Source organism: Pseudophryne corroboree, chromosome 9, assembly GCF_028390025.1.
Source record: "Pseudophryne corroboree isolate aPseCor3 chromosome 9, aPseCor3.hap2, whole genome shotgun sequence".
Lineage (NCBI taxonomy): Eukaryota > Metazoa > Chordata > Amphibia > Anura > Myobatrachidae > Pseudophryne > Pseudophryne corroboree.
Genome location: NC_086452.1, coordinates 66,438,980 through 66,583,158, shown reverse-complemented (window position 1 = coordinate 66,583,158; position 144,179 = coordinate 66,438,980). Strand labels below are relative to the sequence as shown.

Below are 144,179 nucleotides of genomic sequence, written 5' to 3'. Positions count from 1 at the left end.
GTACACTGAGACTATACAGGGGTCCATACGCACACATACAGTACAATGACACTATACAGGGGTCCATACGCACACATACAGTACACTGAGACTATACAGGGGTCCATACGCACACATACAGTACACTGAGACTATACAGGAGTCCATACACACACATACAGTACACTGACACTATACAGGGGTCCATACACACACATACAGTACACTGAGACTATACAGGGGTCCATACGCACACATACAGTACACTGACACTATACAGGGGTCCATACGCACACATACAGTACACTGACACTATACAGGGGTCCATACGCACACATACAGTACACTGACACTATACAGGGGTCCATACGCACACATACAGTACACTGACACTATACAGGGGTCCATACACACACATACAGTACACTGACACTATACAGGGGTCCATACGCACACATACAGTACACTGAGACTATACAGGGGTCCATACACACACATACAGTACACTGACACTATACAGGGGTCCAAACACACACATACAGTACACTGACACTATACAGGGGTCCATACACACACATACAGTACACTGACACTATACAGGGGTCCATACGCACACATACAGTACACTGACACTATACAGGGGTCCATACACACACATACAGTACACTGACACTATACAGGGGTCCATACGCACACATACAGTACACTGAGACTATACAGGGGTCCATACACACACATACAGTACAATGACACTATACAGGGGTCCATACGCACACATACAGTACACTGACACTATACAGGGGTCCATACACACACATACAGTACAATGACACTATACAGGGGTCCATACGCACACATACAGTACACTGACACTATACAGGGGTCCATACGCACACATACAGTACACTGACACTATACAGGGGTCCATACGCACACATACAGTACACTGACACTATACAGGGGTCCATACACACACATACAGTACACTGACACTATACAGGGGTCCATACGCACACATACAGTACACTGACACTATACAGGGGTCCATACACACACATACAGTACACTGACACTATACAGGGGTCCATACGCACACATACAGTACACTGACACTATACAGGGGTCAATACACACACATACAGTACACTGACACTATACAGGGGTCCATACACACACATACAGTACACTGACACTATACAGGGGTCCATACACACACATACAGTACACTGACACTATACAGGGGTCCATACACACACATACATACAGTACACTGAGACTATACAGGGGTCCATACACACACATACAGTACACTGACACTATACAGGGGTCCATACACACACATACAGTACACTGACACTATACAGGGGTCCATACACACACACACACACACACACACACACATACAGTACACTGAGACTATACAGGGGTCCATACACACACATACAGTACACTGACACTATACAGGGGTCCATACACACACATACAGTACACTGACACTATACAGGGGTCCATACGCACACATACAGTACACTGACACTATACAGGGGTCCATACGCACACATACAGTACACTGACACTATACAGGGGTCCATACACACACATACACTGACACTACACAGGGGTCCATACGCACACATACAGTACACTGACACTATACAGGGGTCCATACACACACATACAGTACACTGACACTATACAGGGGTCCATACGCACACATACAGTACACTGACACTATACAGGGGTCCATACGCACACATACAGTACACTGACACTATACAGGGGTCCATACACACACATACAGTACACTGACACTATACAGGGGTCCATACACACACATACAGTACACTGACACTATACAGGGGTCCATACACACACATACAGTACACTGACACTATACAGGGGTCCATACACACACATACAGTACACTGAGACTATACTGTCAAAGTCAGAAAAATATCACGCTGCACGTTGCCATATTTTCACCTCATGCGCATGCCTGCTGCACGTGCACATTCTCTCCCGTGCGTGCGGATATACGCAGCCGCGTGATGGCGCCTCGGCCATGCGCTCGAGCGCGTGGTATGTGCATTTACGGTAGAGTTTGTGTGCGTCTAGCGGGCGACTCAATCGTTTAATGATAGAACCAAATAGCATGTTTTATAGGTAATGTTCCCTTTAGTAATAACTGTAAGTTTGTTTAATGTGACTTGTTCACGGACTTGGGAATCCCTCTTTGCGTGGTACAAAGGGTCTGTTTAAGGTTGAACAGTGGTGTCTGGTACCTAACCGAAGAGTATTTTAATAGCAATAACCCGGTGTTGGTTAGGTAAAGATTAATCGCTCCTGCGTGTAGTTATGGCCATTAGTAGTTTCTGGACATATTCTATATTTGCAGTTCATTATCCATGCGGCGGGAATCCGGAGATTCCCACCCACCTGAGCTGTTTGAAATAGTCACAGCCCACCTGTTCAAACTAACCTATGACCTTTTGATATAGTGCAGAGAGACATTCCTGTGTCCAATGAACAATAAGGTTGTAGGGCCCTTTGAAGTACACTGTATGTTGTGTATATAAGGGTCACTGTCCCCAGACCGGCCAGTACTCTCTCTTCAACAGTTATCGCTGATAATTGGAGGACTGGATTCCGGTTGCGCCTGCGAGTGTTCCCCGTATGGTATGTTTCTCTGTTGCCACTTTGTTACCTGTGTAATGTTAGCCATTTCATTCTTAGTCTATGTATTTGTATTTGCGATTGTTTACTATTGTGTATATTCCTGTCTAGATATCCTGTTAGAATTATATGTTAGCCTGTAGTGTATGACTTGTTAACTGTTTCTCTTTTCGATATAACTAAAAGCTTGTTAGTAAAGGTGTTGGATCCTTAGCACGGTATCGTGTGTTCATTACATTGCAGTGGGTAATAGGAGCGTCACGATCGCTCAAACAGCTTTAGTGTTCTCAAGGTTAAGCAGCGTTATATCGCTACAGTGTTTCAGTACAAGATTTACAGTATAAGAGTATCCTTTCTGTGTGTTACATTCAAGGTTTACTGGTTGTCATCTTGTGAGCGTCTGCGCCGCTCGTGATCTCCTCGTGGTCACGAGCGTCCGCTACGCTGGTAGCGTAGCATTACGGTAGTCGCTCGCCTATAGCGTGCTCGACACCACGCATTAAGCTGTGAGCGAGCGTGCCGCATGTGCGTCTCGGTCACGGCCTAGCGTATGCTACGCTAAATACGTACCCTTACGGTACCCCATACGCCAATTGTGTACTGAGTCTCTTAACCTTTTATAGTGTTATATTATAGGATAAGTATTAGGCTTTATCAATACAGGGGTCCATACACACACATACAGTACACTGACACTATACAGGGGTCCATACACACACATACAGTACACTGACACTATACAGGGGTCCATACGCACACATACAGTACACTGACACTATACAGGGGTCCATACACACACATACACTGACACTATACAGGGGTCCATACGCACACAATACAGTACACTGACACTATACAGGGGTCCATACACACACATACAGTACAATGACACTATACAGGGGTCCATACGCACACATACAGTACACTGACACTATACAGGGGTCAATACACACACATACAGTACACTGAGACTATACAGGGGTCCATACACACACATACAGTACACTGACACTATACAGGGGTCCATACACACACATACAGTACACTGACACTATACAGGGGTCCATACACACACATACAGTACACTGACACTATACAGGGGTCCATACACACACATACATACAGTACAATGACACTATACAGGGGTCCATACACACACATACATACAGTACAATGACACTATACAGGGGTCCATACACACACATACAGTACACTGACACTATACAGGGGTCCATACACACACATACAGTACACTGAGACTACACAGGGATTTACAAGCGATCGCGGGGGTGGGGCAAGGGTAATTAGGCAGGATGGTTGTTATACTGAACTTATTGACTGACAGCAATGGAGTGAGAGAGTCTTACCAGCATTAACAGATCCGCAGCACTGGTCCTATTGATCCTCGTCCCGCTCTGCCTCCATTGCTGCGAAATTTGACCGGCAGATGTCCCTCCGCTAATTTGACTGGCAGATGTCCCTCCGCTACAGGCCTGTTGCGGGTGCTGGCGAGCGCACGGCGGTTGGGGGGTTGGGGGCATCTGCGCGGTTCCAGCGGGAGCGTTGCCCAGTGATGGTGCGCGCACGGGGGGGGGGGGGGGGGGGGCATCTGTGCGGTTCTAGCGGGAGCGTTGCTTGGTGATGGCGCGCGCACGGGGGTGTTGGATGGGGCATGATCATCTGTGTTGCCCGGTGATTAGGAGTGTAGCAGGCAGGGACGGTGTGCGGGAGACAGAGGGGACGCTGGCAGCAGCCTCCGGGAGACTGATTTGGACAGTACCCGCCTCTCCAGCCTGCCCTGCCGGCTCTGCTGCTGCTGCTCCAGAGTCTCCCTCCCTCCTCCCCTGCCCCCGGACTGCATCTCTGCTCTTCTCCTCGCTCCGGCCAGGGCAGCAGACAGTACAGGCGGCATTGTAATGAGTCAGTCTGACTCATTACAATGCCGCAGACTTTTGGGTCCCTTGATGGCGCGAGTGGTGGCTTAAATGTGGATGCGGGCAATTGCGCCTCCTGGGCGGCTGCACTGTGTGCCAGGCACCGCTGGCACACACGTAGTTACGGCCCTGGGTAGAGAATACTGCCCGGCTGCTCTGATTGTGAAATATACACATAGCAGCCAGACAGTATCCTATACCGGCCTCCAGCAGACCGTGAATGGTTATCATCATGCTGATTGGAGGATGTCTGGAGCTATTCACCAATCAGAGTGCTGTATGGAAGCATGTGGAGAAGCGGTGTGGGACTGTAGGAGGAGTCATTCATGATTTTTTTTTCCATTTTTCTCTATCGTCCTAGTGGATGCTGGGGTTCCTGAAAGGACCATGGGGAATAGCGGCTCCGCAGGAGACAGGGCACAAAAAGTAAAGCTTTAGGATCAGGTGGTGTGCACTGGCTCCTCCCCCTATGACCCTCCTCCAAGCCTCAGTTAGATTTTTGTGCCCGGCCGAGAAGGGTGCAATCTAGGTGGCTCTCCTAAAGAGCTGCTTAGAAAAGTTTAGTTTAGGTTTTTTATTTTACAGTGAGTCCTGCTGGCAACAGGATCACTGCAACGAGGGACTTAGGGGAGAAGAAGTGAACTCACCTGCGTGCAGGATGGATTGGCTTCTTTGGCTACTGGACTTTAGCTCCAGAGGGACGATCACAGGTACAGCCTGGATGGTCACCGGAGCCTCGCCGCCGGCCCCCTTGCAGATGCTGAAACGAGAAGAGGTCCAGAATCGGCGGCAGAAGACTCCTCAGTCTTCTTAAGGTAGCGCACAGCACTGCAGCTGTGCGCCATTTCCTCTCAGCACACTTCACACGGCAGTCACTGAGGGTGCAGGGCGCTGGGAGGGGGGCGCCCTGGGAGGCAAATGAAAACCTTTTTTGGCTAAAAATACCTCACATATAGCCTCCGGGGGCTATATGGAGATATTTAACCCCTGCCAGAATCCATTAAAGAGCGGGAGACGAGCCCGCCGAAAAAGGGGCGGGGCCTATCTCCTCAGCACACAGCGCCATTTTCCCTCACAGAAAGGCTGGAGGGAAGGCTCCCAGGCTCTCCCCTGCACTGCACTACAGAAACAGGGTTAAAACAGAGAGGGGGGGCACTAATTTGGCGTTAGAAATATATAAAAGATGCTATAAGGGAAAACACTTATATAAGGTTGTCCCTATATAATTATAGCGTTTTTGGTGTGTGCTGGCAAACTCTCCCTCTGTCTCTCCAAAGGGCTAGTGGGGCCTGTCCTCTATCAGAGCATTCCCTGTGTGTGTGCTGTGTGTCGGTACGTGTGTGTCGACATGTATGAGGACGATGTTGGTGAGGAGGCGGAGCAATTGCCTGTAATGGTGATGTCACTCTCTAGGGAGTCGACACCGGAATGGATGGCTTATTTAGGGAATTACGTGATAATGTCAACACGCTGCAAGGTCGGTTGACGACATGAGACGGCCGACAAACAATTAGTACCGGTCCAGACATCTCAAAAACACCGTCAGGGGTTTTAAAACGCCCGTTTACTTTAGTCGGTCGACACAGACATGGACACTGAATCCAGTGTCGACGGTGAATAAACAAACGTATTCCTTATTAGGGCCACACGTTAAGGGCAATGAAGGAGGTGTTACATATTTCTGATACTACAAGTACCACAAAAGAGGGTATTATGTGGGATGTAAAAAAACTACCGTAGTTTTTCCTGAATCAGATAAATTAAATGAAGTGTGTGATGATGCGTGGGTTCCCCCCGATAGAAAATTATGGGCGGTATACCCTTTCCCGCCAGAAGTTAGGGCGCGTTGGGAAACACCCCTTAGGGTGGATAAGGCGCTCACACGCTTATCAAAACAAGTGGCGGTACCGTCTATAGATAGGGCCGTCCTCAAGGAGCCAGCTGACAGGAGGCTGGAAAATATCATAAAAAGTATATACACACATACTGGTGTTATACTGCGACCAGCGATCGCCTCAGCCTGGATGTGCAGAGCTGGGGTGGCTTGGTCGGATTCCCTGACTAAAAATATTGATACCCTTGACAGGGACAGTATTTTATTGACTATAGAGCATTTAAAGGATGCATTTTCTATATATGCGAGATGCACAGAGGGATATTTGCACTCTGGCATCAAGAGTAAGTGCGATGTCCATATCTGCCAGAAGATGTTTATGGACACGACAGTGGTCAGGTGATGCAGATTCCAAACGGCACAAAGGTGTATTGCCGTATAAATGAAGAGGAGTTATTTGGGGTCGGTCCATCGAACCTGGTGGCCACGGCAACTGCTGGAAAATCCACCGTTTTTACCCTAAGTCACACATCTGCAGAAAAAGACACCGTCTTTTCAGCCTCAGTCCTTTCGTCCCTATAAGAGTCATATCTGCCCAGGGATAGAGGAAAGGGAAGAAGACTGCAGCAGGCAGCCCATTCCCAGGAACAGAAGCGTTTCACCGCTTCTGCCAAGCTCTCAGCATGACGCTGGGACCGTACAGGACCCCTGGATCCTACAAGTAGTATCCCAGGGGTACAGATTGGAATGTCGAGACGTTTCCCCTTCGCAGGCTCCTGAAGTCTGGTTTACCAAGGTCTCCCTCCGACAAGGAGGCAGTATGGGAAACAATTCACAAGCTGTATTCCCAGCAGGTGATAATCAAATTACCCCTCCTACAACAAGAAAAGGGGTATTATTCCACACTATATTGTGGTACTGAAGCCAGAAGGCTAGGTGAGACCTATTCTAAATCTAAAAAAATTTGAACACTTACAAAGGTTCAAATCAAGATGGAGTCACTCAGAGCAGTGATAACGAACCAGGAAGAAGGGGACTATATAGTGTCCCGAGACATCAGGGATGCTTACCTCCATGTCCCAAATTTGCCCTTCTCACTAAGGGTACCTCAGGTTCGTGGTACAGAACTGTCACTATCAGTTTCAGACGCTGCCGTTTGGATTGTCCACGGCACCCCGGGTCTTTACCAAGGTAATGGCCGAAATGATGATTCTTCTTCGAAGAAAAGGCGTCTTAATTATCCCTTACTTGGACGATCCCCTGATAAGGGCAAAGTCCAGGGAACAGTTGGAGGTCGGAGTAGCACTATCTCGGATACTGCTACAACAGCACGGGTGGTTTCTAAATATTCCAAAATCGCAGCTGATACCGACGACAAGTCTGCTGTGCCTAGGGATGATTCTGGACACAGTCCAGAAAAAGGTGTTTCTCCCGGAAGAGAAAGCCAGGGAGTTATCCGAGCTAGTCAGGAACCTCCTAAAATCAGTGCATCATTGCACAAGGGTCCTGGTAAAAATGGTGACTTCCTACGAAGCAATTCCATTCGGCAGATTTCACGCAAGAATTTTTCAGTGGGATCTGCTGGACAAATGGTCCGGATCGCATCTTCAGATGCATCAGCGGATAACCCTATATCCAAGGACAAGGGTGTCTCTCCTGTGGTGGTTACAGAGTGCTCATCTTCTAGAGGGCCGCAGATTCGGCATTCAGGATTGGATGCTGGTGACCACGGAGGCCAGCCCGAGAGGCTGGGGAGCAGTCACACAAGGAAAAAATTTCCAGGGAGTGTGATCAAGTCTGGAGACTTTTCTCCACATAAATATACTGGAGCTAAGGGTAAATTTATAATACTCTAAGCTTAGCAAGACCTCTGCTTCAAGGTCAGCCGGTATTGATCCAGTGGGAAAAACATCACGGCAGTCGCCCACGTAAATAGACAGGGCGGCACAAGAAGCAGGAGGGCAATGGCAAAAACTGCAAGGACTTTTCGCTGGGCGGAAAATCATGGGATAGCACTGTCAGCAGTGTTTCATTCCGGGAATGGAAACTGGGAAGCAGACTTCCTCAGCAGGCACGACCTCCACCCGGCAGAGTGGAAACTTCATCGGGAAGTTTTCCACATGATTGTAAACCGTTGGGAAATACCAAAGGTGGACATGATGGCGTCCCGTCTGAACAAAAAACGGGACAGGTATTGCGCCAGGTTAAGAGACCCTCAGGCAATAGCTGTGGACGTTCTGGTAACACCGTGGATGTACCAGTCGGTGTATGTGTTCCATCCTCTGCTTCTCATACCTAAGGTACTGAGAATTATAAGACGTAGAGGAGTAAGAACTATACTCAGGGCTCCGGATTGGCCAAGAAGGACTTGGTACCCGGAAATTCAAGAGATGCTCACAGAGGACTTATGGCCTCTGCCGCTAAGAAGGGACTTGTTTCAGCAAGTACCATGTCTGTTCCAAGACTTACCGCAGCTGCGTTTTGACGGCATGGCGGTGGAACGCCGGATCCTAAGGGAAAAAGGCATTCCGGAAGAGGTCATTCCTACCCTGGTCAAAGCCAGAAAGGAGGTGACCGCACAACATTATCACCACATGTGGCAAAAATATGTTGCGTGGTGTGAGGCCAGAAAGGCCCCACGAAGAAATTTCAACTCGGTCGATTCCTGCATTTCCTGCAAACAGGAGTGTCTATGGGCCTCAAATTGGGGTCCATTAAGGTTCAAATTTCGGCCCTGTCGATTTTCTTCCAGAAAGAAGTGGCTTCAGTTCCTGAAGTCCAGAAGTTTGTCAAGGGAGTATTGCATATACAACCCCCTTTTGTGCCTCCAGTGGCACTGTGGGATCTCAACGTAGTTCTGGGATTCCTCAAATCACATTGGTTTAAAACCAGTCAAATCTGTGGATTTGAAGCATCTCACATGAAAAGTGACCATGCTCTTGGCCCTGGCCTGGACCAGGCGAGTGTCAAATTGGTGGTCCCCAGTTCTCTCCCTAAGGTGGTGTCAGTGTTTCACCTGAACCAGCTTATTTTGGTGCCTTGCGCCTACTAGGGACTTGGAGGACTCCAGGTTGCTAGATGTTGTCAGGGCCCTGTAAATATAGGTTCCAGGACGGCTGGAGTCAGGAAAACTGACTTGCTGTTATCCTGTATGCACCCAACAAACTGGGTGCTCTTGCTTCTAAGCAAACTATTGCTAGTTGGATGTGTAATACAATTCAGCTTGCACATTCTGTGGCAGGCCTGCCACAGCCAAAATATGTAAATGCCCATTCCTCAAGGAAGGTGGGCTCATCTTGGGCGGCTGCCCGAGGGGTCTCGGCTTTACAACTTTGCCGAGCGGCTATTTAGTCAGGGGCAAACACGTTGGTAAAATCCTACAAATTTGATACCCTGGCTAAGGAGGACCTGGAGTTCTCTCATTCGGTGCTGCAGAGTCGTCCGCACTATCCCGCCCGTTTGGGAGCTTTGGTATTATCCCCATGGTCCTTTCAGGAACCCCAGCATCCACTAGGACGATAGAGAAAATAAGAATTTACTTACCGATAATTCTATTTCTCGGAGTCCGTAGTGGATGCTGGGCGCCCATCCCAAGTGCGGATTATCTGCAATACTTGTACATAGTTACAAAAATCGGGTTATTATTGTTGTGAGCCATCTTTTCAGAGGCTCCGCTGTTATCATACTGTTAACTGGGTTCAGATCACAGGTTGTACAGTGTGATTGGTGTGGCTGGTATGAGTCTTACCCGGGATTCAAAATCCTTCCTTATTGTGTACGCTCGTCCGGGCACAGTATCCTAACTGAGGCTTGGAGGAGGGTCATAGGGGGAGGAGCCAGTGCACACCACCTGATCCTAAAGCTTTACTTTTTGTGCCCTGTCTCCTGCGGAGCCGCTATTCCCCATGGTCCTTTCAGGAACCCCAGCATCCACTACGGACTCCGAGAAATAGAATTATCGGTAAGTAAATTCTTATTATTCCTGTGAATGGATAGACAGAGGCCCCAATGCATTGCCAAGGCCTACAATGTTGTTAAGATGGCCTTGGTCAGGTCTACGTCAACTAGGTGATGTCATTATACACTGTGACATCTTAAAGCACAGCATCATGGAGACTCCTAGTGCCAATGCCAGAGCTGGATTAAGGCATTGGGGGACCCGGGGTTCTTAAGACAGGGGGGCCCTAAGGTCTAAAATTGTGTGTGTATATATATATATATATATATTATATATATATATATATATATATATATATATATATACACACATACACAATGTATCGTTTGAACTAGGGGAGTATCGGGTAGTTTGGACAAATTAGCTATTTTACATATACACATATATATATATACACACACACATATATATATATATATATATATATATACACACACACACACACTCACCGCAGCCTAACCCTAATACTCCCACTGCAGCCTAAACCTAATTCCCCCCCCCCCCCCCCTCATGTTACCTCTCCGTGGGCCTGGCAAACACTCTTTGGGGATACCAGCGGTCAGGGATCCGAGCAGTGTCGTAATTCCAGTGTCTGTATTTCGAATGCTGGGATCCCGACTGCCAGGATCCCCACCCTGCTTATATATATATATATATATATATATATATTTTACAGAATAATCAGCGGCAACTGTAGTGAACAAGTCACATACAACCGTCGTTTCGAGGCTCGCAGACCCTTTTTCAAGGTGTGAATAAGGGGAAAAAAAGGTCTGCGAGCCTCCAAACCTCGGTTGTATGTGACTTGTTCAATACAGTTTTTGTTTACTGTACTGCAGCGTTTTGAGGTAATCCCCTCAACTGTCATCAGGACCCACTTGTCCTGGTGACGGGGGGAAGTATCCCGAAACGTCGAAGTAAAGCACTTTATCTTTCACCAAGTGCTGAGTCCGGGAGTGCCGCCTCTGTTGTTTGTGTGTGTATGTATGTATGTATATATATATATATATATATATATATATATACACATACATACATATACAGTGTGTGTATATATGTATTTTATATATATATATATATATATATAATATATATCCCGTGTGTGTGTGTGTGTGTGTATATGTGTATATATATATATATATATATATACACACACAACCCAGAACCTACGTTTAAGTTTACTACATAAATTTAAGAAAAAATGAACAGCCCATCCTGACCTTAAAGACAGGACTAGAGCCTGTCTCTTCACCCGCGCTGGCAGGGAGCTTCCTTGTTTCCTGCAGCCTGCGTGCTCAGCCAGTCGCTGAGCAGCAGGCTGCAGCGTGACACATTATTGGGCAGCTGAGCCGTCGCTCAGCACAAGCAGCCCAGGAAGCGCTCAGCGGCGCCGGCGGCTGTGTGAGCGGCAGCTGCTGCTGGGCTCATAGTGGGGAGGGGAGCGCAGTGCAGTGCCGCGGATCGGATTACAGATCCGATCTGTGGCGCGTGACGGGGGCCCCTTCAGACAGGGGGGGCCCGGGGTACTTAACCCCGGAGCCCCCCCCTTAATCCGGCTCTGGCCAATGCCTTTGCCTCAGGTATAGGAGGCTCCTGAGCTGTTCCAGTGAGTTGTGACCAGTCATATGAGGAATTGCTATAGATAATGTAGGAACTGGTTACTGTACTTTAGTATAATGCAAAAAGTACTTGAGACTGAGCACTTACAGGTTGTGTGACAGTCGGACACAGAAGGTGATAGGCAGGGTTGGACTGGCCCACAGGGGAAACCACCGGTGGGCCCTACTACCTGGGGGCCCACCCCGTCCTCTAGGGATCAGGTTCCAGACTGTGCTATTACTAATCTAGTACATTATCTTGCATGCACTACAGTATTTACTGTATATATTTATCTAGGGGACCAACACTTGCAAAATGGTTAGGCAAACCAATTCTGAATGCTGGACACACCCCTTCTGGAGACTGGCCACACCCCCAAACATTGGCCCCTACAACTGCATTCCCCCAGTGGGCCCTACAAGCCCCAGTCCAACACTGGTGATAGCAATTTGAGAGTTCTTAGTGCTTGTCCAGCAGCTGCTGGGATGTGAAGTTATTGCAGCTTCTAAAAACAAACTTTCAGCTCCAGACAAGAGATTGCAGCCGCCAAGTCCTGTATTTCATTACTGCGTGTGCGGATTACAGACACTCGGCTCTCTAGTACATGCCCCCCCTCCCCCCCCCACATGTTGACGTCTGGCTTCTGAACACCTCAGGGCAGACTGTCTTAGTTGTCTTAGCTGCTCACAGCTACAGATTCCGGGACTGTAGATATAACTCCTGATGCATTACATACACAGCCCCTGGTTCTGCAGATGAGAGGAGAACTCTGGTTGGGTCGGTGTGAGGGGATGACTGATCAGGACAATACTTGATTTATATCAGATACAGAGTTTTACAGTCCTGTGTTTCAGCTGCCAGCAAATAAGAAAACACGGAATATCTGAGGTAGTGATTACACGGTCTGCCAGATTTATACTCAGATGTCCAGCCTCACTCACTCAGGGGCTGCCTCAGCAATGCTCCTTTAACATGCAGTGCAATGTTAGAGACAGTTTGGCTTGTGGTCCATCAAAATTATAATATCCTAAAGCTCAGAGCGCCAAACTTACAGACGGCCTGTAATTTAGTCCCAGTAATTAAATGGCATAGCGACTGTATGCGTACAGGCCAAGATTACTTCTGGCAAGAACACTGGACTTTTACAAACAGCAATAGTTTAACATTTTAGAATTACAGCCGCTCATCCTTCTGTTGCACCACACCACGAGAGTGTGTGATTCCTGGCTACTCTTATCATTACACAGTAATTCATTCATTGGGGAAATTCAATTGTTTTGGGTATCTAATTTTCTCATCTAAATAGGAATTATCAGTATTTAATTATGTTTGTGCGGCCATGCATATTTTGCATGTCGTGCCCAAACACCCAGGGTTTAGCCGCGTAAAATGGCTAAACCCATCTAAAGTCCCGCTTTGGGTATCCAAATAGAACTTTGGGTGCCCGAACGTCAGAACAATTGAATTGTTGCCGTTGGGCGCCATTTAGTGGCGCCGGAATATATATATATATTTTTTATTCCACACATTATTTAACATTTTCTCTTTTTACTCCCTGTACAAATCTACCCATTTCCACATCATCTCTCCCCTCACTTCCCTAGGCCGGACAGTTATTACCTAGCCCTGAGAGTCACTGATTACACCAGAGAGTCTCTTAACTAGAACAGGGACTTATTGAGCTGTAGTCCACTAGAGTCCCTTACGTATAGGAGGAAATAACTGATCTAGAGCATAGCGTCACTCAGTGCCGTAACTAGGCATTTTAGCGCTGTGTGCAAGAAACGACAGTGGCGCCCCCCCATGTAAGATAGGGGCAGTATAGGGGCGTGGCTTCACGGGGAAGGGGCGTGGCCACAAAATAATAGCAATTCATACTGCGGTGCACAGTAGTCTACATTATTCAAATTACGCTGCACAGTAGCGCCACTACACCAGGTAGAGCCCCTTTTATACATTACAGCAGACAGCGTCCCCCTTTTTACACATTACAGCAGACAGTCCCCCTTTTTACACATTGCGGCAGCCAGACCCCTCTTTACACATTGCGGCAGCCAGTCCCCCTTTTTACACATTGCGGCAGCCAGTCCCCCTCTTTACACATTGCGGCAGCCAGTCCCCCTTTTTACACATTGCGGCAGCCAGTCCCCCTTTTTACACATTGCGACAGCCAGTCCCCCTTTTTACACATTGCGACAGCCAGTCCCCCTTTTTACACATTGCGGCAGCGGCAGCCAGTCCCCCTTTTTACACTTTGCGGCAGCCAGTCCCCCTTTTTACACATTGCGGCAGCGGCAGCCAGTCCCCCTTTTTACACATTGCGGCAGCGGCAGCCAGTCCCCCTTTTTACACATTGCGGAAGACGGTGTCCCCCTGAGAGAGAGAGAGAGAGAGAGAGAGAGAGAGAGAGAGAGAGAGAGAGAGAAAGAGAGATATACTTACCATCTCCCTGCTGGCAGTCAGGCTCCTCGTGCAGCTTCCTCGGTGCAGGCAGTGAGGTGAGAAGGAGGAGGAGGGAGGGGGAGCAGGGAGCCGCAGCAGCGCTATGTCATTGGTAGTAAGCGCCGCTGCAGCATCCCCCTCTCCTTCCGTATTGGCTGCCCGGCGCTGCTGTGGATCCTGGGATGCAGGAACCGCGTCCCAGCATCCACAGCGGCGCTGGGCAGCCAATACAGAAGGAGAGGGGGATGCTGCAGCGGCGCTTACTACCAATGAAATAGCGCTGCTGCGGCTCCCTGCTCCCCCTCCCTCCTCCTCCTTCTCCGCTGCCCGGCGCTGGTCTCTTCTCCCTCCACAGCGCGCGGCGCAGAGCAGAGGCGGCATGTAATGAGTCAATTTGACTCATTACATGCCGCTGGCCGTGCGCCCTCAGGGCAACTGCGCTGTGTGCCAAGCCCACTTGGCACACACGTAGTTACGGCCCTGGCGTCACTTACCTAGAGAGTAACTTGCCTAGATGAGAGAATCAATTCTCTTAAATATACAGTCTCTTTTCTAGAGTGGAGAGTCACATACCTAGAACAAATAGTCACTGACCTACACTGGTAAGTCACTTACCTAGAGTGCCAAGTCACCGAACTAGACTGGAGAGTCACAGACCTAAAGTGGATGCTTACCTCGACTTATTAGCTAAATCAGAGAGTAACATACCCCAACTGGCAAATCAGTTACCAAGTCCGATTAGCCACTTACCTAGAATAGAGGGCCACTTACCTAAATGGGAGGATCACTGACCTAGACTGGTGACTTGCTTACCTGGACCAGGGAATCAATGACTTAGACTGCAGGTTCACTTACCTATACCAGCAAATCAATGGCTAAGGCTTGGAGGAAGTCACTTTTTAGACTAGAGAATCAATTAATTTGACTGGAGAGCCACTTACCTACACTAGTGAGTCGCTTACCTAGACCAGCAAATCAATGACCTAGTCTGCTGAGTCACTTACCTATGCCAGACCCTCATTGACCTAGACTGTAGAGTCAGTATAGTGCATGATGTAGTGTGTACACCTATTATGACACAACATTAATGAAATGGTAGTGTATTCTGTAGCATTGTACATGAATGGATGAACAATTAGTTACAGTCCTCATAGGAGAGACTGCAGCCGCAACAAGATGCTTTGTCTAGTGCTGGTGTCTGTGTGCCTTGCAGAACTGTAGCAAAATGGTCAATTATACTATACACTATAACATGCTGGTTACATAGACAGAGAATTTTGTCCATTTATAGACATCTGGATACATTTTCATGTTCTTTTCCATAGCAAGGTCCAAACCTTGAGTCTCTGGGGCTCTATTGCTGCTATGTGGTAGAATAAATGATTCCTCAGGTTCCATGTAGGATCTGCTCAGCAGGCTGTGCATTGTCATGTGTTTGGGAAAAGTGCTGATGCTGGAAAACGTTCCTCAGTCCCTGCTGGGAGTTACTCCCTGCCACATGTTTCTGCTGAAGCCGCTCTGCTTTGTCCAACCAGTAAATGAGCCAAGGAGCTGTGGCTTTCAGCTTTCCAAGAATCGATGGAGCAAGAAGCCCAGGAAAATCTGTCAGGTCCAACAGTGTTTAATACTGTATATGTTTTTACTTCCTCAGCATCAGAGAAGTTGTCCTGTGTGGCTGCACATTGCAGGAACTGAAATTCTTCACATGCATTTTATTACTTTATATACCAACAGCTGCTGTATGGCTGACAGTGACACCTACCTTCTGTGTGACTACCAGTGGCTCTCCTACCTTCTGTGTGACTGCCAGTGGCTCACCTACTTTCTGTGTGACTGCCAGTGGCTCACCTTCCTTCTGTGTGACTGCCAGTGGCTGACCTACCTTCTGTGTGACTGCCAGTGGCTCATCTACCTTCTGTGTGACTGCCAGTGGCTCACCTACCTTCTGCGTGACTGCCAGTGACTCTCCTACCTTTCGCGTGATTGCCAGTGACTCTCCTACCTTCTGCGTGACTTCCAATGACTCTCCTACCTTCTGTGTGACTGCCAGTGACTATCCTACCTTCTGCGTGACTGCCAGTAAATCTCCTTCCTTCTGAGTGACTTCCAATGACTCTCCTACCTTCTGCGTGACTGCCAGTGACTCTCCTACCTTCTGTGTGACTGCCAGTGACTCTCCTACCTTCTGCGTGACTGCCAGTGGCTCTCCTACCTTCTGCGTGACTGACAGTGGCACTCCTACCTTCTGTGTGACTGCCAGTGACTCACCTACCTTCTGCGCGACTGCCAGTGGCTCTCCTACCTTCTGCGTGACTTCCAGTGGCTTTCCTACCTTCTTTATGACTGCCAGTGACTCACCTACCTTCTGCGTGACTGCCAGTGGCTCTCCTACCTTCTGCGTGACTGCCAGTGGCTCTCCTACCTTCTGCGTGACTGCCAGTGACTCTCCTACCTTCTGTGTGACTGCCAGTGACTCTCCTACCTTCTGTGTGACTGCCAGTGGCACTCCTACCTTCTGTGTGACTGCCAGTGACTCTCCTACCGTCTGTGTGACTGCCAGTGGCACTCCTACCTTCTGTGTGACTGCCAGTGACTCTCCTACCTTCTGTGTGACTGCCAGTGGCTCTCCTACCTTCTGAGTGACTGCCAGTGACTATCCTACCTTCTGCGTGACTGCCAGTGACTCTCCTACCTTCTGTGTGACTGCCAGTGACTCTCCTACCTTCTGCGTGGCTGCCAGTGACTCTCCTACCTTCTGTGTGACTGCCAGTGACTCTCCTACCTTCTGTGTGACTGCCAGTGGCTCTCCTACCTTCTGCGTGACTGCCAGTGACTCTCCTACCTTCTGTGTGACTGCCAGTGGCACTCCTACCTTCTGTGTGACTGCCAGTGACTCACCTACCTTCTGTGCGACTGCCAGTGGCTCTCCTACCTTCTGCGTGACTTCCAATGTCTCACTTACCTTCTGTGTGACTGCCAGTGGCACTCCTACCTTCTGTGTGACTGCCAGTGACTCTCCTACCTTCTGCGTGACTGCCAGTGACTCTCCTACCTTCTGTGTGACTGCCAGTGGCACTCCTACCTTCTGTGTGACTGCCAGTGACTCTCCTACCTTCTGTGTGACTGCCAGTGACTCTCCTACCTTCTGCGTGACTGCCAGTGACTCTCCTACCTTCTTTGTGACTGCCAGTGACTCTCCTACCTTCTGTGTGACTGCCAGTGGCACTCCTACCTTCTGTGTGACTGCCAGTGACTCACCTACCTTCTGTGTGACTGCCAGTGACTCACCTACCTTCTGTGTGACTGCCAGTGGCTTTCCTACCTTCTTTATGACTGCCAGTGACTCACCTACCTTCTGCGTGACTGCCAGTGGCTCTCCTACCTTCTGCGTGACTTCCAATGTCTCACCTACCTTCTGTGTGACTTCCAGTGGCACTCCTACCTTCTGTGTGACTGCCAGTGACTCTCCTACCTTCTGTGTGACTGCCAGTGACTCTCCTACCATCTGTGTGACTGCCAGTGGCACTCCTACCTTCTGTGTGACTGCCAGTGACTCTCCTACCTTCTGTGTGACTGCCAGTGGCACTCCTACCTTCTGTGTGACTGCCAGTGACTCTTCTACCTTCTGTGTGACTGCCAGTGACTCTCCTACCTTCTGCGTGACTGCCAGTGACTCTCCTACCTTCTGCGTGACTGCCAGTGACTCTCCTACCTTCTGTGTGACTGCCAGTGACTCTCCTACCTTCTGTGTGACTGTCAGTGGCACTCCTACCTTCTGTGTGACTGCCAGTGACTCACCTACCTTCTGTGTGACTGCCAGTGACTCACCTACCTTCTGTGTGACTGCCAGCCACTCACCTACCTTCTGTGTGACTGCCAGTGGCTTTCCTACCTTATTTATGACTGCCAGTCACTCACCTACCTTCTGTGTGACTGCCAGTGGCTCTCCTACCTTCTGCGTGACTTCCAATGTCTCACCTACCTTCTGTGTGACTGTCAGTGGCTTTCCTACCTTCTTTATGACTGCCAGTGACTCTCCTACCTTCTGTGTGACTGCCAGTGGCACTCCTACCTTCTGTGTGACTGCCAGTGACTCTCCTACCTTCTGTGTGACTGCCAGTGGCTCTCCTACCTTCTGCGTGACTGCCAGTGACTCTCCTACCTTCTGCGTGACTGCCAGTGACTCTCCTACCTTCTGTGTGACTGCCAGTGACTCTCCTACCTTCTGCGTGACTGCCAGTGACTCTCCTACCTTCTGTGTGACTGCCAGTGACTCTCCTACCTTCTGTGTGACTGCCAGCGGCTCTCCTACCTTCTGCGTGACTGCCAGTGACTCTCCTACCTTCTGTGTGACTGCCAGTGGCACTCCTACCTTCTGTGTGACTGCCAGTGACTCACCTACCTTCTGTGCGACTGCCAGTGGCTCTCCTACCTTCTGCGTGACTTCCAATGTCTCACCTACCTTCTGTGTGACTGCCAGTGGCACTCCTACCTTCTGTGTGACTGCCAGTGACTCTCCTACCTTCTGCGTGACTGCCAGTGACTCTCCTACCTTCTGTGTGACTGCCAGTGGCACTCCTACCTTCTGTGTGACTGCCAGTGACTCTCCTACCTTCTGCGTGACTGCCAGTGACTCTCCTACCTTCTTTGTGACTGCCAGTGACTCTCCTACCTTCTGTGTGACTGCCAGTGGCACTCCTACCTTCTGTGTGACTGCCAGTGACTCACCTACCTTCTGTGTGACTGCCAGTGACTCACCTACCTTCTGTGTGACTGCCAGTGGCTTTCCTACCTTCTTTATGACTGCCAGTGACTCACCTACCTTCTGCGTGACTGCCAGTGGCTCTCCTACCTTCTGCGTGACTTCCAATGTCTCACCTACCTTCTGTGTGACTTCCAGTGGCACTCCTACCTTCTGTGTGACTGCCAGTGACTCTCCTACCTTCTGTGTGACTGCCAGTGACTCTCCTACCTTCTGTGTGACTGCCAGTGGCACTACTACCTTCTGTGTGACTGCCAGTGACTCTCCTACCTTCTGTGTGACTGCCAGTGGCACTCCTACCTTCTGTGTGACTGCCAGTGACTCTCCTACCTTCTGTGTGACTGCCAGTGACTCTCCTACCTTCTGCGTGACTGCCAGTGACTCTCCTACCTTCTGTGTGACTGCCAGTGACTCTCCTACCTTCTGTGTGACTGTCAGTGGCACTCCTACCTTCTGTGTGACTGCCAGTGACTCACCTACCTTCTGTGTGACTGCCAGTGGCTTTCCTACCTTATTTATGACTGCCAGTGACTCACCTACCTTCTGTGTGACTGCCAGTGGCTCTCCTACCTTCTGCGTGACTGCCAGTGACTCTCCTACCTTCTGTGTGACTGCCAGTGGCACTCCTACCTTCTCTGTGACTGCCAGTGACTCACCTACCTTCTGCGTGACTGCCAGTGACTCTCCTACCTTCTGTGTGACTGCCAGTGGCACTCCTACCTTCTGCGTGACTGCCAGTGACTCTCCTACCTTCTGCGTGACTGCCAGTGACTCTCCTACCTTCTTTGTGACTGCCAGTGACTCTCCTACCTTCTGTGTGACTGCCAGTGGCACTCCTACCTTCTGTGTGACTGCCAGTGACTCACCTACCTTCTGTGTGACTGCCAGTGACTCACCTACCTTCTGTGTGACTGCCAGTGGCTTTCCTACCTTCTTTGTGACTGCCAGTGACTCACCTACCTTCTGCGTGACTGCCAGTGGCTCTCCTACCTTCTGCGTGACTTCCAATGTCTCACCTACCTTCTGTGTGACTTCCAGTGGCACTCCTACCTTCTGTGTGACTGCCAGTGACTCTCCTACCTTCTGTGTGACTGCCAGTGACTCTCCTACCTTCTGTGTGACTGCCAGTGACTCTCCTACCTTCTGTGTGACTGCCAGTGGCACTCCTACCTTCTGTGTGACTGCCAGTGACTCTCCTACCTTCTGTGTGACTGCCAGTGGCACTCCTACCTTCTGCGTGACTGCCAGTGACTCTCCTACCTTCTGCGTGACTGCCAGTGACTCTCCTACCTTCTGCGTGACTGCCAGTGACTCTCCTACCTTCTGTGTGACTGCCAGTGACTCTCCTACCTTCTGTGTGACTGTCAGTGGCACTCCTAGCTTCTGTGTGACTGCCAGTGACTCTCCTACCTTCTGTGTGACTGCCAGTGACTCACCTACCTTCTGTGTGACTGCCAGTGGCTTTCCTACCTTATTTATGACTGCCAGTGACTCACCTACCTTCTGTGTGACTGCCAGTGGCTCTCCTGCCTTCTGCGTGACTTCCAATGTCTCACCTACCTTCTGTGTGACTGTCAGTGGCTTTCCTACCTTCTTTATGACTGCCAGTGACTCTCCTACCTTCTGTGTGACTGCCAGTGGCACTCCTACCTTCTGTGTGACTGCCAGTGACTCTCCTACCTTCTGTGTGACTGCCAGTGGCACTCCTACCTTCTGTGTGACTGCCAGTGACTCTCCTACCTTCTGTGTGACTGTCAGTGGCTTTCCTACCTTCTTTATGACTGCCAGTGACTCTCCTACCTTCTGTGTGACTGCCAGTGGCACTCCTACCTTCTGTGTGACTGCCAGTGGCTCTCCTACCTTCTGCGTGACTGCCAGTGACTCTCCTACCTTCTGCGTGACTGCCAGTGACTCTCCTACCTTCTGTGTGACTGCCAGTGACTCTCCTACCTTCTGTGTGACTGCCAGTGACTCTCCTACCTTCTGCGTGACTGCCAGTGACTCACCTACCTTCTGTGTGACTGCCAGTGGCTTTCCTACCTTCTTTATGACTGCCAGTGACTCACCTACCTTCTGCGTGACTGCCAGTGGCTCTCCTACCTTCTGCGTGACTTCCAATGTCTCACCTACCTTCTGTGTGACTTCCAGTGGCACTCCTACGTTCTGTGTGACTGCCAGTGACTCTCCTACCTTCTGTGTGACTGCCAGTGACTCTCCTACCTTCTGTGTGACTGCCAGTGGCACTCCTACCTTCTGTGTGACTGCCAGTGACTCTCCTACCTTCTGTGTGACTGCCAGTGGCACTCCTACCTTCTGTGTGACTGCCAGTGACTCTCCTACCTTCTGTGTGACTGCCAGTGACTCTCCTACCTTCTGCGTGACTGCCAGTGACTCTCCTACCTTCTGTGTGACTGCCAGTGACTCTCCTACCTTCTGCGTGACTGCCAGTGACTCTCCTACCTTCTTGGTGACTGCCAGTGACTCTCCTACCTTCTGTGTGACTGTCAGTGGCACTCCTACCTTCTGTGTGACTGCCAGTGACTCACCTACCTTCTGTGTGACTGCCAGTGACTCACCTACCTTCTGTGTGACTGCCAGTGGCTTTCCTACCTTATTAATGACTGCCAGTGACTCACCTACCTTCTGTGTGACTGCCAGTGGCTCTCCTACCTTCTGCATGACTTCCAATGTCTCACCTACCTTCTGTGTGACTGTCAGTGGCTTTCCTACCTTCTTTATGACTGCCAGTGACTCTCCTACCTTCTGTGTGACTGCCAGTGACTCTCCTACCTTCTGTGTGACTGCCAGTGACTCTCCTACCTTCTGTGTGACTGCCAGTGGCTCTCCTACCTTCTGCGTGACTGCCAGTGGCTCTCCCACCTTCTGCGTGACTGCCAGTGACTCTCCTACCTTCTGCGTGACTGCCAGTGACTCCTACCTTCTGTGTGACTGCCAGTGACTCTCCTACCTTCTGTGTGACTGCCAGTGGCACTCCTACCTTCTGTGTGACTGCCAGTGACTCTCCTACCTTCTGCGTGACTGCCAGTGACTTTCCTACCTTCTTTATGACTGCCAGTGACTCTCCTACCTTCTGTGTGACTGCCAGTGACTCACTTACCTTCTGTGTGACTGCCAATGTCTCACCTACCTTCTGTGTGACTGCCAGTGGCACTCCTACCTTCTGTGTGACTGCCAGTGGCTCTCCTACCTTCTGCGTGACTTCCAATGTCTCACCTACCTTCTGTGTGACTGCCAGTGGCTTTCCTACCTTCTTTATGACTGCCAGTGACTCTCCTAGTCTGTGTGACTGCCAGTGACTCTCCTACCTTCTGCGTGACTGCCAGTGACTTTCCTACCTTCTGTGTGACTGCCAGTGACTCTCCTACCTTCTGTGTGACTGCCAGTGGCACTCCTACCTTCTGCGTGACTGCCAGTGACTCTCCTACCTTCTGCGTGACTGCCAGTGACTCTCCTACCTTCTGTGTGACTTCCAATGTCTCACCTACCTTCTGTGTGACTGCCAGTGGCACTCCTACCTTCTGTGTGACTGCCAGTGACTCACCTACCTTCTGTGCAACTGCCAGTGGGTCTCCTACCTTCTGCGTGACTTCCAATGTCTCACCTACCTTCTGTGTGACTGCCAGTTGCACTCCTACCTTCTGTGTGACTGCCAGTGACTCACCTACCTTCTGTGTGACTGCCAGTGGCACTCCTACCTTCTGTGTGACTGCCAGTGGCTCATCTACCTTCTGTGTGACTGCCAGTGACTCTCCTACCTTCTGTGTGACTGCCAGTGACTCTCCTACCTTCTTCGTGACTGCCAGTGACTCTCCTACCTTCTTCGTGACTGCCAGTGACTCTCCTACCTCTGCGTGACTGCCAGTGGCTTTCCTACCTTCTTTATGACTGCCAGTGACTCTCCTACCTTCTGTGTGACTGCCAGTGACTCACTTACCTTCTGTGTGACTGCCAATGTCTCACCTACCTTCTGTGTGACTGCCAGTGACTCTCCTACCTTCTACGTGACTGCCAGTGACTCTCCTACCTCTGCGTGACTGCCAGTGGCTTTTCTACCTTCTTTATGATTGCCAGTGACTCTCCTACCTTCTGTGTGACTGCCAGTGTCTCTCCTACCTTCTGTGTGACTGCCAGTGACTCACTTACCTTCTGTGTGACTGCCAATGTCTCACCTACCTTTTGTGTGACTGCCAGTGGCTCTCCAGCTTTCTGTGTGACTGCCAGTGACTCTTCTACCTTCTATATGTCTGCCAGTAGCTCTCCTACCTTCTCTGTGACAGCTAGTGACTCACCTACCTTCTATGTGACAGCTAGTGACTCACCTACCTTCTGTGTGACTGCCAGTGGCTCTCCTACCTTCTGTGTGACAGCTAGTGACTCACCTACCTTCTATATGTCTGCCAGTAGCTCTCCTACCTTCTCTGTGACAGCTAGTGACTCACCTACCTTCTATGTGACAGCTAGTGACTCACCTACCTTCTGTGTGACTGTCAGTGTCTCTCCTACCTTCTGTGTGACTGTCAGTGTCTCTCCTACCTTCTGTGTGACTGTCAGTGTCTCTCCTACCTTCTGTGTGACTGTCAGTGGCTCACCTACCTTCTGTGTGACTGTCAGTGGCTCACCTACCTTCTGTGTGACTGTCAGTGTCTCTCCTACCTTCTGTGTGACTGTCAGTGGCTCACCTACCTTCTGTGTGACTGCCAGTGGCTCACCTACCTTCTGTGTGACTGCCAGTGGCTCACCTACCTTCTGTGTGACTGCCAGTGGCTCACCTCCTGTCAGGAAAAGGCCACTCCATTCAAAAGTGTGGGGGAGCTTCACAAGGAGTGGACTGAAGCTGAAGTTAGTGCATCAAGAGCCACCACACACAGACGGATCCTGGACATGGGCTTCAAATGTCGTATTCCTCTTGTCATGTCACTCCTGAACAACAAACAACATGGCTAAAGAAAAAAGAGAATCTATGGGGCATTGCCAAGAGAAAGATGAGAGACATGAGACCGAACAATGCAGAAGAGCTGAAGGCTGCTATTGAAGCATCCTGGTCTTCCATAACCCCTCAGCAGTGCCACAGGCCATGCCACGCCGCATTGAGGCAGTAATTCATGCAAAAGGGGCCCAAACCAAGTACTGAGTACATATGTATGATTATACTTTTCAGAAAACCGACATTTCTGTATTTAAAATCCTTTTTTTTAAAATTGATTTTATGTAATATTCTAATTTTCTGAGATTTTGAATTTGGGGTTTTCTTAAGCTGTCAGCCACAATCATTAAATTATAACAAATAAAGGCTTGAATTATCTCACTTTGCATGTAATGAGTCTATGTAATATATTAGTTACACCTTTTAAGTTGAATTACTGAAATAAATGAACTTTTGCACGATATTCTAATTTTCTGAGTTTCACCTGTAAATGCCTTTTGTGTTTAGCCTTTGATCCCATCCCCAATATATTATTATGGTATACAGTTCTAAAATACGGAAATAACCGATATCCAAAATACTTCTGGTCCCAAGCATTTTGGTCCTGGTCCTAAACCTCTGTTCCACGCTCTCTATGTACCCCATCTGTCTCACCCCTGTCTGTTGTTATGATTCCAGTACTTCTGACCAGAGGAGATCTTATGACAGAGGCCAGAGTGCTGGAAGGAAATGCTGGTTACGGGAGCGGGAAAGCCTAGTAACCCCTGGCGCCCTAACTCCGTTGTCTCGCCCGTGTAATCAGAAATCCCCTGTGAGACTATGGTTGCTTGAGCCCATGGCAGCCGCGTTTGAAGGGCGGATTATGTCTGCCCAACTCCGATGCCCCCTCAGGTCTTAATGGGAGACAAAGGGAAATTCGAGACAGGGTGATAACAAGGGGCCCTCTGACTAAGCAACCAGGCCAGGGGCTACAAGCTAACTAACTTAAACCAGAAGTATGTGCGGACAAACCGCCAGGGAAAAGGACAACCAAAAATCCACTAATCCGTTACTCCTATCCAGCACCGCTGGATACCAGAGTGGATTTGTGGGAGCGGAATCCTCCGCAAAAAGCTCCGAAACACAATATAACCAAATAATAAATAGTAAGCGGTCAAGCCGCAACACACGGCTACGCCGCGACTCACGAACACCACAGGATGTTAAAGGTGCTCGGTCTGGACTCCAGGAAAAGATGACAACTTCCGAGTACTGGATCACTGAGGACAGGAACGACCGGATAGAACAGGACTGGAAAACTCTCTGCAACTGACACAGCAAACAGGAAGCTATTACCGGCGTCTGTGAGAAGTCCTGAGAGTGCCTTTAAATGGGAGCCCTCCAATCAGGAGCCAGACAGGGCTAATTACAACATGCCGTGCAGCTGCATGCTGCACGGCCAGGAACCAGTGAGGTGATTAACTTAGACCCAGCAACGGGGAACGCGGTCCGACAGTGGCGTCCCCGTTGCTAGGGTCTGTGCGGCTCCGTGCGCCCGGCGTCTAGCGTTGCTAGGGAGCCGGCGGCTGTGCGCATGCGGCGTCCCTAGTTGCTAGGCGCCGGGCCGCACTGACGAGCGGACCCTCGGCGCCTAACAGTACCCCCCCCTTGAGGAGGGGTCAAGGAACCCCTAAGACAAGGTTTCTGAGGAAATTCTCGAAAAAATGCCCTCTTGAGTCTCGGGGCATGGAGATCCTTATCCAGGACCCAAGACCTTTCTTCTGGACCATAACCTCTCCAATGTGCCAGAAAATAAAGCCGATCCCGGGACAACTTGGAATCGAGAACCTTCTCCACCAAGAACTCCTGCTGACCCTGTACATCTACTGGTGATTTCCCCTGAGAGACCTTTCGAGGAAATCTACTGGAAGAAACGTATGGTTTCAACAAGGAGCAATGGAACGTATTTCCGATCCGGAGAGTTCTTGGTAAACGTAACCGGAAAGCAACTGGATTGATTTTTTTTTATAATATGAAATGGTCCAATAAATTTGGGGCCCAATCTGGCTGAGGTTTGTCGAAGTTTAATGTTGCGAGTCGACAACCATACCCTATCTCCTACTTTAAAAGTGCAAGGCCGCCGGAGCCTGTCAGAAAATTTTTTCTCCCGAAATGCCGCTTTTCTGAGAGCAAGGTGCACTTTTCTCCAAATGAGTCTGAGATGAGAGGTCAAGGTCAGCGAGGAGACAGAGGAATGTTGAAAAAAGGAATTAGCCCTGGGGTGAAAACCGAAAACTGTAAAAAATGGAGACACATTGGTGGAGGAATGACAGGCATTGTTGTAAGCAAACTCCGCCAAAGGAAGAAACTCGGACCAATCATTTTGGAGTTTGGCCGAGTACAAACGCAAATACTGTTTTAATGATTGATTAACTCGCTCAGTCTGCCCGTTGGATTGGGGATGGTAGCCGGACGTTAAAGACAATTTCATCTTTAATGAGGCACAAAAAGACTTCCAAAATTGTGCAATGAATTGTGGACCCCGATCAGAAACAATATCAGTGGGTAATCCATGGAGTCTGAAAACATGGCGGAGGAACAAAACTGCCAATCCCTGGGCAGATGGCAGTCGGGGAAGGGCAATGAAATGGGCCATCTTGCTAAAACGGTCCACTACTACCCATATGACTCGGCATCCGGCTGACAGAGGGAGGTCTACCACAAAATCCATGGAAATATGAGACCATGGCCTGAGAGGAACATTTAAGGGCATAAGTTGACCGATAGGCAAGGAACGGGGAACTTTATGCTGTGCACAGACTTGACAAGAAAAAACAAACTCCTTAATGTCTTTGGAAAGACCAGGCCACCATACTGAGCGGGAGACTAATTCCAAAGTCTTAGAGATCCCCGGATGCCCGGCAACTTTGCTATCATGAAACTCAGTCAAAACAGTTGCTCTCAAAAACTCAGGGACATAAAGACGACCAGCAGGAGTATTTCCAGGAGCTTGATGTTGAAGCTGCTTTAACTGGGTGAATAAATCTTGTGTGAGACCTGCCCGAATGACTGAAGACGGAAGTATGGGAGTAACAGGACTGTTATCATGAACTGGAAGAAAACTGCGTGACAGGGCATCCGCCTTGGTATTCTTGGAACCTGGCCTGAAGGTGATAAAAAACTTGAAACGAGTAAAAAATAAAGCCCAACGAGCCTGCCGGGCATTCAGCCGTTTAGCTGATTCGATGTACTGAAGATTTTTGTGATCAGTCAAAACTGAAATGGTATGTGTTGCTCCCTCAAGCCAATGCCTCCACTCCTCGAAAGCCCATTTAATAGCCAGTAATTCCCGGTTACCAACATCGTAGTTGGATTCAGCAGAAGAGAATTTCCTGGACATAAAGGCACAAGGATGTAATTCTAGAGAGTCCGGATCCTTCTGAGACAGGATAGCCCCTACTCCAACCTCCGAGGCATCAACCTCAACAATGAAAGGCAATTCTGGGTTGGGATGTCTGAGGACTGGGGCTGAGATGAAGGCTTGTTTCAAGGCCTGAAAAGATACTTCAGCTTCACGTGACCAGTTAGTTGGATCCGCTCCCTTCTTAGTCAGTGCCACAATGGGAGCAACCAGGTCGGAGAAAGAATGAATAAATCTTCTATAATAATTCGCAAACCCTAAAAAGCGCTGAATTGCTTTTAAGTTGGTGGGTTGCGCCCAACTAAGGATGGCTTGGAGCTTCTTTGGTTCCATACAGAATCCCCGAGGGGAAATAATGTACACTAAAAAGGATACCTCCGTGACATGAAATTCACACTTCTCCAGCTTGGCATATAGGTGATTTTCACGTAATTTTTGAAGAACCTGACGCACCTGGGTAACATGTTGTTCAATAGAGTCAGAATAGATCAAGATATCGTCTAAGTAGACGACTACGAATCTTCCAAGAAAATCACGGAGCACATCGTTAATGAGATCCTGGAAAACTGCCGGAGCGTTAGACAGGCCGAATGGCATAACCAGATACTCGTAGTGACCCGATTGAGTACTGAATGCCGTTTTCCACTCATCTCCTGACTTGATTCGGATGAGGTTATACGCTCCTCTCAGGTCAATCTTAGAAAAAATCACAGCCGAACGTAGCTGATCAAAGAGGACAGAAATCAGCGGCAAAGGGTAAGTATTTTTTACTGAGATCTTATTCAAGGCTCTAAAGTCAATGCAGGGTCTGAGTGATCCATCTTTCTTCTCCACAAAGAAGAAGCCTGCACTTAAAGGGGATTTAGATGGCCTGATAAATCCTTTCCCTAGGCTCTCTTTAACATACTCATTCATGGCCACAGTTTCTGGTCCGGACAATGCATATAACCTTCCCTTTGGCAATGTGGCACCAGGAATTAGCTCAATAGCACAATCATAAGGCCGATGGGGAGGCAGAATGTCCGCATTGCCCTTGGAAAATACATCAACAAAATCCTGGTATTCCACAGGAATGGGTGCGGGAATGACAGCAGCAATTCTGAGGGGAAGCGTAATACATTCCTTATTACAGATGGTTCCCCATTGTGAGATCTCCCCCGACTGCCAATCAATGATGGGATTATGAAAGGCCAGCCAAGGGTGACCCAGAACCACTGGAACTGCTGGGCAATGGGTAAGGAAAAATTCAATTTTTTCGGAATGAAGAGCTCCAACCGAAAGTAGAACAGGGGGTGTACAGAGAGAAATAACCCCATTGGATAAGGGACTCCCATCTAAACCATGCATGGTGATATGCCTACCCAAGGTTAACTGAGGAATACCTAAGGCCTTGGCCCACGTTAAGTCCATAAAGTTCCCTGCAGCTCCACTGTCAACGAAAGCCGACACCGAAGAACAGAGGCTGCCAAAGGAAACTTTAGCTGGGACTAACAGGGAATTATTCGAGGAGATAAGCTGCAGACCAAAGTGAACCCCCTCACAATTCACTTGGTCGAGGCGTTTCCCGACTTGCTCGGACAATTACGGGCAAAATGTCCTTTACCCCCACAGTACAAACAAAGACCAGAATTTTGCCTTCTGGTTCTTTCTTCAGGAGACAGCTTGGAGAGACCCATCTGCATGGGCTCCTCTATGTCCACAGGAATGGAAAAAACACAAGGGGTAGACCCGACAGGTGCTCCTTTTTCAGCCCTCCGCTCTCTGAGACGACGATCAATCTTAATAGAAAGCTCCATGAGTTTATCGAGAGTCTCAGGAGCGGGATACTGAAGGAGACTGTCTTTTATAGACTCAGATAAGCCGAGGCGAAACTGACAGGGCTGGGTCATTCCATCCACAGTCGTTCGACCAACGGCGAAACTCCGTACAATAAATCTCTGCGGGATTCCTACCCTGTCTGAGAGCACGTAACTGACTCTCGGCGGATGCCTCTCTATCAGGGTCATCATACAATAGCCCTAAAGACCCCAGAAAGGCGTCTACAGACAACAATGCCGGATCCTCTGTTCTTAAACCAAAAGCCCAGGTCTGGGGATCCCCCTGAAGTAAAGAAATAATAATTCCGACCCGCTGAGATTCCGTACCTGAGGAGACTGGTCTTAAACGAAAATAAAGTTTACAAGACTCTTTAAAATTAAAAAACTGCTTCCTATCACCAGAAAAACGGTCAGGCAAATGCATTTTCGGTTCAGGAACGACCCTCGGGGAAGTCCGTAAAAGATCTTCCTGTGACCTCACCCGAAGGGAAAGATCCTGAACCATCTGAGTAAGTTCTTGAATCTGGCTAACTAGAAGCTGGCCAGGATTTGGCCCTAAACCAGTGGGATTCATGAGGCCGACAAATCTTCTAAACTGAATAAGGGAAAAAATCAAACCCTGTTTAATTTTAAGTTTTGGTCTGGCCGGTAATAATGTTATGATTCCAGTACTTCTGACCAGAGGAGATCTTATGACAGAGGCCAGAGTACTGGAAGGAAATGCTGGTTACGGGAGCGGGAAAGCCTAGTAACCCCTGGCGCCCTAACTCCGTTGTCTCGCCCGTGTAATCAGAAATCCCCTGCGAGACTATGGTTGCTTGAGCCCATGGCAGCCGCGTTTGAAGGGCGGATTATGTCTGCCCAACTCCGATGCCCCCTCAGGTCTTAATGGGAGACAAAGGGAAATCCGAGACAGGGTGATAACAAGGGGCCCTCTGACTAAGCAACCAGGCCAGGGGCTACAAGCTAACTAACTTAAACCAGAAGTATGTGCGGACAAACCGCCAGGGAAAAGGACAACCAAAAATCCACTAATCCGTTACTCCTATCCAGCACCGCTGGATACCAGAGTGGATTTGTGGGAGCGGAATCCTCCGCAAAAAGCTCCGAAACACAATATAACCAAATAATAAATAGTAAGCGGTCAAGCCGCAACACACGGCTACGCCGCGACTCACGAACACCACAGGATGTTAAAGGTGCTCGGTCTGGACTCCAGGAAAAGATGACAACTTCCGAGTACTGGATCACTGAGGACAGGAACGACCGGATAGAACAGGACTGGAAAACTCTCTGCAACTGACACAGCAAACAGGAAGCTATTACCGGCGTCTGTGAGAAGTCCTGAGAGTGCCTTTAAATGGGAGCCCTCCAATCAGGAGCCAGACAGGGCTAATTACAACATGCCGTGCAGCTGCATGCTGCACGGCCAGGAACCAGTGAGGTGATTAACTTAGACCCAGCAACGGGGAACGCGGTCCGACAGTGGTGTCCCCGTTGCTAGGGTCTGTGCGGCTCCGTGCGCCCGGCGTCTAGCGTTGCTAGGGAGCCGGCGGCTGTCCGCATGCGGCGTCCCTAGTTGCTAGGCGCCGGGCCGCACTGACGAGCGGACCCTCGGCGCCTAACATCTGTCTACCCCTCCCCATTAGAATGTAAGCTCTCACGAGCAGGGCCCTCTTCCCTCATGTGCTTACCCTTTTCTTACTTTAATAATCTTCTACTGCACCAAATCCAGCAGTCTTCTGCCACCTGATACTTATTCCAGTGTCATCTGCTGAGGTAGCTTTGTTTATTTACCCTGTACTTGTCCTATATTGTCGTCAACTGTAAGTTGCTGTTTTCCTGTTTGATTAGTTGTTTATGTACTCTGTAATTGGGCGCTGCGGAACCCTTGTGGCGCCATATAAATAAAGGATAATAATAATAATAAGAAGAAGAAGAATTTTGGGTATGGGAGACTCAGTATGCATTATGGTTGCTTCTTGTAACTTTATCTAACTTGTGATGTAGCAGATACGACAGTGCTGCCCTCTTGTGTACAGCTCAAGTAATTTCTTCCAAGTAACACTGTTGATAGCTCATACCTTTATGAAGTATCTGAGCCAATGGACCATATTTACGAAGGAGTAACTTTTCTCAGCAGGTTTGAGGTGAAAAGCAAAGACCAGTTCTACTTTTAATATTAGTGACGCTCTAAATTTTCACCTCAAACCCGCTGAGAAAAACTGCTGCTTCTTAAATATAGCCCATTGTGTTAATACTCTGCTGAGATCTTCCAATGATCCACTTATTAATTTATTAAGATTTATTTATATAGCGCCTGCATATTCATTTAAGCTTGATCGGACTGAATAACATAGAAGGGTATCCGGACTCCAGGTCGACAACAAAAAGGTCGACACACCTTAGGTCGACGCCAATTGGTCGACACACCTTAGGTCGACCTGGACAAAAGGTCGACAGGAACAAGGTCGACATGGAAAAAGGTCGACATGAGTTTTTGACGATTTTTTTATTTTTTTTAACCTTTTCATACTTAACGATCCACGTGGACTACGATTGGAACGGTAATCTGTGCCGAGCGAAGTGGTAGCGGAGCGAAGGCACCATGCCCGAAGCATGGCAAGCGAAGCGAGCCATGCGAGGGGACGCAGTGCACTAATTGGGGTTCCCGGTCACTCTACGAAGAAAACGACACAAACCCCCCATAAAAAACTCATGTCGACCTTGTTCCTGTCGACCTTTTGTCCATGTCGACCAATTGGCGTCGACCTAAGGTGTGTCGACCTTTTAGCTGTTGATCCTCAGTCCCAGACCCCATAGAAGTTGGTAAGAATATTGTGGAACGGTTGTAGTCATGTAGGATAGAATAGAGCAGTGACGCCCAAACGTTTTTCTTGGCGTGCCGTATTATGATAATGATTTTGGACAGAGGGCCATAAAATATTTTCTCTGTTTGCCTCCCAGGATTTAGGGACCCACCTGATGTGTTCACTTGGCTGTGATAGGTGCATACCTTTCCCCATCTGGGAAAAGGGGCGTGGCCTCCAGGAAGGAGGTGTGGATTCATGAGAATGCTGCTGTCGCGAGCCACGCCCCTATTTTTATCACTGAGCTGCTGGCATGCCCTCTCTTCCTCTATTCACAGCTGCTCAGAGCAGCAGTGACAGGAGCCTTTCAACTGCCCCCCCCAGCTTGGGACACTGCAGCCTGTGGGTGGAACAGCAGAACAGTCCCAAAAAAATGTGACTGTCCCGCGAAAATCGGACCAGTTGGGAGGTATGGTAGGTGGGCCGACATTTTTGTCCAAAAATTGTGTTAAGAACCTCAATTTCACTCAGTGTTAATTTGTAGAGATTATAATTGTTCTGATTACCAGTGTTCTTAGTGTTTAGAGTGTGCACCTGCATTTTTTTTCCCCTGTGTGGCACTACAAGTCTCAGCAAGGTAGCACCTCTTATGTTGAAAATTAGGGTGAACAGTCTACAAGGGAACACAGGATCCATGCTCTCCCTCCTGCTGTAGGGTCTACATGGAAGATTTCACTACATGTCTCAGCATGGTAGCACTCTCTTATGTTAAAAATTAGGGTGGAGAGTCCACAAAGGAACACAGGATCTCTGCTGTAGGGTCTTCATGGAAGATTGCTGATGCCCCTGCAGAACTGAACCCATGAGGCTATTGACTGTGGGTGCAATCTGCTGCTACATCCTCACCTCAGATCTCACACATTGGTGGTCATTCCGAGTTGTTCTCTCGTTGCCGTTTTTCACAACGGAGCGATTAGGTGGAAAATGCGCATGCGCATGGTACGCAGCGCGCATCTGTTAAGTAATTTAACACAAAACTTTGGAGATTTACACAAGCTCGAGCGACATTTTTTCTACGCTCGAGTGATCATAGTGTGATTGACAGGAAGTGGGTGTTTCGGGGCGGTAACTCAGCGTTTTCAGGGAGTGTGCTAAAAAACGCAGGCGTGCTAGGTAAAAACGCAGGAGTGGCTGGAGAAACGGGGGGGAGTGGCTGGCCGAACGCAGGGCGTGTTTGTGACGTCAAACCAGGAACTAAACGGACTGAGGTGATCGCAATCTAGAAGTAGGTCTGGAGCTACTCAGAAACTGCAAGGAATTATTTAGTAGCAATTCTGCTAATCTTTCGTTTGCAATTCTGCTAATCTAAGATACACTCCTAGATGGCGGCGGACTAGCGTTTGCACTGCTGCTAAAAGCAGATAGCGATCGAACAACTCGGAATGAGGGCCATTGTGTGGGATTCTTCAATCATCTCACAGCAGCTGTGCTGTCCAATAACCACTACAGCCAGATGTTTTACCTATGGGTTTAATAAATATCCCCTTGTTTCCCATCTATCAGCCCTTCTCTGCCATTAATTTCTGCTGGGTTCTTGACTAGCACCTCACATACTTTCCTTAAGCAAATTTAAATTAGTGTAGGTCTTTGCATTTGTTGTCTACATATTAGAATGGGCACTATTATAGGTAAGTCCTGGATGCAATTCTAGTTAAATTTATATAATATGTCAGTATTAGGAATGTTAGGACCCACCTGATGAGGCTCAATGTAACATCGTAGATGGACATGCATTTTTGGCCAAACACGTTCTAAGAACCTTATTTGTAGTACAAGTTAAATTATAAAGTTCATTATAATTGTTTTGATTATCAGTATTTTTATTGCTTAAGTTTGCACCCGCATTCGCCTTTTTTCTGCACCTTTAATTTGTAAATTTAAGAGTGTACAGTCCATCCCCCAACACACTGCCACCGTAGCTGCACACACACACTGCCCCCGTAGCTGCACACACACACTGCCCCCCGTAGCTGCACACACACACTGCCCCCCGTAGCTGCACACACACACTGCCCCCGTAGCTGCACACACACACTGCCCCCGTAGCTGCACTCACACACTGCCCCCGTAGCTGCACTCACACTATGTTACTGACAGATACCACATATTGACACGTACACCCTTGACTGACACAAACACAATGATATAAGCACACTTACTGACACAACTTACTGGCACAAACATTTATTGACAAAGACACTGCTTATTGACAGTTACCTACACAGACAACGCTTATTGACACGGATACCACTTACTAATACAAACACACTGACACAGACACACTGACTGACACAGACATACTGAAACAAACACTGACAGAGACAACCTTTACTGACATTGCTGGCACATTATTATACATACTTACTCACAGACACTTTACTGACACAGATACAACCTACTGACACAGATGCCACTTACTGAGCAATACCCAGTCCTTACACACACACACACACACACACACACACACACACACACTTATTATGCATTCATACATTTACAGCAGGGGTGTCCAACCTTTCACCTTCCCTGGGCCACATTAGAAGATGAAAATTTGGTTTGGGCCGCACATAAAATAAAATAACAGTAACGATACCTGATCATCCAAAAAAAACCATAGAAAAACATAGTTAACATATTAAACTTACTTGGAAATGAAGTTAGTGAGATGTTTGACATAGTTTCTCAGCCACCAATGCATCCCCCCCCCCCCCACACGCACACTGTAGTCCTCTCCCTCCCCCCCCCTCCCTCCACACTGTGCTTCTTCAAGGGCCCACAAATTTCTCCCGCTGGGCTGAGCTCCGTGCTGCTGTCACGTTTGCCACTATGCAGTAGAGGAGGGCTACACTGTGACTGACAGCGGACCCCAAACCCCCCCACCCTCCCGGACACATTGTACTGCAGTGGCACCTGACTTCATCCTCGTTAGCCCCTCCCCCCGAACCAATCTGTACTGTGGAGTTTAGACACCGCCGCCTCATTTTACTGCTGCAGCGCCGGACATCAAGTCCATCCCAGCTCCCAAGAAACCCCCCGGACACTGTATTGCGGCGTGGCGCTGGACTTCAGACCAGACCCTCCCTTCCCCCAACACTGTACAGCGGTTCAGACCTCCCCCCCCCCCCCCCCCCCCCCCCGGGACACTGTACAGCGGCGCGGGCCGCGGCCACGGACTTCAGATCCCGATTCCCCCCCCGGACACTGTACAGCGGCGCGGCCACGGACTTCAGACACCCCCCCCCCCCCCCGGCTCACTTACAAGTTCTTGTAGAACCAATTTCTCCGCTGGGCTCCTCTACTCTGGTGCTGCTCAGTCACGTGTGCCGCTATGCAGCGGAGGAGGGCTACACTGTGACTGACAGCGGAGAGGGCGTGAGCTGGTGCTGGTCCCAGCGGCAGCAATCCAATCAGGATGTGCTGACAGCCTGCTGGGGCCGGCTCAGCTTCACATGTGGTGTCTGTACTCTGCAAAAAAAAATAATGGATGGGGCGGGTGAAGCGCGCTGGCGTCACCGTTGTGACGTGCCCCGGCCGCATTCCTGCCGCAAGCGCCGGCAGTGTAACTTGAAACTTTAGTTTAGAATTTCTTAAAAAATAAAAAATTGCACTGGGCCGCATTACTAGCCGACCTGGGCCGCATGCGGCCCGCGGGCCGCGGGTTGGACAAGCCTGATTTACAGTATGCAAACCAATCCAATAATTTCCCCCTGCAGCTACTGCCATCTTCACATAGTGGGTTCCTCCAGAACCCTCCGCCGGAAATGGCCATTTCTGTGGGTGCATCCGTTTGCATGGGCAGAGGGAGGGAATTGGGAAAAGACATTTCAGGCACCGGTGCACCTTGTTTTGCACTGGTACATGGAGCAGAAACAAAATTTGATCTTGCAGAGCAAGATTATTGCTATTACACTAAAGGAGAAGACACAAATAATAGGATTTTGGTACTCACCGTTAAATCCTTTTCTCCTAGTCCGTAGAGGATGCTGGGGACTCCAAAAGGACCATGGGTATAGACGGGATCCGCAGGAACTTAGGCACACTAAAAGACTTTAGACTGGGTGTGAACTGGCTCCTCCCTCTATGCCCCTCCTCCAGACCTCAGTTATAGGAACTGTGCCCAGGAGAGATGGACAGTACATGGAAAGATTTTTGTTTAAACTAAGGGCTAACCAAAGTACCAGCCCACACCAAAGACATTCCGCACAACCGGAATAATACCAAAACCGTATAACATTAAATGTAAAACCTCCAGCAACCAGCTGTAACAAACCAAACGTCGTGTATAACAACTCAACAGTAAGTAGATTCTCATAATGCAAGTAATAGTCCGCACTGGGACGGGCGCCCAGCATCCTCTAAGGACTAGGAGAAAAGGATTTAACGGTGAGTACCAAAATCCTATTTTCTCTTACGTCCTAGAGGATGCTGGGGACTCCAAAAGGACCATGGGGATTATACCAAAGCTCCAGAACGGGCGGGAGAGTGCGGACGACTCTGCAGCACCGACTGAGCAAACGCCAGGTCCTCCTCGGCCAGTATATCGAACTTATAGAATTTAGCAAAAGTGTTCGAACCCGACCAAGTAGCTGCTCGGCAAAGCTGAAGTGCCGAGACACCTTGGGCAGCCGCCCAAGATGAACCCACCTTTCTGGTAGAATGGGCTTTAACCACCTTCGGCACTGGTAACCCCACCGAAGAGTAAGCCTGTTGGATCGTATTACAAATCCAGCGAGCAATAGTTTGTTTCGACGCTGGATGACCAAGCTTGTTTGCCGCATACAAAACAAACAACGCTTCAGTTTTCCTAGTAACGGCTGTCCTGGAAACGTAAACCATTAACGCTCTTACAACATCTAGCGATTTTGGAACAGCCACAACATCCGAAGCTACCGGAACGACAATAGGCTGGTTAATGTGAAATGACGAAACCACCTTTGGTAGAAATTGTGGACGAGTCCTCAATTCCGCTCTATCCGCATGAAATATCAAATACGGACTCTTATGCGATAAGGCCGCCAACTCCGAAACTCGTCTGGCAGATGCCAGCGCCAACAGCATAACCACCTTCCAAGTGAGAAATCTTAATTCAACCTTCCGCAAAGGTTCGAACCAGGAAGACATAAGGAATCGCAGGACAACCTCAAGGTCCCATGGGGCTACAGGCGGTACAAACGGTGGATTGATATGCATCACGCCTTTCACAAAAGTCTGCACCTCTGGAATGGTAGCTAATTCTCGTTGAAAGAAAATCGACAAAGCTGAAATCTGCACCTTAATGGAGTCCAACTTCAGGCCTGCATCTACCCCCGCCTGTAAAAAGTGGAGAAAACGACCCAAGTGAAAATCCTCCACCGGGGCCTTTTTAACCTCACACCAGGAAACGTATTTCCTCCAGATACGGTGGTAATGTTTTGCCGTAACCTTTTTCCGAGCCTTAATGAGAGTTGGAATGACCTCCCTGGGAATGCCCTTGCGAGCTAAGATCTGGCGCTCAACCTCCATGCCATCAAACGTAGCCGCGGTAAGTCCGGGAACACGCATGGACCCTGCAACAACAGATCCTCTCTTAGAGGAAGCGGCCAAGGATCGTCCACTAACAAGTTCTGAAGATCCGGGTACCAGGCCCTTCTTGGCCAGTCTGGTGCGACGAGAATTGCCTGAACCCTTGTTCGACGAATGATCGCCAGCACCTTTGGAATGAGAGGAAGAGGAGGGAACACATACCCCGACCGGAAGATCCACGGAGACACCAGGGCGTCCACCGCCGTGGCCTGTGGGTCCCTTGCCCTGGAACAATATCTCGGGAGCTTCTTGTTGAGCCGAGACGCCATCATGTCTATCATCGGAATTCCCCAGCGATCTGTCACTTCTGCAAAAACCTCTTGGTGCAGAGCCCACTCTCCCGGATGAAGATCGTGTCTGCTGGGAAAATCCGCTTCCCAGTTGTCCACCCCTGGTAGGAAAACCGCTGACAGTGCGCTGAGGTGTTGTTCCGCCCAGCGAAGTATCTTTGTCGACTCCACCATTGCCGCTCTGCTTTTTGTTCCGCCTTGGCGGTTTACATGGGCCACTGCTGTGATGTTGTCTGACTGTACCAGAACCGGATGACCCTGAAGAAGACTTCTTGCTTGGAGCAGGCCGTTGTAAATGGCTCTTAATTCTAGAACATTTATGTGGAGACAGGCTTCCTGGGGCGACCATTTTCCCTGGAAATTTCTTCCTTGGGTGACTGCGCCCCAGCCCCGGAGACTTGCATCTGTTGTCAGAAGTACCCAATCCTGGATACCGAAACGACGTCCCTCCAGGAGGTGATTCACTTTTAGCCACCATAGGAGAGAGATTCTGGTTCTGGGGGACAGACTGATCTTCTGGTGAATGTGTAGATGAGACCCTGACCATTTGCTCAGCAAGTCCCACTGAAAGACACGGGCGTGAAACCTGCCGTATGGAATGGCTTCGTACACAGCGACCATCTTCCCCAGAACCCGCGTACAATGATGTACTGACACCCGTGACGGCTTCAGAAGTTCCCTGACCATCGTCTGCAATTCCCGAGCCTTTTCTTCTGGAAGGAATACCTTCTGCACCCCTGTATCCAGAATCATGCCCAGAAACGTAAGGCGAGTGGTCGGAATCAACTGTGATTTCGGTAAATTGAGGACCCAACCATGTTGTCTCAGGACCGATAAAAACAACTCCACACTCCTCAGCAACCGTTCCTTGGACCGCGCCTTTATCAGGAGATCGTCCAAGTACGGGATAATTGAAACCCCTTGTTTGCGAAGCAGCACCATCATTTCCGCCATGACCTTGGTGAAAATTCTCAGAGCCGTGGAAAGGCCAAACGGCAACGTCTGAAATTGGTAATGAGAATCCTGTATCGCAAACCTGAGGAAAGCCTGATGCGGAGGATATATTGGGACATGTAAGTAGGCATCCTTTATGTCGACTGACACCATAAACTCCCCCCCTTCCAGGCTGGAGATGACAGCTCGAAGGGTTTCCATCTTGAACTTGAACACTTTCAAGTATGGATTGAGGGATTTTAAATTTAGAATTGGTCTGACCGAACCGTCCGGTTTCGGCACTACAAAGAGGCTCGAGTAGAACCCCTCCCCCCACTGAGAAGAGGGAACGGGAACAATGACCCTCTGCAGACACAGTTTTTGAATTGCTGCTAGCACTACCTCCCTGTCCGGAAGACCAACCGGTAATGGCGAAATGAAGAACCGGTGAGGGGGCATCCCCTGAAACTCCAGTTTGTAACCCCGAGACACGATCTCTAGTATCCAGGGATCCAGGTCTGATTGAAACCAGACCTGACTGAAAGTCTGTAGACGGCCCCCCACCGGTTCGGACTCCCCCAGGGAAGCCCCAGCGTCATGTGGCGGGCTTGGTAGCAGCAAGGGAGGACTTTTGGTCCTGGGCGTTTGACCCTGCAGGAGATTTCCTTCCCCTCCCTCTACCCTTTGAGGCGAGAAAGGACGAGCCTTTTCCACGCCTGTATTTGTTGTGACGAAAGGACTGCATCTGTGGATGTGGTGCCTTTTTCTGTTGTGTGGGAACATAAGGGAGAAACGAGGACTTACCCGCAGTCGCGGTCGAGACCAGGTCAGCCAAGCCGTCACCGAATAAGACAGTACCTTTGAATGGTAGTGCTTCCATATTTTTCTTGGAGTCGGCATCCGCGTTCCATTGATGGATCCACAGGGCCCTCCTGGCTGATATCGACATGGCATTGGTTCTTGAACCCAAGAGACAGATGTCCCTTGTGTAATCTGCAGCGTCCTTAATATAACCAAGAGTTAGCACTTAGCAGTACATTATCTCTATCCAGAGTCTCTATATCATTTGCTACATTTTCAGCCCATTTAGCAATGGCACTACTCACCCATACCGACTCCACAGCAGGTCTGAGCAATGCACCCGAATTAGCGAAAATGGACTTCAGAGACGTCTCCAGCTTGCGATCCGCCGGATCTTTGAGAGCTGCAGTGTCGGGAGACGGAAGCGCCACTTTCTTAGACAAACGAGATAAAGCTTTGTCAACAGTTGGAGATGTTTCCCATTTTTCCCTGTCGTCAGAGGGAAAGGGATACGCCATGTAAATCCTCTTGGGAATCTGCCATTTCTTATCCGGCGACTCCCAAGCCTTTTCACAAAGAGTATTCATTTCATGAGAGGGAGGAAATTTTACCTCAGGTTTTTTACCCTTGAACAAGCAAATCCTTGTTTCCTGTACCGCAGGTTCATCCGAAATGTGCAACACGTCTTTTATAGCTACAATCATGTACTGAATACTCTTAAGTAAACGGGATGTACCGCTGCCTCAGTAAAATCGACGACGGAATCGGAGTCCGTGTCAGTATCCGTATCCCCCACCTGATTAAACGGCCGCTTTTGGGACCCAGATGGGGTTTGAACCTGAGACAAAGCCTCTTCCATGGACCTTCTCCATACCTGGGTCTGCTCCTCAGACTTATCTAGCCTTTTGGACAATGAAGTTACACTCGAGTTCAGTGTACTCAGTAATGTCATTAAATCTGGAGCCGGCTGCGTCGACATCCCCAAGTCGAGCCCTGCATCCACTCCCCCAATAACCTCCTCCGGGGAATAAGCTTCAGCCTCAGACATGTCGACACAGAGTACCGACACAACACACTACCTAAACAAACTCTGTAAGGTGACAGGCCTACAAGAGAAGCCAGATAAAGGACACAGAGGGAGTATGCCAGCCCACACCCCAGCGCCCATATATCGATACACACGATATATGCAGCGCTGATTACACTAATAATCACCAGAACTGCGGCCCCCTTTTAGTAAAAAAGCCCCCGTTTTACTTGTATAGGCAGGAGCGTGGAGGTCCTCCGCAACGTCTCCTCTCTGGCCGCCTCGTGGAGCAGAGAAAATGGCGCCGGTGATCTGCGGACCGAAGCTCCGCCCCCTTCCCGGCGCGCTCCGGCCCGCCAAATTTAAAAGTGTAAAAAATGTTTTAAAATGCCGGCGGGGGTCTGCGGTGGGTGCCGTAGCACTTACAATCAATATGCCGCTCTAATGGACCTCAGGGACATGCTGCCCAGGGCGCCCCCCCCCCAGCGCCCTGCACCCAGTAATATACCGTTGGTGATGTGTGTGGGAGCATGGAGCACAGCGTGACCGCTGTGCTGTACCTGCCGTCTCTGAAGTCTTCTGCCGTCCAGATGTCTTCTGATCTTCTCATACTCACCCGACTTCTTTCTTCTGGCTCTGTGAGGGGATGGACGGCGTGGCTCCGGGAACAAGCAGCTAGGCGCACCAAGTGATCGAACCCTCTGCAGCTAATGGTGTGCAGTAGCCGAGAAGCAGAAGCCTTGAAACTCACAGAAGTAGGTCCTGCTTCTCTCCCCTCACTCCCACGCTGCAGGGAGCCTGTAGCCAGCAGGTCTCCCTGAAAATAAAAAACCTAACAAAAGTCTTTTCTAGAGAAACTCATTAGAGCTCCCCTAGTGTGTGACCCATCACTCCTGGGCACAAAGTCTAACTGAGGTCTGGAGGAGGGGCATAGAGGGAGGAGCCAGTTCATACCCAGTCTAAAGTCTTTTAGTGTGCCTAAGTTCCTGCGGATCCCGTCTATACCCATGGTCCTTTTGGAGTCCCCAGCATCCTCTAGGACGTAAGAGAAATATCTTTTCATGTCTAATAACGTGGAAAAAGGTTTGGAGAAGTAATTTATTCAGTGAAACTTTATTTGCTAGAAAGGCGATGAGTCATAGGGCCTAATTCAGACCTGGTCGCATCAGCGGGCCGCAGCGCAGTTCGTCTGCATCGGAAAACTGCACCCGCACGATCTTACACATTGCGGCCGCATCTCGGAAGGAACGGGGGGGGTCCAGGGAGCGTTTTCGGGGCAGCTGCATGACATCATACGCAGCCGCTTTGATTTAAAAAAAAAAATGGCGGCGGCTCGCTTGACAGAGCAGCCAGGCTGCGCCGCCAGGAATCAACCTTAGTTCTTATGTGTCTGCAATTTAATTGTGGACGCATCGTGAGGCGACGCTACATATACTGGGTGGCCTTGCCCTGTGCCGGGCGTATGACTGAATACCTCCTCCCCCTGCAGCTGCGGGATGTCCGTTCTTCTGAATTTGTGTCTCCCTGTTACATCTGTTGCTAGGACTGGTTTAGGAATTTTATTATTATTATTATTTTAATTTTATTTGGTTTAGGAAGTGGCTATTTATCTTAAACTGTGCACAGTACACTGGGAATAAGAAACACGTAATAAGGATATACAGTATGCCCTCACTCTTAGGATTTGTATAAGCTGTAAGTAATGAGACAAGGAACTGTAATTCAGGGGTATTTTAGTTGGACCATACATTTTTGCACAGTTCACCGTTTATAGGGGGTAATTCAGACCTGATCACTGCTGTGCGTTTTCCCACAGCTTGCAATCAGATCTGAACTGCGCATGCACCGCAATGTGCCAGTTCGTCGGACAACTGCACCGGTCATCGGTGCCTAGCGATGGGATGGTGCGAAAAAAGTAATCGCACGGTGATTGACAGGAAGCGGACGTTTGTGGGGGCAACTGACCGTTTTACAGGAGTGTCCCGAGAAACGCAGGAGGGACCAGACGTTTGGAGGGAGGGTGTCTGACGTCAGCTCCAGCCCCGAACACCAGGAAACCATCTAAGTAAGTCCTGGGCAGTGCCGGGACTACACAAACTTATGTTTGTGCAGCTCTGCAACAAATGCGATCGCACACCTGCCCACACCATATACCCTCCCCCTGTAGGCGGCAACTACCTGATCGCAGGAATGCAAAAAATGCACCCTTGTGATCAGGTCTGATTACACCATAGATCTTTCTGCCCCACTGCACATTCAGAGCCTTTTAGTGAGTGGTGGCGGTGGTTCCCAAGGGCAAAGTGGAGCAGAGGTGTTACCTGTATATATGTCGGACAGGACATCAGAAGGCACAAATACAAAATGAAAGTGTTCTGCAGTGCACGTCGGATGCAATATGTGCACATAAGAGCATACTTGCCTAATCTCCCGAAAATTGCAGGAGACTGGTGATTTTTTGGGTAGTCCCCCACACCCCTGCCAGAGTAGGCAGATCTCCCACATCCCGCCCACTTCTTAGTGAAGCGGGCAGGATGAGGAGATAATCCTGGAATCTCAGCAACGTATGAATAAAATAGAGCTACATTATGCAAATAGCATAATTTAAGACCCTCCCTGCACATCATGGGCATTTTCCCATGTTGGGGGGTGGGGCCTAATGAAGTGGCCAGCGGCGTCTCCTTTCCTGGCTTCTCCCAGAGAGGAGACTCTAAAAGGTAGGCAAGTATGCATAAGAGGTTCTTTCTTAACTAAAAAATGTGACTCACAAACTCCAGCATACAGCTTTAGCTCAATGCAATAAAGTAATCCATTTGCAGGGCTGTAGAGAGTAGCGCTGGGCACAGGTACTGCCAGAGTGGCGTGGCCTAAACAGGGGGGCGTGCCCATGTCCACTACAATTTTTATTTATTTATATGATTTCACAAATTAATTGTGGGGCTGTTTTGAGGGGCACCATTCAGATCAAGGGGCAGGGGAGGCTCAAGGGAGCACTGCATCTTACCTTGCTTACTATCACGGTTGTTGGTACTTGTGGAACCAGACGAGGTCTAGTAACTAGATGGCTGGAGTCCAGAGGACGGAATAGTGCTGGCTTGATATATGACCTGCTCATACAGGCGTTACAGTTCGACTAAAGTCTTTGGCTGGACACAGGTGTTTGTATAACTACAGAGAACTAGAACACTGTGCAGTGATAGTTGAGTGACACTACTGGTAGAAATTGATAGCTGGAAGCTGGGATTGAACCAGCAGTACAGGATAGCCAGAAGCTGGGATTGAACCAGCAGTACAGGATAGCCGGAAGCTGGGATTGAACCAGCAGTACAGGATAGCCGGAAGCTGGTATTGAACCAGCAGTACAGGATAGCCAGAAGCTGGGATTGAACCAGTAGTACAGGATAGCCGGAAGCTGGGATTGAACCAGCAGTACAGGATAGCCGGAAGCTGGGATTGAACCAGCAGTACAGGATAGCCGGAAGCTGGGATTGAACCAGCAGTACAGGATAGCCGGAAGCTGGGATTGAACCAGCAGTACAGGATAGCCGGAAGCTGGGATTGAACCAGCAGTACAGGATAGCCGGAAGCTGGTATTGAACCAGCAGTACAGGATAGCCAGAAGCTGGGATTGAACCAGCAGTACAGGATAGCCGGAAGCTGGGATTGAACCAGCAGTACAGGATAGCCGGAAGCTGGGATTGAACCAGCAGTACAGGATAGCCGGAAGCTGGTATTGAACCAGCAGTACAGGATAGCCGGAAGCTGGGATTGAACCAGCAGTACAGGATAGCCGGAAGCTGGGATTGAACCAGCAGTACAGGATAGCCGGAAACTGGTATTGAACCAGCAGTACAGGATAGCCGGAAGCTGGGATTGAACCAGCAGTACAGGATAGCCGGAAGCAGGGATTGAACCAGCAGTACAGGATAGCCGGATCCTCAGTAATATATACTGGAGATTGTATTGACCAGTGGTGCAGGTTTGCAGGTATACTGGAGATGAGATAACCAGTGGTGCAGGTTTGCAGATATTCTGGAGATGAGATAACCAGTGGTGCAGGTTTGCAGATATTCTGGAGATGAGATAACCAGTGGTGCAGGTTTGCAGGTATACTGGAGATGAGATAACCAGTGGTGCAGGTTTGCAGATATCCTGGAGATGAGATAACTAGTGGTGCAGGTTTGCAGATATACTGGAGATAGGAGTCAGGAAGTGCTGAAGTTGGTAATGCACTGTCTCTTTAAACAGGAGATTGCAGGAGCTCTCTACAGGTTTGAGGACAACAAAGCACTGACAGCTTCCCAGTGCTTGGAGCTGGAATATATACACCTTGCTCTCTGGCGATAGGCTGAAGGGATCACGTCAGGGAAACACTACCTGGTTGTAGAGTTCTCTGCAGAGCCAGCTGATCAGCGAGTACCTCCAGGCTAGGCTTCAGAGTAGACTGAGGCCTAGCAGGCCAGAAAGGAGCAGAAGCCTATCTATCCTGAAATGGATGCTGTGACTGACAGCGCGGGACGCCAGATGGACCAGCGAATGGCGGACAGCACTTTGGACTACGCTGCAGGTATGTCAAAGTGTGACTGGGAAGCGCTGTAAAACCTCCACTTTGTGACACTTACCTTGATTTTTGGGAAGATGGGGCATGTGCACTAGAGAGCAAAGACTCTTACAGTGCCAGAGTCTTTGCTTTCAATGTACAGCGCCGCTTCTTAGATATAAGTAAGCTTAAGGAAGGGGGGGCTGTGGTTTGTTATAGGGCCCAGGATAGTTCCCACATACCTCATTATGGGCCAGGTGTACTAAGCCTGAAAAGTGATAAATATCAATGTGATTTAGCACCAGCCAATCGGCTCCTAACTGTCATTTTTCAAACACAGCCTGTAACATGGCAGTTAGGAGCCGATTGGCTGGTGCTTTATCACAGTGATATTTATCACTTTTCAGGCTTAGTACATCTCCCCCAATGAGTGACATTACAGTATCCTGATAGCTCATTCTATGGGCCTTATGACAGTTCCCACATTTGTAATCAGAATCAGCTGTATTGGCCAGGTGTACTCACGTACACTAGGAATTTTTTGCGGTACAATGCATTCATTGCCAAGCAGCAACATGAAGGGGGAATACATAGCATAAGAAGGGGGTAAAGAGGAGTTCATATTGCACATTGCAACTGTACGATAGACTCAATATATTAGACACATTATACATGGTAGACTTTTTATATATTGTTCAGCTTGTGGACAGCTAGTGGGAAGAAGCTTTTAATTGATCTGGTCAACTTTGCGGGAATAGACCTGTAGCGTCTGCCTGATGGAAGCTGTTCAGTTTGTGACCTGGGTGCTGCATATCTGCCACGAGTTTCTCTGCTCGGTGCCTGACCCTTGACTGGTATAATTCTTGGACGGGAGGGAGGGAGGCTTTCTTGCCTACCTGACCCTCTCCATGAGGGAGAAAATGCTCTGTTCCTGGACTTTCCTGGTAATGTATGATTGCCATCACCTGTGGTGAAACACCTTTCTTATCAATTACCTAGCTCACCACAGGTGATGGCAATCATACATTACCAGGAAAGTCCAGGAACAGAGCATTTTCTCCCTCATGGAGAGGGTCAGGTAGGCAAGTATGGAGGGAGGTCAGCCCCAACGATCTCTTCAGCTGTCTTCACCACCCTTTGCAGCCTCCGTCTGTCATTCTCATTGGCTGCTCCATACCAGACTGTGATTGAGGAACGTAGGACCGATTCTACGATCGCTGTGTAGAAGATGAGCAGCAGCTTCTGCGGGATGTTGAATTTCCTGAGTTGCCTCAGAAAGAACATCCGCTGCTGGGCCTTCTTTAAGACACTGCTTATGTTGGGTCCCCATTTAAGATCTCTGGAAATTTTTGACCCTAGGAATTTGAAGGCGTCGACCCACGAAACCATGCTGTCGGCTATTACGAGTGACGACTGACACTATGATGAAAAAAAATCAGTAGAACTGAACCATCGATGGCGGGAAACCACATACCTCCCAACTGTCCCGTTTTACACGGTCTGTCCCACCCGCGGGTTGCAGTGTCCCGCGGGTGGGGGGGCAGTTGGTAGATCCCCCTTGTCACTCGCTGCTCTGAGCGATTTACCCACCGTGCACGCCCATCTCATGTACATCTACCAACCGTTTATGTGCCCACTGAAACAACTTACTGGGCACATTACTCCACCCCTACCTCCTGTACATATGCCTACAGGACACAATTCACACCCACCCGCAATGCATGGATTACTGGGAATACCCCAAGCCCCCAATGTGCATGTCTGTAAGGACCACTAAACCACCCTCCACTGTGCATGTGTGTACCAGGCACACTTACCATCCCACATATGTGCCCATTACCCTACTGAGCACGGTTACCTGCATTCCCATCGGGCACACTCACATTTGTACTTGCCAAACATACCCCAATATCTATGCCTACTGGGATTACACAACTCTGCATAGTGGGTGCACTGGGTATGGGTCATTAGGTTGACAACTATTGGTCGACATGGTCATTAGGTTGACATTGGAAAAGGTCGACATGAGTTTTTTCACTTTTTTTGGTGTCGTTTTCTTCGTAAAGTGACAGGGAACCCCAATTAGTGCACCGTGTCCCCTCGCATAAGGTACCAGGTAACTATTCCCAATCGTAGTCCACGTGGATCGTAAAGTATGAAAAAGTTAAAAATGAAATAAAATGTGAAAAACTCGTGTCAACCTAGTGACCATGTCGACCTAATGACCGTATCCCGGTGCACTAATCGGATCCCCAATACTATGCATGTGCCTACTGAGCACACAACAGCCACTGTGCATTTATGTACCTGGGTATAGTTTCTCCTTCACCCCACTGAGCATATGCCTAGCGTTGAGGCTAGCCGCTAGATCCAAGTGGCATGCCTAGCGGGCACCCTTACCTACTGTACACACATGTCCATGTGCCCACTGGTAATACACCTGTCTACCCTCCCCTCCTCCCCCAGGCACAGTTAGCACCAGCGACCCTCCCACTGCCATAAAGTAAGGACACTTTGGGCTCCGTCCTTTCCCGTCCCCACCACACAGCAGCAGCAGCGCCGCCGCCGCCTCTATCACTGAGATCACAGTAATCTTCCCGCGCCCGCCCCTAGCTCCGCCTGGCGCCTGACGTAGAAACGTCTTCCCGGGGAAGGGGATCTAGTGACCGCTGCCGGCTCCCCTTCTTCAGTTTCTGCACATCGCCGCCTTAAAATTTCATCCAGTGACTCGCCGCTTTAAAACGGGCTCTGGTCTGCCTGTAGCGATGTCTGGGAGGTGTGGCCGCAACTTCCCCCTAGCAACGCGCACTGTTTGCTTGGATACGGGACCCGGGAGCGGGAGGTATGCTGAGGAGGGCGCAGATAATTGGGGCATTTACCTGGGACATGTGACCGTGTACCGGGGCTCCCTCACCCACATTATCCTCATCATATATACTGTATATACTACTCAATGTGGGACTGTAGTTCATAGGGGTGTCCTGTGCAGAGAGGTATACTATGGAGTGGCCAGCATGTGTATAACATGGGTACACGGGGCATAATATGGAGAGACCAGCATATGTATAACATGGGTACTCAGGATGTAGTATGGAGAGTCAGCATGTGTATAACATGGGTACACAGTGCGTAATATGAAGAGTCAGCATCTGTATTACATGGGTACACATGCTGTAATATGGAGTGTCCAGCACATGTGTGATAGGGTGTAATATGGAGTGCACAGCGGGTGTGTGACAGTGATACACAAGGAATCACGGTCAATATATCCAAACTCCACACAGGTAATGCCCTGGTAGGAATAAAGTCAAATTTACACTCCCCCTGCTTTGTCAGACAAGATGTTAGTACATCTTGGTGGTCATTCCTAGTTGTTCGCTCGCAAGCTGCTTTTAGCAGCTTTGCACACGCTAAGCCGCCGCCTACTGGGAGTGAATCTTAGCTTCTTAAAATTGCGAACGAAAGATTAGCAAAATTGCGAATAGACACTTCTTAGCAGTTTCTGAGTAGCTTCAAACTTACTCGGCATCTGCGATCAGTTCAGTGCTTGTCGTTCCTGGTTTGACGTCATAAACACACCCAGCGTTCGCCCAGACACTCCTCCGTTTCTCCAGCCACTCCCGCGTTTTTCCCAGAAACGGTAGCGTTTTTTCACACACTCCCATAAAACGGCCAGTTTCCGCCCAGAAACACCCACTTCCTGTCAATCACACTACGATCACCAGAACGAAGAAAAAACCTTGTAATGCCGTGAGTAAAATACCTAACTGCATAGCAAATTTACTTGGCGCAGTCGCAGTGCGAACATTGCGCATGCGCAGTTAGCGGAAAATCGCACGATGCGAAGAAAAATACAGAGCGAACAACTCGGAATGACCCTCCTTGTCGGAGTGGCTTCCTGCTTTGCCTCGGTAATGAGACAAAGCAGGAAGTGTTATAGCGGCACAATCCGTCCTGCTATAATACATTCTCCCCCCAGCGTTTGAAAAATGACAGGTGCTGGTTGGTTGGTACTTTATCTTCATTTATTTTATCTCCATCGAAAGCTTAGTAAATTGACCCCTAGTATTGCTGTACCCCCCAGTTGTACCAGACCTCCTGGCACTATACTAGTAACTCAGCCTTCCTTCTTCCCTGCCAGGTTGATGTGAAGGCAGAGACTGGGATGTTGCAGCCTCTCAGTGACCAGGACAGCGGCTATGGAGAGCTTATTGATCCTCCACCCTCACTCTGGAGAATGGTGGAGGATCTGGTGCCCAAGAGTGAGAGGGCTGAGATCAAGAGGATTCTGGGAGAGGCCGCCGTTGACCTCAGTCTGGACCTGTATGCAGAGGTAAGTGTGGCTAAGGAGGACATATGCTGAAGGTGCATACGGCGGGCCGCTGTAATCTTTGTTAGCTTATCATGGTACAGATTCCACCTTTTAGGGTACCAGAGAAGCCCCTTCCCCCAAGTCTGACGGCTCTTTGTGTGGCAGGCAGAGACTTGGAAATTCACAGCTTTAGCATAGGGATTGGTGATTATGAAATAAGGGTTTCATTTCCTAAAGATTTCTACAACTTGTCTGAACATTGTCCATTTAGATTTCTTTGGGGTCCTGCATTCTGAGGGGGAGAGACTTGAGGGCTGTGGTATAAGTTATCTGTAAAACGTAGGGGGCTCTGGCTGTGTCAGTATTAGGGAACCACAACATTGTTGCTATATGTGCTGCTTTTTCACTATGGAACTGATTGAATTGTATTGCCCCTGCCAATAATGGCCCTCATTCCGAGTTGATCGCTCGCTAGCAGTTTTTAGCAGCAATGCACACGCTAAGCCGCCGCCCTCTGGGAGTGTATCTTAGCTTAGCAGAAGTGCTAACGAAAGGTTAGCAGTTCTGCTACTAAAAAATGTCATGCAGTTTCAGAGTGGCTCAAGACTTACTCCTATCTTGCGATGACTGCAGTCTGTTTAGTTCCTGGTTTGACGTCACAAACACGCCCTGCGTTCAGCCAGCCACTCCCCCGTTTCTTCAGCCACTCCTGCGTTTTTATCAGGCACGCCTACGTTTTTCAGCACACTCCCTGAAAACGCTGAGTTGCCGCCGAGAAACACCCACTTCCTGTCAATCACACTTCGAACACTCGAGCGACTGAAAAGCGTTGCTCGAGCTTGTGTAAAACTGCATAGTTTTGTGTGAAAGTACTTCGCGCGTGCGCGCTGTGTACCATACGCATGCGCAGAACAGCCGAATTTTAGCCTGATCGCTACGCTGCGAAAAACGTCAGCGAGCGATCAACTCGGAATGAGGGCCAATAAGCAGCTTAGAGTGAGCCTTGTGTTATTGTGGTAGGATTCATGATGGAGTGCGGCATCAATATTAAGCCCATCAATTCAGGAGGTTCTAGTGTATATATCCCCTGATGGGTATTCTGTGTGGATAGTATATAATCAGAGCTGGGGTATTTGTATAGGTAGTCTGTTGCTTGTTGTAATGCCAGTTGTGTCTATTTCTGGGATATAAAAGAAGAGTTGTAGAGATGCTTAGACTTTGTGTCATTTACAAAGGCCCTCATTCCGAGTTGATCGCTCGCTACCTACTTTTAGCAGCCGTGCAAACGCATTGTCGCCGCCCACAGGGGAGTGTATTTTCGCTTTGCAAGTGTGCAAACGCCTTTGCAGCCGAGCCGTACAAAAACATTTTGTGCAAAACAAGACCAGCCCTGTAGTTACTTATCCTGTACAATGAATCCAGCGACAGAGTTCCCGGAATTGACGTCAGATACCCGCCCTGCAAACTCCTGGACACGCCTGTGTTTTCCCAACCACTCCCAGAAAACGGTCAGTTGACACCCATAAACGCTTATTACACATTATGCCACACACCGTAATGCCCATTACACATTATGCCAGAGGTTCCCAAACTGTGTGCCGTGGCTCCCTGGGGTGCCTCGGGACACTTGCAGGGGTGCCCTGGGTTGGTGGTCCAGGACCAATTCAAATTATTTATGGTCAATATAATAGGCAAAACCAGTGCTGGTGGCTGCCAGTAATAAACTATGTGAACAAACAGAAGCGAATCCTGTCCCTCACCACACAACTGACCCTAAGGATGACATATAAACGCGATCTACTTAATGTAATATTTCTTTCTAAATTTCTCAATAAGACATTTTTGGCCTAGGGGTGCCGTGAAAAAATTCTGATATTCTAGGTCGCCGTGATTCAATTTTGGAAACCACTGCATTATGCCACACACCGTAATGCCCATTACACATTATGCCACACACCGTAATGCCCATTACACATTATGCCACACACCGTAATGCCTATTACATATTATACCACACACCGTAATGCCCATAACACATTATGCCACACACCGTAATGCCTATTACAGATTATACCACACACAGTTATGCCACTTTATGTCACACACACAAAAATGCCCCTTACAAATTATGCCCCACCTTAAGGCTTCTTTCTCTGACGTCCTAGTGGATGCTGGGAACTCCGTAAGGACCATGGGGAATAGACGGGCTCCGCAGGAGACTGGGCACTCTAAAAGAAAGATTAGGTATTATCTGGTGTGCACTGACTCCTCCCTCTATGCCCCTCCTCCAGACCTCAGTTAGAATCTGTGCCCGACCAGAGCTGGATGCACCTAGTGGGCTCTCCTGAGCTTGCTAGAAAGAAAGTATTTGTTAGGTTTTTTATTTTCAGTGAGATCTGCTGGCAACAGACTCACTGCTACGTGGGACTGAGGGGAGAGAAGCAAACCTACCTGCGTGCAGCTAGCTTGTGCTTCTTAGGCTACTGGACACCATTAGCTCCAGAGGGTTCGAACGCAGGGCCTGACCTCGATCGTCCATTCCCGGAGCCGCGCCGCCGTCCCCCTTGCAGAGCCAGAAGACAGAAGAAGGAGATAAAATCGGCGGCAGAAGACTCCGGTCTTCATTAAGGTAGCGCACAGCACTGCAGCTGTGCGCCATTGCTCCCACTGCACACCACACACTCCGGTCACTGTAGGGTGCAGGGCGCTGGGGGGGGGCGCCCTGGGCAGCAATAAGTATACCTTTTGGCAATATATACACATAATACAGTCTGGAAAACTGTATATGTGTAAAACCCCCGCCATTTTTAGTCAGAAACAGGACAGAAGCCCGCCGCTGAGGGGGCCGGGCCTTCTTCCTCAGCACACCAGCGCCATTTTCTCTTCACAGCTCCGCTGGAAGGAAGCTCCCCAGGCTCTCCCCGGCAGTATCCTGGTACACAAAGGGTGAAAAGAGAGGGGGGGGGGGCACATAAATTTAGGCGCAAAAATTTGTATATACAGCAGCTACTGGGTAAACACTGAGTTGTAGTGTAATCCCTGGGTTATATAGCGCTGGGGTGTGTGCTGGCATACTCTCTCTCTGTCTCTCCAAAGGGCCTTGTGGGGGAACTGTCCTCAAATAGAGCATCCCCTGTGTGTGTGGTGTGTCGGTACGCGTGTGTCGACATGTCTGAGGTAAAAGGTTCCTCTAAGGAGGTGATAGAGCGGATATGTGTGTGAGAGGGTGTCTCCGTCGACAACGCCGACACCTGTTTGGATATGTGTAAGTGCTAAGGTGAATTTATTGCAGAAAAGGTTAGGGAACAGACAGGAAATCTACCCATGTCTGTCCCTATGTCACAGAGACCTTCAGAGTCTCTCAATGCTCACTATCCATAATAACAAACACTGGTATCGACATGGAGTTTAACTCCACTGTCGACTACGATAATGCAAAGTTACAGCCAAGATGGCTATAAGGTATTCAATATATGATTATTGAAATAATAGATGATTTGCATATCACTGATGACTCATTTGTCCCTGACACGAGAGTACACATGTTTAAGGGGAAGAATGCTGAGGTAAATTTCCCTCCTCTCATGAGGAAAAAGAGCGGGAATCTCCAGACAAGAGACGGCAGCTTCCCACAAGAGAATTCTCAGGCTGTATCCTTTCCCCACTAGGGCCAGGATATGTTGAGAATCTTCCCCTGGGGTGTCCTGTTTGCACAGATAATAGCACTTGCTATTCTCAGGGATCCTGCAGATAGCGTGCACATTCTAGTATACTACCCAGACCGGCGATTGTGTCGGCATGGGTTTATAGCGCTGTGGCAGCGTGGACAGGTACCTTATCAGCAGAGATGAGACCCTAGTATGCAATATAAATATATTAAAGATGCTGTCTTAAGTGACAAAAGCATGCCCAAAGAGAGATGAGTATACTGGGTCCTAGAGTCAAAGCTATGTCGATCTCTGCTTGACGTGTCCTGTAGAATATGCATTGGACAGATGATGCCGACTTAAGAGGCATATGGAAGGCTGAGGATTGTGTGGAGAAGGGTTCTTGGGCCTGGTCTCCACAGCTATAGCTGGTAATTCTGCTAGTTTGCCTTATATTCCTGCACAGCCTAAGAAAGCACAACATTATTATATGCAGCCTTTCGTATAAAGAAACAAGAAAGTCTGAGGGGCGTCCTTTCATGTCAGAGCCGGGCAGCTAGTTCCCAGGAACAGAAGTCCTCCCCGGCCCCTACAAAAATCCACCAATGTTGCTGGGGCTCCACAGGCGGAGCTAGGCCCGGTGGGGACACGCCTTCGTAAGTTCAGCCACAAGTGGGTTCACTCCCTGTTCGATCCCTGGGCAATAGATATTGTGTCTCAGGGATACAAGCTGGACTGTGAGAAGATGCCCCTCACCGACGGCCCTGCGGGCTTCCCCCCAAGAGAGGGAGCCAGTGTTATTTGCAATTCACAAATTGTATCTTTAATAGGTGGTGGTCAAGGGTCCCCTCCTTCAACAAGAGGGTGTTATTATTAGACCATGTTGTAATCCCGAAACCAGACGATTCGGTCAGACCCATATTGAATTAAAAATCCCTGAACATATACCTGAGAAGGTTCAAGTTCAAGATGGAATCGCTAAGAGCGGTCAGTGCAAGCCTAAAAAGGGGGAAACTTTATTATGAATCGGGACATAAGGGATGCATACCTTCAGGTCCCCATTTATCCACCTCATTAGGCGTACCTCAGAATTGCGGTACGGGATTGTCATTACCAATTTCAGATGTTGCCGTTTGGTCTCTCCACGGCCCCGAGAATATTCACCATGGTAATGGCGGATATGATTGTGCTCCTGCGGAAGCAAGGTGTCACTATTATCACGTACTTGGACGATCTCCTCATAAAAGCGAGATCTAGAGAGCAGTTGCTGAACAGCGTATCACTTTCTCTGGAAGTGTAACGGCAACACGGCTGGATTCTATATATTCCAAAGTCGCAGTTGTTTCCTACAGCTCATCTGCCTCTCCTAGGCACGATCCTAGACACAGACCAGAAAAGGGTTATCTCCCGATAGAGAGAGCTCAGGAGCTCATGACACTGGTCAGGAATCTATTAAAACCAAAACAGGTGTCAGTGCATCACTGCACTCGAGTCCTGGGAAGGATGGTGGCATCATACGAGGCCATCCCCTTAGGCAGGTTCCATGCGAGGACCTTCCAATGGGACTTACTGGACAAGTGGTCCGGATCACCTCTTCAGAGGCATCGGTTAATCACCCTATCCCCCAGGGCCAGGGTGTCTCTCCTGTGGTGGCTGCAGAGTGCTCACCTTCTCGAGGGCCGCAGATTCGGCATTCAGGACTGGATCCTGGTGACCACGGATGCAAGCCTCCGAGGGTGGGGGGCAGTTACACAGGGAAGAAATTTCCAAGGTCTGTGGTCAAGTCAACTGACTTGCCTTCACATCAATATCCTGGAACTAAGGGCCATATACAACGCCCTAAGTCAAGCGGAGATCCTGCTTCGCGACCAACCGGTTCTGATCCAGTCAGACCGCAGGGGTTCATGTAAACTGCCAAGGCGGCACAAGGAGCAGGGTGGCGAGGGTAGAAGCCACCAGAATTCTTCGCTGGGCGGAGAATCAAGTAAGCGCACTGTCAGCAGTGTTCGTTCCGGGAGTGGACATCTGGGAAGCAGACTTCCTCAGCAGGCACGACCTCCACCCGGGAAAGTGGGGACTTCATCAGGAAGTCTTCACGCAGTTTGCAAATTGATGGGAACTGCCTAAGGTGGACTAGATGGCGTCCCACCTCAATAAAAAGCTAAAAAAGGTTTTACGCCGGGTCAAGGGACCCTCAGGTGATAGCTGTGGTCGCACTAGTAACACCGTGGGTGTTCCAGTCGGTCTCTGTATTCCCTCCTCTTCCTCTCATACCCAAGGGCGGAGAATTGTAATAAAAGGAGGAGTGAAAACAATATTCTTTGCTCCGAATTGGCCAAGAAGGACTCGGTACCCGGAGCTGCAGGAAATGCTCTCAGAGGACTCAGGGCTTCTGCCTCTCAGACAGGACATGTTGCAACAGGGGCCCTGTCTGTTCCAAAATTTACCGCGGCTGCATTTGACGGCATGGCGGTTGAACGCCGGATCCTAGCGGAAAAGGGCATTCCGGATGCAGTTATTCCTATGCTGATAAAGGCTAGGAAAGACGTGACAGCAAGACTTTTTCACTGTATATGGCGAAAATAGGTTGCTTGGTGTGAGGCCGGGAAGGCCCTACAGAGGAATTCCAGCGGGGTCGATTCCTGCACTTCCTACAGTCAGGAGTGACTATGGGCCTAAAATTAGGATCCATAAAGGTCAAGATTTCGGCCCTATACATTTTCTCTAAAAATGAACTGGCTTCACTGCCTGAAGTTCAGACGTTGTTCCGGGGGTGCTGCATATTCAGCCTCCTTTTGTGCCACCGGTGGCACCTTGGGATCTTAACGTTGTGTTGGATTTCCTGAAATCCCACTGGTTTGAGCCACTTAAGACCATGGAGCTAAAATATCTCACGTGGAAAGTGGTCATGCTATTGGCCTTAGCTTCGGCTAGGCGTGTGTCAGTATTGGCGGTTTTGTCATGTTAAAACCCTTATCTGATCTTCCATATGGACAGGGCAGAATTGAGGACCCGTCCCCAATTTCTTCCTAGGGTGGTATCATCGTTTCATTTGAACCAGCCTATTGTGGTGCCTGCGGCTACTAGGGACTTGGAGGATTCCAAGTTGCTGGACGTAGTCCGGGCTTTGAAAATGTATGTTTCCAGAAAGGCGGGAGTCAGAAAGTCTGACTCGCTGTTTATTCTGTATGCAGCCAACAAGGTTGGCGCTCCTGCTTCGAAGCAGACTATTGTTCGCTGGATCTATAGCACGATTCAGCTGGTTCACTCTGCGGCTGGATTGCCGCATCCAAAATGGTGAAAGCCCATTCCACAAGGAAGGTGGGCTCTTCTTGGGCGGCTGCCCGATGGGTCTCGGCTTTACAGCTTTGCCGAGCTGCTACTTGGTCGGGGTCAAACAAGTTTGCTAAGTTCTACAAGTTTGATACCCTGGCTGAGGAGGACCTTGAGTTTGCTCATGCGGTGCTGCAGAGTCATCCGCACTCTCCCGCCCGTTTGGGAGCTTTGGTATAATCCCCATGGTCCTTACTGAGTTCCCAGCATCCACTAGGACGTCAGAGAAAATAAGAATTTACTCACCGGTAATTCTATTTCTCGTAGTCCGTAGTGGATGCTGGGCGCCCGTCCCAAGTGCGGACTCTCTGCAATACATGTATATAGTTATTGCTTAAGTAAAGGGTTATTGTTATGAGCCATCTGTTACTGAGGCTCAGTTGTTGTTCATACTGTTAACTGGGTATGGTTATCACAAGTTGTACGGTGTGATTGGTGTGGCTGGTATGAGTCTTACCCTGGATTCCAAATCCTTTCCTTGTTGTGTCAGCTCTTCCGGGCACAGTTTCCTTGACTGAGGTCTGGAGGAGGGGCATAGAGGGAGGAGCCAGTGCACACCAGATAGTACCTAATCTTTCTTTTAGAGTGCCCAGTCTCCTGCGGAGCCCGTCTATTCCCCATGGTCCTTACGGAGTTCCCAGCATCCACTACGGACTACGAGAAATATAATTACCGGTGAGTAAATTCTTATTATTTACTTGCTGCCAGGGGTTTTATGGCAAAAGATGCAGCTTTCTGCATCTTCTCCTGGCACTTCTGGGTAACGCTATACTTGCAGTGGCGTAATTATACATTTTGCGCCCCCTGCACATGTCAGTTTAGTGGCGCTTACATGCATAATGCCCCCTGTAGTGCCGCTTACACGCATAATGTCCCCTGCAGTGCTGCTTACGTGCATAATGCCCCTCTGTAGTGCCACTTACACACACAATGCCTCCTGCTGTGCTACTTACACGCATACTGCCCCACTAATGTCACTTAAACACATGATGCCCCCTGCAGTGCCGCTTTCACACATTATGCCTCTAGTAGGACTTACCACCCTACATGATCATCGTGAGGGGTTTCTTGCTCGTTGCCAGATGCTGCATGTGCATTGTCAGGGGTTTCTTGCTCATTGCTAGGGTTTGCAGGCTCATTGCGGACAGAGACCCTGCGGTGCCGGTGGCAGGCTGGTGGTACCATATTTCTTAATTGTACTCCGTACCACCCCATACCACCCTACTTTCAGCACTGGATGTAAATCAGGCTGATGTCATCTTCTCCCTCAGACCTATGTGCCTTCTTCAGTGTGATCAGTACGTCCTGCAGTGAGTGGCGACCAGTGCCCCCTGCTGAGTGGCGACCAGTGCCCCCTGCTGAGTGGCGACCAGTGCCCCCTGCTGAGTGGCGACCAGTGCTCCTTCTTCATTCTGTTCTGTGCTCCGTTGACTCTTATTATGTCGTCCTTCTGTTGTCCTCTCATATCTGACTCTTTGTTATTATTATTATTATCCTTTATTTATATGGCGCCACAGGGGTTCCGCGGCGCCCAATTACAGAGTACATAAACAAATAAGCAAAACATGAAGACAGTGGCTTACAGTTCAATACAATATAGGACAAGTACAGGGTATATAAACATAGCTGCGTCAGTAAACAGCACTGAAATAAGTATCATGGTGGCAGCAAACAGGAGGATTTGGTGCCGTCAAAGGGAGTATTGAAAAGAAGATAGTTTAAGTAAGATACGTAAAAGCACATGAGGGAAAAGGGCCCTGGTCGTGAGAGCTTACATTCTGAAGGGGACGGGCACACAGACGGGTGACACAGATGGGTTAGAAAGTGAGCGTGGGCCACAGAGGGCTTAGGATGAGAGACGGCTGGGTTTGTTGAAGAAGTGTATCTTGAGAGCGGAAGGATGCGTCCGCAAGCTGATTGACAGCGGCCACCGGGAAGGGGTGGGGGGCCGTCGACACGTTCCTCCAGTGGAGGAACGTGTCAGAGATAAGACCACTGTCTTCATGGAGAAATATGTCCTATGTCTGTGTAACCATATTATTAATGTCACAGTGTCATTGCTTCTTCCTCTGTGTTACCACCCTGTGATTCCCTCTCCCACCTCCTGTCCGCAGATTGAGGTACTCCTGGAGCTGTGGCGAGAGATCAGGTCCACGAGCCCATCCTGCCATCACAGACCCCTCAGCAGCAGCAGGTCCGTCCTGGCTGACCCACCTGTAATAAAGGACATGGTGAGACAGGAGATCGGGATGTTACTGCTCAGCGTGAGGAGGAAAGCTCGGCACCAAGGACTGTGAGTGTGGACCTGTCAGAGACTCATACTTAGTACCCGAGTGATGGCTATTATCTGTGTGCCGCACTCTCTATGTGTAATGGGAAGACTGGCTGCTCTAGCGTTACTTTCTGCAGTCTTTGGTCCCTCCGTACAGAAGCACCATTGCTGTTTCATAGTAAGTGTCATACAGGGGTTGGGGACGGGTGACCGGCGGTCAGCATACCAACGTCAGGACGCCGGCCTCCAGATTGCCGGCTGGGGGCAAGCACAAAGAAGCCCCTTGCAGGGTCGCTGCACTCACCACGCAGCAGTCTTGCTGCGCTCGCCACAGATTCTCTTCCCACTCTATGGGTGTCGTGGACACCCACGAGTGGGAATAGTCCCTGTTGGTTGGCATGCCGGGTGTCGATATTTCCAGCGGTCGGGATTTCCGGCGTCGGTATACTTACCGACGGGATCCCGGCTGCCGGTAACATGATTACATCCCTGATACAGAGTTGGATTACTATAAGTCCAAATGGGACCTAGACAGGGTAGCGGCTCTGGGCCCCCTACTTTAATCTCCAGCTCCTGTTCAGTCTGTCCATTCATCAGCCAGGGATATGTGTAATAATAATATACCAGTATGCCATCCAGGAGAGCGCATGTTTACTTATACATAAAGTATGAGCCCTTTGCTTCGGGAATCATTCGATTTCCTGGCTGTCGGGATCCCAGCGCTCACCTTACCGGCGCCGGGATCCCGACAACTATTCTCTCTCTTGGGGTGTCCACAACGCCCCTGGAGGGAGAACACATAGCGCAGTGAGCCCGCAAGGGGCTCTTTTGCACTCGCCCCACTGCCGGCAATCTGGCGGTCGGGATCCCGGCGCCGGTATGCTGGGCGCCGGGATTCCGAAAGCCGGTATATCGTAGTAGACCCCTTTGCTTCTACCCTACCCTCCTCCTATTGTAGTTAACACTTGTTTCAGAGCACAGTGTGGAAGGCTGAAGAATAAAGATTGGTTGTCCAAGCTGGCTGGTTTGAATGAAAACCTGGTAATGTATGGGAACAAATGCCAACTGACCATTTGCTCCAAAATGTTGGAAAAGTTACAAAAACGGTCGTTCAGACAAATTGGTTAAATCAAATGGATTTAACCAATTTGTCTGATTGATCATTTTTGTCTGTTTTCCATTGCTTGGGAGCAAATGGTCAATTAGTCATTTTCTCTCATATGTTACCAGATTTTCATTCCAACCGACCAGATTGGACAATAGATCTTTAGGTGTATGGCCAGCTTAAGTTGCACTGCACATGGCAACAATGGTCTTGCGGCAGTGGTCCCAGAGAGGATTTATTCACAAAGTGATTGACAGGGACCATTTGGTGGCGGTTACAGGCAGTGGCAGCAAAACGCAGACATGTCAGGACCACTATGGGGCGTGTTTGAGGCTGCAGCTATGATCCCGTATGCAGCTGCAACTTCTTTGGTATCTAACATAGGACATTTCTCACTTGTAACATAGGAACCTCCTCATTTCTAAGATAAAACCTCATCACTTGTAGCTTATGACCCTTCTCACATGTAACATAGGACCCTTCTATCATAAGAACCTCCTCATTTTTAAAATCGGAACCACCTCACTTCAAAGATAGGAACCTCCTCACTTCAATGATAGGAACCTCCTCACTTCTAAGATAGGAACCTCCTCACTTCTAAGATAGGAACCTCCTCACTTCTAAGTTAGGAACCTCCTCACTTCTAAGTTAGGAACCTCCTCACTTCTAAGATAGCAACCTTCAAACTTGTAACATAGGACCCTTCTCACTTGAACATAGGAACTTCCTCACTTCTAACGTAGGAATCTCCTCACTTCTAACAAAAGAACCTCCTCACAACCTTGAAAAACCATTGAGGCAGTATAATGGTTTGGACTGTTTTGCTGTCAAAGGACTAGGACAGCTTACCATCATAGATGAAACTATAAATTCTAAATTGTACCAACAAATTCTATAGGAGAATGTCAGGGCATCCGTCTGAAGCTCTTCAGAAAGTGGTCTTGCAGCAAGACAGTAACCCTAAACGCACAGGTCCATGTCTAAAGAAGAAGAATTGTTTTGGAATGGAGTACAGGTCCAGACCTTAGTCTAATGGATATGTTGTGGAAGGACTTGAAGCGGGGTGTTCATGCAAGAAAGCCCAATGTCATCCATGAGCTAACAGTGGAGCGGGACAAATTGTATCTGTGGCGATGTGTAGTAACTGATCAACAATAACTGTACATGTTTGGCTGAAGCTGTTGCTGCTCAAGGAGGTCACACTAGGTACTGATCCCTAGGTAGTCACATGCTTTATCCCACAAAGAATCATAATGTTGAGTATTAGAGCCTGATTCAGATTAGTACTAATGCAAGGGCCATTCTGCACATGTGTAGAACAGGTCTTGTCTGATCACTAGCAGGTCCCCCTTAGCCGCAGGATGAATTACATTCTACAGTGTTTGGGGGGTAGCGATTGGGTCCGTTCTACAATAGTTTTGTTTTTTTAGAAGAAAAAATTGCAGTGATATTTCTCTGACGTCCTAAGTGGATGCTGGGGACTCCGTCAGGACCATGGGGATTAGCGGCTCCGCAGGAGACAGGGCACAAAAGTAAAAGCTTTAGGATCAGGTGGTGTGCACTGGCTCCTCCCCCTATGACCCTCCTCCAAGCCTCAGTTAGATTTTTGTGCCCGGCCGAGAAGGGTGCAATCTAGGTGGCTCTCCTAAAGAGCTGCTTAGAGTAAAAGTTTTTTAGGTTTTTTATTTTCAGTGAGTCCTGCTGGCAACAGGCTCACTGCTACGAGGGACTTAGGGGAGAGAAGTGAACTCACCTGCGTGCAGGATGGATTGGCTTCTTAGGCTACTGGACACCATTAGCTCCAGAGGGAGTCGGAACACAGGTCTCACCCTGGGGTTCGTCCCGGAGCCGCGCCGCCGACCCCCCTTGCAGATGCCGAAAAGTGAAGGTCCAGAAACGGCGGCAGAAGACTCTTCAGTCTTCATAAGGTAGCGCACAGCACTGCAGCTGTGCGCCATTGTTGTCGGCACACTTCATAGCAGCGGTCACTGAGGGTGCAGGGCGCTGGGGGGGGCGCCCTGGGCAGCAATGATAGTACCTTATTCTGGCTAAAAATACATCACATATAGCCCCTGGGGGCTATATGGATGTATTTAACCCCTGCCAGGTCTCAGAAAAACGGGAGAAGAAGCCCGCCGAAAAGGGGGCGGGGCCTATTCTCCTCAGCACACAGCGCCATTTTCCCTCACAGAAATGCTGGTGGGAAGGCTCCCAGGCTCTCCCCTGCACTGCACTACAGAAACAGGGTTAAAACAGAGAGGGGGGGCACTTATTTGGCGATATGTATATATATATTAAAATGCTATAAGGGAAAAACACTTATATAAAGGTTGTCCCTGTATAATTATAGCGTTTTTGGTGTGTGCTGGCAAACTCTCCCTCTGTCTCCCCAAAGGGCTAGTGGGGTCCTGTCCTCTATCAGAGCATTCCCTGTGTGTGTGCTGTGTGTCGGTACGTGTGTGTCGACATGTATGAGGACGATGTTGGTGAGGAGGCGGAGCAATTGCCTGAAATGGTGATGTCACTCTCTAGGGAGTCGACACCGGAATGGATGGCTTATTTAAGGAATTACGTGATAATGTCAACACGCTGACGACATGAGACGGCCGGCAAACAAATTAGTACCTGTCCAGGCGTCTCAAACACCGTCAGGGGCTGTAAAACGCTCATTTACCTCAGTCGGTCGACACAGACACGGACACTGACTCCAGTGTCGACGGTGTAGAAACAAACGTATTTTCCTTTAGGGCCACACGTTACATGTTAAGGGCAATGAAGGAGGTGTTACATATTTCTGATACTACAAGTACCACAAGAAGGGTATTATGTGGGGTGTGAAAAAACTACCTGTAGTTTTTCCTGAATCAGATAAATTAAATGAAGTGTGTGATGATGCGTGGGTTTCCCCCGATAGAAAATTATTGGCGGTATACCCTTTCCCGCCAGAAGTTAGGGCGCGTTGGGAAACACCCTTTAGGGTGGATAAGGCGCTCACACGCTTATCAAAACAAGTGGCGGTACCGTCTCCAGATAGGGCCGCCCTCAAGGAGCCAGCTGAGAGGCTGGAAAATTATCCTAAAAAGGTATATACACACATACTGGTGTTATACTGCGACCAGCGATCGCCTCAGCCTGGATGTGCAGCGCTGGGGTGGCTTGGTCGGATTCCCTGACTGAAAATATTGATACCCTTGACAGGGACAGTATTTTATTGACTATAGAGCATTTAAAGGATGCATTTCTATATATGCGAGATGCACAGAGGGATATTTGCACTCTGGCATCAAGAGTAAGTGCGATGTCCATATCTGCCAGAAGATGTTTATGGACACGACAGTGGTCAGGTGATGCAGATTCCAAACGGCACATGGAAGTATTGCCGTATAAAGGGGAGGAGTTATTTGGGGTCGGTCCATCGGACCTGGTGGCCTCGGCAACAGCTGGAAAATCCACTTTTTTTACCCCAAATCACATCTCAGCAGAAAAAGACACCGTCTTTTCAGCCTCAGTCCTTTCGTCCCCATAAGGGCAAGCGGGCAAAAGGCCAGTCATATCTGCCCAGGGATAGAGGAAAGGGAAGAAGACTGCAGCAGGCAGCCCATTCCCAGGAACAGAAGCCCTCCACAGCTTCTGCCAAGTCCTCAGCATGACGCTGGGGCCGTACAAGCGGACTCAAGTGCGGTGGGGGGTCGTCTCAAGAGTTTCAGCGCGTAGTGGGCTCACTCGCAAGTGGACCCCTGGATCCTACAAGTAGTATCCCAGGGGTACAGACTGGAGATTCGAGACGTCTCCCCCTCGCAGGCTCCTGATGTCTGCTTTACCAACGTCTTCCTCCGACAGGGAGGCAGTATTGGAAACAATTCACAAGCTGTATTCCCAGCAGGTGATAATCAAAGTACCCCTCCTACAACAAGGAAAGGGGTATTATTCCACACTATATTGTGGTACTGAAGCCAGACGGCTCGGTGAGACCTATTCTAAATGGGAAATCTTTGAACACTTACATACAAAGGTTCAAATCAAGATGGAGTCACTCAGAGCAGTGATAGCGAACCAGGAAGAAGGGGACTATATGGTGTCCCTGGACATCAAGGATGCTTACCTCCATGTCCCCAATTGCCCTTCTCACCAAGGGTACCTCAGGTTCGTGGTACGGAACTATCAGTTTCAGACGCTGCCGTTTGGATTGTCCACGGCACCCCGGGTCTTTACCAAAGTAATGGCCGAAATGATGATTCTTCTTCAAAGAAAAGGCGTCTTAATTATCCCTTACTTGGACGATCTCCTGATAAGGGCAAGGTCCAGAGAACAGTTGGAAGTCGGAGTAGCACTATCTCAAGTAGTTCTACGACAGCACGGGTGGATTCTAAATATCCAAAATCGCAGTCGTTTCCGACGACACGTCTGCTGTTCCTAGGGATGGTTCTGGACACAGTCCAGAAAAAGGTGTTTCTCCCGGAGGAGAAAGCCAGGGAGTTATCCGAGCTAGTCAGGAACCTCCTAAAACCAGGAAAAGTGTCAGTGCATCATTGCACAAGAGTCCTGGGAAAAATGGTGGCTTATTACGAAGCGATTCCATTCGGCAGATTCCACGCAAGAACTTTTCAGTGGGATCTGCTGGACAAATGGTCCGGATCGCATTTTCAGATGCATCAGCGGATAACCCTATCTACAAGGACAAGGGTGTCTCTCCTGTGGTGGTTACAGAGTGCTCATCTTCTAGAGGGCCGCAGATTCGGCATTCAGGATTGGATGCTGGTGACCACGGAGGCCAGCCTGAGAGGCTGGGGAGCAGTCACACAGGGAAAAAAATTTCCAGGGAGTGTGATCAAGTCTGGAGATTTTTCTCCACATAAATATACTGGAGCTAAGGGCAATTTACAATGCTCTAAGCTTAGCGAGACCTCTGCTTCAAGGTCAGCCGGTATTGATCCAGTGGGACAACATCACGGCAGTCGCCCACGTAAACAGACAGGGCGGCACAAGAAGCAGGAGGGCAATGGCAGAAACTGCAAGGATTTTTCGCTGGGCGGAAAATCATGTGATAGCACTGTCAGCAGTGTTCATTCCGGGAGTGGACAACTGGGAAGCAGACTTCCTCAGCAGGCACAACCTCCACCCGGGAGAGTGGGGACTTCATCGGGAAGTCTTCCACATGATTGTGAACCGTTGGAAAAGACCAAAGGTGGACATGATGGCGTCCCGCCTGAACAAAAAACTGGACAAGTATTGCGCCGGGTCAAAAGACCCTCAGGCAATAGCTGTGGACGTTCTGGTAACACCGTGGGTGTACCAGTCGGTGTATGTCTTCCCTCTTCTGCTTCTCATACCCAAGGTATTGAGAATTATAAGACGTAGAGGAGTAAGAACTATACTCGTGGCTCCGGATTGGCCAAGAAGGACTTGGTACCCGGAACTTCAAGAGATGCTCACAGAGGACTCATGGCCTCTGCCGCTAAGAAGGGACTTGCTTCAGCAAGTACCATGTCTGTTCCAAGACTTACCGCGGCTGCGTTTGACGGCATGGCGGTTGAACGCCGGATCCTAAGGGAAAAAGGCATTCCGGAAGAGGTCATTCCTACCCTGGTCAAAGCCAGGAAGGAGGTGACCGCACAACATTATCACCACATGTGGCGAAAATATGTTGCGTGGTGTGAGGCCAGGAAGGCCCCATGAAGAAATTTCAACTCTGTCGTTTCCTGCATTTCCTGCAAACAGGAGTGTCTATGGGCCTCAAATTGGGGTCCATTAAGGTTCAAATTTCGGCCCTGTCGATTTTCTTCCAGAAAGAATTGGCTTCAGTTCCTGAAGTCCAGAAGTTTGTCAAGGGAGTACTGCATATACAACCCCCTTTTGTGCCTCCAGTGGCACTGTGGGATCTCAACGTAGTTCTGGGATTCCTAAAATCACATTGGTTTAAACCGCTCAAATCTGTGGATTTGAAATATCTCACAGGGAAAGTGACCATGCTGTTGGCCCTGGCCTCGGCCAGGCGAGTGTCAGAATTGGCGGCGTTTGTCTCAAAAAAGCCCATATCTGATTGTCCATTCGGACAGGGCAGAGCTGCGGACTCATCCCCAGTTTCTCCCTAAGGTGGTGTCAGTGTTTCACCCGAACCAGCTTATTGTGGTACCTGCGGCTACTAGGGACTTGGAGGACTCCAAGTTGCTAGATGTTGTCAGGGCCCTGAAAATATAGTTTCCAGGACGGCTGGAGTCAGGAAAACTGACTTGCTGTTATCCTGTATGCACCCAACAAACTGGGTGCTCTTGCTTCTAAGCAGACGATTGCTAGTTGGATGTGTAGTACAATTCAGCTTGCACATTCTGTGGCAGGCCTGCCACAGCCAAAATATGTAAATGCCCATTCCACAAGGAAGGTGGGCTCATCTTGGGCGGCTGCCCGAGGGGTCTCGGCTTTACAACTTTGCCGAGCTGATACTTGGTCAGGGGCACACCCTGACTGAGGAGGACCTGGAGTTCTCTCATTCGGTGCTGCAGAGTCATCCGCACTCTCCCGCCCGTTTGGGAGCTTTGGTATAATCCCCATGGTCCTGACGGAGTCCCCAGCATCCACTTAGGACGTCAGAGAAAATAAGAATTTACTTACCGATAATTCTATTTCTCGTAGTCCGTAGTGGATGCTGGGCGCCCATCCCAAGTGCGGATTGTCTGCAATACTTGTACATAGTTATTGTTACAAAAATAGGGTTATTATTGTTGTGAGCCATCTTTTCAGATGCTCCGCTGTTATCATGCTGTTAACTGGGTTCAGATCACAGGTTATACGGTGTGATTGGTGTGGCTGGTATGAGTCTTACCCGGGATTCAAAATCCTTCCTTATTGTGTACGCTCGTCCGGGCACAGTATCCTAACTGAGGCTTGGAGGAGGGTCATAGGGGGAGGAGCCAGTGCACACCACCTGATCCTAAAGCTTTTACTTTTGTGCCCTGTCTCCTGCGGAGCCGCTAATCCCCATGGTCCTGACGGAGTCCCCAGCATCCACTACGGACTACGAGAAATAGAATTATCGGTAAGTAAATTCTTATTTTTTGTCTTTTTTGTTATTATGTCCAGTGTATTTCCCCAGTTCTATTAGTCGGTGTTGCAGCTTGTTTACAATACAACCATTTATTAGTCCTGTCATGTGACCTGAACAGCAAATAGCTGGAGTAAGACATAGATAAGAAGTTTGTGGCTGCAGGATATCCATTAAGTAATCACTTGAGGGATTTTACCTGCTTCACTAGTGTCTAATCTCTTTATCCTCTTGGTGGTAATTTAAACCAGGTAGATTTAATTAATTGACTTGCAAAGTCTAGATGAGAGTCACAGACATACATGCTGTACATATATATACATAGGGTAGAATTACTTCTGGATAATAATGGGGGTCAGCCCACACAAGCACAAATACCGTATGTCTATTTTCCGGTGTGGACATAAAAGTTTTTTTTGCATGGAATAAAATGGAAACTTTACTGATAACCAGTTATAGGAAGCCTATGATTCTCCAGTGAGTGTAGAACTAAAAGTCACAACATGCAGAGGCGTCACTAGGGGGGGTTCTGGGGGTGTGGACTGCACCCGTGTGTCACCCTTCCATGAGGTGACGCCAATATGCCGGTTTTCAGCAGTGACCAGGATCCGGTTGCAGCACTGTGGTCTAGCTTCTGGCACTGAGGAGGAGCCGGCAGTGCAGGCAGTCTCCGTGGATAGCCAAGCATCCCCAGAGAAATGTAAATGGGGGCTTCCCGTGAGGTTACGCCCTCTTCTTGGATACGCACGCTAGGTGTCACTGACCCTAGTGCTGCAATTGGCAGCATGCACCGACTTCAGACTTTACCACAGGCTGCCTACCTTTGTAGATTACTTGTTACTGAGAACTAGAGCAGAGATAATGTGTATTGTCATTTCTGTAGGATTGTAATTATCTTTGTGCAGTTTATAGAGTTAAAGCCAATGGGGTCTATTCATAAAAGTGTGGAGAAGTGAGCCAGGGGAGAAGTTGCCCATGGCAACCAATCAGCTGCTCTGTATCATTTTATAGTATGCAAATTACAAATGTTACTTCAATGCTGATTGGTTGCCATGGGCATCATATCCACTGGCTCACTTCTCCACACTTTCCACTGTTTCAGGAATAGACCCCAATGCAGTGGTTTCCAAACTTTTTTGAATCACGGCGCCCTAGAATATCAGAATTTTTTTCACGGCACCCCTAGGCCAAAAATTTCTTATTGAGAAATTTAGAAAGACATTTTACATTAAGTAGATCACGTTTATATGTCATCCTTAGGGTCAGTTGTGTGGTGAGGGACAAGATTTGCTTCTGTTTGGCCACATATTTTATGACTGGCAGCCACCAGCACTGGTTTTGCCTATTATATTGACCATGAATAATTTGAATTGGTCCTGGACCACCAACCCAGGGCACCCCTGCAAGTGTCCCAGGGCACCCCAGGGAGCCACGGCACACAGTTTGGGAACCTCTGCCCCAATGTCTGATTGCTAAAAGAAACACCAATGTTTTTCCTTTATACCAATTCTCAGGAATGTCCCCGATGCTGACCTATCTGTGTGGGGTTTGTACGATCTTTCCTTGTTTTCCTGTATTTTCCCAAGGTGTCCCGTTGGAAATTATTGCATACTCTCTATAAAGCGCTGTGTAATGTGGTGGCATTGTTTCAGTAAATAATCATCATAATAGTTGTACTGACACAAGCAGACACATTGTGGAACAGTATATACAGTATATCACCAGCTCATCATTGTCACAGGGACGAGGACCAGGCCCTACTGAAATATAACCCGGAGGTGGTGAGTTATGTGACGGGGATGGAACAGCCAGACAGCCGAGCGCAGTCCAGGAGAAGCGGATGGAGCCGACCATCATCCGGGGTCAGAGCAAGTGATGAGCGGTAAGTATGGGCACACACAGGGTTGCACAGTGGTTAGCATTACACACAGTGCACAGTGGTTAGTATTATAGACACACACACACACACACACACACACACACACACACACACACACACACACACACACACACGCACACACACACACAGTGGCTTGGTATTATATATACACACACATACACAGTGGCACAGTGGTTAGCATTAAAACACGGTAGCACAGGAGCAGAATTACTGCCTCACAGCACAGTGCCATGGATTCTGTCTGTTCTGGAGAGTGTATGTATTTCTTCCGGGTCCTCCAGTTTTTTCCTCTCAGATCTAAAAAATACACTTCTAAAAGTATATGGTATAGAACTTTAGACTGTAAGCTATATGGGGCAGGGACTGATATCCGTGATTCTTTGCATAATATGCTGGTTACTAGTAATAATTTCTGGCACTGTGAATGATGCACACAACACATGAATAAATGCTTCTTATGCCAGCAGCAAGTGTGTATATATATATATACTTTATGGGGGTCATTCCGAGTTGATCGCCAGCTGCATTTGTTCGCTGTGCAGCGATGAGGCAAAAAAATCGGCACTTCTGCACATGCGTATGCGGCGCAATGCACACGCGGGAAGTAATATTACCACGAACTATGTAGTTTCACACAGGGTCTAGCAAGGCTTTTCAGTCGCACTGCTGGCCGCAGAGTGATTGACAGGAAAGGGGCGTTTGTGGGTGTCAACTGACCATTTTCAGGGAGTGATCGAGCAAACGCAGGCGTGCCCGGAAAAACGCAGGCGTGGCTGGCCAAATGCAGGGCGTGTTTGTGACGTCAAATCAGGAACTGAACAGTCTGAAGTGATCGCAAGCGCTGAGTAGGTCTGAAGCTACTCTGAAACTGCTCGAAATTATTTTATGGAAAAAGACAATATACACTATCAAGGGAGCGCTTAAATCGTATTGGATTTTAAATATATTTATTTTGTTTTGTTCATATTCCTTTTATAACATAAAACATAAAACCATATGTAGATACAAATTGATATATTCAAATAATCCGATCCACATGCAATATCCACATACAAGAACTCCTATAAAATTGCCCTTTAAAAATAATAAAAAATGTCCATGAGTTGTCTTTTGTATATATACTTAATAGCAATTGCTACATGAACAGCTGTTCCTTGTAAGTACCGGAATGTAAAGTGCAGTTTATTGATTTTAGCCACTTTGATCCAATTATTAGAGTTTATCAGGGGGAGAGCGCTGTGTATTGTGCTGTCCACAGCGGTATGCTACGACCCCAATTAGTATATCGTCATATTGAAACTCTTTAGCCGGAATAAAGGTGTAGATCAGTAGCTTCACTCACTTGTGAGCTTACTTGTTGCTAACAGGGAGAGTCCGCTATGTTGATTATTAGCTGCGGCAATGCACTTCACCCCTGTGTTGTCTAGCAACTGTGTAAATCACTGGTTACTCACGGCTGCAGCGGCTTTGAAATAGACAGGGTGCGGACCTCCTTTGCTCGGTCTCGCTATAGCCTTTGCCCTGTTTGATGGTTTTTCGGTGCTCACTGGAACTGGATAACAGCGGGCAGTAGCTTGCAGATGCTGGTGCCTTCCTTACGCGTTTCTCCGCTAAATAGGCTGGCGGTTTCGTCAGAGGATATTCTAAACAGCAGCATTGGTGTGGTTTTTATAGGACAATGGACCAATCGGAATGCTAATGTCATTAATTAGACACAGCTGTTGTCTAAACCACTACATATGTTTGGAACACGTATTTATCATTTAAAAAACACACATCATAAACAGTTCATCAATTCAGCATTTAAACTTTTCTTGGTGGTATAGTTATAAACCGCATACAATAGCTGCTTAAAAAATAAAAATATATAAAAACAGATACAAATAGAAACTGACCAGGAGATATAGTGAACAATTCCATTATAGATTTAACATATCCTAAAACCACATTGGATTTAAGAGAAACACTTGTGGCTCAGAGGGAATACAGCCGACCACTTATTCACATAGACCCGGGTTCAAATCCGGACAAACTCATCTTGGTCTTATATATAAAAATTATTATCTAGTAACACTAAATTATTAGTACAACACTTTTTACTAGCTAAATTCAGGAAATTATTGCAGTACACCTACTACTCTTATTTCTCTTTAGCATATTGATACCAAATATTTATATGCTTATGTGTACAAATATGTGTCAATTATGTGTCTGTTTAGCTTTTCACAACCTAACTCCATACAACAGCACACTCTAATTTAACCTATCAGGCACAGCAGATATCTGTTGTAAATTATATTTGCCCTAAAGATAAAATCTTAATAAGAGCAAAATAACTCTCCAAAAATAGAGGGAAATAGATTAGATTTATGAAAGTACCTAATTGTTGTTATCCTCAAATATCGGAATCTTAAGATACTGATTATATTTACTATTTCTTGATTAAATGTATGAGCTTCTTCTTTAGCACCTAGGAGATATAGAACTATATCCTACCTAATACTTTTGGCCATTCAATTACCAATATTATTCAATTCGACATTCTCGTTGAGACCCTCCGGTATAAGGGTCCCCAACGAGAATATCCAATATGCCTCCCTAGTGCATAACCGATTAAACCTATCCCCCCCTCGTGATGTGGGAGCTATATGTTCTATTCCTTGTACTTTCAATACCCCAACATCACCCCCATGACAATAGGTAACATGTCGTGAAAGACTATGTTTACAATTCTTTTTTATTACATTTCTCCTGTGCTCGAGAAACCTCGTGTTTAAACTTCTAATTGTCCGCCCTACGTATTGTTTCTTACATATACATGTAACGAGATAGATAACGTATGAATGTTGACAATTGATTAGTGTCTCTATTTCAAACGTATTACCCAAAGAAAAGGACTCAAAGGTCAAACTTTTATTAATAATGTGAGAACAGGTCAAACAGTTCTTTCTTCCACACTTGTAGCAACCTCGTAATTTCGTTAACCAATTTTCAGTTCTAGTAGTATCAATACCTTGATTATGAAAAAAGCTTGGTGAAATCGCATTTTTTATGGTCTTAGCCTTACGGAAAACTACCCCCACTGATTCTCCTAAACATGGGTTCAGTACCTTGTCTAATTTCAAGATTTCAAAGTTCTTATGTAGAACTTTTTTAATTTCATTTGAATCTATATTATATTTAGTTATGAAGGGGAGTATCCTATTATCATAACTCTTTGTTTTATTTGTAATAATATTAGTATTTGTTTTAATAATAGAGTCTTGTGTGGTACTAATCGATGGTTTAGACAAAAGAGAGCTTCTATCTCTATTTTTCACTTTCTCTAAGGATTCTTCTAACAATCTGGGGGGATATCCTTGATCAATCAAGGCTTCAGTTATTATAGCAGCATGTTTCTGAAATTCTGGTTCTTCAGTACAATTTCTCTTCATCCTCAAATATTGTCCCACTGGTATATTATCTTTCCATTTGTGATGATGACAACTTGTGTAGTTTAAATAGTTGTTACATTCAACTTCCTTCCTAAATGTTTCCGTTATTATGGTATTTTCCCTGACAGAGAGAGCAACATCCAGATAAGCAATATGTGATGAGTGACAAGAGTGTGTGAATTTTAGCCCAAACGTGTTAGAATTAATATAAGATATAAAAGAAGAAACACTAGATTCCCCATCCCAAATAATAAAAAGATCATCAATGTACCGACCATAGAGCACCAAGTTCGACACATATGGACCCCCCCAAATATATTTTTCTTCGAAGAGGCCCATATACAAATTAGCAAAACTCGGGGCGAACTTGGTGCCCATGGCGGTACCGTGCACTTGCAAGAAAAACTGTGAATTAAACAAAAAATAGTTATGTGTTAAAATATATTCAATTGATTCCAATACAAACTCACGTCGCCCGGGCATCATACCCACATCGGAACTAAGGTAATGGCGACATGCCTCAATACCCTCACCGTGTGGTATATTTGTGTAGAGTGATTCTACATCACAGGTTAAAAAGACATAATTGGGTCGCCATTCAATACCACTCACCAGATTTAAAAAATGAGTGGTGTCCCTGATGTAGGACCGAAGGCCCACGACGTGAGTTTGTAAAAAGGAGTCAACGAATTCAGATAGATTTGAAGTGAGGGACCCAACACCTGAAATTATGGGACGACCAGGTGGTGCTACCAAAGACTTGTGAATTGTGGGGAGGTGATAATATGTGGGGATAATTGGGTGTGAATTGAAAAGATACAATTGCTCATCTTTGGTAATTGCTCTCTCTGACAGGGCACCACTTAAAAGTAACCAAAGTTCTTGCATATATTTTTCAGTGGGATTCCCTCTCAATTTATGATAATATTCTTGATTAGATAGTTGTCTTTCAGCTTCTTCTAAATATGATGATTTATCTTGTATTACAACCACCCCTCCCTTATCCGCATTTTTAATAATTATATTGGGATCTTGTTTCAAGGATCGTAAGGCTCGGCGTTCATTTATATTCAAATTATCTTTCCTTCCCTTACCCTTTCTCTTCTTATCACATAATAAACGAAAATCCTTTAAGGTTGATGTATAAAAGGTTTCGATATATGCACTACGATGTTGTAGAGGATAAAATTCAGATCTTTTCTTAAATAGCCTACTACTTGTTATATTCTCTACTATGTCAAAGACCTTTACTTGTTGTGTTTCTGTTGGAGCTTCTTCTTCTCCATTCTCGTACAGCAAAGAGTTTAATATGAGTAGGCCATTCTCATCCTCCTTATTAAGTATTATAGGTATACCTTCAATTTCCTTATTCTTAAGAGTTTTATTCATAAAGTATCTCTTACGACAAAGGTCTCTTGTAAACTTGTTTAGTGCTACAAATAATTCAAATATATCAGGTTTTACTGAAGGTGCAAATTTTAAGCCCTTGGCTATCACTGCTTTTTCGTGTTCAGTCAAAACTCTAGTTGATAAGTTATATATACCTTTATTTCTCAACCTAGTTTTACGCTTTTGGCGTTGTACCTTCTGTCCTCCTCTACACCCCCTAGTTCTTCTCTTGATCTTTTGGGGGTGATCGCTTGTAGAGATTCGAATCTGTTTTGTGTTTCCCATTTTGATCTTTCCCTTTCCCTTTGTCCTAAAAAAACCTTAGATACCTCATCTTTCTCTCTATACTGATTCCCTTTTTCTGCCATTTTAGTTTCTTTTGGTCTCGCTCCTCTCTCTTCAAATACCCCTTTATCATTCATATACTGACCTGAATTACCTCTACTCTGATAGGTTTGATAATTGTCTCTTACTTCTCCCTTTCTTCCAACTTCCTGTCTTTGTCCTCTTACTGACTCCTGGCATCTTTGATCTGATACACCCCTACTCTGACCACTATACCTGTTACTTCCCTCTGAGTGATTATTTCTGGTCATTGGAGTCCTATCTCGTTCGTTCCTATATTTGGAATATTTATTATAATTATTATTACTCCTTGATCTAATCCTTTTATAATACATATTCTCTCCCTCTCTCTTATTATAGGTCCTGACTCGACCAGACCTGTAATCATTATTATCTCTTTCCAGTTTTTTCTTTTTAAAGATAATTAGTGAATGCTCAAATTCGTTGATTCTATTATTGAGTACCCCATCACGTTCTATAAATTCTTTACTATTTTCATGGGGTTTAAGGAGTTCTTGAATTTTCTCTATCTCAACTGAGATTTTATGAACTTTTTCTTTCCTAAATTTAATCAATAATTTAATCAAGGAAAATGAGCAATTGTCCAAAATCTCATTCCATTCATTTGTCAAAACTGAATCATCCTTGAATGAGCAAGATTTGAATACCCGTAAACCTCTTGGAATTTCTTTTGTCTCTAGATATTTGTTTAATGTTTCTTGATCCCACCAATGGCGTGTCTCTGCTTTTAACAAGGATTCTAACTCATTAAACAATTTACCCAATTCTGGAACATCACTTTCACCCTTGATAAAGCTAAATATTTATCTTATATAAAACCCTTTATGAGGTCTAAGAACACTGTATGCTATTTACGTATGGAGTACCGTAAGGGTACGCACGTTGCGTAACAATCGCTTAGCCGTGGTCGAGACGCTCAAGCGTCACGTTCGCTCACGGCCAAGAGATCACAGGCAGGCACGCTATTGGCTGCTGACTAACGTAATGATTCGCTATAGCGTAGCGGACGCTCGGGACCACGAGGAGATCACCAGCGGCGCAGACGCTCACAATGTTAAACCTTTATATCTAAACCATAAACAACGTATTATACAGCAAAACCTTAGTGTAATGATAGAGTGTAGATGCAACCTTGTGTAGCCTGCTTATCTTAAAAGCTGTTCGAGCGTCACTGACGCTCTGAAAATACTTAACACTATGAGAAATACACAGATACCTGGGCTTAGGGTCCAACGCCTTATATATATATTATGAATGTTATACTTGCAAAAGAATTAATACAATACAAGTCATACACTACAATATAACATAGACTAACTAACCAGATAACTACACAGGAAATACAATACAATACTATTACGTTTAAGAGAATACGAGAGAAAGAGGAGAGAGAGTGAGAGAGAGAGAGAGATATGGAGAGATATGGCTCAGAATAACAAGGAAGACAATATGATTGCGGAGAAAAACTTACGCACAAAGGGGAACGATCGCATGCGCCTCTGGACATCCAGCTCCCGATTATCAGCAATGAGAACCGTTGAAGAGTGAGCTGGATGTGATCGGCTTGTCTATTTATGCCCCACACACAATACAATTCAATGGTCCCTACAATCTCATTGTTCATTGGACACAGGAATTCCTCCTCGCATTATAACAAAAGGTCATAGGTTAATTCATACAGGTGGGCTGTGACAATTTCCAACTGCTCAGGTGGGTGGGAAACTAGGTTTCCCGCCGCATGGATAAGTAAGTGCAAATAATAGTAAATGGACATAAACTTCTTATGTCCATAACTATTCGCACGAGCGATTAATTCGCTTCAAACCAACATCGGAATATTGCTAATTAAATACTCTTCCGATGGATACTAAACACCACTGTATTACTCCTGTCTGACCCTTCGTATCAAACAAAGAGGGATTTCTCTGTCCATGAACATTCTACATTAACCAAACTTTCAGATTCTATCAAAGGGACCATAATCTACAAAATACATTATATGGTGAAAATATGTAACGAACGAGTCGCCCGCTAGACGCATACAATCTCTACCGTAAATGCGCATACCGTGCGCCTGCGGGTGCCCGCAACAGCGAGTATGCGCACGTACGGGAGAGCGCACGCATGCGCAGCAGGGACACATATGAGGTGCAAATATGGCAGTGTGCATAGTGATATTTTTCTGACTTTGACAGTCCACCCTTTGGCAGTCAACAATAACTGCCACTTCCTAAAACATTTCAAAACGAGAAAAATATATGTCAGGGGTTAATATATTTCCATGGTTGGGTAAGGGAGGAGAGAGGAGAAGGTGTGAAGAGGGTATGACCTAGTGGGATAGTAGAAGCATGTGTGTATGAATCCATGTTTGGGGGGTCATGTATCATCGTGCCGTACGTGTTTTAAATCAAGCTTCGAGGTATTGCGAAGTATACATTTGAATTCCTTCTTATCCCGTGGTACGGGTCTGTGGATGGGCTGTCAAACTTTACCGAGCTCTTTTCGGCTGTGGTTGTAACAAAATGGGGAGCACATTTTAGTTGATGATACATGAATGGGGGAATATGTGATTGCTGATATCTGTGCCTGTATTCCCTATCGCCTATGTGTGTCATTACCTGAAGGTTGTAGAGATGAAGAAAAGACATAATTACGGTAAATGCAGTGGTATTCTATGTCAGGTTAATGAACATTTGTCGGTTGAAGTCTTGTTCGGTGTCTGTTGAATGCAGTCTTCTTTGTGCTTTTGCCAAAAGGCGTGTGGGCAAAAAGCTTTGTCAATGTCCATAGGCTTACAAAAGTGTTGGGCTAGCGTAATTTTAAAATTTCTAGGGAAACTGGGGGTCTATGGCATTGTTCATCAAATCTCTGTGTATAAGGTTGTCAAAACTTCTTCTTTAATCCATCAGTTGTCTGTATACAGGATCATCAAATTCCTCGTCAAAAGTGGGTCTTTTTACCTTGGAAAAACCAGAAAAACAGGTGAAAGAAACGGACCGTAGAAATCGCATTTTCATCACATCATTGTTTCTACATTTGGGTCATAAATTAAATCCATTGGTATTACAGTTTCCTCACTCCTTAAACTCATCACCCTGGTACTTCGTTTGCACTTCATTAAAGCCTGACCGCATCTAAATATCAAGCCAATTGATATGACAACACCTAAGATACATAGGAGAAACTTCCCAACATTCATTATGACTCCTTGAGCCCATTTTCCTAAACCAGAGAACCAATTTCGCGGGTTCAACCATGACACCCAACCAGTCAGCTTATTACCTACAGCAGCAAGAGTGAGATTGTGTCTCCTGCGAAATTCCCACTTCAATTGGAGAATATCGTCCATCTTTTGGTCTATGACCTCGACCGGGTCCTCGGTACTATTCGTTATATAAGTGCAGCATTTCACGCCGTACTGCGTTGCCAGTGTGACGCAATATCCGCCTGTCACTGCTGTGAGGTAATTGAGAACCATTCTATGCTGTACCAGTTCTGTTTTATAAGCTTGAAGTTCTCTTCCAGTATACCTGAACGTGTCATCATACATTTCTGTGATATTGTCTAACAAATTTGCGAGCGCAGATATGTTTTTATAATTCAACACTCCTCTGGCGGTGCGAGTGAAATCTAACGCGATTAGAAACTGAATCCCGGTGGATTCATGGATCATGTCAGAGGCCGGATGCTCTGTTCTTTCTATCAGGTGCCGTTTAACTACGTGCTCGTAATGGGTGTGAGTATAAGGAGCTTGGGCAACACGGTGAATATCTTTCATTTTGGCATGTGATACAGTCATTACCTCAGGCAGTACTTTTCCAATATAACACAATCCTTCAGAGTTTGGGGCAAGCCACTTATACGCCTTCATCGGGGAGAACATATGGGACGGAGTAGGACATAACCATATTACACATCTTCCATGTGAAATCTCCTAACCCTAATGCTCCCATCTGTTTAGTACACGTATCAGTTTGTACGATATGTGCACAGTATCCTGGTGATACCTCTCCAACTCTCGTAATCCTACTTCCTAGGGTATACCTATATCGGAAAGATTTTTCTCTACTGGCTATGTGGCGTATAAGCTCTGTATCTGTAGGCATTCTATCTGCTCTATATGAAAAGGTCATGGTTTGGTTGCTCCATGACACTTCCCAACTTCCCGGCTTTCGGGGATTGGTAATGTTAAAACATATTAGGGATCTATCCACATGATATTGGTGGAGCTTCAAACTAGGAGGACTGGAGATATTAAACCTCCTGTCCACCGGTCTCCCACCCTTTAGCTCAAGTACCTCCCCTATCGTTAAAGGAAATGGTACTAGTCCTGATTTGCTATGACCTTGAGGTACTTGAGAGCATACCCAACAATCTGTTTGATTTAACACACTACCCACTAAGGAGTGATAGTCACTCAATGGATGCCGGTCCATGTGGATGTTAAAACTGGATTGGCATTTCTTAATGCACCCATCCTCAACTACGTTGTCACAAAACCTACAGATACAGTTTTCTTCAGCTAACAATGTTTACAAATAACCTGGCTGCTAGATCGTTTCCGGTACTCGCCTTTTGCTTGGTGGTTGTGTTGCTATTGGAAATTTACACCTCCGTCTCAGTCATCGGAACCTTTCTAGATCCTTTTTCGACCTCCCTGGTACTCTCGCCGGAACAGACTGCTCTGGTCAACATCATGGTCAACAGGAAAATCCATATCACAGTCTCTTTGGGCAAGTCCATCTTACAGGAGGAGAAAAGAAGAAATTTGTAATGGGGGTACAGAAAAACAGTTTGAGGGGGAGAGAAACTTGTTACGATAATAAGTTCTCTAGTCTTGTTGTTCTTCTTGTTCTGCTGTCATCTCAAAGGTGCTGTCTCTCAGTCTTCCAAACGAACATTCTGGTGATGCAATATTCCTTCCAAACCAGCGATCTTTCTGTAAGGAGCAAAAATCTTGCATTACCATTTGTCTAACTGAGGTGTGACATACCATCTTTAAAACATAAAAACATGGGTGAGAAGAGGGAGAGGAAAAAAAACAACAAGAGGGAGAGAGAACCGTTCATATATGTATATATCACATAAATCAACAATAAACAACAACAGGGAAAAACATTTTTTTTCAAACATTTTTAAAACATTGTCAGATCATCAGGCTGTCATATCTACATGTCCAATGGTTTCCTTGCGCAGTCCCTCCCACCAGCACCTCCATACTCCTCTGTATCTGGCCAGGATACATTGATGTGGGTAGGTCATGCTGGGGTTTGGTAGACTTCTGCAAAGACCAAGCAGATATGCAATGTTTGAGTCCTACCAATAATCGTCAGAGATGGGGAGAGAGAGAAAGAAACATTTCACAGATACATTTACAACGTTTCACCCGGTCATTCCTGTGTCTTCAGGGAATGACCTCCCAATTTATTAACTGTTACCTCAGGCTTACCATCAGTCCTAATGATCACCTTTCCTGACTACATATCATGGGTGTGGCTCAAAATTCTTCCTATATGATCCCTGATTGTAATTTGGTGTGTCATTTTCATTGTCTAGGGGGTCTGACCTTACGTGGGATGTTACAGTTACTGGCATAATGCCCTTCTCTTTTACAACGATAACAAACCCTGGGCTTCCTCCATGTGTCAGTAAAATGGGGCCTTGGTTGATTTGATGCCTCCTCAAACGCTTGGATGCTCATCACCATCAACCGTTTTCCCTGTACTTCCCTGCTTCCTTGGATATCATGGTTATGTTGTTGTCTAGGGGACTGATGTGACTTTTGTCTACTTCCTGATCTACAATCTCTTGCATAATGGCCTTCCTTCTGGCAATTATAACAGATTTCCACTTTTAAATTTCTCGCAGGGGTTTGGGGCTTATGCTGGAGTGGTCTTGTGGTTAGGGCCTGTATACTTGCGGCCATTAACTTATCACTTTGTGACTCCCTGTGCCTGGTGATATTTCGATCATGATCAATAGCGGCCTCTCTTAATGCGGCCACTGAGATATTTCTCCAGTTTGGGTTGGTGATCTGTATCCTTGTTCTCAACACTTCCTTTAAACCATCCATTAGCACAGATACTGCTACTTCTCTGTGCGGTGCACTTGTTTCAATGTTTTCTATACCCGTATACCTAGTCATGTCCTGTAATGCCCGATGGAAATAATTAGAAGTACTTTCCCCTTTGTTTTGTCTTATGGAGAAGATTTTGTTCCACTCGACAATGGCTGGGAAATATACTTCCAACTGTTGGTTTATCTGCTTAATACATTCCTGATTGTGTTCCTCCGTACAAGGTACCTCCGTGTCTAATTTACAATCAGCAATAAATTTCGCAGGGTCAACACTGGAGGGCAAACATGCCCTCAGCACTGTACGCCACTCTTTGTTGGTGGGTTCTGTGGAGTTTCCTAGTTCTTTAACAAACCTTTGACATGCAACTAGATTTTTCCTAGGATCAGGAAATTCAGACATAATTGATCTCAATTCGGTCCGGGACCAGGGACAGCGCATTGCACTGTCCTGGACGGGAATGGTTCCCTGATCGTCAGTCTTCCCATTGGGGACTGTGATCACCCTGACAGGACTAAACTCAATTACATCACCTTGTTTTGGTCTTACAATATGGGGTACATTTGTTTGTGCGTGATATAAAACATTGTACGTACCTGTGGACACGACCTCACCTGAGGTTAGGGGGTTTGATTATTGCCTTTACCGATTTGGTCGCGTCCACCTGGATGTCTTGTGTGATGGCTGCTGGAAGAGGTGCCGACATCGTGTTGGGTTCACTTTCTTGCTCGTATTCCTGAGGGAAGTTTGACATGGGGTGCAACTTGCACGGGTTAATAGTTGTACATTTAACAGCATTACAATTATCATTGTTATGTTTATTACACTTATTCTTATCATCCATACTACAGTTGCTAAGTGCGTTTTTATTGTTCAACATTGTGCCTTTCTCCGCAACCATAATCCTCTCCATTGCCATATCTCTCCTCCCAAGATGAGAGTCAGATATGTCAGTTAACTCTCTTTGCAATTCTCTTTCCTGTTGCCATAACTGCAAATAATCATAATGTTTGATCCGTCTCTTTGCTGGTTTAATAAGACCTATCCTTCTCCTTAAATTTTGCAACACTTCTGGGCTAAAGCTACCTATTCTTGGGAATTTCTCCCCGTCATGTACAGTCATTCTCTCCCATTCATCACATAAAATTTCTGTGTGTCTTCCGTATTTTTCACACATTACATACCTTGCCGACCCGACTGGTCGGTTTACAGAATCAACCCGAACCGAGGTTGATCGCCCCCTTCCTGAACAACTGGCCCCCATAATTTGCAGGTGTTGCTTGCTCTACCTCTGACCTTTATATCAGGGTGTTCAGCGAACCCTTACAAAAAACCAAAATATTCAAAGATAGGTTGACGGTGAAGTTTACCGAGCACCTCACTCACTCGCCCACGCCGACCAATATGCCCACACACTGATATAGTGCTGGCGTACTCGACCCAGGGCCCCTATTAACCTTAGTTTACTGGAACATGTAGGTATGATCCGAAGAGCATTAACCCTTTCCAGTAAAGGTGGGGTTGTCGGATAGTTCTAGAGTGACCAGCGAACTTCCCTTTTTGAAAAAATAAAAAATTACCCAAATCACGTTAGAATGTACAAATAGCGTTTGTGACCGGGTTTGTACACAAATGGTACTGGTCAGGTTACTAACTAATGCACACAATTACGTGCGGTACAGTCGTTCAGCACATAAGCAACTAATCTTATGTACGGAGCGACCAGTGGAATCGACATTCGGCAGCTGCGAATTCCTTCAGCCTGAGCTTTTATGGCCTATATGGGTGTTGCACCAACCCTTCTTGGTGTTGTGCCTTGTCTCTATAGCGGACTTCTTTGTACCTAGACCTCCTGGTCTGTTATATGACCTCCTGGTCTGACCTCCTGGTCTGCTATACCTCCTGGTCTGACCTCCTGGTCTGCTATACCTCCTGGTCCGCTACACTCTAATGCTCAAATTTTATGTTTAACCAGAGATGCCTCCCTAGCCACCGTGCATGTCACTTACACGTATGTACCTTCACGAGAACTCGATGATTTCTGTGGTTCAATCCCCAAAATTGTAAAAACAAACACTCACTCACCACATATACACTTTTGTTTCTATTTCTATTTCTGCGCAGAAATTTTCTTTAAACCAGATGTGTTGTTAATTTGGAGAAGGATCTGTTAATTTAAATTTCGGATATTAAAATAGATTTGCGCTATTTATCGCCTATTGCGCTATTTATCGCCTGTTGCGCTATTTATCGCCTGTTGCGCTATTTATCACGTTGCCACCTTTTCGCTTGTTAAAAATCAACACTATCGTGTGACTTGAGTTACGTGGGCGTACGCAGACGCTCCGTTGCGTAATTTACGCTGCGTGCGTCGGCCTTTGCGTACGCGAGTCTCAGCCCTTTGTTAGAGACACGTGTACACAAAACCAATGTCCACCGTAACACAATGTACACGTTTATCAATGTAGATGATCCTCGATCCTCTACTGAACCCCACACCAATCTCTCCTTGTACCTTTAGGTAGAGCTGCGTGTGTGCTTTACACTTTATACACTTTATCCCTTAATGCATTACTTTTACACTTTAACTATGAAATAGCGACAAATCTCTCTTAGCACGTTTTATCAATTTATAAAATGGCAAACAGGAGAGTGATATATGAAAATACACGAAAAAGAAATGCAGATATGCGTGTGTGCGTACGCAAGATAGAAATAAACAGTTTTAAAAGACACTAGCGTGTTGTTCTTACCTCCGGTTCCGGATTCCCTCAGCACCCTTTACTAAGCGAAGCAGACGTTTATCCCGTCAGCACTGCGAAGAATATGATCTCCCGCCCTTTGCTGATGGATAATGTCTGCTGAAATTACCTAGCAGAGATATGTGAAGGACAGGACGAGCCGCCAATTGATAAAGCTAAATATTTATCTTATATAAAACCCTTTATGAGGTCTAAGAACACTGTACGCTATTTACGTATGGAGTACCGTAAGGGTACGCACGTTGCGTAACAATCGCTTAGCCGTGGTCGAGACGCTCAAGCGTCACGTTCGCTCATGGCCAAGAGATCACAGGCAGGCACGCTATTGGCTGCCGACTAACGTAATGATTCGCTATAGCGTAGCGGACGCTCGGGACCACGAGGAGATCACCAGCGGCGCAGACGCTCACAATGTTAAACCTTTATATCTAAACCATAAACAACGTATTATACAGCAAAACCTTAGTGTAATGATAGAGTGTAGATGCAACCTTGTGTAGCCTGCTTATCTTAAAAGCTGTTCGAGCGTCACTGACGCTCTGAAAATACTTAACACTATGAGAAATACACAGATACCTGGGCTTAGGGTCCAACGCCTTATATATATATTATGAATGTTATACTTGCAAAAGAATTAATACAATACAAGTCATACACTACAATATAACATAGACTAACTAACCAGATAACTACACAGGAAATACAATACAATACTATTACGTTTAAGAGAATACGAGAGAAAGAGGAGAGAGAGTGAGAGAGAGAGAGAGATATGGAGAGATATGGCTCAGAATAACAAGGAAGACAATATGATTGCGGAGAAAAACTTACGCACAAAGGGGAACGATCGCATGCGCCTCTGGACATCCAGCTCCCGATTATCAGCAATGAGAACCGTTGAAGAGTGAGCTGGATGTGATCGGCTTGTCTATTTATGCCCCCACACACAATACAATTCAATGGTCCCTACAATCTCATTGTTCATTGGACACAGGAATTCCTCCTCGCATTATAACAAAAGGTCATAGGTTGATTCATACAGGTGGGCTGTGACAATTTCCAACTGCTCAGGTGGGTGGGAAACTAGGTTTCTCTATCGTCCTAGTGGATGCTGGGGTTCCTGAAAGGACCATGGGGAATAGCGGCTCCGCAGGAGACAGGGCACAAAAGTAAAGCTTTCCGATCAGGTGGTGTGCACTGGCTCCTCCCCCTATGACCCTCCTCCAAGCCAGTTAGATTTTTGTGCCCGGCCGAGAAGGGTGCAATCTAGGTGGCTCTCCTAAAGAGCTGCTTAGAAAAGTTTAGCTTAGGTTTTTTATTTTACAGTGAGTCCTGCTGGCAACAGGATCACTGCAACGAGGGACTTAGGGGAGAAGAAGTGAACTCACCTGCGTGCAGGATGGATTGGCTTCTTGGCTACTGGACATCAGCTCCAGAGGGACGATCACAGGTACAGCCTGGATGGTCACCGGAGCCTTGCCGCCGGCCCCCTTGCAGATGCTGAAATAAGAAGAGGTCCAGAATCGGCGGCAGAAGACTCCTCAGTCTTCTAAAGGTAGCGCACAGCACTGCAGCTGTGCGCCATTTTCCTCTCAGCACACTTCACACGGCAGTCACTGAGGGTGCAGGGCGCTGGGAGGGGGGCGCCCTGGGAGGCAAATGAAAACCTATTTTGGCTAAAAATACCTCACATATAGCCTCCGGAGGCTATATGGAGATATTTAACCCCTGCCAGAATCCGTTAAGAGCGGGAGACGAGGCCGCCGAAAAAGGGGCGGGGCCTATCTCCTCAGCACACAGCGCCATTTTCCCTCACAGAAAGGCTGGAGGGAAGGCTCCCAGGCTCTCCCCTGCACTGCACTACAGAAACAGGGTTAAAACAGAGAGGGGGGGCACTAATTTGGCGTTAGAAATATATAAAAAAGATGCTATAAGGGAAAACACTTATATAAGGTTGTCCCTATATAATTATAGCGTTTTTGGTGTGTGCTGGCAAACTCTCCCTCTGTCTCTCCAAAGGGCTAGTGGGTCCTGTCCTCTATCAGAGCATTCCCTGTGTGTGTGCTGTGTGTCGGTACGTGTGTGTCGACATGTAGGAGGACGATGTTGGTGAGGAGGCGGAGCAATTGCCTGTAATGGTGATGTCACTCTCTAGGGAGTCGACACCGGAATGGATGGCTTATTTAGGGAATTCCGTGATAATGTCAACACGCTGCAAGGTCGGTTGACGACATGAGACGGCCGACAAACAATTAGTACCGGTCCAGACGTCTCAAAAACACCGTCAGGGGTTTTAAAACGCCCGTTTACTTTAGTCGGTCGACACAGACACAGACAGGGACACTGAATCCAGTGTCGACGGTGAATAAACAAACGTATTCCTTATTAGGGCCACACGTTAAAGGTAATGAAGGAGGTGTTACATATTTCTGATACTACAAGTACCACAAAAGAGGGTATTATGTGGGATGTGAAAAAACTACCATAGTTTTTCCTGAATCAGATAAATTAAATAAAGTGTGTGATGATGCGTGGGTTCCCCCCGATAGAAAATTATGGGCGGTATACCCTTTCCCGCCAGAAGTTAGGGCGCGTTGGGAAACACCCCTTAGGGTGGATAAGGCGCTCACACGCTTATCAAAACAAGTGGCGGTACCGTCTATAGATAGGGCCGTCCTCAAGGACCAGCTGACAGGAGGCTGGAAAATATCATAAAAAGTATATACACACATACTGGTGTTATACTGCGACCAGCGATCGCCTCAGCCTGGATGTGCAGAGCTGGGGTGGCTTGGTCGGATTCCCTGACTAAAAATATTGATACCCTTGACAGGGACAGTATTTTATTGACTATAGAGCATTTAAAGGATGCATTTCTATATATGCGAGATGCACAGAGGGATATTTGCACTCTGGCATCAAGAGTAAATGCGATGTCCATAACTGCCAGAAGATGTTATGGACACGACAGTGGTCAGGTGATGCAGATTCCAAACGGCACAAAGGTGTATTGCCGTATAAAGGAAGAGGAGTTATTTGGGGTCGGTCCATCGGACCTGGTGGCCACGGCAACTGCTGGAAAATCCACCGTTTTTACCCTAAGTCACATCTCTGCAGAAAAAGACACCGTCTTTTCAGCCTCAGTCCTTTCGTCCCTATAAGATCATATCTGCCCAGGGATAGAGGAAAGGGAAGAAGACTGCAGCAGGCAGCCCATTCCCAGGAACAGAAGCGTTCCACCGCTTCTGACAAGTTCTCAGCATGGCGCTGAGACCGTACAGGACCCCTGGATCCTACAAGTAGTATCCCAGGGGTACAGATTGGAATGTCGAGACGTTTCCCCTTCGCAGGCTCCTGAAGTCTGCTTTACCAAGGTCTCCCTCCGACAAGGAGGCAGTATGGAAAAAAAAAAAAAAAATTCACAAGCTGTATTCCCAGCAGGTGATAATTAAATTACCCCTCCTACTACAAGAAAAGGGGTATTATTCCACACTATATTGTGGTACTGAAGCCAGAAGGCTAGGTGAGACTTATTCTAAATCTAAAAATTTTTTGAACACTTACAAAGGTTCAAATCAAGATGGAGTCACTCAGAGCAGTGATAACGAACAGGAAGAAGGGGACTATATAGTGTCCCGGGACATCAGGGATGCTTACCTCTATGTCCCAAATTTGCCCTTCTCACTAAGGGTACCTCAGGTTCGTGGTGCAGAACTGTCACTATCAGTTTCAGACGCTGCCGTTTGGATTGTCCACGGCACCCCGCGTCTTTACTAAGGTAATGGCCGAAATGATGATTCTTCTTCGAAGAAAAGGCGTCTTAATTATCCCTTACTTGGACGATCTCCTGATAAGGGCATAGTCCAGGGAACAGTTGGAGGTAGGAGTAGCACTATCTCGGATACTGCTACAACAGCACGGGTGGATTCTAAATATTCCAAAATCGCAGCTGATCCCGACGACACGTCTGCTGTGCCTAGGGATGATTCTGGACACAGTCCAGAAAAAGGTGTTTCTCCCGAAAGAGAAAGCCAGGGAGTTATCCGAGCTAGTCAGGAACCTCCTAAAAACAGTGCATCATTGCACAAGGGTCCTGGTAGAAAATGGTGGCTTCCTACGAAGCAATTCCATTCGGCAGATTTCACGCAAGAACTTTTCAGTGGGATCTGCTGGACAAATGGTCCGGATCGCATCTTCAGATGCATCAGCGGATAACCCTATATCCAAGGACAAGGGTGTCTCTCCTGTGGTGGTTATAGAGTGCTCATCTTCTAGAGGGCCGCAGATTCGGCATTCAGGATTGGATGCTGGTGACCACGGAGCCCAGCCCGAGAGGCTGGGGAGCAGTCACACAAGGAAAAAATTTCCAGGGAGTGTGATCAAGTCTGGAGACTTTTCTCCACATAAATATACTGGAGCTAAGGGTAAATTTATAATGCTCTAAGCTTAGCAAGACCTCTGCTTCAAGGTCAGCCGGTATTGATCCAGTGGGAAAAACATCACGGCAGTCGCCCACGTAAACAGACAGGGCGACACAAGAAGCAGGAGGGCAATGGCAAAAACTGCAAGGACTTTTCGCTGGGCGGAAAATCATGTGATAGCACTGTCAGCAGTGTTTCATCCCGGGAATGGAAACTGGGAAGCAGACTTCCTCAGCAGGCACGACCTCCACCCGGGAGAGTGGAAACTTCATCGGGAAGTTTTTTCCACATGATTGTAAACCGTTGGGAAATACCAAAGGTGGACATGATGGCGTCCCGTCTGAACAAAAAACGGGACAGGTATTGCGCCAGGTCAAGAGACCCTCAGGCAATAGCTGTGGACGTTCTGGTAACACCGTGGGTGTACCAGTCGGTGTATGTGTTCCCTCCTCTGCTTCTCATACCTAAGGTGCTGAGAATTATAAGACGTAGAGGAGTAAGAACTATACTCATGGCTCCGGATTGGCCAAGAAGGACTTGGTACCCGGAACTTCAAGAGATGTTTACAGAGGTCTTATGGCCTCTGCCGCTAAGAAGGGACTTGCTTCAGCAAGTACCATGTCTGTTCCAAGACTTACCGCAGCTGCGTTTGTTGGCATGGCGGTGGAACGCCGGATCCTAAGGGAAAAAGGCATTCCGGAAGAGGTCATTCCTACCCTGGTCAAAGCCAGAAAGGAGGTGACCGCACAACATTATCACCACATGTGGCGAAAATATGTTGCGTGGTGTGAGGCCAGGAAGGCCCCACAAAGAAATTTCAACTCGGTCGATTCCTGCATTTCCTGCAAACAGGAGTGTCTATGGGCCTCAAATTGGGGTCCATTAAGGTTCAAATTTCGGCCCTGTCAATTTTCTTCCAGAAAGAATTGGCTTCAGTTCCTGAAGTCCAGAACTTTGTCAAGGGAGTATTGCATATACAACCCTCTTTTGTGCCTCCAGTGGCACTGTGGGATCTCAACGTAGTTCTGGGATTCTTCAAATCACATTGGTTTAAAACCAGTCAAATCTGTGGATTTGAAGCATCTCACATGAAAAGTGACCATGTTCTTGGCCCTGGCCTGGACCAGGCGAGTGTCAAATTGGTGGTTTTTTTCTCAAAAAAGCCCATATTTGTTTGTCCATTCGGACAGGGCAGAGCTGCGGACTCGTCCCCAGTTCTCTCCCTAAGGTGGTGTCAGTGTTTCACCTGAACCAGCTTATTGTGGTGCCTTGCACCTACTAGGGACTTGGAGGACTCCAAGTTGCTAGATGTTGTCAGGGCGCTGAAAATATAGGTTCCAGGACGGCTGGAGTCAGGAAAACTGACTTGCTGTTATCCTGTATGCACCCAACAAACTGGGTGCTCTTGCTTTTAAGCAGACTATTGCTAGTTGGATGTGTAATACATTTCAGCTTGCACATTCTGTGGCAGGCCTGCCACAGCCAAAATATGTAAATGCCCATTCCACAAGGAAGGTGGGCTCATCTTGGGCGGCTGCCCGAGGGGTCTCGGCTTTACAACTTTGCCGAGCGGTTATTTAGTCAGGGGCAAACACGTTTGTAAAATCCTACAAATTTGATACCCTGGCTAAGGAGGACCTGGAGTTCTCTCATTCGGTGCTGCAGAGTCATCCGCACTCTCCCGCCCGTTTGGGAGCTTTGGTATAATCCCCATGGTCCTTTCAGGAACCCCAGCATCCACTAGGACGATAGAGAAAATAAGAATTTACTTACCGATAATTCTATTTCTCGGAGTCCGTAGTGGATGCTGGGCGCCCATCCCAAGTGCGGATTATCTGCAATACTTGTACATAGTTACAAAAATCGGGTTATTATTGTTGTGAGCCATCTTTTCAGAGGCTCCGCTGTTATCATACTGTTAACTGGGTTTAGATCACAAGTTGTACGGTGTGATTGGTGTGGCTGGTATGAGTCTTACCCGGGATTCAAAATTCCTCCCTTATTGTGTACGCTCGTCCGGGCACAGTACCTAACTGGCTTGGAGGAGGGTCATAGGGGGAGGAGCCAGTGCACACCACCTGATCGGAAAGCTTTACTTTTGTGCCCTGTCTCCTGCGGAGCCGCTATTCCCCATGGTCCTTTCAGGAACCCCAGCATCCACTACGGACTCCGAGAAATAGAATTATCGGTAAGTAAATTCTTATTTTTCCGCCGCATGGATAAGTAAGTGCAAATAATAGTAAATGGACATAAACTTCTTATGTCCATAACTATTCGCACGAGCGATTAATTCGCTTCAAACCAACACCGGAATATTGCTAATTAAATACTCTTCCGATGGATACTAAACACCACTGTATTACTCCTGTCTGACCCTTCGTATCAAACAAAGAGGGATTTCTCTGTCCATGAACATTCTACATTAACCAAACTTTCAGATTCTATCAAAGGGACCATAATCTACAAAATACATTATATGGTGAAAATATGTAACGAACGAGTCGCCCGCTAGACGCATACAATCTCTACCGTAAATGCGCATACCGTGCGCCTGCGGGTGCCCGCAACAGCGAGTATGCGCACGTACGGGAGAGCGCACGCATGCGCAGCAGGGACACATATGAGGTGCAAATATGGCAGTGTGCATAGTGATATTTTTCTGACTTTGACACCCTCTAGAGGGTTAACATCATTACTAGTCATCAACGTTTGTCTCCTGGTCAGTCTCTCAGATATGCTCCTAAATGAAGCCATACTTTACTCTGAAAGTATATAAACTTTCTATACAGTTATGCGTGCAAGCTGCTACGAAAAAATCCAGTTAATTATAAATTACCAACAATATATTATACTAAAACACAGCGCTTGCTACCACCAAAAAAAAGATTAATATATATATATAAAAATATCCAAGAAGGATTCCTGCGTCTTCCACTGGTGACACTGTATCACCCAAGGTAAACAATATGGAAAAAGACAATATACACTATCAAGGGAGCGCTTAAATCGTATTGGATTTTAAATATATTTATTTTGTTTTGTTCATATTCCTTTTATAACATAAAACATAAAACCATATGTAGATACAAATTGATATATTCAAATAATCCGATCCACATGCAATATCCACATACAAGAACTCCTATAAAATTGCCCTTTAAAAATAATAAAAAGTGTCCATGAGTTGTCTTTTGTATATATACTTAATAGCAATTGCTACATGAACAGCTGTTCCTTGTAAGTACCGGAATGTAAAGTGCAGTTTATTGATTTTAGCCACTTTGATCCAATTATTAGAGTTTATCAGGGGGAGAGCGCTGTGTATTGTGCTGTCCACAGCGGTATGCTACGACCCCAATTAGTATATCGTCATATTGAAACTCTTTAGCCGGAATAAAGGTGTAGATCAGTAGCTTCACTCACTTGTGAGCTTACTTGTTGCTAACAGGGAGAGTCCGCTATGTTGATTATTAGCTGCGGCAATGCACTTCACCCCTGTGTTGTCTAGCAACTGTGTAAATCACTGGTTACTCACGGCTGCAGCGGCTTTGAAATAGACAGGGTGCGGACCTCCTTTGCTCGGTCTCGCTATAGCCTTTGCCCTGTTTGATGGTTTTTCGGTGCTCACTGGAACTGGATAACAGCGGGCAGTAGCTTGCAGATGCTGGTGCCTTCCTTACGCGTTTCTCCGCTAAATAGGCTGGTGGTTTCGTCAGAGGATATTCTAAACAGCAGCATTGGTGTGGTTTTTATAGGACAATGGACCAATCGGAATGCTAATGTCATTAATTAGACACAGCTGTTGTCTAAACCACTACATATGTTTGGAACACGTATTTATCATTTAAAAAACACACATCATAAACAGTTCATCAATTCAGCATTTAAACTTTTCTTGGTGGTATAGTTATAAACCGCATACAATAGCTGCTTAAAAAATAAAAATATATAATAACAGATACAAATAGAAACTGACCAGGAGATATAGTGAACAATTCCATTATAGATTTAACATATCCTAAAACCACATTGGATTTAAGAGAAACACTTGTGGCTCAGAGGGAATACAGCCGACCACTTATTCACATAGACCCGGGTTCAAATCCGGACAAACTCATCTTGGTCTTATATATATATATATATATATATATATTATAATATAATCAGTATCTTAAGATTCCGATATTTGAGGATAACAACAATTAGGTACTTTCATAAATCTAATCTATTTCCCTCTATTTTTGGAGAGTTATTTTGCTCTTATTAAGATTTTATCTTTAGGGCAAATATAATTTACAACAGATATCTGCTGTGCCTGATAGGTTAAATTAGAGTGTGCTGTTGTATGGAGTTAGGTTGTGAAAAGCTAAACAGACACATAATTGACACATATTTGTACACATAAGCATATAAATATTTGGTATCAATATGCTAAAGAGAAATAAGAGTAGTAGGTGTACTGCAATAATTTCCTGAATTTAGCTAGTAAAAAGTGTTGTACTAATAATTTAGTGTTACTAGATAATAATTTTTATATATAAGACCAAGATGAGTTTGTCCGGATTTGAACCCGGGTCTATGTGAATAAGTGGTCGGCTGTATTCCCTCTGAGCCACAAGTGTTTCTCTTAAATCCAATGTGGTTTTAGGATATGTTAAATCTATAATGGAATTGTTCACTATATCTCCTGGTCAGTTTCTATTTGTATCTGTTTTTATATATTTTTATTTTTTAAGCAGCTATTGTATGCGGTTTATAACTATACCACCAAGAAAAGTTTAAATGCTGAATTGATGAACTGTTTATGATGTGTGTTTTTTAAATGATAAATACGTGTTCCAAACATATGTAGTGGTTTAGACAACAGCTGTGTCTAATTAATGACATTAGCATTCCGATTGGTCCATTGTCCTATAAAAATCACACCAATGCTGCTGTTTAGAATATCCTCTGACGAAACCGCCAGCCTATTTAGCGGAGAAACGCGTAAGGAAGGCACCAGCATCTGCAAGCTACTGCCCGCTGTTATCCAGTTCCAGTGAGCACCGAAAAACCATCAAACAGGGCAAAGGCTATAGCGAGACCGAGCAAAGGAGGTCCGCACCCTGTCTATTTCAAAGCCGCTGCAGCCGTGAGTAACCAGTGATTTACACAGTTGCTAGACAACACAGGGGTGAAGTGCATTGCCGCAGCTAATAATCAACATAGCGGACTCTCCCTGTTAGCAACAAGTAAGCTCACAAGTGAGTGAAGCTACTGATCTACACCTTTATTCTGGCTAAAGTGTTTCAATATGACGATATACTAATTGGGGTCGTAGCATACCGCTGTGGACAGCACAATACACAGCGCTCTCCCCCTGATAAACTCTAATAATTGGATCAAAGTGGCTAAAATCAATAAACTGCACTTTACATTCCGGTACTTACAAGGAACAGCTGTTCATGTAGCAATTGCTATTAAGTATATATACAAAAGACAACTCATGGACACTTTTTATTATTTTTAAAGGGCAATTTTATAGGAGTTCTTGTATGTGGATATTGCATGTGGATCGGATTATTTGAATATATCAATTTGTATCTACATATGGTTTTATGTTTTATGTTATAAAAGGAATATGAACAAAACAAAATAAATATATTTAAAATCCAATACGATTTAAGCGCTCCCTTGATAGTGTATATTGTCTTTTTCCATATTGTTTACCTTTGGTGATACAGTGTCACCAGTGGGAGACGCAGGAATCCTTCTTGGATATTTTTATATATATATATATTAATCTTTTTTTGGTGGTAGCAAGCGCTGTGTTTTAGTATAATATATTGTTCGAAATTATTTTGCAGCCGCTCTGCGATCCTTTCGTTAGCACTTCTGTTAAGCTAAGATACACTCCCAGAGGGAGGAGGCTTAGCGTTTGCACGGCTGCTAAAAACTGCTAGCGAGCGTTCAACTCGGAATGACCACCTGTGTGATGCTGAAATAATGTTGTGATGTGTTGTCTAATGCTGACTCTCAGATGTCTCTCTACAGACCCCTCTCCTCCCTCTCAATGGACTCCAGCATCAGAGAGGAGCTTGAGGAGCTGAAGGACAAGCTTAAGGTGTCTGACATTGACGAGGTCGTACTACATCTCCAGTAAGTGCTATTACCCCATCATTATATCCAGTAGCTTTACTTTCTAGTCTCAGACAAACAATATCTATATGTTAATAGCAGAAGGACGACCTTTTTGAGTGACATAAATGTATTTCTATGATGCCGTTGTCTGAGCAGGGTACATCATATGCCAAATTAAAGGTCTTGGCCAATAGATTTTCAGAAAAATATTACCGTTGGAATTGGTTACTTTGTTTCGGAGTTATTTGGCAAAACGTCCGCTTGCCGTTTACGATGCGTCACCATTGTGCTCTAGAAAATGTGACAGTTTGTGAACTGTCCCAGGTTACCCAGCAGGTACACAGAAACATGTGACCCGTGGGTGGTCTGGAAACTGTGACCGTTATTTGCAGCCACCCGCTAAGCAAGGATATTTTTTAAATTCAACTCCTAAGGGGGTGAAGAGGGGTAAAATGTTCTGCCCAGCAAGCCTTTGCCCAGTTGAAACCGGGCATATCAGCTAGTTTTATATTATTTGATGGATTTTATAATAACTTGTCATATCAGAACATTATCTTTTATATATAGCATCCTGCATTCTAGATGTACCTACCCTTAGCAGCCAAGTCTACATCACTAAGGTGAAGTCATTATACACGGTGACATTATAAAGCACAGCTGGAATTTTTGTCCAACATAGGCAACACAGGTACAGGTAAGGTCCACTTGGCAACGTCCATTTCAGCCATTCTATTGGCTTTCATCAGTAGCATGGCTAAAACGGACACAGTCGGGCGAACATTATCTGTACCTATTTTGGATTAAAGTATATAATGTATATAGGGGGTTATTCAGGTTGGATTGCAGATTATGATAAAAAGCAGAATCTGCAATCCTTTCTATCCCATGATGGGAGTCACCCATTGTAGGGCAAGGCCGCCCAGCATGTTGAATGGCCTGCCCAGTGACTGCGACCGCAATTTTTATTGCGGTCGCCTGCAAATGTGGATGATCCTTGCCTCCCAGCCCAGCTGCGAAGGCAGACGGCCCACCGGCATTTTCTTCATCGGAGCAGCTGCGTGTTACGTCACGATGCTGCCCCGAAAACACCACCGTACCGCCCCCGTTTTATCCATGCCTCCCCTGCAACGGTCCATCCCTGCCCGCGCTGTCAATCCGATGGAGGTGTTCACAGCCACTGTGATGTGGTCGCATCGGCTAGGCCGTAAAACGCACAGGATGGGACCTGCGCGTTCATTGTTTAGCCAATGCGTCATGGGGAAATTGCCTGAATAACCGCCATAGTCATGATAAAATGAGAGTTAAGGTACAACTGACGTTCTTCAGGACAAGTGCAGATATTTAGTCTATTCTAGTTACTTCTTGCAACTTTGTTTACTCATTATTCATGTTGTACTTAATTGTGATTTAGCAGATGTGATAGTGCTGCCCCCTTGTGTACAGCTCAAGTAATTTCTTCCAAACATCACTGCAGATAGCTTCATACACGGGGGTATAGTTACTAAGATTCGTAATTGTCGGGATTTGGTGGGAGATTAAACACGAATGACATCGGTAGTGTGAATCTGCAACTCTTTGTTTCTCTAACGTCCTAAGTGGATGCTGGGGACTCCGTCAGGACCATGGGGAATAGCGGCTCCGCAGGAGACAGGGCACAAAAGTAAAAGCTTTAGGATCAGGTGGTGTGCACTGGCTCCTCCCCCTATGACCCTCCTCCAAGCCTCAGTTAGATTTTTGTGCCCGGCCGAGAAGGGTGCAATCTAGGTGGCTCTCCTAAAGAGCTGCTTAGAGTAAAAGTTTGTTAGGTTTTTTATTTTCAGTGAGTCCTGCTGGCAACAGGCTCACTGCTACGAGGGACTTAGGGGAGAGAAGTGAACTCACCTGCGTGCAGGATGGATTGGCTTCTTAGGCTACTGGACACCATTAGCTCCAGAGGGAGTCGGAACACAGGTCTCACCCTGGGGTTCGTCCCGGAGCCGCGCCGCCGACCCCCTTGCAGATGCCGAAAAGTGAAGAGGTCCAGAAACGGCGGCAGAAGACTCTTCAGTCTTCATAAGGTAGCGCACAGCACTGCAGCTGTGCGCCATTGTTGTCAGCACACTTCATAGCAGCGGTCACTGAGGGTGCAGGGCGCTGGGGGGGGGCGCCCTGGGCAGCAATGATAGTACCTTATTCTGGCTAAAAATACATCACATATAGCCCCTGGGGGCTATATGGATGTATTTAACCCCTGCCAGGTCTCAGAAAAACGGGAGAAGAAGCCCGCCGAAAAGGGGGCGGGGCCTATTCTCCTCAGCACACAGCGCCATTTTCCCTCACAGAAATGCTGGTGGGAAGGCTCCCAGGCTCTCCCCTGCACTGCACTACAGAAACAGGGTTAAAACAGAGAGGGGGGGCACTTATTTGGCGATATGTATATATATATTAAAATGCTATAAGGGAAAAACACTTATATAAAGGTTGTCCCTGTATAATTATAGCGTTTTTGGTGTGTGCTGGCAAACTCTCCCTCTGTCTCCCCAAAGGGCTAGTGGGGTCCTGTCCTCTATCAGAGCATTCCCTGTGTGTGTGCTGTGTGTCGGTACGTGTGTGTCGACATGTATGAGGACGATGTTGGTGAGGAGGCGGAGCAATTTCCTGAAATGGTGATGTCACTCTCTAGGGAGTCGACACCGGAATGGATGGCTTATTTAAGGAATTACGTGATAATGTCAACACGCTGCAAGGTCGGTTGACGACATGAGACGGCCGGCAAACAAATTAGTACCTGTCCAGGCGTCTCAAACACCGTCAGGGGCTGTAAAACGCTCATTTACCTCAGTCGGTCGACACAGACACAGACACTGACTCCAGTGTCGACGGTGAAGAAACAAACGTATTTTCCTTTAGGGCCACACGTTACATGTTAAGGGCAATGAAGGAGGTGTTACATATTTCTGATACTACAAGTACCACAAGAAGGGTATTATGTGGGGTGTGAAAAAACTACCTGTAGTTTTTCCTGAATCAGATAAATTAAATGAAGTGTGTGATGATGCGTGGGTTTCCCCCGATAGAAAATTATTGGCGGTATACCCTTTCCCGCCAGAAGTTGGGGCGCGTTGGGAAACACCCTTTAGGGTGGATAAGGCGCTCACACGCTTATCAAAACAAGTGGCGGTACCGTCTCCAGATAGGGCCGCCCTCAAGGAGCCAGCTGAGAGGCTGGAAAATATCCTAAAAAGGTATATACACACATACTGCTGTTATACTGCGACCAGCGATCGCCTCAGCCTGGATGTGCAGCGCTGGGGTGGCTTGGTAATTCCCTGACTGAAAATATTGATACCCTTGACAGGGACAGTATTTTATTGACTATAGAGCATTTAAAGGATGCATTTCTATATATGCGAGATGCACAGAGGGATATTTGCACTCTGGCATCAAGAGTAAGTGCGATGTCCATATCTGCCAGAAGATGTTTATGGACACAACAGTGGTCAGGTGATGCAGATTCCAACATGGAAGTATTGCCGTATAAAGGGGAGGAGTTATTTGGGGTCGGTCCATCGGACCTGGTGGCCTCGGCAACAGCTGGAAAATCCACCTTTTTTACCCCAAATCACATCTCAGCAGAAAAAGACACCGTCTTTTCAGCCTCAGTCCTTTCGTCCCCATAAGGGCAAGCGGGCAAAAGGCCAGTCATATCTGCCCAGGGATAGAGGAAAGGGAAGAAGACTGCAGCAGGCAGCCCATTCCCAGGAACAGAAGCCCTCCACAGCTTCTGCCAAGTCCTCAGCATGACGCTGGGGCCGTACAAGCGGACTCAAGTGCGGTGGGGGGTCGTCTCAAGAGTTTCAGCGCGTAGTGGGCTCACTCGCAAGTGGACCCCTGGATCCTACAAGTAGTATCCCAGGGGTACAGAGATTCGAGACGTCTCCCCCTCGCAGGCTCCTGATGTCTGCTTTACCAACGTCTTCCTCCGACAGGGAGGCAGTATTGGAAACAATTCACAAGCTGTATTCCCAGCAGGTGATAATCAAAGTACCCCTCCTACAACAAGGAAAGGGGTATTATTCCACACTATATTGTGGTACTGAAGCCAGACGGCTCGGTGAGACCTATTCTAAATGGGAAATCTTTGAACACTTACATACAAAGGTTCAAATCAAGATGGAGTCACTCAGAGCAGTGATAGCGAACCAGGAAGAAGGGGACTATATGGTGTCCCTGGACATCAAGGATGCTTACCTCCATGTCCCAAATTGCCCTTCTCACCAAGGGTACCTCAGGTTCGTGGTACGGAACTGTCACTATCAGTTTCAGACGCTGCCGTTTGGATTGTCCACGGCACCCCGGGTCTTTACCAAAGTAATGGCCAAAATGATGATTCTTCTTCAAAGAAAAGGCGTCTTAATTATCCCTTACTTGGACGATCTCCTGATAAGGGCAAGGTCCAGAGAACAGTTGGAAGTCGGAGTAGCACTATCTCAAGTAGTTCTACGACAGCACGGGTGGATTCTAAATATCCAAAATCACAGCCGTTTCCGACGACACGTCTGCTGTTCCTAGGGATGGTTCTGGACACAGTCCAGAAAAAGGTGTTTCTCCCGGAGGAGAAAGCCAGGGAGTTATCCGAGCTAGTCAGGAACCTCCTAAAACCAGGAAAAGTGTCAGTGCATCATTGCACAAGAGTCCTGGGAAAAATGGTGGCTTATTACGAAGCGATTCCATTCGGCAGATTCCACGCAAGAACTTTTCAGTGGGATCTGCTGGACAAATGGTCCGGATCGCATTTTCAGATGCATCAGCGGATAACCCTATCTCCAAGGACAAGGGTGTCTCTCCTGTGGTGGTTACAGAGTGCTCATCTTCTAGAGGGCCGCAGATTCGGCATTCAGGATTGGATGCGGGTGACCACGGAGGCCAGCCTGAGAGGCTGGGGAGCAGTCACACAGGGAAAAAATTTCCAGGGAGTGTGATCAAGTCTGGAGATTTTTCTCCACATAAATATACTGGAGCTAAGGGCAATTTACAATGCTCTAAGCTTAGCAAGACCTCTGCTTCAAGGTCAGCCGGTATTGATCCAGTGGGACAACATCACGGCAGTCGCCCACGTAAACAGACAGGGCGGCACAAGAAGCAGGAGGGCAATGGCAGAAACTGCAAGGATTTTTCGCTGGGCGGAAAATCATGTGATAGCACTGTCAGCAGTGTTCATTCCGGGAGTGGACAATTGGGAAGCAGACTTCCTCAGCAGGCACAACCTCCACCCGGGAGAGTGGGGACTTCATCGGGAAGTCTTCCACATGATTGTGAACCGTTGGAAAAGACCAAAGGTGAACATGATGGCGTCCCGCCTGAACAAAAAACTGGACAAGTATTGCGCCAGGTCAAAAGACCCTCAGGCAATAGCTGTGGACGTTTCTGGTAACACCGTGGGTGTACCAGTCGGTGTATGTCTTCCCTCCTCTGCTTCTCATACCCAAGGTATTGAGAATTATAAGACGTAGAGGAGTAAGAACTATACTCGTGGCTCCGGATTGGCCAAGAAGGACTTGGTACCCGGAACTTCAAGAGATGCTCACAGAGGACTCATGGCCTCTGCCGCTAAGAAGGGACTTGCTTCAGCAAGTACCATGTCTGTTCCAAGACTTACCGCGGCTGCGTTTGACGGCATGGCGGTTGAACGCCGGATCCTAAGGGAAAAAGGCATTCCGGAAGAGGTCATTCCTACCCTGGTCAAAGCCAGGAAGGAGGTGACCGCACAACATTATCACCACATGTGGCGAAAATATGTTGCGTGGTGTGAGGCCAGGAAGGCCCCATAAAGAAATTTCAACTCGGTCGTTTCCTGCATTTCCTGCAAACAGGAGTGTCTATGGGCCTCAAATTGGGGTCCATTAAGGTTCAAGTTTCGGCCCTGTCGATTTTCTTCCAGAAAGAATTGGCTTCAGTTCCTGAAGTCCAGAAGTTTGTCAAGGGAGTACTGCATATACAACCCCCTTTTGTGCCTCCAGTGGCACTGTGGGATCTCAACGTAGTTCTGGGATTCCTAAAATCACATTAGTTTAAACCGCTCAAATCTGTGGATTTGAAATATCTCACAGGGAAAGTGACCATGCTGTTGGCCCTGGCCTCGGCCAGGCGAGTGTCAGAATTGGCGGCGTTTGTCTCAAAAAAGCCCATATCTGATTGTCCATTCGGACAGGGCAGAGCTGCGGACTCATCCCCAGTTTCTCCCTAAGGTGGTGTCAGTGTTTCACCTTGAACCAGCTTATTGTGGTACCTGCGGCTACTAGGGACTTGGAGGACTCCAAGTTGCTAGATGTTGTCAGGGCCCTGAAAATATAGTTTCCAGGACGGCTGGAGTCAGGAAAACTAACTTGCTGTTATCCTGTATGCACCCAACAAACTGGGTGCTCTTGCTTCTAAGCAGACGATTGCTAGTTGGATGTGTAGTACAATTCAGCTTGCACATTCTGTGGCAGGCCTGCCACAGCCAAAATATGTAAATCCCCATTCCACAAGGAAGGTGGGCTCATCTTGGGCGGCTGCCCGAGGGGTCTCGGCTTTACAACTTTGCCGAGCTGATACTTGGTCAGGGGCACACCCTGACTGAGGAGGACCTGGAGTTCTCTCATTCGGTGCTGCAGAGTCATCCGCACTCTCCCGCCCGTTTGGGAGCTTTGGTATAATCCCCATGGTCCTGACGGAGTCCCCAGCATCCACTTAGGACGTTAGAGAAAATAAGAATTTACTTACCGATAATTCTATTTCTCGTAGTCCGTAGTGGATGCTGGGCGCCCATCCCAAGTGCGGATTGTCTGCAATATTTGTACATAGTTATTGTTACAAAAATCGGGTTAATATTGTTGTGAGCCATTTTTTCAGAGGCTCCGCTGTTATCATGCTGTTAACTGGGTTCAGATCACAGGTTGTACAGTGTGATTGGTGTGGCTGGTATGAGTCTTACCCGGGATTCAAAATCCTTCCTTATTGTGTACGCTCGTCCGGGCACAGTATCCTAACTGAGGCTTGGAGGAGGGTCATAGGGGGAGGAGCCAGTGCACACCACCTGATCCTAAAGCTTTTACTTTTGTGCCCTGTCTCCTGCGGAGCCGCTATTCCCCATGGTCCTGACGGAGTCCCCAGCATCCACTACGGACTACGAGAAATAGAATTATCGGTAAGTAAATTCTTATTTTTTTTTACGTCTCATTTACTTTGCTGTCGTATTCTGCATTTTCGTTTTTTCCGATGTCGATATCATTCGTAATGTCAGGCAGTGTTTTACGGGAGTGATTAGTAAAACACTGCCTGACAAAACACAATGAATCCCAGACGGATCTGTGAGATACGTGCAGGGCATCATTGTGTATATTATGAGAAGTGAAGAGTTAAAAATTAGAAAAAAATGTGCGTGGGGTCCCCCCGCCTAAGCATAACCAGCCTCGGGCTATCAGCTTCCCATCCACCGCCCACGGATGGGGGAGACAGCCTCGGGCTTCACCCCTGGTCCTTGGGTGGCTGGAGGGGGCGGACCCCTTGATTTAAGGGGTCCCCACTCCTCCAGAGTACCCCAGCCAGGGGTGACTAGTTAGGGATTTAATGCCAGGGCCGCAGGGACCAATATAAAAGTGTCCCTCGGCTGTGGCATTATCTCTCTGATTAGTGGAGCCCGGTGCTGGTGTTAAAAATACGGGGGACCCCTACGTTTTTTGTCCCCTGTATTTTTACAACCAGGACCGGCTCAAAGAGCCCGAGGCTGGTTATGCTTAGGAGGGGGGACATCACACAATTTTTTTTTCTAATTTTAACCCATTCCCACCCCTTCCCACTGATAAGCATGCACGGATCTCACTGATCCGTGCATGCCTATCAGAATACGGGTTCACTATGGCTGGCCGGCGGTCGGGCTCCCGGCGACCAGCATACCGGCGCCGGGAGCCCGACCGCCGGCTGACCGACAGTGTGGCGAGCGCAAATGAGCCCCTTGCGGGCTCGCTGCGCTCGCCACGCCACGGGCACGGTGGCGCGCTACGCGCGCCACACTATTTTATTCTCCCTCTATGGGCGTCGTGGACCCCCACGAGGGAAAATAAGTGTCGGTATGCCGGCGGTCGGGCTCCCGGCGCCGGTATACTGAGCGCCGGGAGCCCGACCGCCGGCATACAGAAGACCACCCCAGAATACGGGGGGAAAAAGCAGGTCTATTTGAAAACTGCTTTTTTTTTTACGAGTTGTACTTTTTCCCGGCAGTGTTTGGCTTTTGACGGCAGTGATTGACAATACGAATTTTTAGTAAATTACCGAGTTGTATAATATAACAGGCGTATTTGACCGATGGTGTATTAATTCGTATATTTTTTTTTCTCTGCCTTCAAAAAAAATACGAATGCCCTCATCACTGCCGAGATTTCAGTTTAGTAAATTTCTGAGATGACACTTTGAACAAAAAACACTAAATCGGTCAAAATCGGGAGCTTAGTAAATATACCCCATGGTATCTGAGATATTCTACGGATCCACTTATTCATTTATTAACATTTCTCTAACGTCCTAGTTGATGCTGGGGACTCCGTAAGGACCATGGGGAATAGACAGGCTCCGCAGGAGACAGGGCACTTTAAGAAATAATTTGGATACTGGTGTGCTCTGGCTCCTCCCTCTATGTCCCTCCTCCAGACCTCAGTTTGAATCTGTGCCCGGACGAGCTGGGTGCTACTTAGTGAGCTCTCCTGAGCTTGCTAAAAAGAAAGTATTTTGTTAGGTTTTTTTATTTTCAGAGAGATCTGCTGGCAACAGACTCTCTGCTACGTGGGACTGAGGGGAGAGAAGCAGCCCTACTCACTGAAGATAGGTCCTGCTTCTTAGGCTACTGGACACCATTAGCTCCAGAGGGATCGTACACAGGATCGCACCCTTGGTCGTCCGATCCAGGAGCCGCGCCGCCGTCCGCCTCGCAGAGCCGGAAGACAGAAGCCGGTGACAGAAGCAAGAAGACTTCGAAATCGGCGGCAGAAGACTCCAGTCTTCATATGAGGTAGCGCACAGCACTGCAGCTGTGAGCCATTGCTCCCACACTAAACCCACATACTCCGGTCACTGTAGGGTCCAGGGCGCAGGGGGGGGGGGGGGGGGGGCGCCCTGGGCAGCAATTAGAGACCTCTTTGGCAAAAGTTAGCATAATATACAGTTGGGCACTGTATATATGTATGAGCCCCCGCCAAAATTGTACATGAAAGCGGGACAGAAGCCCGCCTTCCTCAGCACTCACCAGCGCCATGTTTTTTCTCCACAGCACCGCTGAGAGGAAGCTCCCCAGTCTCTCCCCTGCAGTTACACGGTAGAAGAGGGTAAAAAGAGAGGGGGGGCACATAATTAGGCGCAAAAATCAATATAAACAGCAGCTACTGGGTTAACATTAAGTTACTGTGTTATTCCTGGGTTAATAGCGCTGGGGTGTGTGCTGGCATACTCTCCCTCTGTCTCTCCAAAGGGCCTTATGGGGAAATTGTCTTCAGATGAGCATTCCCTGAGTGTGTGGTGTGTCGGTACGTGTGTGTCGACATGTCTGAGGTAAAAGGCTCCCCTAAGGAGGAGATAGAGCAAATATGTGTGTGTGAGGGTGTCTCCGTCGACAACGCCGACACCTGTTTGGATATGTGTAATTAAGTGCTAAAGTGAATTTATTGCACAAAAGATTAGAGAACAGACAGGAAATCTACCCATGTCTGTCCCTATGTCGCAGAGACCTTCAGAGTCTCTCAATGCTCACTATCCAAAATAATAAACACTGATATCGACACGGAGGTTGACTCCAGTGTCGACTACGATAATGCAAAGTTACAGCCAAAATGGCAGAAAAGTATTCAATATGATTATTGTAATAAAAGATGATTTGCATATCACTGATGACTCATCTGTCCCTGACACAAGGGTACACATGTTTAAGGGGAAGAAAGCTGAGGTAAATTTCCCTCCTCTCATGATGAAAAAGAGCGGGAATCTCCAGACAAGAGACTGCAGTTTCCCACAAAGAATTCTCAGGCAGTATCCTTTCCCCACTAGGGCCAGGATAGGATGGGAATCTTCCCCTAGGGTGTCACGTTTGCCCAAAAGGTAGCCCTGACGTAACAGCTATTCTCAGGGATCCTGCAGATAGCGTGCACATTCTGGTACACTACTCAGACCGGCGATTGTGTCGGCATGGGTTTATAGCGCTGTGGCAGCGTGGACAGGTACCTTAGCAGCAGAGATTGAGACCCTAGTATGTAGATATATATACTAGGGCACTGTATATATGTATGAGAAGGACAGCAGACTATCTTCCACACCTGCAATCAACAGCCTACAGAGAGTAACCTAATCCAGTACCACCAACGCCTGCAATCCACACAGCCTGGACACTGACCTCCCTGTCTGCTTAAGTAACAGCCATACTGCTCTCACACATTGCTTTCTGCTCCTCATTTATACTCTCTTCAACCACTGTGTAACATTCTCAGTGTTTCCATTCCCTCCATTATATACAGAAAAACTGGTCTCCACTGTCTCTGCTTTGACTACATCCCCCTTCTCATTGTTATTCCTTTATTACAGCCACTCCATTCAATACTATTCCTCTGAACAACACTACTGAACAGGAATAATGGCTCCTCGATCCTGTCCCATACCAATCCTCACTGCTAGATCACCCGCCACCCAAATTTCCAGACTACCCACACGCATTAAGAACCCAGCCAACCTGATCCCCATTTCCCCCGTCCCCTCCCTTCCCTTCTCCTGTGCACTCTGGAATGCTAGATCAATCTGCAACAAGCTGCCAACTATCCACGACCTCTTCATCTCCCACTCTTTTAACCTTCTCGCCATCACTGAAACCTGGCTCTCCTCCTCTGACACCACCTCCCCTGCTGCCCTCTCCTACGGAGGCCTCTCCTTCACCCACACGGTCAGACCTGATGGCCGCCAGGGTGGAGGCGTGGGCATCCTTCTCGTTCCTAACTGCACCTTTCGTGTCATCCCACCTGAGCCCTCCCTCACCTTCTCCACCTTTGAGGTCCACACTATCCGCCTCTTCTACCCCATTCACCTCCATGTGGCAGTGATCTACAGCCCCCCTGGCCGCTGTACACCTTTCCTTGACAACTTTGCTGCCTGGCTTCCCCACTTTCTCTCCTCCGACCTCCCCTCTATCATCCTCGGTGACTTTAACATCCCTATCGACATCACTAATGCAGCTCCCTCTAACCTTCTTGCTCTTTCCACCTCCTTTGGACTTTCTCAATGGTCCTCCACCCCTACTCACAATCTCGGCCACTCCCTCGACCTTGTCTTCACCCACCGATGTGATCTCTCTGATTTCTCTAACTCTTCCTTCCCTCTCTCTGACCACCATCTGCTTTCTTTCACCCTCTCATCTTCCCCTCTCTGCTCCACACCCAGACCCACCATCACCAGACGCAATCTCGGGTCCCTCAACCCCGCTATCATGTCCTCCCTCGAGACCTTCCTCTCTCCTCTTTCCACTATGACTTGTCCCAACCAGGCAGCCTCCTTCTATAACTCTTCCCTTACTGCTGCTCTTGACTCTGTGGCCCCCCTCTCATCTGTCCCCCTCCGCCGCTCCAAACCCCAACCCTGGCACACCAAACTCACACGATTCCTACAAAAATGTTCACGGTCTGCAGAACGCTCCTGGAGGAGATCCCACTCTCTGGCGGACTTTCTCCATTTCAAGTTTATCCTCTCTTCCTATAGCTCTGCTCTTTCTCTCGCCAAGCAATCCTTTTTCCAAACACTCATCTCTTCTCAGTCCTCCAGTCCACGCCGACTCTTTGAAACTTTCAACACTCTCCTTCGCCCCCCTCCTCCTCCCCTCCCCTCTTCCCTCACTCCCACTGACTTTGCCTCCTTCTTCATCTCCAAAATTGAGGATATTCAAAATTACATCTCCTCCCGTCACCCCTCTGCTGCCCCCCTGCTCCCACCATCCCTCCCGTCCATCTATCCCACCCTGTCCTGCTTCCGTCCCACCTCAGACAAGGAAGTCCACTCCCTCATCTTATCCTCTCCCCCCACAACCTGCCACTTGGACCCCCTCCCCTCCCGTCTTCTCCGCTCCCTCCCCCCCACTGCCTGCTCCCACCTTGCTCACCTCTTTAACCTATCGCTCTCTACTGGCATCTTTCCCTCATAATTCAAACATGCTCTGGTGTCCCCTATTCTCAAAAAAGCCAACCTCGACCCTTCATCACTCACTAGCTACCGCCCCATCTCTCTTCTCCCTTTCGCCTCCAAACTACTTGAACGACTGGTCTACAGCCGTCTCACAAGCTACCTCTCTGACCACTCCATCCTTGATCCACTACAATCTGGCTTTCGCCCACTCCACTCCACCGAGACTGCCCTGGTGAAAGTCACCAGTGACCTGCTTTCGGCCAAATCCACGGGCCACTTCTCTTTGCTCATCCTTCTGGACCTCTCTGCTGCCTTTGACACCGTGGATCACCCTCTCCTCCTCCGCACACTCCAAAATGTTGGCCTCTCTAGCACCGTCTTTGACTGGTTTACCTCATACCTCACTAACCGCTCCTTCTCTGTGTCTGCCTCCGGAACCACCTCACACCCTTCCATCCTTCCTGTTGGTGTCCCTCAGGGTTCTGTCCTAGGCCCCCTTTTGTTCTCCCTCTACACCTCTTCCCTGGGTGCGCTCATTAACTCATTTGGCCTTCAATACCACCTCTATGCTGATGACACACAACTCTACCTCTCCTCTCCTGATCTGTCCCCCTCTGTCCTCTCTCAGGTCTCCAGCTGCCTCTCTGCCATCTCCTCCTGGATGTCTGAGCGCTCTCTGAAGCTCAACATGGATAAAACTGAACTTATTATCTTTCCCCCAGCCAGAGCAACACCCCCTACAAATATCTCTATCACTGTTGACAACACTATCATCTCCCCCGTTCCCCAACTCCGCTGCCTGGGCGTCACTCTTGACTCCTCCCTCTCCTTTGCACCCTACATCCAAGCTCTGGCGCAATCTTGTCGGTTCCAGCTACGCAACATTGCTCGCATCAGGCCATTTCTCTCCCAGAGTGCAACTAAACTTATCATCCACTCACTGGTCATCTCACGACTTGACTACTGCAATGTGCTCCTCACTGGCCTCACTTGCTCCCACATCGCTCCCCTCCAATCTGTCCTCAACTCTGCAGCTAGGCTCCTCTTCCTCTCCCGCCGCTCCACTTCTGCCACTCCCCTTCAACAAAATCTACACTGGCTCCCATTCCCCTACAGAATCCTCTTCAAACTCCTCACCCTCACATACAAGGCCATCTCTAATTCCACTGCTCCCTACATCTCCAACCTCCTCTCCCTTCATACTCCCTCCCGCCCACTACGGTCGGCTGATGACCGTCGCCTCTCCTCTGCCTTGGTCACTGCTTCCCATGCACGAGTTCAGGATTTTACCCGTGCTGCACCCCTTCAGTGGAATGCGCTCCCCCGCTCCATTAGACTCTCCCCGACCTTGCAAAGCTTCAAACGGGCATTGAAAACCCACCTATTTATCAAAGCGTACCCCTCCAATGCATAACCTAGTCCTTAGGCTGCTCCTCCATCCCCCTGCCCCATGCCTTGGACATCTCTGCTTTGCTCGCATACCACCATCAGGCTTCTACCTGCTTGCTTGTACCTCATGTCATCTGTCTGTTGCCCCTCCCCACTAGATTGTTAGCTCTTCAGAGCAGGGCCCTCTTTCCTCTTGTCTAAACCCTCTTCTTGACACATTTCACTCAGCGACCATCTTTACCTGCTTTCTCTCCTGCTGGTAAAGGCTCATCTCTATCTATGGCCGCCAGCCCCAAGTAGTACAATGATTACTCCTTCGCTACTTACATCTAAGCTGTATTATGTTTTGAGAACTGTGTTGCTCTTTGTTACCTGCACTCCATTTTTGTTATTTATTTACTGTTATGCTAAGTTTTGTCTCCCTGTACTGTCCTTTGTACGGCGCTGCGAAACGCTTGTGGCGCCCTATAAATAAAATGTAATAATAATAATATATATGTATATATAGAGATATATATATATATATTAAAGATGCTGTCTTAAGATATATATATATATATATATATAAAACATGCCCAAAGAGACATGAGTATACTGGGTCCTAGAGTCAAAGCTATGTCGATTTCTGCTTGACGTGTCCTGTAGAATATGCAATGGACAGATGATGGCTGAGGATTGTGTGGAGAAGGGTTCTCGGACCTGGTCTCCACAGCTATAGCTGGTAATTCTGATATTTTGCCTTATATTCCTACACAGCCTAGGAAAGCACGACATTATCAAATGCAGCCTTTCGAACAAAGAAACAAGAAAGTCCGAGGTGCGTCCTTTCTTGCCAGAGGCGGGGGCAGAGGAAAGAAGATGCACAACACAGCTAGTTTCCAGGAACAGAAGTCCTCCCTGGCCTCTACAAAAATCCACCGCATGTCGCTGGGGCTCCACAGGCGGAGCTAGGCCCGGTGGGGGCACGCCTTCGTAAGTTCAGCCACAAGTGGGTTCACTCCCTGTTAGATCCCTGGGCAATAGATATTGTGTCTCAGGGATACAAGCTGGACTTTGAGAAGATGCCCCCTCACCGACGGCCCTGGCGGCTTCCCCCCACGAGAGGGAAACAGTGTTAACTGCAATTCACAAATTGTATCTTCAACAGGTGGTGGTCAAGGTTCCTCTCCTTCAACAAGGAGGGGGTTATTATTCGACCATGTGGTAGTCCCGAAACCGGACAGTTCGGTCAGACCCATATTGAATTTAAAATCCCTGAACATATACCTGAAAAGGTTCAAGTTCAAGATGGAATCGCTAAGAGCGGTCATTGCAAGCCTGAAAGGGGAAGATTTTATGGTGACTCGGGACATAAAGGATGCATACCTTCATGTCCCCATTTATCCACCTCATCAGGCGTACCTCAGAATTGCGGTACGGGATTGTCATTACCAATTTCAGACGTTGCCGTTTGGTCTCTCCACGGCCCCAAGAATGTTCACCAAGGTAATGGCGGAAATGATGGTGCTCCTGCGGAAGCAAGGGTCACTATTATCACGTACTTGGACGATCTCCTCATAAAAGCGAGATCAACAGAGCAGTGGCTGAACAGTGTATCACTTTCTCTGGAAGTGTAACGGCAACACGGCTGGATTCTATATATTCCAAAGTCGCAGTTGGTTCCTACAGCTCATCTGCCTCTCCTAGGCATGATCCTAGACACAGACCAGAAAAGGGTTCATCTCCCGATAGAGAGAGCTCAGGAGCTCGTGACACTGGTCAGGAATCTATTAAAACCAAAACAGGTGTCAGTGCATCACTGCACTCGAGTCCTGGGAAGGATGGTGGCATCATACGAGGCCATTCCCTTCGGCAGGTTCCATGCGAGGACCTTCCAATGGGACTTACTGGACAAGTGGTCCGGATCACATCTTCAGATGCATCGGTTAATCACCCTATCCCCCAGGGCCAGGGTGTCTCTCCTGTGGTGGCTGCAGAGTGCTCACCTTCTCGAGGGTCGCAGATTCGGCATTCTGGACTGGGTTCTGGTGACCACGGATGCAAGCCTCTGAGGATGGGGGGCAGTCACATAAGGAAGAAATTTCCAAGGGCTGTGGTCAAGTCAGGAGACTTGCCTTCACATCAACATCCTGGAACTAAGGGCCATATACAACGCCCTACGTCAAGCGGAGTCCCTGCTTCGCGACCAACCGGTTCTGATTCAGTCAGACAATATCATCGCAGTGGCTCATGTAAACCGCCAAGGCGGCACAAGGAGCAGGGTGGCGATGGTAGAAGCCACCAGAATTCTTTGCTGGGCGGAGAATCACGTAAGAGCACTGTCAGCAGTGTTCATTCCGGGAGTGGACAACTGGGAAGCAGACTTCCTCAGCAGGCACGACCTCCACCCGGGAGAGTGGGGACTTCATCAAGAAGTCTTCACGCAGATTGCAAGGAGGTGGGAACTGCCACAGGTGGACATGATGGCATTCCGCCTCAACAAAAAGCTACAGAGATATTGCGCCAGGTCAAGAGACCCTCAGACGATAGCTGTAGACGCACTAGTGACACCGTGGGTGTTCCAGTCGATTTATGTATTTCCTCCTCTTCCTCTCATACCCAAGGTGCTGAGAATCATAAGAAAAAGAAGAGTGAGAACAATACTCATTGTTCCGGATTGGCCAAGAAGGACTTGGTATCCGGATCTGCAAGAAATGCTCACAGAGGACCCATGGCCTCTGCCTCTAAGACAGGACTTGTTGCAACAGGGGCCCTGTCTGTTCCAAGACTTACCGCGGCTGCGTTTGACGGCATGGCGGTTGAACGCCGGATCCTAGTAGAAAAAGGCATTCCGGATGAGGTTATTCCTACGCTGATAAAGGCTAGGAAGGTCGTGACGGCTAAACATTATCACTGTATATGGCGAAAATATGTTGCTTGGTGTGAGGCCAGGAATGCCCCTACGGAGGAATTCCAGCTGGGCCGTTTCCTTCACTTCCTACAGTCGGGAGTGACTTTGGGCCTGAAATTGGGTTCCATTAAGGTCCAGATTTCGGCTCTATCCATTTTCTTTCAAAAAGAACTGGCTTCTCTTCCTGAAGTCCAGACGTTTGTAAAGGGAGTGCTGCATATTCAGCCCCTTTTGTGCCTCCAGTGGCACCTTGGGATCTATTAGCCTTGGCTTCAGCTAGGCGTGTGTCAGAATTAGCGGCTTTGTCACATAAAAGCCCCTATCTGGTTTTCCATATGGACAGGGCAGAATTGCGGACCCGTCCACAATTTCTGCAAAAAGTGGTGTCATCCTTTCATATGAACCAACCTATTGTAGTGCCTGTGGCTACTCATGACTTGGAGGATTCCGAGTTACTAGATGTGGTCAGGGCTTTGATGGTTTATGTAGCCAGAACGGCTAGAGTCAAGAAAACTGAGTCACTGTTTATCCTGTATGCACCCAACAAGCTGGGTGCTCCTGCTTCAAAGCAAACTATTGCTCGCTGGATCTGTAACACGATTCAGCAGGCTCATTCTGCGGCTGGATTGCCGCTGCCAAAATCAGTAAAAGCCCATTCCACAAGGGAGGTGGGCTCTTCTTGGGCGGCTGCCCGAGGGGTCTCGGCATTACAGCTTTGCCGAGCAGCTACTTGGTCGGGTTCAAACACTTTTGCAATGTTCTACAAGTTTGATACCCTGGCTGAGGAGGACCTTGTGTTTGCTCATTCGGTGCTGCAGAGTCATCCGCACTCTCCCGCCCTTTTGGGAGCTTTGGTATAATCCCCATGGTCCTTACGGAGTCCCCAGCATCCACTAGGACGTTAGAGAAAATAAGATTTTACTTACCGGTAAATCTATTTCTCTTAGTCCGTAGTGGATGCTGGGCGCCCGTCCCAAGTGCGGACTTTTTCTGCAATGCTTGTATATAGTTATTGCTTACATAAGGGTTATGTTATAGTTGCATCAGGGTTGATCTGATGCTCTATTGTTGTTCATACTGTTAACTGGGTAAGTTTATCACAAGTTATAAGGTGTGATTGGTGTGGCTGGTATGAGTCTTGCCCTGGATTCCAAAATCCTTTCCTTGTACTGTCAGCTCTTCCGGGCACAGTTTCTTTAACTGAGGTCTGGAGGAGGGACATAGAGGGAGGAGCCAGAGCACACCAGTATCCAAATTATTTCTTAAAGTGCCCTGTCTCCTGCGGAGCCCGTCTATTCCCCATGGTCCTTACGGAGTCCCCAGCATCCACTACGGACTACGAGAAATAGATTTACCGGTAAGTAAAATCTTATTTTATTCATATCGCGTCTGCATAGTCCTCAATGTTTTATCGGGTAGAATAGTATAAAAGGTGGTAATTGAGCAGAATACTATAGAAGGGTGGTAGTCAGAACACAATAGAGAATGGTAGTCGGGTAGAATAAAATAAAAGTATGTTTATCAGGTAGAATAGAGTGGATGGTAATCTATAGAATATAAGAAAGGGGGAGAGGTAATAATAGAATACAGTGGAATAGAGGGGTGGTTATCAGATAGAATAGAATAGTGTATAGTATTTGGATACAGTAGAATAGAGGGGGGCGGGGGCTGTTAACACGGTAGAATAGAATTGAGGGTTGAGTACAATAGAATAGAGGGTGGGGGGTAATTGTTTGACATAGAATCAGAATAGAGGGGTGGTAATTGTATACAATAGAATAGTGGGCTAATCAGATGGAATAGAAAAGAGTGGGTTAGTCACAAAGAATAGAGGGATGGTAATCGAGTAGAATTGAATAGAGGGAGGTAATTAGGTACAATAGAATAGAGGGGGTAATTGGTTAGAATAAAATAAAATACAATAGAGTAGGGTAATCAAGTAGAATATTATAGAGTGGGGTAATTGGTTAGAGAGTTGGTAATTGGATAGAATAGGGGGGATAATTGTGTAGAATATTATTGAGGGGGATAATTGGTTAGAGGGTTGGTAATTAGGTAGAATAGAATAGAGGGGGTAATTGGGTCAAATAGAATAGAGGGGGTAATTGGATAGAATAGGGGGGGGTAATTGGTTAGAGGGTTGGTAATTGGGTAGAATAGAAAAGAGGGGGGTAATTGGGTAGATTAGAATAGAGGGGTAATTGGTTAGAGGGTTGGTTATTTGGTTGAATAGAATAGAGGGGGTAATTGGGTTAAATAGAATAGAGGGGTGTACTCAGGTAGGATATAATAAAGGGGGGTCATACGGTAGAATACAGTAGTGGGGTAACTGAATTTAACATCTGTTGTCATAATGTATTGTGTTTTCCCCATGCATAGTGTGACTATATTAGCTGTGCAGTGTTTTAAAAGTACGCGATTTGTGGCTTTGCCTAATTACATTTATGTGTTATTATTGGCAAACATGTGGTCTCCATATTTGTTTTTTTGGTATTTAGGTCATTTATAATCTTTCACTAATAGGACACTATTAACCAGCACATTTTCATTTATGTGTAGTTTGCATTTGACTATTCCATTGTAGTTTGAAGATTGAGTTTCTCCCTAAACAGCTGCTATTAGTAGGGAACATAGTATCGCTGGCGCCATCTAGGGGAATTTACTTTTGCTTGTTTTAGCTGTAAAAGATTGTTCAGTTGGCTGAAGGACTGATATGGGAAAGACCAGTAAGGATGATGTTGCAATAATCAGTGCGGGAAATAATGAGTGCATGGACCAAATGTAATAGTCTGCAATTTGTGAAAGTCTGTATAGATTCTGTCAAAATAGTCATTAGATTTCAAGCGCCCATTAGATTACAGGCAAAATTAGGCTGTTTTGGCCTTTAAAATAATTGCCGCAATAATTCTAGTGACTAACTCGACGGAATTGGTCCGGAAAATGGCAGCTATTACATTTGGCCTGATGAATTATAGTTTATGTAGTGCCCTATGCAAGATGCGAGATACAGGTCTCTTAGATGTGTGGAACAGGATTTGGCTACAGATTGAATGTGCAGAGCAAAAGGACCACTCTGAGTTATGGATGACACTAGTAGCGTCCCCCTTTTTTTGATGCCCACCATTGCCTGACCGCCTCTGTCTCCTTTCCCCCACCGTTGCTAATACCTATACAATATTTATGAACAAGATACAGACATACCTGGGATTCGAACCCATTGCCTGTGGCATTGCAGTCAGGCGCTCTACTCATTGAGCTATCTGCCCTTGCATGGAAAACTAGAGAATTCTAAACTAGAGAATTCTTACTACTACTCAATGAGGAGGGTATTTGACTAGAATGCAATAGGTTATGGGTTTGATTCCTGGGTATGGCAGTATATTGATGCTCTGAATGCAGCCAGCACATATGGGGAGAGATCCGGAGAGGATAGATAAGATTCTAGAAGCTGGACGTGTTGTTATCCTGTTCTCATTATTTTCATTATCACACTATTCATTAATAACATGATTGTGTCAGACAGAATAGGTATTTAGCTGCAATATGAGGTGGCAGACACAGATCCATCGGAGTAATTCAGTATTGCTCCGGTGCCCAAGTTGGCAAAAGTTCATCCATTGCTATTAGTTTTATATGTGACCATTACTATTGTTAGACGGTATACACGTAGGATGGTTGGAGGTGCGTTACTTATATCAGGCAAGGAGACAGGCGGATGCCGGATCCTGTAGGACTCTGTTACTTTTAATAAAGCGCATATAAAGATGTACATCGTGGCTACATCTGCGCTAAACGAGCACTCTCGCGCGTGGCTTGGCGCTCTTGCGCGTACTTGTGCCGGTGCTGCAGCATTTGCTGTTCCCATTCATGGACACGCACGCGCGCCCCAGACGTGCACACTGTCATGCCCAACAAGGCCCGATCGCGGCAAGATGTAGCCACGTTCAGCTTGGCTACATCTGTAGCCAGGCTCGTTGATGCCGTGATGCGTACGCACGGTCATACACATCGCAGTTTGCACCCAGCGATCACTCCATGCATTGCTTATGGCTGTGTGCATGCTGTGTGCATGCATACGCACACTCGTGACCGTCCGCGATTGCTTTTTGCCAAGATGAACATGGCTACATCTGTATGTATTTTATTTGCATTTCATCTGCACAGTCAGCTGGATTATTATTTTTTGCAATGAATTAGGTGTATGCGCCTGCGAAGTAAATGAAAATTCTGACATCCCAGTGAGTTGGGTGTGATAAGTTGACGTGTTAGAATGCCATCATATCGTCCCCGGAGGGCCAGCAGTGACTTACCTTCTCCTTGCGGCTGCAGCGGTTCCAGCTGCATCTTGCTAGCCCTGACGGTCTTGTGATTGTCAGACCTCCGACCCTACAACCTTCTTCTAAGTATTTCTTGGCTATCCGTAACCCTACTCCCTAACCCCCCCTCTAATGACTAAACCATATCCCCCCACCCCAACCCACCCCCACCAAACATTGTTGTGTTGACCTTTTGACTACATCCCAACCAGGTCACCCCAACTTCATACCAGATGTAAGAGGCTCTGGCACTCTAATGCAACAAGAATTTAAGATATCCCCCTACGCACTCCCAATGCAGCCAAACGCAAGATTCTATCCTGATGTGTCACCAAACACATTAAAATAATACATATAAAAAGAAAATTGGACAGATTCCTACAGTGGCGCAAATTCACAAAATATGTCTGATATTACCCGTTAGGGTCAAATGTTCATGGATGTTTTCGTACTGAGTCCATATGTTGATCCAAATCCGATTGCCGATATATAGGAAAAAACTAAATATATGCAGCTGTTCAGGGAAAGTCCTTCATGAGGTGCTCATATGTACACCTTCCACCTGGGATCCTCCTAACCCAATTTCTATAGGTATTGCGATGGTCTATTTATACGGGTTCACCCTTTATGTGGATGACGAAATGCTGCTTACATGTGTGCTTACTTCCAAACACTCTGGACAAAACTCATAAAGGTTTCTTTCACTCTTGTATATTCCCAACACCATGGGTGCCACACATACACAATGAACTTTCCTTATATTTTGTGCTCACTTTGTGTCTGTGAAGAAGCCTGCTGGGTGACACACGTGCTGGATCAGGACACTCACAGTGGGCACACAGGGGTCTTCCTACTGCACAGCCATTGCATCTGATCATAAGCATAAAGCGCATTTAAGGAATAAATGAGAAAGGATACAGAGTCCCATTGAAAGATACCTTTATGTGAAATAACAGCATCCTTTGAACGTAAGCCTTAAAGTGAGCACAAAATATAAGGAAAGTTCATTGCGCCACTGTAGGAATCTGTCCAATTTTCTTTTTATATGCTCTGGCACTCTAGACTATGCACTCGGAGGGCACAATACATTGCTCCTGAGGCTTGAGAATTTATCTTATTGAAATGGTAGCTTTTGTTACTCTCACCTGCTTTTGGAGGTAGACAGCGATCAGAGACTTTTGTTTCAGACTTTTGCCACCCACCCGCCAGAAATGCCAACAGCGGGGCGAGCGCTAAGAGTCCCCTTGCTGGCCACAGGCTGTATTCCCACTGTATGGGTGTCATAGACAGCCACGAGTGGGAATAGCCCTGGTGTACCGGGATTCCGGCTGGCGGGATTTCTGCGTCGTTATCCTGAACGCCGGCAAATTGACTGCATCCCTTTTCAGTGACCCTGAACCTCATTTTTGTTGCAGATCTTTATTTCATGAGGAGTGTCGTACTCTGGAGAAACACATTGCAGTTCTGCAGGTAGGTGTCCATCAGTTATTATACGGGAGGAAGTACAGTGTTTTGCCTAGCTAGCCTCCGTTATTTGTCATCATCGATTATTAGTACAGCGCCAAACATTTGTCAGACTTGACAGTCACACAGATACAGGAGTACAAACTGACAAGTAGCAGTCAGTTACAGCGTCCGTATGTGTAGGCTGAAAATAGGAGAATAACACTCAAAGCTGCAGCATAAAACATAATAGGTCCAAATGGGGTAGAGAGAAGGGGACAGACATGAGACATAAGAAAGTGACGGTCCTGCCAATGAGAGCTTACAATCTAGAGCAGTGGTTCTCAATTCCAACCAGTAGTGTCACTAGGGGGGTGTGGGCCACACCCAGGCGTAACCAATCGCAGGGTGACACCAAAACGCTAACTGCTTCCAGTGACAGGAGCCGGGTGCTGCACTGTGACATTACATGCGGCAGTCAGCTCCTGTCATAGTGTAGGAGCCGGTAGTGCAGCCAGAAGATACTCGGGGGGCAGCCCAGCAAATCTAGGAATGTTAGGCACCCCACCGCAGTGATGAAAATAGGGGACTGGCTGCAAGGCCATGCCCTTCCAGTGAGGCCACACCCCTCTTTTCGGGCGCATGGGGGCTTTTCCATTGCACTGGTTGTCACTGACCCCAGTGGCGCCCCTGCCCCCAACAGGTCATGTTCTGAGGATAATTACTGACCCAGCAAAATAGAGTAACTTACCTGTGCATGATTAAAGGAATCCACAAAACATGGCCTGTTAGGGGCATTTGAGGACTGATTTTGAGAACCACTGAGGGGCAGGGGAGGTGTAAACAAGAGGAGCAATGGGACACGTGTGGACAGTGCATAGGGGGTAAAAGATAGGATGAAGGGAGCGGTTGTTTTATGTGAATTCTTGTAGACTGTAGTGTGGGGGAGAGTCTGTTTCGATAAGGCAGAGAGTCCCATAGGTAGGGAGCAGCGCGGAGAAGCCATTTTTAGAAGGCTTTAATTTACTAAAGCTTCTGAAAATAAAAAGTGGTGATGTAGCCCATAGCAACCAATCAGATTCTGTCTATCATTTCTCTATTGCTTCCTAGAAAATGATAGACAGAATCCGATTGGTTGCTATGGGCAACATCACTTTTCCATTTTAGAAGCTTTAGTAAATACAGCCCTTATTGTTTTAAAACCAGGTGTTTCCAATTGTGTTCATGGACAAAATGTAAAAGGGCAATGATGTAACCCCCGCCACAGTGCTGTATCTGCAGAGCAGGGATCTCGGTACGTGGTGATGTCACCGGACCATCAGTGGGATTAGGGAATGCAGAGTGCTAACTGCTACTCTCTGGGTGCCATGAAAGGGTCTAATCTTAGTTTAATTGCTGAGACTGTTGGTCCCGGTTGTGATAACAAAGTGCAGGAATTTGGCAGTGACAGCAAACAGAGGGTGATCAGAATATTAATGATTTGCAATGAAAATGTTTTATTCAGTCTTATAAGCCATTGTCGCTGACTAAGGGGGATGTGGAGCATTGTGTAAGTTCACACTGTACATGCACCAGATATGGGGCGATGCAGAGTCATGCCAATTATGCTTTATTATCTTTTGTTTCTATGGCGCCATCAAGTGTCCGTAATGCCACACAGGGAAATTACAATAATACATACAAACTATACAGTATATACAAACAGACAGTACAAGCAGGCCCGGCAACAGGAATCTTGGTACACTGATGTCTCTGGGGACCCCCAACCCACCGTCCTGGAATCCTGCACCCATAGTGATGGATAACTGGCCCACTCCCTATTTAAGGAAAGATGCTGGTGCATGTGTGTGTATGTATGTATGTATGTATGTATGTATGTGTGTGTGTATGTATGTGTGTGTGTGTATATATATATATATATATATATATATATATACATACACACACATAGAGATCTATCTATCTATCTATCTATCTATCTATCTATCTATCTATCTATCTATCTATCTATCTATCAGTGCCTTGCTAAAGTATTCACCCCCCTTTGCATTTTTCAAGTTTTGTTGCCTCACAACCTGGAATTAAAATGGATTGTTTGAAGGTTTGCATCATTTCATTCACAGAACATGCCTACAACTTTAAAGATGTTTTGTTTTATTTTTTTTATTGTGAAGCATACAACAAATAGGACAAAATAACAGAAAACTTCAGCGTGCATAACTATTCACTCCCCTAAAGTCAGTACTTTGTAGAGCCACTTTTTGCGGCAATTACAGCTGCAAGTCGCTATGAGCTTGCCACATCTTGCCACTGGGATTTTTGCCCATTCCTCAAGGTAAAACTGCTCCAGCTCCTTCTTGTTGGATGGTTTCCGCTTGTGAACAGCAGTCTTCAAGTCTGACCACAGGTTCTCAATTGGATTGAGATCTGGGCTTTGACTAGTCCATTCCAACACATTTAAATGTTTCCGCTTAAACCACTCGAGTGTTGCTTTAGCAGTATGCTTCGGGTCATTGTCCTGCTGGAAGAAGAACCTCCGTCCCAGTCTCAAATCACAGGCAGACTGAAACAGGTTTTGCTCAAGAATATCCCTGTATTTAGCATCATCCATCTTTCCCTCTACTCTAAACAGCTTACCAGTCCCTGCTGCTGAAAAACATCCCCACAGCATGATGCTGCCACCACCATGTTTCACTGTGGGGATGGTGTTCTTGGGGTGATGGGATGTGTTGGGTTTGCGCCAGACATAGCGTTTTCCATGGTGGCCGAAAAGTTAAATTTTAGTCTCATCTGACCAGTGCACCTTCCTCCATACATTTGGGGAGCTGTCCACATGCCTTTGGGCAAACGCAAAACGTGCCTTCTTATTTTTAACACTAAGTAATGGCTTTTTCCTGGCCACTCTTCCATAAAGCCCAGCTCTATGGAGTGTATGGATTATTGTGGTCACATGCGCACATACACCAGTCTCTGCTGTGGAACTCTGCAGCTCCTTCAGGGTTACCTTTGGTCTCTGTGCTGCCTCTCTGATTAATGCCCTCCTTGCCCGGTCTGTGAGTTTTGGTGGCCGGCCCTCTCTTGACAGGTTTGTTGTGGTACCATGTTCTTTCCAGTTGAAGATGATGGATTTGATGGTGCTCCGGGGATCATCAAAGATTTGGATATTTTTTTATAACCCAACCCTGACTTGTACTTCTCAACAACTTTGTCCCTGACTTGTTTGGAGAGCTCCTTGGTCTTCATGGTGTGATTCCTCTTACTTAGTGGTGTTGCAGCCTCTGGGGCCTTTCAGAAAAGGTGTGTTTATACTGACAGATCATGTGACACTTACATTGCACACAGGTGGACTTAATTTCACTAATTATGTGACTTCTGAAGGTAATTGGTTGCACCAGAACTTTTGAGGGTCTTCATAGCAAAGGGGGTGAATACATATGCACATGCCAAGTTTCAAATTTTTATTTATAAAAATTATTTTTATGTACATTTTTCTCATTTCGCTTCACCAACTTAGACTATTTTGTGCAGAGCCATCACATAAAAAAAAAAAAAAAAAAAAAATAAATTAAATTACAGGTTGTAATGTAACAAAATAGGTAAAGGGGGGGGGGGGGGGTGAATACTTTAGCAAGGCACTATTATTAGTTATTACCCAGTTTTGTTTTATCATTGCTTCCAGTTGTTGAGCGCAATGGAATTTTCTGCACTATATAAGAAACTGTTAATAAATAAATTATATTTATTTTGGCAAATTTATTTATTATATACAGTATGCCCCTTGAAAGAATTGAATTATAATGGAAACTTAAGTAACCTATATACTCACTGCGACTTACCGCCAGCTGCTGTGTAGCAGAGAATGGCGGTACGTGCTGCTGCAGCTGTACTTGCAACCAGGCTGCGCTGCAAGTTTGTTCCTTCCCAGTTTGAATTATCCTGCTCCCGAATGTCGGCAAAAGTGATGCTTGTACATGTAGCCATTAAACTTTGCTGTAATCATTGAGAAGCGGAGAGTGTCAGAGGGGCAGGTTGTAGGGTGAGATACTGTAATGAGATGAGTGCCGAGAAGTCCTCCTCAGTTACTGGACAAACAATTAGAGGTGAATCTCACCCCAACTCCCGGCACAAATTAACCAATTTATACTTAATTGGACATCAGCTACACACACTTAAAGGATTAGCCAGATCCCCAAAACAACCTAGAATAAAGAAAAAATAGTGGTGCGCTTAAGGGGGGTAATTCCAAGTTGATCGCAGCAGGAATTTTTTTTAGCAGTTGGGCAAAACCATGTGCACTGCAGGGGAGGCAGATATAACATGTGCAGAGAGAGTTAGATTTGGGTGTGGTGTGTTCAATCTGCAATCTAAATTGCAGCGTAAAAATAAAGCAGCCAGTATTTACCCTGCACAGAAACAAAATAACCCACCCAAATCTAACTCTCTCTGCACATGTTATATCTGCCTCCCCTGCAGTGCACATGGTTTTGCCCAACTGCTAAAAAATTTCCTGCTGCGATCAACTTGGAATTACCCCCAATGTACTCAGTAGATTTATGGGGGTCATTCCGAGTTGTTCGCTCGGTAAATTTCATCGCATCGCAGCGATTTTCCGCTTAGTGCGCATGCGCAATGTTCGCACTGCGACTGCGCCAAGTAAATTTGCTATGAAGTTAGGAATTTTACTCACGGCTTTTTCTTCGTTCAGGCGATCATAATGTGATTGACAGGAAGTGGGTGTTTCTGGGCGGAAACAGGCCGTTTTATGGGCGTGTGGGAAAAAACGCTACCGTTTCTGGGAAAAACGCGGGAGTGGCTGGAGAAACGGAGGAGTGTCTGGGCGAACGCTGGGTGTGTTTGTGACGTCAAACCAGGAACGACAAGCACTGAACTGATCGCAGATGCCGAGTAAGTCTGGAGCTACTCAGAAACTGCAGAGATGTCTTTTCGCAATATTGCGAATCTTTCGTTCGCAATTTTACTATGCTAAGATTCACTTCCAGTAGGCGTAGGCTTAGCGTGTGCAAAGCTGCTAAAAACGGCTTGCGAGCGAACAACTCGGAATGACCCCCTATATTTTAATAGGGTTTGTGGCTGCTTTTACTCAAATTAGTACACGTAGAATCTGCTTCTAATTAAAAATATTTTTACTTCAATTAATAAACAGTAATAACACACATAAAAACTTTAAGAATCAAGGAATCAATTAATGTATTCCACACACATTGATAGGAGGCAATAAATGTCCTTTTACGCTGTAAATAAATAGCAACAGTGTAGCTCATGTGATACTAAAAAGACCCGTCAATGACGTCATCTCCCTGTTTGTATCCACACACTGAGGGAAGCACCTACATGAGTGCTATCTCTAGCGGCTTTATTGGAAGCGCTAATAGGACCTGCTTATACCCGCCTGCCAGGGCAGAGACTGTGCTATCTTCAGCGGCTACACTGTAAAGCGGCAATTGGAGTGCCCCATACCCGCCCGCCAGGACAGAGACTGAGATCTGCACCGCTAATAGTGCCGGCAGTAGGCGCGTTGGTTGAATGCTGTAAGGACATCTTTCTGGGAGCCTGCACTGTATTACTGGATATTCCCGCAGGCTCGGGTAATTATTACACAGCAGCATTCCTCTGCACTGGGACGCCAGTAGCAGGAGGACCTGAGAGATTTTCTATTCAGTTTCTATTAAGCAATCAGCATATGTTACAGCTTGATACATTTTGATGTAACAGATTGGACGGGTCTGTTTAGTATCATATGAGCTACACTGTTGCTATTTATTTACAGCGTAAAAGGACATTTATTGCCTCCCATCAATGTGTGTGGAATACATTAATTGATTCCTTGATTCTTAAAGTTTTTACGTGTGCTATTACTGTTTATTAATTGAAGTAAAAATATTTTTAATTAGAAGCAGATTCTACGTGTACTAATTTGAGTAAAAGTAGACACAAACCCTATTGAAATATAAATCTACTGAGTACATTAAGTGCACCACTATCTCAGTTACTGGACAGCATAAACTGCAGAGTCGGGTAATGGTTTTACATCCATATGCAAAATGTTAAGTGTGGCCCTTAGGTTTTTGCTTTAACATTTGACTGTCAATAAACTGATGTAAATTTGATCTGTTCTGTTCCTTCTTCAGTCTCTACGTTGTGCTATATTCCTGGCTTTACTTCAGCCATATATATCTGCATTAACCTCAGATGTGTGTTTATTGGACTCTTGTCATTGTATGTAGTCTAAAGGAATACACACTTAGCGATATAGTAACCGATATCACTAATTTCTCTAACGTCCTAGTGGATGCTGGGGACTCCGTCAGGACCATGGGGAATAGCGGCTCCGCAGGAGACAGGGCACAAAAGCAAGCTTTTAGGATCACATGGTGTGTACTGGCTCCTCCCCCTATGACCCTCCTCCAAGCCTCAGTTAGGTTTTTGTGCCCGGCCGAGAAGGGTGCAATCTAGGTGGCTCTCTTAAAGAGTTGCTTAGAAAAAGTTTTTAGGTTCTTTATTTTCAGTGAGTCCTGCTGGCAACAGGCTCACTGCATCGAGGGACTTAGGGGAGAGATTTTCAACTCACCTGCGTGCAGGATGGATTGGATTCTTAGGCTACTGGACATAGCTCCAGAGGGAGTCGGAACACAGGGCTCGCCCTGGGGTTCGTCCCGGAGCCGCGCCGCCGACCCCCCTTGCAGATGCTGAAGATGAAGAGGTCCGGAACCAGGCGGCAGAAGACTCTCAGTCTTCATCAGGTAGCGCACAGCACTGCAGCTGTGTGCCATTGTTGTCAGCACACTTCACACAGCGGTCACGGAGGGTGCAGGGCGCTGGGGGGGGGCGCCCTGGGCAGCAATGTATAATACCTGTATGGCGAAAAATACATCACATATAGCCCTTGAGGCTATATGGATGTATTTAACCCCTGCCAGATATCTAAAACTCCGGAGAAGAAGCCCGCCGAAAAGGGGGCGGGGCCTATTCTCCTCAGCACACAGCGCCATTTTCCCTCACAGAAAGGCTGGTGGGAAGGCTCCCATGATCTCCCCTGCACTGCACTACAGAAACAGGGTTAAAACAGAGAGGGGGGGCACTGATTTGGCGATATGTATATATATTAAAATGCTATAAAAGGAACACTTATATAAAGGTTGTCCCTGGATAATTATAGCGTTTTGGTGTGTGCTGGCAAACTCTCCCTCTGTCTCCCCAAAGGGCTAGTGGGTCCTGTCCTCTATCAGAGCATTCCCTATGTGTGTGCTGTATGTCGGTACGTGTGTGTCGACATGTATGAGGAAAATATTGGTGAGGAGGCGGAGCAAATTGCCTGTAATGGTGATGTCACTCTCTAGGGAGTCGACACCGGAATGGATGGCTTATTTATGGAAATTACGTGACAATGTCAACACGCTGCAAGCCGGTTGACGACATGAGAGGGCCGGCGAACAAATTAGTATCTGTCCAGGCGTCTCAAACACCGTCAGGGGCTGTAAAATGCCCATTTACCTCAGTCGGTCGACACAGACCCAGACATGGACACTGATTTCAGTGTCGACGGTGAAGAAACAAACGTATTTTCTTTTAGGGCCACACGTTAAGGGCAATGAAGGAGGTGTTACATATTTCTGATACTCCAAGTACCACAAAAAAGGGTATTATGTGTGAGGTGAAAAAACTACCTGTAGTTTTTCCTGAATCAGATAAATTAAATGAAGTGTGTGATGATGCGTGGGTTTCCCCCGATAGAAAATTATTGGCGGTATACCCTTTCCCGCCAGAAGTTAAGGCGCGGTGGGAAACACCCCTCAGGGTGGATAAGGCGCTCACACGCTTATCAGAACAAGTGGCGGTACCATCTACAGATAGGGCCGTACTTAAGGAGCCAGCTTGATAGGAGGCTGAAAAATATCCTAAAAAGTATACACACACATGCTGGTGTTATACTGCGACCAGCGATCGCCTCAGCCTGGATGTGCAGAGCTGAGGTGGCTTGGTCGGATTCCCTGACTAAAAATATTGATACCTTTGACAGGGACAGTATTTTATTGAATATAGAGCATTTAAAGGATGCATTTCTATATATGCGAGATGCGCAGAGGGATATTTGCACTCTGGCATCAAGAGTAAATGCGATGTCCATATCTGCAAGAAGATGTTTATGGACACGACAGTGGTCAGGTGATGCAGATTCCAAACGGCACAAAGATGTATTGCCGTATAAAGGGGAGGAGTTATTTGGGGTCGGTCCATGGGACCTGGTGGCCAGGGCATCTGCTGGAAAATCCACCGTTTTTTACCCTAAGTCACATCTCTGCAGAAAAAGACACCGTCTTTTCAGCCTCAGTCCTTTCGTCCCTATAAGAGTCATATCTGCCCAGGGATAGAGGAAAGGGAAGAAGACTGCAGCAGGCAGCCCATTCCCAGGAACAGAAGCCCTCCACCGCTTCTACCAAGTTCTCAGCATGACGCTGGGACCGTACAGGACCCCTGGATCCTACAAGTAGTATCCAAGGGGTACAGATTGGAATGTCGAGAGGTTTCCCCCCTCGCAGGTTCCTGTAGTCTGCTGTACCAATGTCTCCCTCCGACAGGGAGGCAGTATTGAAAACAATTCACAAGCTGTATTCCCAGCAGGTGATAATAAAATTACCCCTCCGACAACAAGGAAAGGGGTATTACTCCACACTATATGGTGGTACTGAAGGCTAGGTGAGACCTATTCTAAATCTGAAAAATTTGAACACTTGCAAGGGTTCAAATCCAGATGGAGTCACTCAGAGCAGTGATAGCAAAGAACAAGGGGACTATATGGTGTCCCGGGACATCAGGGATGCTTACCTCCATGTCCCAAAATTTGCCTTTTCTCTCCAAGGGTACCTCAGGTTCGTGGTACAGAACTGTCACTATCAGTTTCAAGACGATGCCGTTGGATTGTCCAAGGCACCCCGGGTCCTTACCAAGGTAATGACCGAAAGGAGGATTCGTCTTCAAAGAAAATGGACGACCTCCTGATAAGAACAAGGTCCAGAGAACAGTTGGAGGTCGGAGTAGCACTATCTCAAGTAGTTCTACGACAGCACGGGTGGATTCTAAATATTCCAAAACCGCAGTTGTTCCGACGACACGTCTGCTGGTCCTAGGGATGATTCTGGACACAGTCCAGGAAAAGGTGTTTCTCCCAGAGGAGAAAGCCAGGGAGTTATCCGAGCTAATCGGGATCCTCCTAAAACCAGGAAAAGTGTCAGTGCATCATTGCACAAGAGTCCTGGTAAAAATGGTGGCTTATTACGAAGCGCTTCCATTCGGCAGATTTCACGCAAGAACTCTTCAGTGGGATCTGCTGGACAAATGGTCCGGATCGCATCTTCAGATGCATCAGCGGATAACCCTATATCCAAGGACAAGGGTGTCTCTCCTGTGGTGATTACAGAGTGCTCATCTTCTAGAGGGCCGCAGATTCGGCATTCAGGATTGGATGCTGGTGACCACGGAGGCCAGCCTGAGAGGCTGGGGAGCAGTCACACAAGGAGTGTGATCAAGTCTGGAGAATTCTCTCCACATAAATATACTGGAGCTAAGAGCAAATTTATAATGCTCTAAGCTTAGCAAGACCTCTGCTTCAAGGTCAGCCGGTATTGATCCAGTGGGATAACATCACGGCAGTCGCCCACGTAAACAGAAAGGGCGGCACAAGAAGCAGGAGGGCAGTGGCAAAACTGCAAGGATTTTTCGCTAGGCGGAAAATCATGTGATAGCACTGTCAGCACTGTCATTCCGGGAGTGGACGACTGGGAAGCAGACTTCCTCAGCAGGCACGACCTCCACCCGGGAGAGTGGGAACTTCATCGGGAAGTTTTCCGCATGATTGTGAACCGTTGGGAAAGACCAAAGGTGGACATGATGGCGTCCCGCCCGAACAAAAAATGGGACAGGTATTGCGCCAGGTCACGAGACCTTCAGGCGATAGCTGTGGACGTCCTGGTAACACCGTGGGTGTAACAGTCGGTGTATGTGTTCCCTCCTCTGCTTCTCATAACCAAGGTATTGAGAATTATAAGACATAGAGGAGTAAGAACTATACTCGTGGCTCCGGATTGGCCAAGAGGGACTTGGTAACCGGAACTTCAAGAGATGCTCACAGAGGACTAATGGCCTCGGGAGCTAAGAAGGGATTTGCTTTCAGCAAGTACCATGTCTGTTCCAAGAGGAACCGTGGCATCGGCCTTTAAGAAAGGACCTGCTCCAGCAGGGACCTTGTCTGTTCCAAGACTTACCGCGACTGCGTTTGACGGCATGGCGGTTTGAACGCTGGATCCTAAGGGAAAAGGCATTCCGGAAGAGGTCATACCTACCCTGGTCAAAGCCAGGAAGGAGGTGACCGCACAACGTTATCACCACATGTGGTAAAAATATGTTGCGTGGGTGAGGCCAGGAAGGCCCCACGAAAAAATTTCAACTAGGTCGATTTCTGCACTTCCTGCAAACAGGAGTGTCTATGAGCCTCAAATTGGGGTCCATTAAGGTTCAAGTTTCGGCCCTATAGATTTTCTTCCAGAAAGAATTGGCTTCAGTTCCTGAAGTCCAGACGTTTGTCAAGGGAGTATTGCATATACAGCCCTTGTGTGCCTCCAGTGGCACCGTGGGATCTCAACGTAGTGTTGGGATTCCTCAAATCATATTGGTTTGAACCACTCAAATCTGTGGATTTGAAATATCTCACATGGAAAGTGACCATGCTGTTGGCCCTGGCCTCGGCCAGGCGATTGTCAAAATTGGCGGCTTTGTCTTACAAAAGCCCATATTTGATTTTCCATTCGGACAGGGCAGAACTGCGGACTCGTTCCCAGTTTCTTCCTAAGGTGGTGTCAGCGTTTCACCTGAAACAACCTATTGTGGTGCCTGCGGCTACTAGGGACTTGGAGGACTCCAAGTTGCTAGACGTTGTCAGGGCCCTGAAAATATATATATATATATATATATATATATATATATATAATTCCAGGACGGCTGGAGTCAGAAAGTCTGACTTGCTGTTTATATTGTAGGCACCCAAAAAGCTGGGTTCTCCTGCTTCTAAGCAGACTATTGCTCGTTGGATTTGTAGTACAATTCAGCTTGCACATTCTGTGGCAGGCCTGCCACAGCCAAAATCTGTAAATGCCCATTCCACAAGGAAGGTGGGCTCATCTTGGGCGGCTGCCCGAGGGGTCTCGGCTTTACAACTTTGCCGAGCAGCTACTTGGTCAGGGGCAAACACGTTTGCAAAATTCTACAAATTTGATACCCTGGCTGAGGAGGACCTGGAGTTCTCTCATTCGGTGCTGCAGAGTCATCCGCACTCTCCCGCCCGTTTGGGAGCTTTGGTATAATCCCCATGGTCCTGACGGAGTCCCCAGCATCCACTAGGACGTTAGAGAAAATAAGATTTTACTTACCGATAAATCTATTTCTCATAGTCCGTAGTGGATGCTGGGCGCCCATCCCAAGTGCGGATTGTCTGCATTACTTGTACATAGTTATTGTTACAAAAAATCGGGTTATTATTGTTGTGAGCCATCTTTTTTAGAGGCTACTTCATTGTTATCATACTGTTAACTGGGTTCAAATCACAAGTTGTACGGTGTGATTGGTGTGGCTGGTATGAGTCTTACCCGGGATTCAAGATCCTTCCTTATTGTGTACGCTCGTCCGGGCACAGTACCTAACTGAGGCTTGGAGGAGGGTCATAGGGGGAGGAGCCAGTACACACCATGTGATCCTAAAAGCTTGCTTTTGTGCCCTGTCTCCTGCGGAGCCGCTATTCCCCATGGTCCTGACGGAGTCCCCAGCATCCACTACGGACTATGAGAAATAGATTTATCGGTAAGTAAAATCTTATTTTCACCCCTCCCGAGCGATATCGTTTACTATATCGCCCAGTGTGTATGCAGCTGATGACGGGCGATGCGCAGCAATTTGGACTCATCGTCCAAAGCTGCACGTACAGCCTGTCGCTGTGCGATATCGCACAATGTGTGTATGCCCGCTGCCGGGTGGCCCAGGCCGGGAGGGGACACACGAGCCGATGTCGCTCACGGTGCATATCGTCTAGTGTGTACCCACCTAGTGTTCATTCTAGCACCCTGCACCTTTCAAATCCTGTGCAGTTCCTCTTTCCTGCCTGGGGTGTCGCTCTTTGCTCTGGTGTTACAGAGGCCTGTATCACAGCACTGAGTAACAGATCAGAGTGTGCTGAGAAGCATCACAGCAGAGAGTGACACCCCAGGCAGGAAAGAGGAACTGCATAGATTTTGAAAGGTGCAGGGTGCTAGAATGAACACTATACCCACCTTTAGTCTTATATGTTGTCTTTTCTACTCTGCAGCCTTTATCATTTCATCCCGTTTCAGAGATCAAGGTCTCCTCCATCTTTCTGCAGCCCATAACCCGCTCTGCCTTGTTCCTGCTAATCCTACTCTCTGCCCTATTCCTGACACACTTGATCCATTCTGTTCTGCTTCTTATTTACAGTCATCGTCATACAATAACTGACCTATTCTTATGCCATCAGTTTCTGTCCCATTCAGTTATCCCTAAACATCTCTGACCAAATATTGTTAAGTGTAGTTAAGCTATAGGCAAATGTGAAACCACTGGTTAGCTCACATGTTTTATAATATTAGTGAGAGAGCCTGACGTAGCTCGGAAAATACAGATACATCTTATATCCACATGCCACAGAAGCACCACTATTACTAAAATTAAGAATCCATAATGTTCACTACATTAGCGTGTGTCCTAACACTGTAACATTACATAATGGCCTGATTCTGATTTGTATGGAGTAGCACAGCAGCAGGGAAGCCGCAGGGAAGCCACTGTGCAATTCCGTACAAATAAAATGCGACTGCAGCTGGAGGCATGTGTAGGAGATGAACGCTGCCTGCATGCATCTGTGATCTAGCTGCTGCTGCTTCTGAGGAGACAGCAATGCATCACCATCACAGCCATCACTTGCAACTCACAATGATAGCAGACCTCGATCACCCTGTGTAAGCTGAAGCTTAATTAGACTGGCCTTAGGATCTGGACAGCCGGGTCCAGGAAGTCTGATTTGGGCCCGGCACGCCTACAAAATGGGGACAACACGCCCATTTTGAAGAACTGTGTTGGGTGCCGTCCCTGCTCCGCCCCCTATCCCCCAAAAGCTGCAGTACGTCAGTCATGCAGTGTCTGGAGGGGGCTGCGAGCAGTCACGCAGGATTCACACTGAACATGCGCAGACCCACAAACATCGGATTATACCTAAACCATCGTATTTACATACAAATCCAAAGCAGCAAAAACCCATCATGGGATCTAGACCAAAATGTAAATCTCATATTGTAATAAAATGTATTGCTCAATATAGAATGTATCCTTTTCCCAGGTGTTTGATTTCATTTGTGTAAGGATGGATGTAGTTACATCAATTGTAATAACATCTTATTTACCTCTTCTTTAAGGAGAAGACAGGTGAATCAGGGTGTTCCTTAGTGACTGAAGCTTAGACACATAAAAACCTCTCTGCCAGGGTTGGACTGGCCCATCGGTGTACAGGGGAAACGCCTGGTAGGCACCATCTCCTGAGGTCCCCACTACTTTCTGTAGTGTCAGATTCCAGATTGTGTACTCATATTATACATTGTTTTTTTAATAAAGTAATTTTTATTCAATAATATGTAGATTGAGTTACAGACATTGCATATCATCAGCATATCGCATCATCACATTAATCGCATCTTCTTTACCATACATTTTGTCAGCCCGTCTGCACTTGCAACATCTGCATCCAATATATGAATCAACATATCGATTTTTTAATTTTTACCCTTAAACTAACCCACATAAGGGTACGTAAAAAGAAAAGAAAAAGAAAGAGAAATAAGAAACATAAGAAGGACGTAATGTCATCTGAACTAGGACCTTATCAGTCGCATATGTATTAAGGCAAGCCCGCAGAGCTACGCTGTCAGCCCTCTAGATATACATCATTATATATTAGATCAGATCAGTGGCACAATAGCTCTTCGGTATCAATTATGATCAAGGGACTAGGTGGGAGTGGGGAGATTCCAGCCAGCGAGACCAAATTCTTTCAAACTTGGCCGATGCGTTCTGCTTCATATAAATATATCTTTCCTTAAGTATTGTGTCATTAACCAAGGTCTTGAATGCAGAGACTAAAGGACCACTAGGGGCCATCCATAGTCTCGCAATGCACACCTTAGCCAAGGCACATACATTGCGAGCATACAGATCAACTGGGCCAGTCTCAGAAGTAGAGCCTCCTATCCCCAAAATGCAGAACTGTGGGGTAAGCAGTCCGCCAGTCACTCCCGTACTCTCCAGCACCGATCTAACCCCCGACCAGAACACCCTCAGCCCTGGACAATCCCACACCATATGCCAAAATGTTCCCATATCCGCCTCGCACTTAGGGCAGAGACCAGATCTACCAGTCCCAAAAGAGGCCAGCCTAGCTGGAGTCATATATGTCCTATGTAGAATGAAAAATTGAATCTGTTGGTATCTGAGGGACTTGGTGACCGTGGCGGGGTATTCCAGAGCAAGAGCCCAGTCCTCCTCACCCATAAGGCCTACATCCTCCTCCCATTTTCCACGGAGACGTGTCAGCGGGTCCGCATGGATTTTGGTGAGAAGATATCCATACGCAAGGGAAACCATCTTGGTTCGACCCAATGTAGTTACAAAAGTCTTGATGGGAAATGGGAGGATTCGCGGGGGGGAATCCGCAAACTGGGACTGGAGGGCATGTCGAAGTTGAAGGTATCTGAAAAAAAATGAGTTGGGTAAGCCAAACTCATCTTTCAGTTGCTGGAAGGATTTGAGTGAGTCATTTAGGTAGAGTTGGGAAATAGAGACCACTGCTCTAGGGGCCCACACCTCCCGTCCCTCAAGCGCATGCAGCTCAGGAAGCCAGTCAGAGTACCAAAGGGGGGTGTCTGGGTCCAGGTCGTCGTACCCTAAGAGGTCTCTCAGGGCCCGCCATATCTTTAAGGCCTGAAAAATAATAGGGGGAAGGAACCGGGCCCCATTCCCACTCAGCAGCAGCTGTACAGGAGAAAGGTGAGGAAAATAACAGCGGATAAACTCACATTGCAAGGTGTCATCACCAGAATCCCGCACCCATTCACTAATATGAGTCAGCTGGGCAGCGTAGTAATACATCTGGAAATTAGGCAAGGCTAGGCCGCCATCCGAGCGCAGCCTAGTAAGAGTATTTAATTGTATCCTAGGTCGTTTGTTAGCCCAAACAAGCGAGGATAGGATACTGTTCAGTTTCCTAAAGAATGTTGGATAGATATATACGGGGGATTGAAGTATAATATATAGGAGTTTGGGCAGTATGATCATTTTAATGAGATTAACCCTGCCAGACACCGTCAATGGGAGCCTACACCAGGTTTTAGATTTGCACACGATCTGCTGCATGGTCGGGTCCAGATTCAGAGGGATGAAATCAGAAGGATCATTAGTTATTTGGATTCCAAGGTATTTAAATTGTGTTGTCCAGCATAATGGTAGGGAAATTTTTGGAACAGTAGGAGGGAGGCCTATGACTGGCATAATATATGATTTAGACCAGTTGATCAGAAGACCCGAATGAGCACCAAAGTCCTCAATCACACGCAGCAGAACGGGCATTGACCCGGCGTAGTCTTGCAGAAATAATAACATGTCGTCGGCATAAAGTGCTATCCTATCCTCGCGTGAGCCCGTGCAAATTCCCACAATATCTGGGTGTGATCGTATCAAACAGGCCAAGGGCTCAATGGCCAAGGCAAACAGTGCGGGGGATAGGGGACAGCCCTGTCTGGTACCCCGGGACAATTGAAAGGAGGGGGATACATAACCATTCACCAAGATCCTGGCACTCGGATGCTGGTACAGTAATTTAGTCCATCTGATATAGTTGGGCCCAAAGCCCATACAAGACATCACCTCCCATAAATAGGCCCATTCAATACTGTCAAAGGCCTTGGCCGCGTCTAGCGAGACCACAGCCGAGTCAGAAGGGGAGTCACGTGGGAGTTGTAAAATGGTATACAGTCTACGCAGGTTGATAGATGTGGACTTCCCAGGCATGAAGCCAGTCTGATCAGGATGAATGAGGGAGGTGATCACTGTATTAAGTCGTACTGCCAATATCTTTGCCAGGATCTTGGCGTCGGTGGGGATTAGGGATATTGGTCTATAGGAATCCGGAGACCTAGGGTCTTTACCGGGTTTCGGGATCACTATTATAATTGCCTCTGACATAGAGGGGGGAAGTTCGTTATTGGTAAATATATCTAGGAATAAGGCATGGAGCCTGGGCCCGAAAAAATCAACATGAGTTTTGTAAACTTCTGAGGGAATTCCGTCACACCCCGGGGCCTTGCCACTGGGAGACATACCAATAGCCGCAGTCACCTCCGCGAGCGTCAAGGGTGCCTCCAGTGCCACACGGGCCTCGGGGGGGAGCACGGGTAGTGAGATACCCGCCAAATAGTAGGAGAGATCCCTAGTGGAGAACGTCAATTGTGAACTGTAAACTTTGGTGTAATAGGATCGGAATAGCTGCGCAATGTCCGGTGTGGTGTCAACAAAGGACCCATCCCCATCGGACATTTGTGTAATTACAGTCCCAGGGCGATCCTGATGTATCAGCCGAGCCATGAGGCCACCCGTCCTATCAGCCTGCATATAAATATTAGTGGCCCTAAAAAGGAGGGACCGTGAGTTTTTATCGGTCAGGTGGGCAAGCCACGCCGACTGGGCCACCAGCCATCGTGTTTTCGTCGTAGGGGTACCATCAAGCAAATATTGAGACTCTAAATCCCTGGCGTCACTCTCCAGGGCCTTCTCCCTTTCTCTAGAGGACACTTTGTGAGCTGCTATACGTCCTATATAAGAGCCCCTCAGAAAAGCCTTAAATGAATCCCATACCATAGTTCCCGGGGCAGATCCTGTGTTGTCGCTAAAGTAACCCTCCCACTGAGTCTCCAGGTCCCCACAGTCACTCAGTTGAGTCAGCCAAGATGGGTGCAGCTTCCAATAAGAGTGTCCCCTCTGACCCTTCACAGCTAGAGTCATCAGCAAGGGGGAATGGTCAGAGATCCCTCGGGCCTCATAACGTACGTCAGTGATCGCAGGGATAAGGGCGGGGGACACCAGTACCAGGTCTATTCTAGAAAAGGAGCCATGTGTGCTGGAGAAACAGGAGAACTGACGGACTGCAGGGTGGCGAAGCCTCCACACATCAACCCATTGAAGATTATTCAAAAAATCAGCAAATTTGGTATACCCACTACCCACCATCACATCATTCGGAGACCGCCATCGGTCCACAGAGACATCTAATATATTATTAAAGTCGCCCAGACATATCACCGGAGTGGTAGGGGAGGAAGCTATAAAAGATGCAGCTTGCTGCAGTACAGCGTATGAAAAAGGAGGGGGGACATACACTGCTAAAATGTAATATGGCTGGGAACTTAGTTTGCATTCTAGAAACACAAATCTGCCATACGTGTCAGTTTTGACCGATATTAACTCAAATTGCACCGTTTTCTTAATCAGAACAGATACTCCCCTGGAGAAGGAGGAATGAGAGGCATGGTAAGCCCATCCCACCCAGGCCCGTCTTAGAGATAACAACCTATTTCCCTGCAAGTGGGTCTCGCTAAGACATGCAATGTCCGGGTCATATTTCTTAATCGTATTTAGAACTAAAGAACGCTTAATTTTGTTATTTAGTCCCCGGACATTCCATGCCAGGAATTTCAAGTTACTCATGACCCCAGGTATATTCTATGTACCACACGGATAGAAATCGCACAATATATATCCAAACATCAGCACCGTTACCCATAGCGACATATATCTCATAGGAGCTCTGCGTTATAAGCCACAATACCTGGTATATCAAACATCCTAGTTTCAGAAAAAACGTAGATATGAAAAATAATAAACTAAAGAAAAGAAACCAAAAACAACAAGAAGAGCCGCAACTAGCAGCTTCCCAACCTTCCCTCCCCTCCCCGTACACCACCCCGAACTCCGGCATACTTATATCCCAAAACGCCAAATCCAACTACCAAATGCTAAGAAGGCCCAGATTCTCAACTTAACCTAAACCCTCCAAACCAGTAGTGAACTTAGAAAAGTCTTGAGCCACCAATGCAAAAGGTGGGGGGCTCCCCGAATTGTGGTCGTCTCCTCCGGTGGTCAAGATCCCGGTATCTTCAGCGCGGGAAGTCAGTCCGGAGCTAGCTGACGAGCACCCGGCGCATATCCGTCCAGCCACTGGGCCGCCTCTCTAGGAGAATTAAAAAACTTGGTCTCCCCATCTGCCACCACTCGGAGCCGAGAGGGAAACAGCATGGAATATAAGAGGTTGAGGTCCCGCAGGCGTCGCTTGATAGGCATAAACTGGGCCCTGTCCTTCTGAACGTCCGCGGCAAAGTCCGGGAAGGCCGACACTCTGACTCCGTTGCGGACCAATGGGCCCTTTGTACGGCCAAGGCGGAGGACCGAGTCCCGATCCTTATAGTGCAAGAATTTGGCGATGAAGGTGCGAGGAGGGGCACCAGGAGGTAATGGCCGAGATGGTATCCTGTGCGCTCGCTCCACCGTAAATTGTGCAGTAAAGGACTCAGCTCCATATATCTCTTTGAGCCAGGATTCGAGGAAGTCCTCCGGCTGCGAGCCCTCCTCTTTCTCCGGCAGACCCACAAATCGGACATTGTTTCTGCGTAGCCGACCCTCCATATCTAGGAGCTTGGTTTGGAGAGATGAGACCTGCTGGGTCACTGCGGACACGGATTGCTTAAGGGGGCCACACACATCCTCCAAGTTGGAAACACGCGTCTCCGCCTCACCCACTCTCTCCCGTATACGTTGGACATCTTGTCATAGTAAGGAGAGGTCGCACTGCACTTTTTCCATCTTATCGGAGAGACGCTGCTCACTGCCCGCTATAGCTTCCAACACCTGCTGAATAGACGGCGCCTCCGCTGTCATTGGGGAGTTGGTGACAGACGCTGGAGGGGAACTTGAGTGTACTGGAGAGGCACCCTGAGGTGGAGCCGATGAGCCCCTGGGGTTGGGTTGCCTTGTAAATCTTTCCAGTTTGGCCGTGGCCGCGCTCCGGCCTCCCCCAACCATATTGATAAATGTCGGTCACCCACTTCTCCGAGCAGAGTTGTAGTATAAAGTATAGTTAGGAGACAGCAGGCTGTATGATTTTAAAGCCGGGAAGGATCTTTGGCTCCAAATATCAATGGACAAGAGCACAGGCTTTGTGTAAAATAAAAAGTAGTAAATGATAATGATGTTATTGAGGGGAGAATGTCCAGCAGTGAATTCCAGGTAGAAGCAGAGTATGATTGTGTGTCACACTGTGATTTATTAATGTGACACAAAAGTGCATTGAGTTGCAGTGTGCATGCAGTCCTTGCAGGGTAGGCAGGGATGTCTGTGTGCTGAGACTATCTATTGAACTGCACCCAAAATGGCCACCGGGCCTGTGATCACCTCATCCCTCCACTGGAGCACCTGTGTCCCACTGTGCAGTCAGGAGTCTCAGGTCCTCATCAGCCAGGTATAGGAGGGCAGGAGGGCTTGCAATATCCCCTGCAGTGTGCCCAGCTCTAGCCAGCGCCGCCCGTCCGTTCGTCCGTCCGTCGTGAGGGTCCTGGAGCCGCGCGGCCGGGAGCGCCAAACTCAAGGCCGGGGGGGTCCGGAGGAGTCACAGGCCTCAAAACCGGAAGTCGTCCGCCGCGGTCAGACAGCGCCCAGAGACCCCGGACAAAGGTGCCCGCCGCTGCTCGGAGGCGAGGGGGGACCAGCACCGGGGGGTAGACGCTCCGGAGGGACACAGGATAGGTGCAGGATCTATAATATCGGGGAGCTCCCGGGATCCGCTGCTTACTCCCTCACCGCCGTGGCCACGCCCCATATTATACATTGTTACTCTATTATTGGGTCAATTACATGGTCTCTAATAGCTGGCCAAGCCTCTGTGGTGGCTGGCCACGCCTCCTCTGCTAACTGGCCACACCCCTTAAGCATGGGCCCTTATCACTACATTCCCCTGTCAGGATGCCAAACACACGGACCTTACTGGAGTGATTATTAGTATCCTTGTACAGTATCTCAGCTACTGGGGAATATTTTTATGAATAGAATTTACACCTACACTTGTGGTAATAATTTGTTATAAGAACAAAATAATTGTCTGTATTTCCTCTGTCACAATCTTCTCAGTCCGTCTCTATACAGCTGTATTCCGGGCTGGGTAATGACAGATGGCAGTATCTGTATAATAATAACAACTCATTACTTGCGTAGCATTTTTCTCCTGATTGCAGAGGGTGAGGTGGCCATCTTGGATACGTTCAGTTACAGCTCAAAGTGATCCGTCACATCAGTCCCTGCCCCAGTGCAGCTGGTTATGTTTTCTACTGCCACCATTCAGAATGTCAACACAATAATGTTGAGATGGGCAGAATGTCGGCATTTAATATGCGGACATTCACAAAATGTCAGCCTGCTCAGTATGTCATTATGAATGTCGACAGGATGTAATAAAAATAATTTTATTTATATAGCGCTCTTTCTCCAATAGGACTCAAGGCACTTAACAGATAAATAGCATAATATAGTACAGAAAATAATGAAGTACAGAACAGCTTTTCATAAAATACAGAAGCAGGTAGATACTAAAGCGACAATTATGGGAATGCTTGAGTAAAAAGGAAAGTCTTGAGTCTGCTTTTGAAGGATTCTATAGTTGGGGCTTCTCGCACTGTGCGGGAAAAAGAGTTCCATAGAGTCGGAGCCGCATGACTAAAAGCTCGACCCCCAGATGAATTACGGGAGATTCTAGGTACTGCTAAAAGTCCTTCATCTACAGATCGCAGTAATCGAGTGGGGCAGTATGGGGTCAGTAGCTGCTTCAGGTACCTTGGGCCCTGGTCATGTAGTGCTTTGAAGCTCAGTAAACCAGTCTTGAAGATGATTCGCCATCTTACAGGCAGCCAGTGAAGGGAGTAGAGAATGGGTGTTATGTGGCTAGAATGGGGCTGGATGGTTAACAGCCTGGCTGCTGTGTTTTGCACCAGCTGTAAGCGGTGCAATTCTTTTGCTGGGAGACCAAGGTAGAGGGCATTATAGTAGCCTAATTGAGATGATACAAATGCATGCATGACTTTTGTCAGATCATCTGAGGGAATTAAGTGCTTGATTCTGGCTATGTTCCTCAGGTGAAAGAATGAGGATTTGATTGTGGCTGATATCTGATGTTTAAGTGTCAAGCCACCATCCATGACAACGCCAAGATTCCACACACGATCAGTGGTTTGTAATTCTGAATCCCCGGGTGTAAGTCCAGTTGGTTGGCTATGCTGCAGTCTTGTCCTTTGATGTTGCGGTCCTATCATAAGGACCTCTGTTTTATCCGGGTTCAGTCGCAGCCAACTGGCACTCATCCACTCCTGGAGTTCAGCTAGACAGCCATTTAGGGTTGCTATTGGGTTATCAGTGCCCGGAGCAAAGGACAAGTACAGTTGTGTATCATCTGCATAGCAGTGGTAGACCAGGCCATGGCGCCTGATTATTTCATCCAACCGGAGCATGTATACTGCAAAAAGCATGGGGGATAGTATAGAACCTTGTGGGACACTCATATTTTAGCCTATCTGTAACCCTAATTTTGAACAGGTTGACATTTTATCAATGTCGACATTCTGCCTACATTCCATGGATCTTACAGTCTTAAGTTAAGAAACCTACCGCTAACGGTATTGATACCTTCAGTGCTGGGAAATTGTGGTTGTCTGTGTATACGAGTGTGACTGCTGGGGCTCACTGACTCCACCACACATACAACAAGACGGATGTAGTATGGTATGCCGGCAGTTGGGCTCCCGGCGACCAGCATACCGGCGCCGTATCCCGACTGCCGGCATACCGACAGCTGGGCGAGCGCAAATGAGCCCCTTGCGGGCTCGCTTTGCTCACCACGCTGCGGGCACGGTAGCGCGCCACGCTATCTATTCTCCCTCCAGGGGGGTCGTGGACCCCCAAGAGGGAGAAAAGATGTTGGTATGCCGGCGGTCGGGATTCCGGCGCCGGTATGGTGGACGCCGGGAGCCCGGCCACCGGCAACCTGAAGACCACCCCAACAAGACTACAGGAACTGTGCCGTCTACTTAAATAAGGTTTCCTCCCATTCATCTACATCCCAGCACTCTCTCTTGCACTCTGTGCTTTGTGACTGTCCCCGCGGTATAAACATAAATATAAATTTCACTGGTGCACAAGGCATTTGTGGCGTTAGCGCTGGTATATTACTGACAGTAGATATTTACTGACAGCTGTAGATTCTCTTCACTAAGCTCAGTTTAAATAGTTGGATATATTGATGGGACTCTCCTTTTACCGCTACAGCAATGCCTAGAGGAAGACTACCTGGATGTAGAGGACGCGCAGACGCCGCTGACTGAGCCCTCGCTGACAGGTAATGAGCACAATCTCAGACATGCTGGATAACATTATTAATGATGAGTAATTATCTGGTCTGTGTCCTCATGGTAGTATATGGGCTCCCTGTGTACAAAGCCTTTTCCTGTCCGGTGATGTGGAAGCAGCACATGATCCCGGCTCTCCCTCCTGCTGTGGGGTCTACATGGAAGATTTCTGGTGCCCCTGCAGAACTGAACCCACAAGGTTATTGTCTGTGGGTGCAATCTCTCACCTCAGATCTCACACCTTGTGCGTGACTCTTACTGTCCAGTGACCACTACAGCAGGATGTTTTTTGTGTGTCTCTGCACATATCAGGGTGGTACAATTATATAATAGTCACTTCCATTGTTTACCGTATATAAATGAAAGTCTTTATTGCTGCAGTATTTATGGAAACAAGAAGCAACGCGAATAGACTTCTGCGTTTAATAAGATTGTGCAATGCGGTTTATATTGCTATTAGCTGGAGCGGTAAATCTTCAGTCAGGCAATCAGAAGTGGCAACATAATTGTACCAATAGTCCTCATCAGCACTGGGTATATATACAGCAGCCCTCCAGCACCCATCGCGGTCTCAGTACAAACATATACCATCGCGGTCTCAGTACAAACATATACCATGGCGGTCTCGGTACAGACATATACCATTGCGGTCTCAGTACAAACATGTACCATCGCGGTCTCAGTACAAACATGTACCATCGCGGTCTCAGTACAAACATGTACCATCGCGGTCTCAGTACAAACATGTACCATCGCGGTCTCAGTACAAACATGTACCATCGCGGTCTCAGTACAAACATATACCATCGCGGTCTCAGTACAAACATATACCATCGCGGTCTCAGTACAAACATATACCATCACGGTCTCAGTCTCAGTACAAACATATACCATCGCGGTCTCAGTACAAACATGTACCATCGCGGTCTCAGTACAAACATGTACCATCGCGGTCTCAGTACAAACATGTACAATCGCGGTCTCAGTACAAACATGTACCATCGCGGTCTCAGTACAAACATGTACCATCGCGGTATCAGTACAAACATATACCATCACGGTCTCAGTCTCAGTACAAACATATACCATCGCGGTCTCAGTACAAACATGTACCATCGCGGTCTCAGAACAAACATATACCATCGCGGTCTCAGTACAAACATATACCATCGCGGTCTCAGTACAAACATATACCATCGCGGTCTCGCTTTGCTCGCCACTCTTTTGGCAAGGTGGCTCGATCCACTACAGCTGTGCTTTCCACAGGTTACTAATCCCACTCATAGACCTCGTGGGTGGTAAATCAAGTAAGTATTGGGAAAACATGAAACAAAGTATGAGTCGACCATTGTCATGTTGACTTATTGAACCTGTCCACCTTTTGTACCTGTTGACCTAATGTTTGTCGACCATATGGTGTTGAACTATTGACTGTCTACCTAGACACTTTAGATCTGTCATCTGGATATCCTCTGGAACAGTGGCAGTAGTAGCACAACGTCCTCCCCCCTTCTTGACAGAACATATCACTGATTTGTTCATTCTGGGTTCTTCTCCAGAGCTGAAGGAGGAGCGGAGAACCATAGAGAGGGACCTGCAACTAGACCAGTTGCCAGCGACTCCTGTACAGACATCCAAGATGGCGTCTACCAGGCTCACAAAGCCGATAAGGTAATTGTGTGTTCTGCCTGTGTACCGCTGTGTGTTCTAGTTATCCTACATATATCTCTGGCTTGTATGAAGTACAACGGTCACATAGAACCACGGTGACTAATACCCACTAAACCGGTAACAGCAGACTGAATGTTCTTACCTCTCTGCTCCAGGTCACTGGATCATGGAAGGAGATGCTCTTCGGGAGATCAGGGCTCTAGGTTGTCCCAGAAAATACCAGTCTCTTCTGGCTTACATCAATACAAAGCCTCCTTGGCTCCATGTCCTCCAGATCCAAAACTGAGGGTCCCCGACAATGGAAAAATTAACAAGTTCTCTGCAGTGCTGGGGTCCCCATGTTCTACTCTGCCCCGGTCTCTAATGAAGAGTCCTGCCGCCCTCCCAGGCCCGGAGGCCGCTCACAAGCCTATGAACCTGTCTGGCTTAGAACGGATATCCCATAACCCCGGCCAGGGCCCAGCCAGTAAATCATCTGTCCTGAATGTTCTCCCTGCACAGAGCGGTCAGCTCAGCGCAGATACCGTGTTCCTCCCTATACCTCCCTCCCTTCAGAGGCCAACCAGCAGGACCTCCGCCCCTTCCTTCCGCAGAGTGAGGACACAGCTGCCTTCCTGAACAGAAACACGGATCACCCGACGGAGCGGCACTCAATGTACCAGTGACATGCCACGCACCCACCCACTAGCCGCAGCAGCAGGAACATACTATGTCATGTTGTTTAATGTTAAATGAAATCTTCACAGCTGAGTAGAAACTTATAGGCCCTACACACTGGCCGATTTACTGAAAGATATGAACGATCTCGTTCATAAATGAACGAGAACTCGTTCATATCTTTCAGTGTGGAGACTCCAGCGATGAACGATGCGCGGCCCCGCGCTCGTTCATCGCTGATCTCCCGTCGGCTGTGCATGCAGGCCAATATAGACGATCTCGTCCATATTTGCCTGCACTTCAATACAGCCGGGTGACGGGGGAAGTGAAGAAACTTCACTCCCCCCGTCACTGCCCCCCCGCCGCCGGGTTGCTCGTCGGCCGTATTGGCCGTCGGGCACCTCGGCGGCGCATCGCCGAGTGAGTAGGGCCCTTTATTTCTCTAACGTCCTAAGTGGATGCTGGGGACTCCGTAAGGACCATGGGGAATAGCGGCTCCGCAGGAGACTGGGCACATCTAAAGAAAGCTTTAGGACTATCTGGTGTGCACTGGCTCCTCCCCCTATGACCCTCCTCCAAGCCTCAGTTAGATCTTTGTGCCCGAACGAGAAGGGTGCACACTAGGGGCTCTCCTGAGCTTCTTAGTGAAAGTTTTAGTTTAGGTTTTTTATTTTCAGTGAGACCTGCTGGCAACAGGCTCACTGCATCGAGGGACTAAGGGGAGAAGAAGCGAACTCACCTGCGTGCAGAGTGGATTGGGCTTCTTAGGCTACTGGACATTAGCTCCAGAGGGACGATCACAGGCCCAGCCTGGATGGGTCCCAGAGCCGCGCCGCCGGCCCCCTTACAGAGCCAGAAGGCAGAAGAGGTCCGGAAAATCGGCGGCAGAAGACGTCCTGTCTTCAACAAGGTAGCACACAGCACTGCAGCTGTGCGCCATTGCTCTCAGCACTTCACACTCCGGTCACTGAAAGTGCAGGGCGCTGGGGGGGGGGCGCCCTGAGACGCAATAAAAAACACCTTGGATGGCAAAAAAAATGCATCACATATAGCTCCTGGGCTATATGGATGCATTTAACCCCTGCCAGAATACATAGAAAAACGGGAGATAAGGCCGCCGATAAGGGGGCGGAGCCTATCTCCTCAGCACACTGGCGCCATTTTCCCTCACAGCTCCGTTGGAGGGAAGCTCCCTGTCTCTCCCCTGCAGTCACTACACTACAGAAAGGGTTAAAAAAGAGAGGGGGGGCACTAATTACGCGCAGTATTAAAGATACAGCAGCTATAAGGGGAAAAACACTTATATAAGGTTATCCCTGTATATATATAGCGCTCTGGTGTGTGCTGGCAAACTCTCCCTCTGTCTCCCCAAAGGGCTAGTGGGGTCCTGTCCTCTATCAGAGCATTCCCTGTGTGTGTGCTGTATGTCGGTACGTTTGTGTCGACATGTATGAGGAGAAAAATGATGTGGAGACGGAGCAGATTGCCTGTAATAGTGATGTCACCCCCTAGGGGGTCGACACCTGAGTGGATGAACTGTTGGAAGGAATTACGTGACAGTGTCAGCTCTGTATAAAAGACAGTGGTTGACATGAGACAGCCGGCTACTCAGCTTGGGCCTGTCCAGACGTCTCATAGGCCGTCAGGGGCTCTAAAGCGCCCGTTACCTCAGATGGCAGATATAGACGCCGACACGGATACTGACTCCAGTGTCGACGGTGAAGAGACAAATGTGACTTCCAGTAGGGCCACACGTTACATGATTGAGGCAATGAAAAATGTTTTACACATTTCTGATAATACGAGTACCACCAAAAAGGGGTATTATGTTCGGTGAGGAAAAACTACCTGTAGTTTTCCTGAATCTGAGAAATTAAATGAGGTGTGTGATGATGCGTGGTTTTCCCCCGATAACAACTGATAATTTCTAAAATGTTATTGGCATTATATCCTTTCCCGCCAGAGGTTAGGGTGCGTTGGGAAACACCCCCTAGGGTGGATAAAGCGCTCACACGCTTGTAAGGGCTCTACCCTCTCCTGAGATGGCCGCCCTTAAGGATCCTGCTGATAGAAAGCAGGAGGGTATCCTAAAATGTATTTACACACATACTGGTGTTATACTGCGACCAGCAATCGCCTCAGCCTGGATGTGCAGTGCTGGGTTGGCGTGGTCGGATTCCCTGACTAAAAATATTGATACCCTAGATAGGGACAGTATATTTTTGCCTATAGAGCATTTAAAAGATGCATTTCTATATATGCGTGATGCACAGCGGAATATTTGCCGACTGGCATCAAGTCTAAGTGCGTTGTCCATTTCTACCAGTAGAAGGTTATGGACACGTCAGTAGTCAGGTGATGCGTATTCCAAACGGCATTTGGAAGTATTGCCTTATTAAAGGGAGGAGTTATTTGGGGTCGGTCTTTCAGACCTGGTGGCCACGGCAACAGCTGGGAAATCCACGTTTGTACCCCAGGTCGCCTCTCAACATGAGAAGACGCCGTATTATCAGGCGCAGTCTTTTCGTGGACAAGCGGGCAAAAGGTTCCTCATTTCTGCCCCGTGACAGAGGGAGAGGAAAAAGGCTGCAGAAATCAGCCAGTTCCCAGGAACAGAAACCCTCTCCCGCCTCTGCCAAGCCCTCAGTATGACGCTGGGGCTTTACAAGCAGAATCAGGCACGGTGGGGGGCCCGTCTCAATGAATTTCAGCGCGCAGAGGGCTCACTCGCAAGTAGACCCCTGGATCCTTCAGGTGATATCTCAGGGGTACAAATTAGAATTCGAGACGTCTCCCCCTCGCCGTTTCCTAAAGTCGGCTTTACCGATGTCTCCTTCTGACAGGGAGACAGTTTTGGAAGCCATTCACAAGCTGTATTCCCAGCAGGTGATAATCAAGGTACCCCTCTGCAACAGGGAACGGGGTATTATTCCACACTGTTGTGGTACCGAAGCCGGACGGCTCGGTGAGACCGATTCTAAATCTAAAATCTTTGAACACTTACATACAGAGGTTCAAATTCAAGATTGAGTCACTCAGAGCAGTGATTGCGAACCTGGAAGAAGGGGACTACATGATGTCTCGGGACATCAAGGATGCTTACCTTCATGTCAAAATTTACCCTTCTCATCAAGGGTACCTCAGGTTTATGGTACAGAACTGTCACTATCAGTTCAGACGCTGCCGTATGGATGGTCCACGGCACCCCGGGTCTTTACCAAGGTAATGGCCGAAATGATGATATTCCTTCGAAGGAAGGGAATTTTAGTTATCCCTTACTTGGACGATTCCCTGATGAGGTTAAGATCCAGGGAACAGTTGGAGGTCGGTGTAGCACTATCTCAGGTAGTGTTGCGGCAGCACGATTGGATTCTCAATATTCCAAAATCGCAGCTGGTTCCGACGACTTGTCTTCTGTTCCTAGGGATGATCCTGGACACAGTCCAGAAAAAGGTGTTTCTCCCGGAGGAGAAAGCCAGGGAGTTATCCGAGCTAGTCAGGAACCTCCTAAAACCAAGCCAAGTCTCAGTGCATCAATGCACAAGGG

At 47.5% G+C, this 144,179-nt stretch overlaps 1 protein-coding gene across 2 annotated transcripts; it reads left to right on the top strand.

Moving 5' to 3' along the window:
• The first annotated feature begins 47,995 nt into the window (after positions 1–47,995).
• On the top strand, positions 47,996–141,113 carry CCDC24 (coiled-coil domain containing 24). Of its 2 annotated transcripts, XM_063938698.1 has the most exons (9): positions 47,996–48,205; positions 49,505–49,696; positions 58,770–58,948; positions 68,813–68,953; positions 93,453–93,557; positions 115,715–115,769; positions 138,225–138,294; positions 139,864–139,975; positions 140,131–141,113. In XM_063938698.1, the coding sequence occupies exons 2-9, from the start codon at positions 49,529–49,531 to the stop codon at positions 140,591–140,593; spliced, it is 1,293 nt and encodes a 430-aa protein (XP_063794768.1). In that variant the 5' UTR covers positions 47,996–48,205; positions 49,505–49,528; the 3' UTR covers positions 140,594–141,113. The 2 variants fall into 2 exon arrangements, with proteins under 2 accessions (XP_063794768.1, XP_063794769.1); XM_063938699.1 differs by lacking the exon at positions 58,770–58,948.
• The last annotated feature ends 3,066 nt before the right edge of the window (positions 141,114–144,179 follow it).

Coding starts and splice junctions, on each gene's coding strand:
- CCDC24 (XM_063938698.1), top strand. CDS start 49,529: ATGTTGCAGCCTCTCAGTGACCAGGACAGCGGCTATGGAGAGCTTATT. Junction 49,697..58,769: donor GTCTGGACCTGTATGCAGAG/GTAAGTGTGGCT, acceptor TCCTGTCCGCAG/ATTGAGGTACTCCTGGAGCT. Junction 68,954..93,452: donor GTCAGAGCAAGTGATGAGCG/GTAAGTATGGGC, acceptor GTCTCTCTACAG/ACCCCTCTCCTCCCTCTCAA.